A 125,819-nucleotide genomic window follows, 5' to 3' on the forward strand; every position below is an offset into this window, starting at 1 on the left:
ATATGATAATTATTTTACTTAAGAAACAGAAGGGTGTTAAAAGTGAGAAGTATGTAGGATTTAAGTTCATCATCCATGACAATTTTATAAATTATTTATTTTTAGCCTTATTGCTATTGTTTAAAAGGTCTATTTTTAAAATTAAAACTAAGACAAAATTGTATTATTTTATATTTTTTTTATTTATAAAATTTCTAAATATGAATATGAGCATTTGTGTCATGTGAGTATTAAAAATAAATTAAGTATTTATGTAATCATACAGACGAATATAAAACACATGAATACAAGTTATGCCTTTGAATGAAAGAAAATTTTAAATCAATTTTATTTACGAACAATGAATCTATAAGTAATGCAACTATAAATCTTATAAAGAATTCGATCCTAGTTTAAGATGAACACGGGCAACATGCTGAACACATGCAAGTCGGACATGAAGGGATATTTCTAGTGGTAGACGGGTGAGTAACGCATAAGAACCTGTCATTGGGAGGGGAACACAAATAGAAATGGCTGCTAATACCATATAGGTTGAGGAACACAATGACGAATTTGCCCGAGGAGGGGCTCGCATCTAATTAGCTAGTTGTGAGGTAATAGCTTACTAAGGTGATGAGAAGTAATTGGTCTGAGAGGATGATCAAACACACTAAAATTGATACACGACTCACATAATATAATGATTTAGTAGTTAAGATCATTATATTCTATTTGAAAATCACAAATTTAAATTTCACTGAGAATCTAAAGTCTATTATTTTATTAGTATATTATGAATTAATGGATAATGTTTGATTTAGTAGAACTATGTTGACTAAACACGTTGGATTTTGTCTCAATGAACTTATTATATTTTTAGGTAAATATAAATATAAATATATATTTTTAAGATAAATTAAATGAACTTAATTGTCAAAAAAATATTATATTTCTAGGTAAATATAATATCCTGTGACAATTAGGTTCATTTAATTCATCTTAAAAATATATATTTATATAATCATATAAATAATAGATATAGATCATGTTCTCTCTCTTTCTTATTTTCTGTCTATATAATTTTATTCTATCTGTTTTTATTTTAGAAAAATTTTCTCTCTTATTTATATCAATAAGTGAAGAAGATGATATAAGATGGATGGATAATAATTAATTTTTGATAAATTAAATATTATTTTATTAAAAATTATATTTACGAAACGCCACATGGTATCTACATATCTAAAAAATTTAATAATAATGTCACGTCATAATACAAGTTTGACTGAACTAATAACATTAATTTTAGTATTTAAATTATTTTTGAAAGTATAAAGATCAATTTGAATGAAAGAAAATTATGAAGTGTTTTTTGACCATTTTAAAATAGTGTATTCAATTCTATTTTAGTTTTTTTAAAGGTTAATTGTATATTCAATTCTATTATTATTTAATTGTTAAATTTTAGTTTTTTAAAAAAAAAATAAATTTCAAAATCATAATTATTTGATACAAAGTAGTCCATATATTACATTTTATATGTTTAATTATAATGAGATTAGCTTCAACCTTACCTTCAATTCTATAATTACATATTTGGTATTCTTAATTGTATCACAAGAAACACTTGTTGTATTAGATATGTAACCAAGGTAAAACTAAAATGTTACTTTTTTTTGAAGTTCTCATGTTGTAATTATCATTTTTATTCTATAAAGTTAGAATTTAATCCAAACTCAACAATTAACACAGAACAAAATAACTAAGACATAACAAAGACTTACCTCATTGTAATTAATCTAAAAATCAGAACTCCAGGAGATATTACCCTAAGCATAAACCAGATTATGAATCTAGGGTAAAAATAATAATAATTCCTACTGATGCAGCAAAACACTCTGCTCACTCCTCATTTCACCAAAAAACCAGTTCTTATTCAAAAGAACTTAATATTTTTTGAATCTAAAAAGACATCGATTGGCTGAAAAGTAAAGTTGTTCGAGCTGAGAGCATGAAAAAAAATTCTTAACTCTATTCAAACTTCAAATACTATTTCCTACTAAAGGAGTCCAAAACTTTGGCAATCCAAAATCAATTACTTCGTAAAAACTCATTTACCGGGCAAAGATATTTCCAGTAGAGCAGAGATTCAAAGATACAATTACTATTGTCTAACTTCACAAGCATCCAATACCACGCACAAGTACAACTTGAAGTCGAACTATAAACAACGGATTATCCACTAAAAGCATCAAACATAGATTCAGTGAATTGACTTTCAATACAAACAATGATGAAGATCAATAGTTTTTCATCACTTCATGTACTTTTGCAGGAATTTCCGGTGAAAATCATTCCTGATCGTGTCGTTGATGAAGCGCTTTGGAGTCTTGGTCTCACCACGGGCCTGATTTTTAAAGACCACATCATCGTCCCACCTGAATAAAGAATTCATAAACATCGATTGAAGTACCAATCCCGAGTTTGTGGAGTCCAACGCGGACTTGGACAAACAAAGTAACAATGCAATCATATTAGTTAATCCAGCAACTAACCTCCTTTTGACATTGAATGAGGTAGGATTATTAAGTAATGGATTTCCTCGTAGTAGCTCTGCTTCTTTGGCTTTAAGCTCTTCGTCCTTCTGTTGTTTTTCCTGCACAAAGCATAAAGATGTTTGTCGTTACTAGCAGAACCAGATCAACCATATTTTAAATTATTAAATGGGGCGCTCTGGGTTATTTGAGAGATAGGAAGGAAACAGGTTTCAGGGCATTAGCTCTTCTTTTGGTAGGAATAGAGCTCTATACAGGGTTCATTCCCTGGCTACCTTGTTGACTGGGAACCCAATCATTTATGTTGACTGGGGAAACTTGATTGACATTTTGATATCAGATCTTTAGTAAATGTAAGTGGGCAGGACCTTAGATGGTGTTTGGCTTCATTTATTTTTTGGTCAACAGACGTTGACAAGTGCTCCAACAGCACCCTAAATTATTCTATGCATTTGATCAAAAACGGTAATAGAAGACTGTTAGGAGATAGATTTTATTTTTGAAAGTTTATAACTTCTCTAATGCCGATCTAGTAGAAAAGGCCAATTTTTTTTTTGAAATAAATAGAAAAGACCAAAATAACATTAAGCAAGTTTAAAAGTCATATCCTCATTAAATCTATTTATTCCACTTTTAAAGGGTGCCCTTCTTTGTCATTTGGACATAATTCACAACTAATAAATTATATTTAAAAACATATAAATCAAGTAGTACGCTAATAAAAAGTTTAACAGTTCTATAACTTATAAGCTCCTATAAAATAAGGTGAACCTTAAGATACTTCCTCCCCCCCTCCCCTGCCTTAAAAGAAAAACTGGACTACTATTGGAAATGCTAGAACAGCATATAATTTTTTCACAGCCTGCCATCACTAAATCCATTAAGTTGAGGAACAGGCAAATATCAAGTTAATCCTTCATTTTTTTCCCAATTGGAAGCACAGAATTCCAGCCATCAATAACAATATAAAGGTGCTTTTTGAAATTCATTAATCCAAGTCTCTAGGCAAGCTTAGAGGATAGTGAAAAGCACCATAATGGTTTATATCAAAACCAACAAAATAAGACAAACATACCTTTCTCAGCTTCTCCTCTGCTCTTTCTTTCTTAATATTTTCAAGCTCAGCTAAAAGAGCTTCCGTGTCATCCTCCTCATCATCATCATCCTCATCACTAAAACAAGAAATGAGAAATTAAGATCATGGTGTGGTTCACATCTCTAAATAATGCCATGCCAGTGGATAAGAAACAAATACGAAAACAAACAAGATTTAACTGAAAGCAAAACTTTGAAAAAAAAATCCAGAAAGAAAATCTTTCTCTCTTTTTTGTAGGGGGCCTCGGGGGACTCAAAATTCCATCCTCTAAAGCCTTAACAATGTTACCGCTTTGCAAAGCAAGGTTGTTAAAGTGCAAAAGCACACACGCCAATCTAAATGGCGATGAAACTAATAACTCTAAATACTGTTATTACTTTCCCAAAGGTACCTGAGAAATTTCATAATCATATCAAACCAGAGGCTCATAAACTAATCCCTAACAATCAATGGTTACATATAGCACTATGTTCCATTCATATTTCAGCAATCAATTATATAACAAAAGGACCTAATGGTGGAAAAGGGTATTCAGGCAGCTATTGGCATGTGATAATTTCGCATTGTCATCTACAATGTCTGCAGCAATCTCCTTCCCAGTCAGATGTGTATACTAGAAAAAAGGAAATCCAACCATTCCTAGTAACATTGTGCAGCCAGACATCATAGGAAGATACAGAGAAGGGTAACAACCTGTCATCTTCACTTTTTACTTCCACATCAGAATCATCAGCATCTACGCTACGTGGAGCAATGCGATCTTCAGTGTCTCTTTTGGCCCCTATAATATTTTCTTACTGAGTAAAACACTTAAGAGGACTTTACTATGATAACATAATACACAAGGGGTAGTGAATGGACCTTCTAGTAGAAGATGACTTCCCTTTCTCCGATCTCTGTCATCTGAAAGTTTACATGGTTAAATTAAAAATAAATTCCTAGTACATACAAACAATACCCAACATAGAAGAGGCAGATGAGGATCAAAAGCTACATGACTTTTACCACTATAAGACTTATCCTTTGATGAGAAATGCCTTTGTTCACGCTCTTCCAGCTCGTCACGAAGGTTTCTCTTCTGCAACTCCTCCTGGGTATCCTGCCCTTCCTTTCTGCAATGTAAACATGTCAATCAGCAAAGGAAAAAAACAGTACTCTGCACCTTAAAATGATAATAAACAGACATGGCCGACATCAAGATAAAATGAAAATCAGACTTGTCCTTATGCACCACAGAATTGATGGCATGAATGCAACATAATTTCTTAAAGAACAAAAAATTTGGACATCTATTGTTAACTCCCATCCAAGCAAGACAAAGAGACAACCCAATTGCAATATGTTCCTAAAAAGCAAAGAAGGCTCAGTTCAGATACTAGAACACACTTCTAGAGAGATACTAAAGACTAAAGGCAGTCAACAACAACACCACACCCTGATGTCAATGAAAGCAAAAAACAACATATGCTATTAGATCCAAAATAAAATGAATTATCTATAAATGCAGGAAACCCACCTTGGTTTTAGAGATGTATGAGCTGCAAGATCCCTTGATGAGTATTTCTGAGAGGGTCCAAAGATTCGAGTACCACCCTGTTCATTACCACCCTTTGCAGGTGCCCAAGTAGGTCGAGCTGCAGTTGTCATGCTTAATCTCTATGCGTAGTTACCTGCTAAATCAGACTAAAAGGTTCAATTCCTTGCGTACACCATACCCACTTATCTCGGGGCAGATTCTTTTAATTAGAAGTAAATAACTACTAATAAATAACCATAAGAAAGTGTAACCTATGCATACATGACCCTTAGGCCTTATGTGTAAAAAGAACAATACAAAACTAAACCTAGAGCTGGAAGTACTATGCTCAACTTGGTTTTACTGAAATACAAAAAGAGAAATAAAGAACTGATCTTCATTAGTTCAATTTATCAACAAACTAAAAAATTTGAAAACATAACAAAGGGCAAAAAAAAAAAAGGAAAACAGGAAAAATTTGTTTTCCTAGATAGAAAAAAAAAAGTATTACTAAGAATGGAAGAAGCAGACTGTCGAAGAATAAGACATCCTCATGTAATCATCAAATAGAGGATTTGAAATAGAACATAAATAATAAAGATATCTGTCACACAAGGGAGAAAAGGCTAAGAGATTCCTCAAAAAATATATTTTAATTTTAAAAATTTTTATAGTTAATGCTGATCCTGTTGAAAGCCAGATCGGATGTTAGGAAATTTATTAGTATGCTTTTAGAAATTCTTGGTTCGGGGATGATACGAGGTAGGAAGGTATGAGGCACTTACCCTGCGATGTAAGCTAATTAAGGATGTTATGATGTAACCTGCAGGTAAAATTATTAAAGCGCTATTTAAGGTGAGTGTGTCTAAGTATTCATTCATAACTTAATTCACTGATCAAAATATTTACAAGTCAACAGAATGATATAGAAAAATAAAAGGGAACAGGCAGTAAAAACTTATAAAAATTAGGTAAATGTTCTCTTATTGGACTTCAAATACCTTTTTACTTTTTTCTTTGAATTAAACTTCACATAACTTTTTACAAGCCTAGGTTGCTCCCAATCAATGGAACGAATGCACTTGGTAAAGGGCCAATGTGCTCTTATCATTTCACAATCAATGAAATTGTTTCTTTTCTATTTTGATTTTGTTTGTTATTATTTTTATTATTTATTTTTCTATTTGCATCATCTTCTTGATATATATGTTTAAAGAAAATTTGCCATATTAAAATAAAATATGAAATGTAATGCATTAGTTATCAACTATAAATAAAGAAAAACAAATTTATCAGTTCAAATAGCAAAAGCATCTTTCTATACTGAAGAAAAATAACATATGGAAAAAATATCCTAGAACTACACATAGGCATTGGAACCAATGGCGCATGGCCATACCAGAAACTTATTACTTAAGGAGTTTACTTTTAAGGTTATTTTCCCCTTTATTATATTTGCTTTCCTAATCTTTAGTATTCCTATTCTGTTAGAAATAATGCTCCTAAATTAGTGTTGGTATTCCTACTCTAGTTTACGAAAAATCTAGTTAGCAACCCACTAATAAGATCATAACCTCTTAAGAGGAAGATACAAGTATTCAATAATATTTTTGAGAATTTCTCATATTTGATAGTGCGACTCAATCGACTCTTAGGTGTAATACCTAAGAACTCTAGGTGTGGTACCGAAGTTTTCCCCCAATTGCTTAGTAGCCAAATTAACCTAACTTGTCCAACATCACAAAATGTTCACCCTTACAAATTGACACTTCGCAAAGGAAAGCTCGACAGATTGAAGCTTCATGCGTGATTCTCAGTATATACATGAACAAACAAGGAAAAGTGCATCATAATATAAATTATTGCTAACTACCATACATAAGAAGGTAAAAGAAAAAAAAAAAGAGGTAATACGAGAAATTAATCATACCGAGTACGGGAATTGTAGAACTCGGACTATTTCTTCCCTCTTTCTTTATTCCGTTCCCGCACTGTTTCTTCCTCTCTGTTTTTCACTCAACAGAACCGAAAAAGCTCCCTTCCACCTCTCTTCTTCAGGGGGGAAAGAGAAGAAAATGAAAACCAGAATCCCTTCTCTTTCGTTTCTGCTGTCACGCTCGCTCCTCTTCTCTTATCTTTTCACCCAAAATAAAGCCCTAAATGCCGTGTTTTGGAACTAAAGAAATTTTAAAACGATGCCGTTTCTTCCGTGGGCTAGCTTGTTCGGCTAACTTAAGGGTATTTCTTGGATTACATAATTTTAATAACCATAATAATAATACTAGTAAATATAATAATAATAGTAATAATTTATTTTAATATTTATTCGAAAGTACAACAGATTTTGTTTACAAAAAATTAGAGAACTAGAATTAAACCCAGCCAAGCCAAGCTCACGCGTGGTCTAGCCCGCACGACAGTAGCACCCAGATGGAGCGCCATTTCGAACCCCGCAACTGAAAAACTAAAAGACAGAAACGATGTCGTTTAGTCCACTTAAAGAATTTGATTTACACAAAAAAACTCTATTCTTGATTGTTCGAAAAGAGTGTAAGCATGCTTGTGGCTAATAGAGAATAAGAAAAGGGAGAAACGTGTACAGCTTTGAGGGAAGGAGAATATAAGTGCAGATAAGGATAAATCTATTCCTATTATAGTCTGACAGGATTTTTAACCAGAAGCCTCATCTCTCTGTGCCTATAAAAGGCAGATTCCGAAACTTGATGTGGGACGAGGACCCGAAGAGAGAGAGAGAGAGAGAGAGAGAGAGAGAGAGACTTACTTGTGAAAGAGGCCGAAAGTGGAGGGTGCAGAGTGAGAAAAAAGAGAAAGAGTAAACGAAGGCACTATTTTTTAATTGGCGAAAGGAATAGTGTCTTCATGACTTGACATTTACCGGAGATAAACAAGGCCCGAAAGGTATAGAGTGATCAAGCTCCCCTAGGAGGGGGAGGGGGGGGGGGGGGGGGGGGGATGAGGGGTGGGATAAGGATACAGGATCACTAAATATGTTCTCATATCTTTTGTGGAGGTTTCTTATAGTTTCGTGCAGTTTTTTCTCCTTGTCTATGGACATTGTTGGCCTTGTAGATCCCCTAATAATACATATTCCATGGAGTAATTTAATTTATTAACTACAACCAATTCTTTGTATGAGTTTGGTTTGATATTTACTTTGTGGATAGTAGCGGTTGTCCCTCCTTAATCATAATTATCAACTTATAAAATTAATAAGACAATACTATGGTCTTTCATCTAATTAGCTCTCAGAATTACGTTGAAATGGCCAGATCAAAGGTAAAAGATGAATACAGAATGCTTACCTCTTGCATGGTCTATTTTACATTAGAAGGGTGCGGTAATGACCAAACATTATTTGCCCTCTACCAATAAAAACCTTTAAGGGGTTAATTTCAATCATCTGTGCCTCACGTTGACTGGTCACCTTGCTGTCTATGAAAGAATGTGAGTTCCCACTATCAATGAGAATTAGATTAGTTTGAAATGCAAGATCCCAAGCCTTCATCTTACACCCACTCTTTTGGCTTTCTATCCCCTACAAGAAGATCTCCCAATTATTTATTTCTCTACCACCTCTACCTCAACTTCTTTTTGTTCAGGGCTTCAATCATTGATAGTTATTTGGTTTTGTTGTGATGTCCAGTGTAATACCTTTTGCTTGCCACATCTATAGTAAGGGTTATACGTTTCTTTAATCTTTCAGCTACTATGATTGGTTTTTATTGGGGAATATAAGTGTTATGCCCGCGATATAATTATTTGTATAATATATTGAATACATTATTATTTGATAATTTATTTTAATATATGATAATAATATTTTATTATCATATTTATTATCTTATCATTTAATTTATGTGATAAAGTCATTAATTAAATTTATAAGTTTTACATCAAGATGGAGATCTTGATAATGAGAGTAAAAATATTTTTATGATTTAATTTAAAATGTTTTTAGTCATTGGATCATCAAAATGAGACATTACTAATCTAGTAAGACTAATATATATGTGAAAGTCTATATAAGATAAAAATTAGTTGATCTCATTAACTAATCATATATATAAATGATGCATATGGAGATATGATCATTGAACTGATTCAACTGAGAAATTCTAAAGGTTAATATTACTTTAGATTGTCAATAAAATATTTTTTTATTTTGATGAGATGTAAATTTTTTTTTTTAAACCTGATATCATCATAGTAATTAATAAGTCATTTATTATACTTTGATTCTGTACAACTACAGTCATAGAACTATAATTGAAATAATATTGAGTGTGATTAAATATTTGTAAAATTAATGATTGATCAATACAAAATCTGTCAACTTTGGTAATAAATTTAAACTCTATGTCATTATTTATTATAATGACTAAATTAAAATATTGGCTAAGACAATTGAATGAAGGAAGAAAATAGTTTCTTATGTTATTCATTAGTCAATTATGATTGACATAAAACATAATTGGTTACTTATTGAGATTTGACGGTTAAACCATATTCTAAAATTAACCCGAAGCAAAAATGACGGAATGAAGTATTACATATTTCTTTAGCAAATTCTTGAGAGTAATTGTACATTTTATACTATCTGATCGTTGATGAGTGTTGTTACATGTTAACCTTAATTAATAAATTAGTTTTACTAATTTGTTACCGGTTTAGTATTGAATTTATGGGGTCGCACGGTAACGAATATTCTAACTTTTGCTGAATATATTAATTATTTTATAATTAAATTAAAAAATTTAATTTAATTAAATAAATAAAATTTTTGGTCTAAATAAAATATTATTATATTATTTGTTAGCACCGAAAATATAATTAATATTTAAGATAAATTGAATTTTTTTATTTTTAAAATAAAAAATTAATATTTATATTTTAGTTATTATATTATTAATATAATAATATAATATGTGTGACTATTATAATAATTGAGATTATTGTAAAATGTAATTTGAAATTAAATTAATTTATAAAATTATTTTATTAAATAATGATAATTAAAAAGGATAAACATATATATGTAAATATTTAGGTGTTAAAAGAAAAGAAAAAGGTGGATGAATCAAAATAAATTAGGATGTCTAGGGGAGAGTCCAAATGGAACTCCTCCACCCATGTCACGTATATATATGTTTATGATATATATATATATATATATATATATGTGTGTGTGTGTAGAAGTTTTGAAAAAGTGTGGAGAAGAGAACTAGAAAAGGTAGTCTCACACCCAAAAATTTTGCGAGAAAATTTTAATACATCAATTTATCTAGATGTTCCGTTAATTAAAGAATTGAACAATAAAAATTGACTTCATTGTAAATATGTATAGAATATTTATATTTTCAAATAATTTTAATTTAAAAAGTTACTATTAATTATATTTTAAATTTAATATTTAACATACAATATAATTTTTAAGTATAAATAAATTAAATTAAATTATTATTATTTTTTTTATTTTTCCTTACTTGTTATGCCCATATTATAATCTAAAAATCTTATGAGGGATTATGACTTTAGTAAGAGATAGCTTGGTTACCATATTGTTATGAGGGGCTTGTTCAACGGTAAGCGGTTTGGTGTTGTGGATGGGGGGGTACTTTGAAGGTTCCTGCGCTGCTTGAACATGGCTTCTATTTTGTTGAGCCTGAGAGTTTTTCTTGTTCAGAGGTGAGGGTAAGAGTTTGAGGCTTAAATAGTTTGATGGCGGGTTGTCTTTTCTCATTTAATTCACCCACAAAAGAGGAAATAAAATAAGCTTAATCTGAAATAGGACTTACCTTAAGCATGGTAGCCTCAGCTCTTCAAACCTTTCCTGGTAATCTGCTAGCAATTCTTCCTGTATGAGTTTATTGCATGTCTCTACAATATCAACTACCATGGGATTCCCAAACCGTCAACATATCTTTGTCTTCTTTAACGTTGTCCGATCTGTATGATTCTTATTTTATGACTGCCACCCTTACAGCCACATTGAGTTTGTGCTTAAGACACAGGGAAGCACCCTCCACTTCGCTGTAACCTCTGAACCATGTGCTGGGCGTTGCTTCATTAAAAAAAAAAGGATGAAGCCTAACGGGCTAGCCCTAATCCAAGGAAAAAGAAAAAGTAAAAGAAGCCTATCCAAGCCCAGCGAGGGAAAGAAAAGAAGAGGGGAGAGGAAAAGAGGCCCACGCGTGGTCCAGCCCGCACGATAGCGGCGCAAAGGCATATCGCCGTTTCGAACGAAGCAACGACGTCGTTTAAATCCATTGAGGGACGTCGTTAGTTCACTTGGTTCCTGACTGTTCCAGAAGAAGAAGAAGAGAGGGAAGGAGAATATCAGCGCAGATGAGGATAAATCTGTTCTTGTGATATTCTGAGAGGATTTTCAACAAAAAGCCTCATCTCTCTTCGCCTAGAAAAGGCGAATTCCGAAGCTTGACGTGGGAGGGGGACCCGAAGAGACAGGGGGAGAGAGAAGTTGCTCGTAAAAGAGGCCGAAAGTGGAGGGCAGAGGGTGAGAAAAAAGAGGAGGAGTAAACGAAGGCATTGTTTTTTAATTGGCGAAGCGAGGAGCTCGAAGGAAGAGAACCTAAAGAGAGAAAGAGAGCTCGCGAAGAGGGAGAAGCCAGAGGAGGAAAAAGCAGAGCGGTTTTGGTGTTCACCAAGGTATATTCTTAATCCCCTGTCTTGTTTGGTTAAATGAGAAAGAAATTCCTGAATGTTTCTATCCAGCGTGAAACATATTTTGCTTATCTTTTTACATATTTTGAAATTCTGTTCTGTGGATGAATCGTTGAGTATTTTCAATTGAAGTGGCTATAACATGTTAGCCTAATTTTTGTAGGCTTGTCTCCTCTCGCATGATGCTTTGGTTTTCATTTAACATTTTAAGATGGTAAGAAGTTAGTTTAGGTTGGACAATGAAACTATTGAGAATGTGATAAGATGACGGAAAATATAATCGAGCTTTTAACATATAACAAAGCCATAAGCTACTGTTATTGAAGATTATATTAGGACCCAAGAATATGGTTCAGATTGAGAGGTAAGTGTTTTAGGTTTAAGAGAAAGAGAGAGAGAAAAATAGAGAGATCCTCCATCGAGAGGAAGAGGAAGAAACCGAGATAATAGAAACAGAGAGAGATGGAGGAGAAAGAGAGGCTGTTGTGAGAATAGAAGAAAACCGAGAGAGGGAAAGATGGAAAACTTGAGGGAGATTTTGAAATATACTCAAATAACTCATTCCATGGATTCATTACTACAATGAAAATAGGTGATTATATGAAGAAAGATGCATTGAACTAGTTTAGAGAAGCCGAAGAGTTGCAAATGAAAACCTTAGATTCATTGAATGAAGATGAAGAGGATGTGACTGGTTAACCTCATGCGACCAAGGCACGTGTCCAAGCTGATGAATAGATGGCCAGGATCTTTTCCGTCGATTTTTCTATTTTTTTAACCCTAAACCGAATTTTATTATAATGAGAAGAGAAGATGACCCTTAGTTCCTTACAGATTATTGGAATCTTCTCTTAGAAATATTCGTGGGATTCTTGTTGGAAGTTATTGGCGAATATAACAAGGTTAGAATTAAATTAAGTTGGCATTCTCAAAGTTTTCTTATAGGTTTAGATTTCAAAGCTTAAGAAAAAAAGGAGAGAGTTTTTTGTTTTTTTTTTCTTCTAATTTTGGGTGGGTTTATGATAATGTCTTAAGTTGGTTGAATTTACAATTCCCTTTACATTAGTATTTGCTTTGTCAATTTGTATCTTGTCTATTACGACTAATGGATATAAAATATATATAATTAGGCAGCTTCTGCTATCTTAAGTATGTGATATTAACATTTTTAAATATTTTGGAGTCATTATGACGTTCTTAAATTTGCTCAGAGGTACTTTTTCTTTTTAAAAGTTTTTGGTGTGCAGATGTGCGGGTATGGTTGCGCTGTTAGTTGTAAATTCTTTTTGCGAATGCCAGTGATTCATAACTATTCCAGTTTACTTGACTCTTGTAATTAGTCTATTCTGTAATATGATAAAAAAATAAAAAAAAATGAAAATGAGAAAAGGAAAACAAATTAAATAAAGAAAAGAGATGAGTTTCTCTTTTGAGTGTTAACAAGATAATTTTTGTGGTTGTATGGCGGACTTTTTCCATAAGGAGGACATGATGAAACTTCATACAGAAAATTTGGGATGTGAAGAACGATTAAAATTGTGTATCTTTAAGTTTATTTGTTTTTCACTGCTGATGGATTTTTTTAGTTTCTTCTTTTCCCATATAATTTCTAACAGATTATAGATAGTACACTCTTATGCATAAATGCTTGTTAGGGTCATACACCACACAATAGTTTAGGGGCACATACAAAGCACATTTAATCACTTTATCTACACCATGAGACGGGTACCTTACACCTCCTCATCTCATATCATTTCGGAAGTAGAATTTTTGATTTAGACAAGTGGTTTTTTTAGTATCTGATCCTACTTCCGATAAAGTTGGTGACAACTTTGCTTTTAAATAAATTCTTTCTATGGAGTTTTTGTTCAGCGTCAACAATATGACATGAGGAAAGGAAGGGAAACCTAAGTCCATTAGCATATTTGTGAAAAAGCTGGAGGAGCCCATAGTACCAGACTGGTTGTTGTAAAAACCGAATGATGACCCAGACATTCTCCCGAATGATGTTGTTTAAACCCAGACATTCTCAATGAATATATTACGTTGTTTGGGGCTGAGACTAAATTCGAAATTAGGGTTTGCAGTATTTGGGGGGGGGGGGGGGGGGGGCGGGGGGGGGGGGGGGGGAGTATGGGTTGAGTGTGGAAGGAAATCCTAGGACGGTAACATGACATAAATGAAAGTGAATAGAGGAGAGAGGGAATTGAATGATAGTTTCAGTATAAAGGGGAAGATTCTAGAAAAGAGGGGAAAACCAGAACAGTGAACACTAGAGGAAGAGAAGAGAGAGCTGGAGGAGTTGAGGGTCACGTAGGAAAGTTTGAAAGGAAAAGTAAGAAACAGAAGAAAAGGTTTGAGGTTTTTATTTAAAATGGAATTAGGGTTCTGTGAAATAGACAACTATGGAGGAGCAAAGGAGAGGGTTGGGCTCTTAGGTATCACTTCCTAATCTCATACTCTCTATTCACAATCAAATTATGAGCATATGAATTTGCCTATTGTTTGTTTATGCAGTAAAAAAATGTTCTATGATGACTGATTGTCTTAGTATAACTAATTTTCTATTTGGGCATGCTTCTCATTTCTTTAAATTCTGTTTACCTGTCTTGGTTTTGGTAGCTGAGTTATGCGTGAAAAACATATGTTATTCTTGCAATAAAATTAACACACATTTGACAAATTTGATGCCAGCCAAGACTTCTCATTTGAGCTGTGAGTTGCTCTAATGTGGACCATGAATGGTTTTCTAACATGTTTTGTTGCATCTGGTTGGAGTGCAAAAGGACAACTTGATTGTTCTTTATCAAAAAGAATTCAAATGATTAAAACACGGAAGAATATAGTCATACACAGGCCATTATTGGTAGTTAGAATGAGGTCATCACTTTAAACTCTAGGCTGATAAATTTTACATGACTATTGAGAGTAGTGTTACTCTGAGGAGATCCTCGGGCCTCAAACCTTGAGGGATGTGGAGAGTTTGAATTACGTATATGGTAATTGCACTGCACAATTTTGCATCTAATCCTGTAAAAACCCCAAACCCTAAGTTCATATAATTACAGTTAATTTATGCATAAATTGTATTGTGATAATTTCAATTATATTGAGATAAATCTTTGCATAATATTTTGAGGAATATTAGTGATAATTTTGGTGATAAAATTGATCTTAAAATTTTATAAATCAAGGAAAATGGGAAATTCTGAAATTTCAATAGAAAAGAGGAAAACTTTTCCCAAGAGAATGAGAGAAAAATTTTGTGGAAGAGAAAAACAATGAATTTAGGGTTCTCCCCCCTCCCCCCCCCTCAACTGGGAGGAAATTTTCCTACAAGAGGAGAAATTTTTTTCTCCATGCTAAATGAGGTATCCGCAATGCCAAATGGCCTTAACCAATCTTATTGGGACACTTGGACACTCATTGGACAAATTGGACGACAATTGAGCTACCTAGGAAAAAGTTAGGAACTTGGAAACCTAGTGTACGCCTTTGAGTGGATGTTTGGGTCACATCACCAATTAGGCCCAATTGGTGATGAATTGGAAAAAATAGTAGGACACCACAACATGTGAGGTGTCAAATAAGAGGAGGAAATGGCCAGCATTGCTGGCCACATGGAAAGGATGAGGTGGATTAACGAAGGGTCTAGATTACATGAATGGGAGGAGACCAAATGGAATCAAGGGTGGAGATTTACCCACTTAGGCACACAGGAGAGGAGATCCATCACTTCTGGTCGGCCACCAGAGGGAGAAAGGGACTGAGAAAAGGACCTTTGGTTGGCCACAAGCAGAAGAGGGATGTGGCCAGTTGGCCAACCAGGAAGAAGAGAAAAAAATGAAGGGTTGGGATCAATCGCATGTGATTCAAGGGTTGAGAGTGAAAGAGGAGTGTCCAAACCTGATTTGCTGCTTCTCCACTGTATAAAAAAGGCATCTGAACTGAAGAGGAAGAAGAAACTCGAGGAAAAGACAGAAGGAAGAGAGAAAACCAGAGGGCAACGCGAGAGAGAGTGAAAACTGGGAGCCAGCTGAGCAGCTGGAGAAGAAAGAGGGAAAACTCGAGTAAAAGAGAGAAAAACTTGAGAGAAAAAGAAGAGCAAACTGAGGGAGCTAGTGAGGAAAAAAGTGAAAGAAGGAAGGGAGAGAAAAGAAAGTTAAAAGGCACCCTAGGGGTTCCTGCTGTAGGAAGCTGGGGAGAGCAGTTTTTGTTCAGGTGATTTTCTTGAGATAAGTAGGTCGAATTCCTCTCTGGTTTTAAGAGGAAATTTTCCTAACATGATGAGCAAGGTTTTGTGTTGATTTTATGAGAAAAAAGCAAGCAAAAAGCTGCTCTAAGCTAGGAGAAAACTCAAGAAAACAGAAGGTGCTTAACCGGAAACCTGAAGGTAAGCAGGCCGACTGTTTGTGAGTTTTTAAGGTATATATACTTCAGTTTGTTTGGAATTTTTTTTGAGGAATTCCATGTGACATTAGGCAAGGGAATGTAGTAATTTTAGGAGGAAAGAACTAATAAAAAATAATTCAAAAATTAGGTAGAAAGTTGGCCAAATCAGAGAAGCTAGGCTGACAGTAATGGAAATATTTTTCTCCAGGTTAAGAACCAGGTGTTATGGAAATTTTGGGAAGGAAAATGGTGAGATTTTTTGCTACTGGTTTAGGGTGTTTAAGCTTGGATAAAGGTAAGTGGCTTGTGGTAATTTAATATGCAAATTCACACTGATTTTGCAACTGTTTGAGATACATGTTTTCTGCTTTTGAGGAACTGCTGTTTGGTGAAACTTAATTTAGTTTTTGGTGATGTATTTTAGAATAAATTTTGATGTTGTTGTCTCTATTTTTAGTATATGTTGGTCTTATAATCTTTGCAAATATTTGATTATGTTTGGTGTTGGAAAATATGTTTGTTTTGAATAAGGAATGGAACTTGTTTTGGGTGAGATCTAGTTAACTGTTTGACGGGAAATTGTTTATGTTTTATATACAAAAATTTCAGACCTGAAATTGGGGTCCTAAAAATCCAAGTAAAGATGGCTGGTTTTTAGGCCAAAAACGAAGGTATTTAAAAGGTTAGAAAGAGATGTTTTAGATTGCTTCCAACCCAAGAAAATGTTGTTATTTTGAAGGTGTGAAAAATTTCTAATTTTGGGAAATTTTCCAGCCAAGAAAATTGGCAATTTAGCTTCTGATTTTGTGGTTAATTCCTTTTTAAAAACTTAAAGGTTTTGATAGTTCTTATGCTAAAAGAAAAGTCATATTTGAATTGATTTCGGGAGAATTTGACTATGAAAAGGTGTTGAATGTTTTGGGAGGTATGGAAATTCTGTTTATGATAAAATTTTCAGCTAAAAAATGGATGAATTTAGTTCTGTTTTTGAAGTGTTCTCATTCAAAAATTGTAGTGAATTTAATTGTTCTTAAGGCCAAAAGAAAATTGCAGTGTTTTCATCATGATAATGTGTCATGTTTTTAACGAATGTTTCTGGCCCTAAATTGGTGATCTTCAATTCTAATTTTTATGATGTTTTCCGATGATTTTGTGATATTTTTTGATGTCTTGAAAATAATTTCAAAAAAACGATTTAGATGGGTAAGGATGCTTCTAGTAATAATGCCACTTAGTAAGTAAATGTTTTGAAGTGTTTGGATAAATTTCAGTTTTTACGGTGAAAGGTGTTTTTAAAAAAGGTTCGATAATTGTGATTTTGATTAAGCAAAACTATTTCAGAAAATTGCCATAAGACACTTAGAAGAGATGTGATCCGATTTTTCCATTTATCACGTAGGGGTTTGTTCAGTTTGTGGCTGAAATTTGGCAAGATTCTGGTGCCCCCGCATTATGAATAAAAGAATACGTCTACCTGTCCATTTAGTGGAGGGAAATGTGAAGTTTCCATCTTGGCGAAGTACTGGCATTGACAATGTGAAAATATGTGGGGCTATTCGTAATTGTATTTGGGTTACCTTTCTGCCTTCCCTGATATTGTTTTTGAAAACGGTGTCGTACGATGAATTGAAATGTGATATGATAGAAAATGTGATAAATTATGATAAGATTGGATAAATTGTGGCCAAGGTATTGGTACAATATTTGTGTTGTAAATTTTAAAAGATAGAGGCCAAGTGATGAAAAAATTTCTGTGTTTTATTTGTTTTGAAAACAATTGAAAAATTGCCGAGTGTTAGAGATTGATTTCCTATGTGTAATATATTTTGAATTGTTTGAAAAGGTTTACGTTTTAAAGTTTTTATTCATCATATATTTCCTATGTTTTTACTGTTGTTATATTACTGTTTGTTATTTACTGAATTAGTGAAACTCACCCGAATTTACATTCGTTTCAGATCAAGACTAGTGAGGGATAGTTTAGGAAGACCATATTTTTGACATTAGGCTTTGACGAATCCCTAAGGTCATTTTGAATATTTAGGGCTTCATGTATTTTGTAATTCTGAAAAAGGGATGATTAGAACATGCTTGGATGCAATATGTAAACCACTGTGCATATGTAACGTGAAGTGATGATAATTATCTATATTTATGTGCACTAAGCTACTGTGTTTTGATACACAGTGGCAGTGTTGTCCGAAAAGATAGTATCGGAGCACGGTTCTAGAACATTCCTTTTTGCATGAGGCTTATGTTTCCATAAAAATTTGGGATACATAGAATATTTTGAGATTTACCTGATCAATTTTTTTGGGTGTAGGAAAACAACAATGAGACCAAAGAGTCCTTCAGTGGGGAGACCCCCAACATCTCAAGGCCCTAGCCAAAGTGATTTTGGTTGGCTATTCCGAGCCATAGAGGATTTAACTTCAGTTTTGAGTCAGTATATAGCCAACAACCACAATAGCAACATCAACAACAACAATAATCAGAGTCAGACTGAAGTTTATGCTAATAATACTGAGAGGTTCATGATGCTCAATCCTCCAACCTTCACAGGTGGACCTCATCCAATGGTTGCTGAGAGATGGGTGAGAAAGATTGAAATTTTTTTGAAGTGATTGGTGTCACATCCGAGCAGAAAGTGCAACTTGCTGCCTTTATGCTTGAGGGAGAAGCTGAGAACTGGTGGAGCCTACAGGAGGAGTTCTTAGCCACCTGGGATGGGAAAGATTCCTTGAAGCTTTCAATGCTAAATACTTTCCAGAGTTTATCCGGGACCAGAAAAAATTGGAATTTCTGAAACTTAATCAGGAGAACATGACTGTGGCATAATAGACTAGGAAATTCATTGAATTGGGCTGCTTTGCACTAGATATAGTGGCTGACGATGGAAGGAAAAGCCCGAAAATTCCAGAGAGGGCTGAGGGAGGACATCCATGATGAGGTGGCAATGTTAGGACTGACCACATACCCAGAAATCCTGGGAAGGGCTCAAGTAATAGAAGGGATAATAGATGAGTGACACCGACAAGCTGGAAGTTCTAGGACATTTGTGTGCGACAAAAGAAATCAACCAAAGCTCAGGCAGCAAGACGAGAGGTAGAGAACAGTACCTAGAGCCCCTCTCAGAGTCCTGGCAGCAGGTATAGGGAACAGTATCTAGAGCACCTCTCAGAGTCCCGACAGCAGGTACAGAGAATAGTACCTAGTCCCCCTAGATTGTATTTTAGTAATGTTCACACTTGCAAATGATACTCTACTTTCTGATGTTTATAAGTCATTCAATGTGAAAATGTGTGCGCCTATTCATTGTTGTAGTCGGAGTTACCCTTCTACCTAGAGCCCCTTTCATTGGTTCTGAAAATGGTGTCATACGATGAATTGAAATGTGATAGGATGTAATGTGATGGAAAATGTGATAACTTGTGATAAGATTGGATAAATTGTGGCCAAGGTATGGGACAATATTTGTGAAAAGAATTTGAAAAGAAATAGTCAAATTCAGTCTTCCTGTATGAGTTTATTGAATTCCTATACGGTATCAGCCACCATGGGATTCCAAACCTTCAACATATCTCTTCTCCGAATGCTATCCAATCTGTATGGTTCTTATTTTGCAACTGCCACCCTTAGAACCATCTCGAGTTTGTCCTTAGCACACAGGGAAGCAGGCTCCACTTTCTGGTCGTTGAGCCATATAGCTGTAAATATTTATTGCAATGTCTCAACCATGTGCTGGGGTTGCTTCATCGGGAATGCCTACTCGAGGAGTGTTGTAGCCCAAGACTATGTTGGGGTGATTTAGAGTGTGGCTAGAGCTCCCAGTCCCATTGCACTTCAGGTTCAACAGATCCTTATGCTGCAAGGAACTCTTTTGGGCTTGCACTAGGGGTGAGGTTGGTGGTTCATGGTAAGTTTGAGTTGGAGGAGGTTGGTATGTGTTGATTGAGCGCAGAGTTTCAACCAGCAGATTCTGTAATTTAAGGTTATCTTTCAGCAAGTTTGGTATCATTTGTGCTGTAGATCTCGGTCATAAAGTCTTGCAGCTGTTGTTTCAATCTTTTCATGGATTCTTCACTTTGAGATCCCTTTTGGTTATCCTTTCCTTTGTCTCAATCATGGGGCCTTTCCTTTGTTTTTCGCTAATTTAGATACTTAAGATGCAACTCCACCAAGTTCGACCAGCTCCGGTACCAAGTTTTCAGAGTCCTGGTTCATGAGTCATTGGACCTGGCCCTTATAGAAGCTCGGGAAGAATGTGTATTAAGAATGGAGATTTTTGTATACTTCTCATTATCACAATTTAATTTTAATTTTATTATTTGAATTTAATAAACATTTATCATTATGTTCCACAATATGATATTATAATATCTTTGAACAGAAATTGTTATATATTGGAACACCAATATGTGCAAGTATATATATGTCTAAGTATTGGTGTTTTTGTTTTTTCCTTTTTGATGCAGGATAAGTACAGTTCTGTACAATTTCTCTCATCATCTTACTGTAAAATTCACATACATGCTCAAAATCCTCCTTTCTCCGTGAGGTGAGTTTTTGATTTAGTAACTCTTTTTCTGGATGTTTCCTGTCATTTTCCCGAGAAAATCTGATGGCAACAAGGCTTGCCTTAGTTCTCAGATCTCAATTGGTCAGAACCCTGCACCCCACCCCACCCCAACCCAACCATCCTCTCCAACATAAACTCTTCGCCATTGATCCTCTCCTGGATCTCGCACCTTCCTCCAGATCCCATACAGAGCTTCTCATTAACACTTCTTCGGTTCTTTTCTATTGCCCGACGCCACCCAACTATGCCAAAACTTGTAGACATTGGGGCTCAGGCCCGCCAGCTTCAGACTCACTATCTCTGGAGTACCCATTGACTTACAGTTGCATGGCTGGTTTTTGTGATGATCGTCCTCAAACCAATTTCAAGACCAACTAGTATTCTTATATGATCCCAACTGATGCCCATTCCTTAAGACAAGGGAATTATGGTTAAAAGACTTGAACCCAAGTATCAAATGATCACATCAGATTAATACTTCCCTAAAAATAGAAAAGGAAACAAAATTTTTCACCCATAAAAAATTTGATACTTTACAAAGAAAAGCTCAACTTATATTGAAGCTTCGTGCATGGTTCTCAGTGTATACATGAGCGAAGAGGGAAAAGTGCATCATAATATAATTAAATAACATCCTTCGCATAAATTATTCCCAAATTACCATACTCGAGCAACAAGTAGAATAAAAAAAAAAATAAAGAAATATGAGAAATTAAATATACCAAGTACTGGGATTGTCGAACTCGGACTACTTCTTCCCTCTTCCTTTCTTGATTTTCGTCACTGTTTATTCCTCTCTGTTTTTCACTCAACAGAACCGAAAAAGCTCACTTCCACCTCTCCTTTTCAGGGGAGAAAGAAAAGAAGATGAAAGCCAGAATCCCTTCTCTTTCGTTTCTGCTATCACGCTCGCTCCTCTCTGGTATTTTTCCCTCAAAATAAAGCCCTAAATGAAGTTTGGAAACGAAGAAAGTTAAAACGGCGCCGTTTCCTCCATGGGCTAGGTTTTTGAACGGGTTTGTTTCGGATTAATTAGACTAATTGGGCTTAATTTATAATAGGATTTGAATTTAAATGGGTTTTGTGTTTAATTCAAATCAAATAACCTTAGTTTTTAATTTAAAATAGATTGCTCTTAAAAGATTAAAAAATGAACCCGCACGATAGCAGCACCAAGGCCCAGCGCCGTTTCCAGCCGAGCAATTTAAAAAACAAAAAAAATGGAATGAAACGAGGCCGTTTCAATTACTGAAGGGGACGACGTCGTTTCGATTGAGAGAGAGGAACCCTGAGGTTCCTGGTTGTTCCAGAAGAAGAGGGGTAGCCTGCATGGCGGCTAACACAGAAGAGAGAGAGGGAGGGAGAAACGTGCACGGTTCTAAGGGAAGGAGAATATAAGCGCAGATGAGGATAGATATCTTCGTTTGATATTCCTAGAGGTTTTTCAGCGAGAAGCCTCATCTCCCTTCGCCTACAAAAGGCGGATCCCGAAGCTTGACGTGGGAGGGGGACCCGAAGGGACAGAGAGAGAGATTGCTCGTGAAGGAGGAAGAAAGTGGAGGGTGCAGAGTGAGAAAAAAAGAGAGAGTAAACGAAGACACTATTAATTGGCGAAGTGAGGAGCTGGAAGGAAGAGAACCTGAAGAGAGAAGGAGAGCTCGCGAAGAGGGAGAAGCCAGAGGAGGAAAAAGCCGAGCGTTTTGGTGGCCACCAAGGGTATATTCTTAATACCGTGTCTTGTTTGATTAAATGATAAAGAAATTCCTGAATGTTTCTATCTAGCGTGAATGGCCGAATGAGGCTTGAGTTTCTAAGTTGTTACATATTTTTTTTACTTACTTCGAAATTCTGTTCTGTGCATGTTTTGTTGAATGATTTTCAGTTCAAGTGGCTATAGCATTTTAGCCTAATTTTGAGTAGGCTTGTCTCCTCTCGCACGATGCTTTGGTTTTCATTTAACCTTTTAAGATATTAAGAAGTCAGTTTAGGTTGGATGATGAAACGTGTCTTGTTGAATGATTTCCAACCAAGAAATTCCTGAATGTTTCTATCTACTACGCTCCACTATCAATTTCACCATCATCTCTTATTAACATGATCTTTTTGTTAGGACACTGGGATCCTAAACGTCTGAAACATTTAACATTGCTATGCTTTTGAGTAGAGTTAGGTGTTTTGTCTATGATGGGCGTGGACTTGCTTTTCTTTCTTCACATCAGCCCCATTTTTCTCCTCTTTTCTTGGCCACCTAGAGCTATAATTAGGGTTGGAATTTGACAATCCCCATGCTGCCCCTATGTGCTTTAGCTGTCTCTCGATCTTCATGGCTATGTATACCATGTCCTCCAACTAAATAGTGCTGCAGCTCGAATGTTTGACAATTTCTCTATTTAGGCCACTCAAGAACCTGCCATTGTGGCTTCAGGATCTTCCTCCATGTTGCTCCTAACCATTGCCATATCCATCTCCATATAATAATCTTCCACATGCATGGATCCTTGGATTAGGTGCTGCAAATTTTAGTGCATTTCTCAGTAGTAATAGGAAGGCACAGGCATTTTTCTCATAATGACCTTCATCTCCTGCCATGCTGGGATAGGTCTTTCTCCGTTGCACTCCTACTAGTTAAGAGTTGATCCCACCAAACTAAAGCATTGTTAGTAAATTCAACTGCGACCAGCTTGACCTTCTCTTCAGTGTAATTATGACAGTAAAAAACAAGCTCTACCTTTTGTTTCTACTCTTTGGTAACTTTTAGCATCATTTCGTCTCTTGAAAGGTGGAATCTTCATCTTTAGAGTTTAAGTTGCTGTCTCTTCTATCTTCCCTCCGATTGATTCGTTCTACCTCTACATCATTATCATCAAATGACTCGACTTTCTCCCTTTAGATTCGGCTCCTGGCCCTTGATGGACTGGAGGTTATTTGCTTTACTTCCTCCGTCTCTGCTTGTATATCTCCTGTAACCTACTAATTTTTGTAAAGCCTTTATGCATGACCTCATTGTAGAGCTTTATATTGATTGAAGAATTATTTTCACCAGGTTGAGACATTGTGAGCAATCCTACAAGAAAAAATTAGAAAGAAAATAACACTCCCTCACGTATTTTTCCTCATGTTTCAGTCAAAATTTGGGCTTACTCTCTTTTGAGTTCACTCCCTCAAGCTTTTTACCTCAATCTCCTTCAAGTTGAATGCTGGAATTAGATCATCTTGAAGTAAGGTGATCAAGTTTTGCTTCATGAAGGAATTTCTCTAGAAAAAGAAAATTGTAACCCAATTCTAGAAGCAAAGAGTTTAAACACACGGATGAAGAGTGTGTGTGTTTATGTTTTATGCTAAGTAACTAGGAAACAATTAGTTACTTAGTGATGTAATAGGAACAAGCACACAATGAAAGAAAGAAACTTAGAGAACAAGAAAGACAATATGGATATGTTGTGATACATTCGACTTAATCCCTAAGGAGAAACTGAAGATACAACCTGGATACTAAACCCAATTAAAGCTACACTCTAATGTGATGATTTAGTTTTAATGCTAATGTGACGTGTATGAATGGATGCATGTTGACTTTAATGTGGAAAGAATGTAGACACTCACCTTGATGTGGTGGAAGTTTCAAAACTTGGAATAATAAGACAAAGTTAGCTTGATCAATCAAAAGAGATATGATGAAACAAGTAATTGAACAAGCGACAAGGATGAGCCGATTTGAATGATGGATGATCGGTTTTGTATCTTTAATTTTTTTTTTGAGTAAGAGATTAATTTGATCACTTAAAACAACAGATGATAGCTTGCTTGTCAACTTGTGAAGTTTTCTTCAATCTTCTTGTTGAGTAAAGAATTGATTCTGTTTATCAAAATTTTTGTAACGTTTTATCAATTCTTATTATTTTTCCCAATTAACTTAGTTTCAGTCAAGCTAATTGCTTTCAACTTATTAAGATATTCTTGTGGTATTTTAATCAATTCAACTATCTTTTATGCCAATTACCTTATTTCGATCATAAATTGATTGTGAGTTAAGTAAAGAAGACTTATTTAATAATTAAGTTTCTATGCTAATTGTATAGAAATTGAATTCCTGAATGATTTAAGATGCTTGTCTCTAATGCTTATCTAGGATTCTTAAAAACAATAAATAAAATATGCTAAATTACATAAGAATGGGCTCTTCTCTCTTCCCTTAGCTGGCCATATCCTTGATCTTTATTCTTGGAGTTGAGTGCTTGACAATGGTCTCTATTTTGAAATAGATAAACATTAGAGTTCATTTAGGAGTTCTAATTCTAGTTGAAGTCTCATGGCCTATATCTGTAAATAGGCTTCATGTATTCAGTTGTAATCATTCAAGTTTCAATCAATAAAATACAAAGTTTGCTAGTTTTATAACCAACAGTTAGCTTGTCAACTTGTGATGGTTCTTCAACCTTCTTGTTGAGTAGAGAATTAGTTTCTAATTATTAAGATAACTCTTGTTACATTTTAATCATTTCTTGTGTTTTTCCTAATTATTTTTAAGTAGAAATGATTTATTTAGAGATGAAGTTTCTATACTAATTGTATATGTTCGGATTGCATTATCGATCTTGGGTTTCACACAATTCAAGATTCACTTGAGTTTTATGGATGGAATCTCATTGTATCATGAGCCAATAGATTCAAGGAAGACTTTAAAATTTATGTTAAGGGATGGATTCGTGAAGAAGGAAGTCCTGGGCCAAATTTTGAAGGCCTTGAAAGGGAAAAGCGAGTCCATCAAGTCAAGGAGAGAGGCGGCCACTAAAGTGTTTTACAATTCAAGAAAACCGATAGCTTAAGAGTCCTATATCTTCTGAGTCCCTCCTGGACAGGGCGTCTGCTGCCTTGTTCTCCCGCCTTTTTTTTGTATTGAATGGTGTAGTGTAGTCCCAAAAGCTTGATGATTCCTTTCTTCTAAATCACCATGTATATCTCCTGATGTTTGATGCTTTGTTGGTCAGTTCTTATGATGAAGGGTGACATTTTCAGGTAATTTTTGGTGATTGCCATGAGGATTGCCAGTATTTCTTTCTCGTAGATGGAGAAAGATTGATGTTTAGGGCTCAAAATCTTGCTTAGGAAGGCTATGGATCTGTCGTTATGCATAAGCATCGTCCCAATTCCTTTATGCTGGCATCGGTCGCCAGGGTAAATGGCTGAGAAAAGTTTGGCAATGCAAGGACACGGGCTGTTGTCATGGTGACCTTGAGGTTCTGGAACACCTTCTCTGGTTTTTCATCTTAATGAAATTGTTTTTCTTCACTGGTGTTTAGGGTTTGCTAATGAACCATAACCCTTAATTTCCTGTAATAACCGGTCAGGCCTAGGAATCCTCTTAAGACCTTGGCGGTGAGGTTCTCCTTTTTTCTTTCTTCAATAGTCTTCTGGCCTCATTCGAGTTTAATGGTAGCCAGACTTCAAGTCAATCTTGGAAAAGATTGACCTTTCTTGCAGCTCATCCAAAATATCATCAACTACTGGAATATGAAACTGATCCTTAATGGTTATGACATTGAGCTGCCTGTAGTTTACACAAAACCCTCAACTTTCATTGTTCTTTTTTACTAGCAATACAGGGAAGGGAAAAGGGTTGTGACTGTGTGCAATAACCCAACATCATAGAGCTGAAAATACTTGTTGCAACGCCTCAGCCATGTGCTGGGGTTGCTTCATTTGAAGACTGCAATATCCGCTCTAGAAGTATTGGAGCCCAAGACCATGTTGAGGTGGTTTAGAGTGTGGAAAGAGCTCTCAGTCTCCTTGCTCTTTGGGACTAGCAGTCTCTTATGCTGCAAGTAACTCACTAGGGCTTGCACTAGGGGTGGGGGAGGTGGTGCTGTACCGGAGAGCCCCGCCACCGGTGAGTTTCGGTTTTTTGGGCCAACCGAGATCCCTTAACATGTTTTCTCGCAGGGATTGATGCGAAATCGGCCGAATCCAGCTGAAAACAACCGACCCGAGGCGGATTGCCGTTGCGGGTGGCGGTGCCGTCACCGGAGCACGGCGGAGCCGCCGTGCCGGAATTCCAAAAATGCGCAAAATAGGCCCTGAGACTGATTAGGGTTTGTTTGGGACATTTGTAGGTACTTATAGTACGTTTTGATTCTCAAAGAAAAATTCAGGGAACCCAAGGACTGCCAGTAGATGCAGCCAACAGTTTAGCCTTTCGAGTATCAAATTGAGTAAGAATCGCTCACCCTATTCACTGTTATAGAATTAAAATTTAATTAACTATAAATACGGTATTTTGTAAAATTTAGAAAATATTCATGATTAATTATAGATTGCTAATGGAGACAGAACCTGAAACTATTTTCTGTTGATTTTTGTTGATTGTTTTTACAGTGTAAATGCATTATAGTGCCTTATTGATTTATTTTATAGTTTTGAATGCATGTATTATTTTACGTGTTTACGGTTGAATTGAAAAAATGGAAGTTAAAGGTAAACGGAAAACTTGTGTGATTAAGTGACTAGATGAAACAGCAGTCTTATTGGATATCTTGGGAGATGGTGAACGGACTGGGTACACAGGGAATCTTACCGTAAACGTGTCTCATACCGAATGGGTTATGGAGACTTGATAACTTGGTGCTCATACCGGACGGGGTATTGAAGTTTGGTAATTTGACGCTCATACCGGACGGAGTATGGGGATAACCCGTAATTGGGAATGTTAAAGGAAAAGGTTCACGCGTAGCGAGAACACTCCTATGAACCCCCATGGATACCAGCAGGTTGGTGGAAAAATGGACAATGGTTGTTTGATGATTTGAATATGAAAGTATAATATGTGCTATGTTGCCAATTATATACGGAATCATGATACATATAATGTTATTGTTTTTTATAAGTTGTTTTATATAAATTTCACTACGGTAAGTGGACGGTAAATAGTTTTATTATTGATAAATGAATTTGCTTAATTTAGTGCTCAATTAGTTGTTTTCTGGTTTTTTTCTACCAAACTTTATTTCTGTGTCGGTGATATAGTGTGATATTCTTACTAAATTAGTGTAGTTCATTCCTTATTTAACCATTTTAGATAAAAAAGAACAGGATCCAGACCCTAATACGCAAGAGGGTTGTGAGTAGAATGCTAGTTTTCTTTATTTTTCGTTCATTTCTTTATTTTTTTGTATTTTTTTCAAAAGGGTGAATTCCGTAACACTAATTGGTATTTTAAGTTATTGTGTAAGGAATGTAAATCTTGAATATTTATTTCGCTTCCGCACTTTAATTGTCATTTATTTTTTTTGAATATTTTTGAGGTTGTTACAGTTGGTATCAGAGCCGCATTTCTTGAACCCATTCCTTATACAAAATCCTTACGAAACACTGAAAACAATGAATTGTTACTCAACATTTCCTTGTGAAATGCAGGTACAGATAGATGAAGAGAGGAAGACCCCCACTAAACCGAGTAGCCCGGGAGGGTTCACTTAGAGAGAATGTAGACCGGTTATTTGAGATTGTGGAAAGACTTATTGCTGCCCAGCAGACCCGGGAGGAAAGGAGGGAGTTACCTCACCCTACTTCGTTGCCACAGGTTGAGCCATCCCTGCAGCGAAAAGATCCCGATCCACCCCGAAATGACCTTGCTCCTCCACAGTACCACTCGGTACCACCACAGTATGATCCGGTGCCCCAGCCACCGCGTCATCCGGCACCATCACAGTACAATCCGGTGCCTCCACCGTATCATCAAGTACCACTGCAGGGTCCTCCAGTCCATCATCAGCCCTGCCCAATCCCTCATCCACAGGACCTAGCTCCTCTTACGATGGATCCAAGCTACATAGAAAGGTATAAAAGACTAAATTCTTCTACTTTTGCAGGGGGATCCTCATTTGAAGAGGCCGAGTTCTGGTTATTTGAGACAAAGAAGGCCTTCAAGATCCTCGGGGTGATCCCCGAATATAAGGTCATCCTTGCTACCTACATGCTAGTGGGAGAAGCAAATCACTGGTGGCAACTCAAGAAGGCCACTCTACCCTTTCCAGTCACTTGGGAACAGTTCCTGACGGCCTTTCATGCAGAGTACCTTCCAGAGCATCTCCGACATCTGAAAGAGATGGAGTTTGCACACTTGGTACAGGGGGACATGACTGTATCTGAATATGCTCGTAAGTTCCTGAAGTTGGGTCGATATTCTCCTGAGAGCATGATGGACGAAGGCAGGAAGGCTAGAAGGTTCGAGTGGGGTCTTCGTCCTGAGATCAGACAGCAGTTGTTTGTGTTCGAGCTCAACACTTATTCGGCTGTTCTGGCTAAGGCACAGTTAGCGGAGATGAGCCTTCGCATTTTCCCTCTAGCAACAGGGAACCTCAGGCCCTCAGCTCCACACCGTAGATCAGCACCTATTGCACCTGTTCAACAGAACAAGAAACCCAGGTCAATGATTCAGGCTCCCCCTCAGGTTCCAGCAGCAGGACGTGGCAAGATCTGTCAGTATTGTGGCAAGTATCATGGAGACCGACCCTGCTATCTCCTCAATAACACTTGTCGCATATGTGGTAGCGCCCAACATTATGCAAGGGAGTGCCCGAGGAACCAGAATCAGGCCAGACCTTCTATTCAGGACGGGGCTTACAATATCACTCAGTAGGATGCAGAAGCCAACCCGGACGTGGTACAAGGTATGTATACTATATGTAACTATCTTGCTCATATCTTGATTGATACTGGTGCATCGCATTCATTTGTTTCACATGTTATTGCATCAAAATTTGATATATCACATGAAAAATTTGATTATGTATTATTTGTATCTACTCCCAGGAGTAGAATACTACTGGGGGAGGTTGTATACAGAGCTTGTGTCATAGATATAGCAGATAAGAAATTGAGCGTAAACCTAATAGAAATTGACACAGGAGAATTTGATATAATTTTAGAAATGAATTGGCTAGCGGTGTATCACGCCACTGTAGATTGTTTTAGTAAGAAGGTTGTCTTCAACCCTTTTAATGAGGAGTCATTTACAAATTAATAAAATCATTTAACACTTGCTTCCCTCATAGCAAATTTTCTTATTATCAATACTGGTGTATCGCATTCATTTGTTTTACATGTTTTTGTATTAAAATTTGATATATCACCTGGAAAACTTGATTCTATGTTATTTGTGTCTATTCCTGGGAGTTGGACATTACTGGGGGAGGTTGTATACAGGGCTTGTGTCATAGATATAGCAGATAGGAAATTGAGCGTAGACATAATAGAAATTGACACAGGGGACTTTGATGTAATTTTAGGAATGAATTGGCTAGCGGCGTATCACGCCACTGTAGATTATTTTAGCAAGAAAGTTGTATTTAACCCTCATAATGAGGAGTCATTTACAAATTAATAAAATCGTTTAACATTTGTTTCCCTCATGGAAAATTTTCTTATTATCAAGTACTTTAACTTAGCTGTTTTGTCTAACTAGGCAAACCCAAGAAAAAAATTTGTATTTAAGAGATTCTGGTTGTCCGAGACTTTACATATGTGTTTCCAGATGAACTACCTGGACTGCTAGTGGATAGCAAAGTCGAATTGACCATAGACCTTCAGTCGGGTAACCAACCTATTTAGGTGGCTCCTTACCACATGAGCTGCGTTGAGATTGAGGAACTGAGAAAACAGATTACAGAATTGCAGGACAGTGGATTCATCCGACATAGCGTGTTCCCTTGGGGTACCGGAGTCACATTTGTAAGAAAGGGAGATGGGACGTTGAGGTTATGTATTGATTGCAGAGGTTCAAACAGGGTCACGATCAAGAACAAGTATCCATTCTCCAGGATTGATAACCTCTTTGATCAATTGTAGGGTGTCCAGATTTTCTTTAAGATAGACTTGCGTTTAGGTTACCATCAGGTAAAAATCAAGGCAGAAGACATTCTCAAGACAACCTTTCGAACCGGGTACGGACACTATGAGTTCCTGATCATGCCATTTGGACTAATCAACGCCCCAACCATCTTTATGGACTTGATGAATAGAGTTTTCAGGCAATTCCTGGATCAGTCTATCATTGTGTTCATCGATGATATCTTGATCTATTCAAAGAGTAAAGAGGAGCACGCTTACCATCTGATTCAAGTTTTTCAGGTTCTCAGGGAGAAGAAGCTGTATGCAAAGTTGAGTAAGTGTGGGTTCTAGCTTGAGCATACTACCTTCATAGAACACATCATATCAAAGGATGGAGTGTTAGTGAATTCTGAAAAAGTTGAAGCAGTGCTCGGATGAGAAAACTTGACACCGGTTAAGGAGATCCGTAGCTTTCTGGAGATGGCAGGGTATTACCGCAGGTTTGTGAAAGAGTTTTCTAGTTCAGCTGTTCATTTGATTTGGCTCACAAAGAAGAATGTCAAGTTTGAGTGGGACGAGAACTGTGAAAGAAGTTTTTCAAAACTAAAGAAGCAGCTGACTACTGCACCTGTGTTAGCCTTGCCGAGTGGATCGGATGGATATACAGTTTATAGTAATGCCTCCTACTTAGGTTTGAGTTGTGTTTTGATGCAGCATGAGAATGTCATAACCTATGGGTCCAGACAATTGAAGAGTCATGAGAAAAACTATCCCACCTATGACTTAGAGTTTGTCGCCATCATCTATGCCTTGAAGACTTGACGCCATTATTTATATGGGGAGACATTTCAGATCTATACCGATCACAAGAGTTTGAAACACTTATTCACTCAAAAGGATCTCAACATGCGTTAGAGAATGTAGATAGAACTTCTCAAGAACTATGATTGCGATATCTTGTATCACCCCGGTAAGAGCAACGTGGTAGCCGACGCACTCAGCAGGAAAAGTGCAGGTACATTAGCTCATTTGATGGTTTTAGAATGCAGGCAAATAGGGGCCGCACAACAGGTACGGTTTCAGGACCTGAAGAGAATCACATGTTTGAGTTACCTGACTGTTCAGCATGAGTTAATCCAAAGAATAAAGGAAGCTCAGCCCGCCGATCCCACCCTAACAGCCCTCAAGAAAGATGCAGAACAGGGAGTTAACTCAGAATTTCGAATATCTGCCGATGGGTTGCTCAGATTCTAGGACAGAGTGTGTGTTTCGGGTGACAGTGACTTAAAAAGGGACATCATGACAGAGACCCATAGTTCTAAGTTTGCCATGTATCCCGGAAGCACTAAGATGTACCAAAGTATGCGACCTCGATTTTGGTGGAACGGGATGAAAAAAGATATAGTTGACTTTGTTTCTAAGTGTTTGGTATGTCAGCAGGTCAAAGCAGATCACCAACGCTCAGGTGGGCTACTTCAGCCATTACCAATTCCGGAGTGGAAGTGAGAACATTTCACCATGGACTTCGTGACAGGATTACTTAAGGCACGCTCAGGACATGATACCATCTGGGTAATTGTTGACCGGCTTACTAAGTCCTCCAACTTCTTGGCCATCAGGATGACCGATCTCTTGGACAAGTTGACAAGAATATATATCTGGAAAATAGTCAGATTACATGAAGTATTAGTGACAATAGTGTCCGACAGGGACCCCGTGTTCATTTCTCGGTTTTGGTCTAGCCTTCAGTAAATCATGGGGACGAAACTATCCCTTAGTACGACATTCCACTCTTAGACCGATGGGCAGTCGGAAAGAATAATCCGCACACTTGAGGATATGCTCCGAGCTTGTGTTCTTGACTTCGAGGGCCATTGGGATGACCATCTACTCCTGATAGAATTCGCCTACAACAATAGCTACCAAACAAGTATTGGCATGGCTCCGTATGAGGCGTTGTATGACTGCCCATGCAGATCGTCGATATGTTGGGAAGAAGTAGGTGATAGAAAACTGGTCGGCCCAGATCTCGTAGAGGAGACTACAACCAAAATAGCTAAGATAAAGAAGAACATTCAGACAGCTCAGAGCAGACAGAAGAGTTATGCGGACACTCGCAGGAGGGACTTGGAATTTGAGAAAGGCAATCGGGTATTCCTTAAAGTCACTCATTTCAAGGGAATTGGTAGATTCGGCAAGAGGGAAAAACTAAATCCCCGATTTATTAGATCGTTTGAAATTTTAGACAGAATTGGTATCACCACCTACAGACTGGTACTGCATCCAAAACTTTACAGGGTCCATAATGTATTTCATGTGTCCATGCTACGCAAGTACAACTAGACTCCTCTCACGTCTTGGCCCACGAGTCTCTTTCACTGCAGGAGGATCTGTCCTACGAAGAAGTACCGGTCGGCATTGTGGACCGAAAGAGCAGATTATTCCGCAACCGAAAAATTCCATTTGTTAAGGTCATATGGCAGAATCAAACACCGAGAGAGGTCACATGGGAGGTAAAATTAGACTTCAGAGTCAAATATCCCAAGTTGTTTGATTGAGAGTGAGAGAGACAAATGACCAAATTTCTTTTAAGGGAGGGGAGTTGTAACACCCTAAATTAATTTTTTTGCAATTTAGGATTTAATTATAAATATAATTTCTTAATTTTAATTTAGAGTAAAAATGAAGTAAAATTGATGGAGAATTAAATTAAAAATAATTTTGGGAAAAAAGTGTGAAAATTTGGGTTTTAAGAGTATTTTTGAAAGAAAAATTGAAAATCGAGGGTCAAAATGTAATTTGGAGAAGTTTCATCACGTAGGATAGTCGGTCAGTAGCCCCGACAAATTAGGACGCTCCGTGTGGCGGAGAACGCTGACGTGGTGCAACGCGGGCGATCCGCGTGCCTGTCATCGAACGACTCAGATCCGTTCCCCCGCACACGAACGGTCCAAATGCGTTCCTTCCCGAAACGCGATCGGACAGTCAGATTTGAACGCTATCGGATGACTCAGATTGGATCGCGATGAACGGTCCAAATTCACTCCCTATTTAATCGCCATCGGACGGTGTAGATCAAACGCAATGGACGACCTAGATCAAAAGCGGATGGATATAAATAACCCCCATCCACACCGAATTCTAACCCTAGCCGCCAGACCCTCTTGCTGGAGAAGAAGACTCAGCTGCCGGGAAGGAGACCGCCGCCACGCGCCGAAATCCTTTCCGACCGCCAAAAGAGGTGAAAATTTTCCCATTGCTCAAAATTTAATTTTAAACACACCCATGCCCAAATCGGAGTAAAAGAACTTGTCAATTGGTCGAAAAACGTGGGCAAAGTTTTGCAGTGCCGTCGCGGGAAATTTCACAAAACGCCTCCGATGAGGCTTCTCCAATTTCTGTTCTGCATAATTTTTTCACCGTTGTGATCACTGTTTCCTTCTCTACAAGTTGACCGGAGCAAAACACCTAACTGCAACGTGAGCCGGAGGAGCCGCTGCACCGGAGAGTCCCGCCGCCGGTGAGTTTCGATTTTTTGGACCAACTAAAGCCCCTTAACAAGTTTTTTCGCAGGGATTGATACGAAAACGGCAGAAAACAGCCGATCCGTGGCAGACCGTCGCCGCTGGAGCACAGCGGAGTCGCCGTGCCAGAATTCCGAAATTGGCCAAAATGGGCCCTGAGACTGATTTAGGGTTTGTTTGGGACATTTGTAGGTACTTATAGTACGTTTTGATTTCTGAAAAAATATTTAGGGAACCCGGGGACTGCCAGTGGATGTAGCCAACAGTTTAGCATTTCAAGCATCAAATTGAGTAAGAGTCTGTTATTCTATTCACTGTTATAGAATTAAAGTTTAACTAACCATAAATACGGTATTTTGTAAAATTTAGAAAATATTCATGATTAATTATGGATTGCTAATGGAGCCAGAACCGGAAACTATTCTCTGTTGATTTCTGTTGATTGTTTTTACGGTGTAAATGCATGATAGTGCTTCATTGAGTTATTTTATATCTTTGAATGCATGTAATGTTATTTTACGTATTTACGGTTGAATTGAAAAAATGGAGGTTAAAGGTAAACGGAAAACTTGTGTGATTAAGTGACTGGATGAAACGGCAGCATTACTGGACATCCCGGGAGATTGTGGACGGACCGGGTACACAGGGAACCCTACCGTGAACGTGTCTCATACCAAATGGGGTATGGAGACTTGGTAACTTGGCGGTCATATTGGACGGAGTATGGGGACGGCTCGCTTCACCCTCATACTAAACGGGGTATTGAGGTTTGGTAATTTAGTACTCATATCGAACAGGGTATGAGGACGGCCCGTAATTAGGAATGTTAAAGGAAAACGTTCACGCGTAGCGATGTCACCCCTATGAACCCCCATGGATACCAGCAGACTGGTGGAAAAAGGGACAATTGTTGTTTGATGATTTGAATATGAAAGAGACAATTGTCACCCCTATGAACCTCCATTAGTTGTTTTCTGGTTTTTTTCTACCAACCTTCATTTCTGTGTCGATGATATACTGTGATATTCGTACTGAGTTAGTGTAGCTCATCCCTTATTTAACCATTTCAGATTAAAAAAATCAGGATTCAGACTCTGATCTTCAAGAGGGTTGCGAGTAGAATACTGGTTTTTTTTTTTATTTTCCTTTAATTTTCTTATTTTTTTGTATTTCTTTCAAAAGAGTAAATTCCGTAACACTAATTGATACTTTAAGTTATTATATAAGGAATGTAAACCTTGAACATTTATTTCGCTTCCCCACTTTAATTGTCATTTATTTTCTTTGAATATTTTTGGGTCGTTACAGTTTATTTTCAGCAAGTTTGGCTTTTCATGGAGTTCTTCAATTTGAGCCACCTTTTGGCTATCCATTATCGGGGCCTTTCCTTTGTTTTTGGCCAATTTGGACACTGAAGATGCAATTCCACAAAGTTCAACCTGCTCTGATACTAAGTTGTTAGGATTCTGGTTCATGGATCACGGGATCTGGCCCTTATAGAAGCTCGGGAACAATGGGGATTAAGAATGTAGATTGAGCAGGAGAAGGAAGAGAGGATAAGAGAGAGATAAGGAGAGAATAGAGGAGAGAAGAATTCAGAACGTGGAGTTTGGAAATGCTAGATATTTTCATTAGTAGTTCTGGTACAGGGTACAGAATTATATAGGACTAGCACCAGCTGGCTGTACAATTGCCAGACCATGTATAACAGCTCTGTCAGATTGTGCACAGTGCTGCTAATACAAAGAACTTCCGGAAAAAAGGATTCTCGCATAACTGCCAATAAACCATAATTAACTTTCCTTATTCAGCTCTAATCCAACTAACTGACATTTGTTTCTCCGCCATTCATGACTTCTGTTGTGTGGTAGTCTTCTGAATTAAAGTTGTCCAAGTCACATTAATTTTTTGACTACAGAACTTTGTTGCTTCTCAGTATTACAATTTTTTTTAATCTTATTTGTTTAAGTTTAATAAATATTTATCGTTATGTTTGCTTCAATATGATAAGTCATTACAGTATCTTTGAAAAGAAACTATTATAATAGTTTCCCAGTGCATATTGTGTAAGTAGTATTGGAACACCAAATATGTCTAAGTATATATATGTCTAAGTATATTATTTCAAAAAAAATATGTCTAAGTATTGGTTTGTTCTTTTTGATGCAGGATAACTATAGTTCTCATCATCTTCCTGTGAAATTCACAAACATGCTCAAAATCCTCCTGTTCCGGTGAGACAGTTTTTGATTCAATAACTCTTTTTCTCTAACATTTCCTGCCATTTTCCCAAGAAAATCCAATGGCAACAAGGCTTGCCCTATCTCTCAGATCTCAATTGGTCAGAACCCTGCACCCCAACCCAGGTATCCTCTCCAACATAAAATCTTCTCCATTGATCTTCTCACAAATTTCCCACCTTCCTCCAGATCCTATAAAAAACTCCGCATTAACACTACTTCGGTCCTTTTCTATTGCCCGGCGCCACCCAACTAGGCCAAAACGTATAGACATTGGGGCTCGGGCCCGCCAACTTCAGACCCGCCGTCTCTGGACGTACGCATTGACTTTCAGTTTTATTGCTGGTTTTGTGGTGATCGTGCTCAATCAATTTCAAGACCAACTGGTATTCTATGTGACCCCAACTGATGCCCTTGAGAAATACAAGGCAAACCCAACAAAGACCAAGTTCAGGCTTGGTGGATTGGTCCTTGAAGGCAGTGTAGCACAGCCTGCATCATCTCCGGAGATGGAGTTTGTGATCACTGACTTAGTCACTGATATCTTGGTAAGGTACCAGGGGTCCTTGCCCGATCTATTCAGGGAGGGCCATTCCGTGGTGGTTGAAGGGTTTGTAAAACCATTCACAAACGAAATAAAGAATGGAGCCTCGAGGAAGAGCGTTTCTGGCAAGGCAAGGAGTGGAGATTGCTATTTCTCTGCAACAGAGGTTCTTGCTAAGCATGATGAAAAATATATGCCTCAAGAGGTAGCAGCAGCAATTGAGAAGAACAAGAAGTTGATTCAGGGGAGCGAGGAAGGACAAGGAGCAAAGGAATCACCATAGACTGATGGGTATAGTTTATTTCTTCTGAGATTTCACCAACTTTCGGGTAAATGGGTAACTTGATTCTTGCTATTAGATATCTGACTAGAAGAGTAAATGGATTATAAGTCAGATTGGTCTGGGTGATATGTAGATAGAGAAGTTCTTATAGTAGCGGTTAATTGCTTGAGCCATTTGATTCATATCTATTCTTGTTGGAAAGCCACTTGAGTGGTTATATAATTGTGTACTTGCTACTTACTATACATTCTTTACTTGACAAATGTGTCATTATTTATTTAGCCACTGTCCTGCTCAGGACATGCTTGAGTTAAAAAATGACTATTGAATAGTTATTCAATAGTTCGGGATTGGTTTCATAGTTGTTGAGATGAAAGTATATGGTTCTGGACATTAATTTCCTCATATACCATACTTTCTCTCGTTGTTTCACCCGATAATAAGCCCTGTAATATATATAAAAAAAAAAAATATTTACCTTTTTGTTTATCTGTTTTTCAGAATTCTCTTCTGCGGATTCTCTGTGTGGTTTTCAGAATTCTTTCCTTGTCTTTATGTGATCCTTAACCAGTTTTCTGTATTCTGGGAGCTAGTTTATGGAATTTCTTAATAGCAAGATGGAAATCAGACGCCATTGTTTATATATCTTTGGATGAGTTTATTACTTAAATGCTTTTAGTTTGCGCTTGACTATTCAACACCCATCACCAGCATGCTAATTGGTATGCTAAAGATGCATCCTTCTTGATAATCTTGTTCTACGAAATTATTGTTCTTATTGACGCAAACTGTTTCCGATCACAAAGTCAGAAATTATGATTTCTACTTCGAACTGTTGAAATGGTTTTCCGATTGATTTATTTTTTCTCTTTTAACATTTTGATTACGAGAACCATGCTTGTGATTCATGTTTAACAAACTGGCAATAGTATAATTTTTTAACATTATGTTGAGTCAATCTGATTCTATCACTGGTTAAGAATCACATCAAAACTTGTTTGAAGTCATCCAAAACGTAAATTTTGAAAGGCCACGTGCCATTATGAGACAAGACAGACAAGTCAAATTTGTATTCTTATATATACGAGTTTGAGTCTCTTACTCAATTTGAGCTTAACAAATGATCAAATTTCTCCTTCTTAAATAAAAATTTATTGCAATTATTATAATTTTTAAGCACGTATAATCCTTTTTGAGTTTCTTGGTTGTACTTAAGAAAACAGTTCATTATTTAATTAAAAAAAAAATTGAATTAATGGGTAATTACAAATTTACAAGTTACTCTAATTTATAAATTTAGTATATGAATTTTACGCAAGAAATTAAATTATAACTAGTATTGTATTTGAACTGAAAAGATCTATATATGACATAGTTTTTTTGTTATGTAATTTACTTGATTTTATTGAACTTATATATCTTCTAATTTTTTTATTTTTTTTATTTTTAGTATAATGAAAATATTTTAAGCCCTTGTCAAATTTGAGTAAATTGGCAAACCGTATACGTACCCAGCAGTTACCCCGGATTGCTCTGCTCCAAAATTAGGCTGAATCAGAATTTAATTCTTTTGGGGTTAAATTGGGTCAATTATTGATACATAATTACTTGGACCCATATATGCAAATTGTATTTATATATATATATATATATATATATAGAGAGAGAGAGAGAGAGAGAGAGAAATAAACATGCCAAAAATATGGACTTTTTTTTTATTAAAAAATTGTATATTTCTGTTGGGTTAAATAAATTAAGAGGCAAAAATTGGATTTAAAGATGTCTTCCATAGCATTTATTTCTTTAGTTTAAAGAAATGAAGGTTCAAATTTGGTTTTACTTAAGACCTGTCATTAAAGCCTAATTAATTGTAGTTTAAGATAATCATGCAAAGAAAATCTGTAACCACCAGGAAAAGGAACAAAAAAAAAAAAAAAAAGAAGAAGAAGAATCTGCTCCCAACCATGATATAAGCTGCTTCTTGGATTAGGTGGCCAACCGTCAATTACATACCACTGTACCCGCCATAATTCAAAACCATATATATATCGTGTATATATATGTATATATATGAGCATCACATAGATATTTGTCAAATTACATCTTTGTCACTTTTTTTTCTTATAGTTTATCATCTTATCCAAATTTGAGTCTAAGTGAAATTAACTTGAAGTTTAATTTAATACTACTAAAATATATTTTGCTTTTCTCCTAATTCTGTGTTAGAAAGAAAAGAGATTTGCAGTTGAAGCAGCAGTTGCTATCTCAGCTTTGCTTATTTTTGAGACAAAATCCAGAGGGAAGTTAGGCCAACGGTTAGCTTCCTTGCATATTTTTCTGTATTCAATTCACTTGAGATCAAAGCAAACCCTCTCTGCAAGTTGATTCTTGGTCACCATCTCAGAACCAACTTCACCTTCCTCTCATACTCTTCATACCCTTTACTTATTTTTCGTCCGTCAAACCAGCTTTTTCATTTTCAGGTCTTTCTACAAATACCCTTCTGAGATTTCCAACTCTGGCATCATAAAAGAGAGGATTTTGATTGGGTTTCTCTGGTGGGATTTTGGAGATTTTGGCGAAGTTTGATTTTAGGCGATTCAGTTCATGGTTTAGGATGGAAATATGAGAGAAGAGTTGATTTTGTTCTTAGTTATGGTTGCGGAGATTCGGTTGCTAAACTCAATCTTGGCCTCCCTGTTTTCCTTGCCTGACAGGTATTTGAATTTTTACCTCTATGGACTCTAACAAGACATGAAGCAATTCTCATGTCTTTTGGTATATGTGACATGGAAAGGTTGTGACTTTTGATTTACTGAATGCAATACTTGTGATCAAATAGTTTCATATGCTTTGATTTCAAGAACTAGTAAAAAGACTACCTTAGGGAAAAATCTATATTTGGAAGTTTTTATGGTAGCCTAAAGGTTCAAGTTGGTATATACATATGCAGCTGGCAAAAGGTGTTTTAGTCTAGTACCACTAAAATTCAATTAGTTCAATTCGGATGAATTCCCAGTACAGCTTTCGACCAGAATCATCGATATTGGGTACTTCAGAAGCTTCAATGTTGTTTTCATCAAATTCTGTGATGAGAAATAGGTCTACTCAAACTCCTCCTCCTCCTCCTCCATCTTCGTTCTTGGTTCGAACAGCCATGAGGGTTTCCAGAACCAGGTGTTTCGCCTTCTTGAGGAGGGTTTTCCATTACCAGAATGGATCAAGATCTGATCTTGGGTCCAATCCTTTCAATTCCAGCGCTTGGATGTTGTTGGAATTTATTGCTTTGATTGTTCAAATCAGCATCACAAGTTTCACCATGGCCATGTCAAAGCGGGAGAAGCCTGTTTGGCCCATGAGAATATGGATTGTTGGTTATGACATTGGATGTTTCCTCAGTCTGCTGCTGCTTTATGGGCGCTACCGCCAAATTTATGTCATTGAAGCAGATGGGTTCAGCCTTCCTGACATGGAACAACAAAGAGGCACCGAAGAATCCAGGTACACACGTTATTCAATCATGTCTCAGTTTTCCAATTCAACTATTTTACTTAACATGATACTATAGTCTTAATATTCGGGTCTGGTTCACGCGTTCAGCGCAAGAGGGAACATATTATAAGCTTCTAGGAGGGAGGGTTTAACAATCAATAGTTGATATTGAAAAGTAAGCATATATATATTGATTGATTTTGAAGCATATACAGGATCTCACACTTGATGAACAAATGTCGGACTTCGCTGGAGCTATTCTTTGCAATTTGGTTCGTAATGGGTAATGTTTGGGTGTTTGATTCACGGTTTGGTTCTTTCCATAGAGCTCCAAAGCTTCATATCCTCTGCATCTCTCTGCTAGCTTGGAATGCTCTCTTCTACTCCTTTCCGTTTCTCCTGTTTCTGCTACTATGTTGTTGTGTACCACTAATCAGCACCCTCCTCGGTTACAACATGAACATGGGCTCCTACGATAGAGGCGCATCTGATGATCAAATTTCCAAATTACCCAGCTGGAGATACAAACAAGTTGATGACAATTCCTGTTCTGACCCTGCAAGTGAAGATCCAGTAAGTTCAATCATACCTTCCTACTTGCTTTATCAATTATAAACTTAACTAATTTGATCCAAGTGCGCTTCGTTCTGATTAATCTTTCCGGTAAATTACAGTTTCACCTATTATGTTTTGGTCATATTGCAATTCATATGCTGAAATTTTATCAAGAGTACCAATCAGTTCTGTATTATGTGGTGGTGGGTTTGACAGGAGTGTTGTATTTGCCTAAACAAATACCGAGACAAGGAAGAGGTGAGGCAGTTGCCATGTTCCCACATGTTTCACCTCAAGTGTGTGGATCAGTGGCTCAGAATTATCTCTTGCTGCCCTCTTTGTAAACAAGACCTGAACAAGTAGGGACTAAAAGCCAACCAAGTCTTCAATTGGGTTTTCTCTGCAACCGCGGCTTCTAGGTTTTCTAATCCATATCTCCCTGCCAAGAGTACGTAGATCAACTGGCACTATCTCCATTCTTGGAGTTTTCATATCAGAGATTCGATCTCGACATGTTAGAAGCTCCTCGAACCAACAAAATGAAAAGAATATTTACTTCTACACTGTATGGTTTGCTTGAATATACTTTACATGGCTACGCGAGTAAGATCATCATTTGTACATAAGAGTTTATCGGTAACCAAAAACATATATAAAAAAAATATATATAAATGTATAATTAGAAAATAATAAGTTTATATTTTATAAGATATACTGTATACGAATTTTATATGGTACTTTAAAAGTATCATATACTTATATTTTTTTAAAACGTTTAAAGATTACTACAGAAACACAATGCGTTCAAAATATTATAAATTTTGTTATTGGATATCTCGATACTTGCATTTAATTTTTTATAATGTTAGTATTAAGTGAGATATATGATATTATGTACATATTCGATTCGTTATTCGATAAATAATAAATAATACAGCTTGATCTTTGATCGAAATGTTAGATAAATGTAATTTTCTTTCTTGATAATTTGGTCTTCAAGTTTCTTACTTTTTGCTTGGAATTCCACCTATACATACAACCAACATAAGAAGACAAAAGCAGGTTTTGACATTAAACTTCAATCTTGACTATATGACTCAATGTGTCAACAATGGGAAATTCCAATCTTAGGGTTTCAATTACATGTCAATGTCTATTCTTCCAATTGAAGAAAAAAAAAAAGAATATATAAACAATGTTTAAAGTATAATGAACTATTTTCTGATTTGATTTTATTACAATTTGAAGTGATTATTTTATTTTTTTAAAACTATCTTGGTATAATTTTTTTTTAGAAGATACTTACATGTCTGTATTTTTTATATACAAATTTATATATGTTTAAGTCTAAAAAAAATAAAATTAAAAAAAGAAAACCTAAAAAATTATAGAATTATATCTATACATTTGTACATAAAATTTATAGCTTAATAATTTAAAAGATTGGTAATTTTATATATTATGACAAAAATTAAATCATGAGGTACTTAATTTACCAAAAAAAAAAAAAAAGAAAGATAGGATTTGAATGGCAATAATATAAAATTATATAAATTAAAATTGTAATTTTTTATTTTTTAAAAAATAAATTGAATAATCTTTATATAAAAAAATATAATTAATTATTTATATTATAATATTTTTAGAATGTCAAACATTAAATCATATGAAATAATAAGTTGATTAAATTAATCAATCATTTCATAATATGAAAATGAAAATAAAAATTTTGCTAGTTAAAAACATGTAGTGGTTGCTTAAGATTTTGAATTGGGATGAGATTATATAGATTCTACATGTCTAACATCAATCATATAATACATATATAAATATAGAGGTTAGATATATACATATATACATATACATATATATATATATTATATTCAGATTGATCACATCCATCTAATTACCAACCTAATTTCACCAAATAGTTTATTTTATTGTTTGAAACGTATTTGACAACTTTTTTTTTAAAGAGCCGGGTCCATAACATAAATTTTTTTTTTTGTTGTTGTTTTATATTTAACACTTAAAAATACAAATATTTAAAGAACTTAGATTAATGCAAATAACCCATGAAAGTTATATAGTAAATATTTGTTTCGTCTAAATTTTAAAAATAATAAAATAAATAAATAAAATTTTGTCTCATCAGATCTAAATAATCTTATTTTTTTGAATATAAAAAAATATTATAATTGTCAAAAATACTAGGTCCGCTAAATGCACAAAAATAAAAAGATATCTCATCTAGTTTATAGATATCTAGTCAACTGCTGTAATTCAATGTGAAGAACCAACTAACTCGGAATTTGAATATCATTTCTTCTCTAATCACAATTTATTCATTGATTCTTCAACTTCAATCGATTCATAAAAATATATACAATAATGAGAATTATGTGTGTTATTTTTTGTCAGAGTTATATAATATTATACTAAGTAAATATTTATATCTTCTAAATTTTGAAAATAATAAAATAAATAAATAAGATTTTGTCTCATCAGATCTAAACAATCTTATTTTTTTGAACATAAAAAAAGTATTATAATTATCGAAAATACTAGGTCCGCTGAATGCACAAGAATAGAAGATATCTCATCTAGTTTATAGATATCTGGTCAACTGCTGTAATTCAACAGGAAGAACCAATTAACTCGGAATTTGAATATCATTTCATTTCTAATCACAATTTATTCATTGATTCTTCAATTTCTATCGGTTCATAAAAAATATATATATATAATAATGAGAATCGAATTATAAGTACAAAGCATAAATTTTTTGTCTATCTAATGGAAAATTAGAATTATGAACCCAATAAGAAAAAAATTACATTTACTCGATCGCTTCAATAACAAAATTACGGGTAAAAAATATATTCGAAACAATAATTATACATTATGATTTAAATCAAAACGTTTCATCAATAAGCTCCCAATTAATTTCTACTTTGGATTAAAAAAAAAATAATAAAAAATTAAGGGTAAAAACATACTTAATGAGTTAGTTATCAACTGCCTAGACGTGTGTTCCTATTCAAAGTAGAACGAAATAAGTGGGAAATTAGAGCCACAAATAAGGTATACCAAAACCCTAATTTGTAGGATACTGTCCTTCCATATTTCACCACCCCTCTGTCTCATCCTCTCGGCAAGACAAATTACTCTTTACCTTCTTCTTTTTTTTTTTTCTGCAATTCATCTTTTCATCTTGCCGACCAAACTTATATCCCCCTTTACTTGACTTTTCTTCCCTCCGCAGGCCCATTGTTTTTACTTTCTGGGTCATTATCATCATCAGCTTATCACCGACAGTACTGCTCGCTTCTTCTCTGCTGTATCTCTCATCACTTGTATATTTACGTATACATACCAGGTATATGTATATCTGTTATCTGAATATTATGTATGTCTATCACTGTTGGTGTATATCACTCAACTTTCTTTTTCTTGTTAGCTTTTTCATTAATCTCCTTTATGAATATTTATTTCAGAGTTTTCATGAACAGTACGTAATTGACATGCAAGAGTATTTGAATATTTAAGGGTCACAAAACACACAGCTGCTTATATATGACAAGCCATAAAAATTTAGTATTATTCAAGAAAATGATTAGTATATATAAAAATTTATGTTTATATTTTTATTATAATTTATTTATTTAAATGCTGCTTAGTTAAATAAAAAATTCAGATATAATATTATAAGAATGTTTGGAAAACTCAACCATATATAAGCACATACATGTGTATATATCTGTTGTGAAACAGATGCATGCATATATATATATATATATATTATACGATATAGGGTGTCGTCACCTTTTTTTGCTTATGCGGACAGTACGTTATAAGACAGAGAGAAGGTAGAAGAGAAAAGAAGGAAAGCATGGAAGTAATGAATAGAGAGGAAGAAATCAAGCCAAGAAAGCTAAAGATGCCGAAGCAATCATCAGGAGGAGGGAGCGTTCTGGACATGAACACAGAGTTAGAAACGAAGAGGGTGGACCCAATTCTCCCCGTCACACCACGCTCCGGCGCCGTTCCCAAAGTCATGAAATCATCCTCGGCGAGATTCAACTGTCTCTGCTCGCCAACAACCCACGCCGGCTCTTTCAGGTGCCGGCACCACAGGCTCTCCGCCATGACACGCAGCGGCTCCATAGGCTCAAATCTGTCCTTGTTGTCCTCCAAATCTGGCCGGTACAGCGACTCTCTCCAGGCCCAGTAGCCATACCTATTTATATATATATATATATTCATTTATATCTGTGTTTAATTAATCCATGGGTTGGAGCTTGATGGTGAATTTCTGCAAATGTTTAAAATTATATCTATTTGTATTTGGAGTTTTTATGGGTAATATACGTTTCGTTTGGTTTATTTTACGTTGCTAATTAGATTCATACGAAGTTAAATGGGATCCCAGCATTATCTAATTGTACAATTAAAATAATATATCGCATATGACGTAATAAATGATGTACTTATAAATAGTGTTATATATGAAACTTGGAATATTAACCTTTTAAGTTTACTTTAAATTGTAATACTATATAATATAAAAAAATTTGAAAAACAAATAATAATAATCTGAATATTTGTATAATTTCTTCTTTTAACATGTAATAAAATATAAATTAATTTATTATATATATAAAAAAATAAAATTTATGAATCACGTTGAACGATCCAAATACAAAATAATAGCTGTTACTACGTTCTGAGAATCCATCTCCAAAATGCTCGGTCCATTTAAGTTTTCTGAAATAAAATAGAAGGCGCTCTTGCATTCCAATAGCTCGACAAGATATGGTGATCGACATGCCAGAATCTTTTTTTTTTTCACTTCAAGCTTTCAAAAATGGCCCCAAAATCCGCCTCTGAGTTATGCTCGTAGATGCACCCTGTCGATATTACATTTCCAAGTGCCAGCGGTAGAGGGTTGTCACCGAACAGACCCGCTTGACAACATTACCCCCCGCCCTGATCTCTCTTGCTAGCAGAGACAGTTCAATGAACACTTTAATATTTTAATCGAATCGCTTCTCCATGTCAAGTCAAATATTACTGATGGCGAAGCAATAAAATTCTAAAAACCAAATGGGAAAATTTAATTTATTACTACTACCTTCGAAAAAATTTACAACTGGTTCGTATTTTCTTCTTTCTTTTTTTTACTTTTTAGGGGTCAGCCAAGAGGGAGTTCACGAGTAAGACTACTCAGAACCTGAAAATTGAGCCCCAAAAAGAAAATCAGAAGCTTTGGATTACAACTCAAAGGGAAATTAGAAGGCCAAAAAACCAATGTCTGCCTCTTAAAATTGAACAATATGTTCATTTTGAGGGCCTGTTCCAGGTCGTCTCCGAGGTCATTGCATTTCCATAATAGACTTGTTTTGATGTTTCATCCCAGTAAGCCTGAATGAAAAGGCATTAAAAATTAAAGGGTAAATAAATAAAGTATCGTGACAATAATGTGCAAACTCAAGAAATCTGATTAAAATCTAAAGTAAATTGTTAAGAAACCATGTATATTTTTACCTGCCATCCTGACGGGAGACCTTTTGAGAATTCTGCTAAATCAGGCTGCTGGGTTTCATTACTACGCACTTCTGGTGCAATTTCTGCTGTTTCCTTGGCTGCTGCTTGAGCTCTCCTTCTCTTTACTCTCTCCCGCCTGTATCAGATAGAAAACAGCATAATTACAAAACAATATTTGGTTGTCATAAAAACAAGGACGATAATAATAGGATAAGCATAGGATCTCATACCAGTCACCACCTAGTGGTTGAAAATTAGCATTGCCTCTGGCCTCTCCACTGGCGATCTGCTTAGCATGCCATTCCTGCATCAAAGATCTATAAGACACCACAAACGACCAATTCAACTACAGTACTTTTAAGGAAAAGAAAATCTGTTCACATACCTCAATTTCCCTTTGTCGCTTTTTCTCTAGAATCTCATACAAGTTTTCAGGCTCATCATCTTCAATCTCATTAAGCTCCTCTTTAGCCGCTTTCCACTGATAAAAAAGAACTTTAATTTAAGCAAACTAGGAGGGGGAAAAAACATTCACTCCAAAAAGATGAATCCTCCAGAGAAATCCAAAAGAAGAGTGAAAAGCATACCTTGTCCACCAAACCAGAGACCCTCTTGTTAGACCTCAAGGATGGTGCCACGGGTACAGTCCTTTTTTTACCACGCAGAACTGGAGAAAACACAAGTCAAAGTAAACTAATTAACAAGAGAAATAATCGGATGGCTTAAGTCAACGATATGTCATGTGTTAGCTAAAACTAGCTAATGGATTTGCATTATATTCTCTGTTTTGGACATGCAAAAAACAAACCAATAATTAGGCGGCAAGCCCAGTAGTTTACCACCGGAGCTCAGATATTTTCTGATGATCTCAATTAACATATTCTAGTGCTTTGCAAACCTTCATGACTAATAAGCAATGGTAAAGGCAAACAGACGCAATAAGCAGAAGAAATTAAAGCCTGAAACTTGATATTGATGCAAGTGATTAAGGTATTCATGCAGCACCATATAGGTTCAGAAAGGGAATGTATTCATTCAGAACCATATTCATTCAGAATTCTGTACCTTTAGACTGGACCTTTGCAGATGATGATGTGCCAGCAGCAGAAGTGATAATGACATTGGTTGATTCAGAACTAACACTATCTTTAACTGAAACAGTTGCAGGAGCTTGAATAGTAGCTGAAGTACAAGGAATTGTTGCAGCTACTACATCCCCACCATCAGCAGTTGAAACATTAACCTTCATTGTTATGGCAGTGGAATCAGCAGATCCTAAGGTAACAACATTGTAACTGACAGGAGCAGAATCCTTCTGAAATTGTAAAGATTCTGCATTGCCATCAACAATTGCAGGCAGAACTCCTCCTGTTTTAAAATCATAATAGGCTACAGCCTGAACAGTATTAACCATGGCATTAGCAGTTTCACCATAAGTGTTGGGAACGATTCCATAATAAAGTGATGCATCAGGTACAGCAACTTGAGATCCATCAGCGTGTCCGTAAAAATTACTACTAGAAACATCGGCAACTGAATGTCCATAATATTGAATATTGGGGTCTGAATAAGCTAAACAGTATTGTTCAGCATAAGTGACAGGTTGCCCTGTCTCCATATAAGATGGTAACGGAGGATAAGAAGGTTCTTGAAGCTCATCAGACGGAGGTGGAGGAACTTGGTCATTATCAGGCGGTGGTGGAGGAATTTGCTCATTATCAGGCGGGGGTGGAGGAATTTGCTCATTATCTGGTGGGGGTGGAGGTATCCATTCCTCATCGAGAGGTGGTAGGACGGTCGAATCATCATTTAGAACCACAGGTGGGTTCCCTGCAGTTGGATATGAATGGTCTTGCTGGTTGACATCAATTCCATTAGCTTCATTACCGGCTGGAACTGCCTCTTCAACCTCCATGTCCACATCCATATCAACGTCTTCTCCGTTGAAACCAGACATGGGACTTCTTTCATCTGGAGAAGCAATCACATGACGTTCACCTGCAGTGTCATCAGTCCCCAAAGCTCCAATTGGTGATTCAACATTTCCACGGGAAGCTTCATTAGTGGAAACATTACGCATTTCAGGAGAAGAAAGAACACTGGTTTTATTTCCTTCAGCCTCAGATTCATTATTCATGCTTTCATGTGACTTGTGCTTTCCTATTGATGCAGACATATGAGTTTCCTCAACTTCATCCATAACAGCAGATTTTGCAAGTTGGTAAATTTCATCATTAATGGCCTCTTCCAAGCGTTTGAGCTGCTTTTCAGAATGAACCCAAAACGGAAGCAAGGATGACCCATGTGATAAGAGTGCCGTAAAATCAGAAAGTCTAATCTCAACTTCTAACATGTATTTTGACAGCCAGCCATGTGCTTGTGAATTGCCCTGAGACCTAAAACACACACATTCACAGATCAGGAAGAGAAATAGCATACATGTTTTCTTTTTTTTTTTTTTTTGAAAGAGAGAAGTAGCATACATGTAATAGGAACTTAACATAAAAAGAAAGTCTACAGTTTTTGTTGAAGAAGAATATTTGTAATAAATAAAAGAAAAGAAACTGAAATCTTTACCCTTTCAGTGACTTCAATCTCTCCAACAAGGACTCACTTCGTGTCACCAGATAAGTGGAAAGATCAATCCCTGTTTTATCTCTGTTACTAGCCAAATCGTCATTTACAGAGTTATTTGAAACAACATTAATTGTGTCCAAGCTACTCTGAATTTCAATTTTGCTGGCTTTAGGAACCAAATTTTTATCTTTCAGAGCTTCAGTCTTGTATTCCCCAGCCAAATCAGCTGTCTGGGGTCCGTTACCATCCACTTCGCTTTGAGTGATCAAATTGGTGCACACTAAGCTATTTCTTTGTGCAGCTGAAGAGTTGTCCAGCTCATCTCCTAAACCTGAACCAGTATTGTGTGTACCAACAGATGCAGATTCCACATTCCTGGTTAGAGGAGATTTGCAATCGAGAGTCGATTCAGTTGACTGGGCAAAAATAGCTGGTATTTCCCAAGATGTTTCCCCGGTTTCTGTATTCCAATAGTAGTATTGGTTGGTCTCCTCATGCATTACCATCTTCCAGCTTGAACTGACCTCTCCAGTAATCTGAACCTCTGAAATTCCAGGAGCAAAATTTTGTGGTGCAGGATGCATTTCTTTACATGAATCATCTAACCCAGCAGCATCAGTTTCTTTAGTATCATCATCTTCCTGTCTACTGTAGACATGCTGCAGAACAGAATCTCTCTCTATATGTTGCTGGCCAACTTTCTGTGCAGCAATGCTTTCATCTATATCAGCATCCATTTCTTTGCATCCTTCAGCAGGTAGCTCCTCAACCTAATCCAAATGCAATAGTCAGTTAAAGAACTACACACACTTCATGGCTATTCTTTCCATAGAAAGAACACTCTGTTTCATGGTTTCCAAAAAGTGAAGAAAAGTTAGTGAAAATTGAAGCTTGTAGATTGGACTCAGTCAACAGCATCCATGACAAAAACACTCAAGGTTTAGTCAAAGGTCGCCCTTAGCTGTTGTTGTCAACAAAACTGGTTTCAAACAGTGTGATTAGACCTTCTTTTCTCAAGAACTTTATAAGAACCATAAGTTACCTGAGCATCGTTAAGAACAGAGGGACTCTCTGTGATAATAGCATGATTAAGTCCCTTATCCAATTCCTCATCCACATCATCATCGCTATATTGCCCAAGTAAGAGTAAAGGATTCTCCGGCGGTTCTCCTGGTGGACAAAAAAAAACAATCTATCAGAGACTTTAAACCCCTTTGTTTGTTTGCTAAAAACAAATATATTTGAACCGAACCAAAACAGAAGCACTAAAGTATTGGTGTAAATAAGTTAAAAAAAAATACATATATATATGGCCAAAAGAAGGCCAAAATGTTTATTATATTGACATTATAAGATTGGTAGTAGCATTCTAGTAGCTACTAATCACCACCACCTGTTACACATTAAAAAGAGAACTGTTAGAGGAGACAAAGGAACAAATAAGCCAGAGATGTACGAACCAATGGAAAATTTTCCAGACGGAATCTCCAAAATGCTTTGATGCTGCCAAAAAGAGCATAACAGAGAGTGACTCAATCAAAATATCACTGTGGTAGGGCCTGATCTGATCTGATACGAAATGTTCCCAAGACCACAGCCACCCTACAATCTGAAAACAAGATAATATGCCTTGTACAAACAGTTCCATATTCCCACGATAAAAATGTTCGAGCACTCATGCCCTCTCTATATAGTCCTTTTGAAGAAAACTGACGGAACCCACCTGAAGAAGATGGTGAATTGGGTAACACAGCAGTGTCTTTTGGATCCCCTCCAACTTCTTCATGCACAATGGAGCCACCCAACTCTCCTAGAAGGTTTTACAAAGCACTCATAATTAAATCAAGATTGGCAAGGTTTTGGCATAAACCAACGATCAATTATTTACATAAATTAAAATATATAAAATACTGGTTAAAATTTTTTATTGACTCCTGATTAAAATTGGAACATGCACACTTACAGATAATAATGACTAATGGCAATGTCATTGTCCAACAAATTTCAAAACTGTGACACAAGAAACACTCATTCATCCATCAGACTGACGTTGGAGGATAAACTATAGCAACACGGTTACAACCAACTCGAAGTCATTTTATATGGTCTTTAGCATCAGTTAACTAAAAGCATATGCTCAAGATTTTATCTTACGCTACACTTCAAACAAATCAATTTTGGAATTCATTCCAAAACCAACACTTAAATTATTTATAGGAGGACGAAAAATTGCATACATAAACAACCAGACAAACAAAAGAAAACCTAATAAGTTGGACATAGAGAAACAAAGATAGAGTACCAGAGGGTTCCACAAAAAGATCGAGCTTGACACGGCGACCAGCGTTATTTAAAGCTGCCAGGCGGCGCTCTTTTCTCTTCCCCATCGATTCTTGCTTTCACTCTTCCCTTTCTTTAATCCTTTTGCCCTTCGATGAAATAGACTCCGGAATTATTATCAGTAATGTATATGGGCGTCCGTGTCTATATACGTATATGTGGTAATGGTGAAACGTCTGTGTCTTCGATTGAGAATAGTTTACTAGTTGAGATCGGAGTTCAGTTATCACCCAATATATAGAGGCGCAAAGAGAGGACGATGAGGAAACTGAGGCGCAAAGGTGATTCGTTTAGGGTGTCGGTTTGTAATCGGGTCGGCAAATCCGCACCGTTTTATGACTTCACCACTTAGGAAACGATGCCGTTTCATAATTTCAGCACAGTGGGTAAAATTGGCCCAACTAGCGCCACCAAGACCCGTTTGGGCCCAATTATCCAGGCCCAATAGCGTATTCGGTCAACATCTTCACGCTGCGTAAATTCAAATGTATGATATTTTATAATTACTTATTTTATTTATTTATTTACTTTTTACTGTCTGTATGTAAATTGATATATCTCTGTCTCTCGTCGCTTCCCTCAACTCTATCACGAATCGTCGTCACCTTCATCGAGATTCACTAAACCCACCGCGAGGGACACACAAACTTTGAACATTCGTCTGAATTCGTATTGCAGAGTGAAAAAGCATCCTCACTGTCTCACCGTAACGTGAGAACTATCTCCTCTTTGTAATTTTCATCCTCCTGTTTGTTTCTCGAGAAAGAAAGAAGGAATCGCGAGAAAAAAGAAAAACTCAGGATAATTCAGAGTTTTAACCATTATCAAATTCCTATTCTATTCCCTTTTGCCTTGGTTGCTATTTTTCTTTCCTCGGCGATAACATGGATCGTTGAGCTGCGCTATATTGTTAGCTGTTAAGTTGCTCATTTCTATCTGCTTGTTGCTCATGTCTTAGTTTGAAATTGTGAGGATTGAAATGCAAATTTTGTTAGATCTGTTCGAATATTGTGTGTTTTCTGTTGAATTGAATCCGTAGAGATTGTTTGAACCTGTAGAACTTGTTTGGTTTGATATTTGAGTTTGTGAAATTCGATGATTAGATCTCGGATCGGGATTGGTTACTGATTCTTGATCATCAACGATTAGTTGTTCTTGCTTTCAAGATTGGCTATGATTTGTAAGTTTGTAATTTGTTTTGTGCTTCATTTCAATTTCAGTTGATAAGTTTTAGAAGTCATACGATGGTCAACTTTATTTGGCAGATAATATCCGTGTTTGTAGAGACGAATGCAAGGACTAGCATCGTTGGAAGCTTAACAATATCTTTAACTTGACTAGTCTTAATTTAACGTCCATTTAAGTTCAATTACTGCAAAGGAAAAAGGTTAAACGTGGGCGAGAGAATTGGAATTCTATAAAAAACTAGAGACTTGATTAAGCATGTGATTTGTTTGAGGAGAACGAGAAGAGAGGTCATACACCTTTCTAGTTGCAGTTCATGCTGATTGCTTCCTGTTGGCTTCTGAAGACGTGTATATCTCTTGAACATTTGGTATTTAGGTCTACCCAAGGATACTTCATTGTCCAGGGGAATCATGTTAAAGTCTTAGTTGTTATTTCCTGCATTTTAATCATTGACAGGCTCTTCAGCTTCAACCTATCTCTTGAAACCACTTCTTTCTTTGTCCCTGGCAGAGAACCTTCAAATTTTTCTTCCTTTTCCCCAGGGAAGGGTTGCTTGCTACCGTCCTATAATGCCTTAGACCCACAGTTTTGTTCATTATACTGTTCATAATAAGCGGAACAAATGATGCTTAGTTAACGTATTCAATTAGGATGATATTCAGCTGAGGAGGTTATCCTTTTTTTAATGTGTGCGTATGACATGTTTGGTGATCAGTTTGCTTCAGACAATAACACTAGTTGTTCGATTCCTATCTTTTCTTTTTTGACATATGGGAGGGTAGACTGAGCTTTCCTACCATTCCATACAACAGACACTTTCAATCAAACAGGTTGAGAACAAATTTGATAGCTGAATTCTCAGCAATCTCTAAGTTCGTTTATTTATTTGTAGCCTTTAAAAATGCTTTTCACTGCATTGGTTCCCTTGTTCTTTTATTTGCATTTTGTTTCCAAATACGGAATGCATGCAGTAGCCAATTGAATCTAAGCAATTGATAGGCTACCTGCATAACATTATTGCTATTTTTGTTTTTATGTACACGTTTTTGCTTTTATTGATGATCAAGTTCTTATCTATTCTTCTATCAGGTTGTCACAGGTAGTCTTGGTTGTTTCTGTTCACACTGAACTTGGAATTTGGTGTTGGTTCAGCTGAAACAGGAAATGGTTAACAGGTCATACACTTTCTTTTTTCAACCTATGTTGCTTTTATTATGCGGAGTAACGAGACTAAAACTTCTTATCCATTCTTTTGTGTAGGTATGGAGTGTTTTGATGTCCTGGAAATATCATGTTGCAGTGCATAGAGGGATTAAAGCATTTATTTGCTTCCCTTCTGCGGTGTTGTGATATTGATTTGTACAAGCAATCAAGAGGCCTAGAAGATCCTGAAATACTTGCGCGAGAGACAGTTTGTATGTTATCAAGTTATAGATTCTATTGATATTTTCTTTGATAAGATATGATTTCTAAATAATATTGATCAGTAAAAACGGAGCTGTGTGGTGAGCACAGAGCGGACTATTCTTTCGCTTTTTACATAATATTGATCAGTTAAATCCTTGTCCTTCTGTGGTTCTGTTTTTTTCTCAACTTTTCCCGCAAGCTTTGAATAGGTTTAAATAAGCCTGGAAACCAAAATCATCTATTCCCTGTTTGGTATAAGTGTATTCTATTCTTGTTTTATTCCAGATCTTTATCATTTGATGCATAGAGTTTATTTACAATTTGCATATTTGATGGATGATTAATTAACTCCACTTATATCCTTAATTCTACTGGGTTACAAAAACATCTAACTTGAGTTAAGCTTGGAATTGAGTGGACTTGTTATAACTTGTATTGCATTCCAATTTATATTCAATAACATTAACATTCGAAGGAAACCCCACCTAACATATGAAAGAAATATAGCTTATATCTGTTGTTTGATTTGGTTTCATTTTGGTGATTTACCTTTTGTTTCTTGAAGAACAATTGAATAATAATACTGCTGAAAATTGTTCGTTTGCTCACTTGGATGCAGTCACTGTGAGTGAAATTGAGGCCCTTTATGAGCTCTTCAAGAAAATCAGTAGTGCAGTGATTGATGATGGGCTAATTAACAAGGTCTGTTTATGTTCTTGTGATCTGATGATTCTTCCTTTTGTCTGATAACAGATGCTTTTGCTCATTCCATTTTGGTTTCTTGATTTTCTTTTCTCTTTAAAATGTGATAGGAGGAGTTTCAATTGGCATTATTCAAGACAAATAAAAAAGAGAGCTTGTTTGCTGATCGGGTACTTTCATTTGGAAATGGTCTAATTGTAAAAGTCTCTTTTACTTGTTCCTTTTATCTATGATCTGAAGCTTCACCTGTCTGCTATTGCATTGCAGGTTTTTGATTTATTTGATACAAAGCACAATGGGATACTAGGATTCGAAGAGTTTGCTCGAGCACTCTCTGTTTTTCATCCCAACGCACCAATAGAGGATAAGATTGAATGTATGTTTGGAATTGGCAATTTCTTTCTCCTGTAAATTGTATTACCTCATTGAGCACATATTTTAGTCCCATGACGGAATGTTTCTGGTGTAATGGAGTTGTATATTATGTTTATGAATATGCTATAAGACAAACTAAACTCATGAACTTTGAACTTATTTTTAATATAATTTTTGGTGCTTATGTGTGTTAGCTCGTGTAATGTTTTGTTGCAGTTTCTTTTCAACTCTATGATCTCAAGCAGCAAGGTTTCATTGAGAGACAGGAGGTGATTTTCTTTTTTCTGAGTATACTATTTCTTATCCTGTGTTTTTATTATTCTGAACATTCTTACAGACTTAAATATTATTTGTATATGCAGGTAAAACAAATGGTCGTAGCTACACTTGCTGAATCTGGAATGAACCTTTCGGATGATGTGATAGAGAGTATAATTGACAAGGTGCCTTCCCTTCCTTCAATTTGATATCAATCCAAGTCTTTATAGAAATTGGTTAATTAAAGGTGTTAACAAGCCAGTTGCATAATGTCCCTAGCTACTCCTTTTTGGAGAAGTTTGAAATTCTAAAATACCTTGGAGCCCTGTTGCAGACCTTTGAGGAAGCCGACACGAAACATGACGGGAGGATTGACAAGGAAGAGTGGAGAAGCCTTGTTCTTCGACATCCATCCCTTCTGAAGAATATGACCCTTCAATACCTCAAGTGAGTCCCAAATGAATACTTTGCAGTTTCCCCTTTCCCTGACTTGTATTGATGCTATGATGTTGCAAAGGAAAGAATTTTGGTTCTACTGAATTAGTCATTGGAAAATCAATCTGATTTATGTTTGCATGATTATGCCAAGTTTTTCTAGGTTCGTCACAAACCTCTCGTTGACTTTCAGTGCTTTAAGAACAAAGGAAAAGATCAAATTTGTTATTAGATGATTACAAACATGCATGGCTTTTTAACTGTTTCTTTGCTTCATGACATTGGGCATTTTATTAACACTTTCAACACCACTTCATGCAGTAACATTGTAACATTTTATTAGCAATGTACAGGCATTGAAGTACATTGATTTTATATTGCATTGTCATTTTATATAATCTAAAATGATTTATACTGTAGGACCTCCTTGGCCATAGCAACATCTTTTTCTATTACCGCAGCGTGGTCTAATGTGTTAATATCGGTTTCCTGTTGTGCAGGGACATCACCACAGCATTCCCGAGCTTTGTCTTTCACTCACAAGTCGACGATACCTGAGAGAACGAGATTTGCATTGGAGCTGGGTCATAGTTGTTTAATTATGATGTGCTACTCTAGAGACAATTTGGTGTTTCTGTGTGTAAAGGGCTTGAGAAGTTCATACTTTGTGCTATCCATAATTTTTCTCCATGATTTTTTCGGTTGTCTGCCTACTTATTTATTTTCTGTGGCCAGGTTTGCTTCCAAGTATATTTCATTTTTGCTTGTTTTTCATTATCATGAGATGATAAAATGAGGATGAGATTTTTTTAATCTCTTATCTCTTTGCATTTTGCACTGATGTTTATTTGCAAGTGTTGGTGTTATTGAATCAGCAGGGAGAAATTATGTGACTGGTAGACTAATAATTTTCAATTGACCTGAAGGAGACACCCCCACTTTCTTAAAGATGGATTGATTGGAAGAGATAGCGAACATGGAATTTGGTACTCGGAAAAACTAAATAATTTTAGTCTCCGTTACTTTTTTCCCTTCCAAATTGACCCTAGTCTTAGCCCACACTGTTGGTGACCTTTTTTCTGGTAGTTTGATTATTGATCTGTTTATTTCACATTTCAAATCGTCACAGGTACGCCTACACTTAAGGCTCTGTTTGGATTATAAGGGAAGAGCAATAAATATGTAGAGAGAGAAAATAAAAGCATACTCGTAATGCTTTTTTATTTTTCTTTCCATAATGATCCACGGGTCCTCCATCAGTGTCACAGTATGCAATGCACTCTGTAGTACGTATAATTCCGAAGCTCACAAACAATTGCCCCCCCTCCGTGGCCTGAACCTCAGTTAAGCAGGCTTTATGAGTTATCTTTATATAGTTACAGAAAACCAAAATAAAAAATTATGCTGCAAAGAGGCGGCATACGAAGAACAGTTAAAAGGATTAACAGCATCAAAAGACTATATAATATTCCAAAACAAACAGCATTTTGAGCGTCAAATCCTCATAAAAACACTAAAAAAGAAAAAGGAAATGTAAATCACCATAAACTAAATAGTTCATAACATGAAACTAGATTAAAAAAAATGTTTAGTCAACTTCCTCCATCTTGCTGCCCTCCTGATCAATATCCTCGAGTGGGGGCATGTCAGCATCAGCATCAGCTTCTCCGGCATCCTCATCAATGCTCAACCCAAGTTTCAGCATCCTGTGAATCCTGTTGCCAAAGGTGTTGGGGTCGTCAAGGCTGAAACCAGAGGTGAGGAGTGCAGTCTCAAACAATAGGAGAACAAGGTCCTTGACAGACTTGTCGTTCTTGTCTGCATCGGCCCTCTTCCTAAGCTCCTCCATTATGGGATTCTCCGGATTGATTTCCATGGTTTTCTTGCTAGACATGTACCCAGCCATGCTGCTGTCCCTCAAAGCCTGAGCCTTCATAATCCTCTCCATGTTGGCTGTCCATCCATATTCGCCAGTCACCAAACAGCAGGGAGAGTCAACAACGCGGTCAGAGACTATAACTTTCTCTACCTTGTCACCCAATACATCCTTAATGACCTTGCAGAGACCCTCAAACTTCTCCTTCAAAGCTTCCTTCTTCTTCTTCTCATCTTCGCTCTCGTCAAGCTTCAAGCCTTCCTTGGTTGCTGATACTAGCTTCTTACCCTCAAATTCCTTCAATTGTCCAACTGCATACTCGTCAATGGCATCAACCATGAACAGAACTTCATAGCCCTTCTTCTTCAGCTTCTCCAGGAATGGAGAGTTCTCCACAGCCTTCTTGCTCTCACCAGTGATGTAATAGATATCGCTCTGTCCCTCCTTCATTCTGGTCACATAGTCCTTCAAGCTGGTCATCTCATCACCACTCTTGGTGGAGTGGTATCTGAGCAATTCTGCAAGCTTTGACTTATTCTGGGAGTCCTCATGGATACCAAGCTTGAGATTCTTGGAGAAGGACTCATAGAATTTGTTGTAATCCTCCTTGTTCTCAGCAATCTCAAAGAAAAGCTCAACGCACTTCTTCACCAAGTTTTTCCGGATTACTTTCAAAATCTTGTTCTGCTGAAGCATTTCTCTTGAGATGTTGAGAGGAAGGTCCTCGGAATCAACAATACCCTTCACAAACCCAAGGTATTCAGGGATAAGCTCTTCACAGTTGTCCATGATGAAGACTCGGCGGACATAGAGCTTAATGTTATTGGGTTTCTTCCTGGTGTCAAAAAGGTCAAAGGGTGCCCTCTTGGGGACAAAAAGAATAGCCTTGAACTCAAGTTGACCTTCAACTGAGAAGTGCTTAACAGCCAAGTGCTCCTCCCAGTCGTTGGTAAGGCTCTTATAGAAAGCAGCATACTCTTCCTTGGTGATTTCCTCAGGCTTCCGCATCCAGATGGGCTTCTGCTTGTTCACCAAAGACCACTCATGAGACACTTCCTTGATCTTCTTTTTCTTCTTTTCTTCTTTCTCCTTCTCCTCATCAACATCTTCAACTTTCCCCTCTTCATCCTTCTTCTCTTCCTCATCCTCATCATCAGAGATCTCCTTCTCGGTGGTTTTCTCAACCCACAGAGAGATTGGGTAGCTAATGAACTCAGAGTGCTTCTTGATCAAGTCTTTCAGACGGCGCTCCTCAAGATACTCAAGTTGATCCTCCTTCAGGAAGAGAGTAATCTTAGTACCCCTGCCAAGGCTTTCACCAGAGGTGTCCCTAGTCACAGTGAATGATCCACCAGCTTGGGACTCCCAGACATATTGCTCATCATCATTGTGCTTTGTGGTAACAATGACCTTCTCAGCAACCAAGTAAGCTGAGTAGAAACCAACACCAAACTGCCCAATCATGCTCACATCAGCCCCGGCAGCCAATGCCTCCATGAATTCCTTGGTACCAGACCTTGCAATAGTACCGAGATTGTTCACCAAATCTAAAAGGAAACATAATTTCAATTATTAATTTCAACAGTTTAGGAAAGAGACAAAATATGCCCAAAATATCCAGCACTTACCAGCCTTAGTCATGCCAATACCACTGTCGATAATGGACAATGTGTTGTTGGTCTTGTCAGGAACAATGTGGATGAAAAGCTCAGGCTGAGCATCAAGCTTGCTCTTGTCTGTCAAGCTCTCGAACCTGATCTTATCCAAGGCCTGTCAATAAGCAAACCAGGATTAATACGAACACATTAAAAGACAAACAAAACCATTAAGAGAATGAGCGTAATATGAATGTCAAGAAAAAAGAAACTATCAACAAGACATATGCAGATGTCTAGCTACCAACACTGATAATCAAGGAAATACCTTAAAATGGTTATTCTTATATCTCAAACTTTTAAGATCCTATTTCTGATTCATAAAAATAATCCCTAGCTTAATCAAGTACTTTCTGTCTACTAACCAAAAGCTAAATGTAAAAGTTTCATGCCTACTTATTTGGTTTACTGTATCATTAGAAACTGAATTCATATGTTATAAATCTTTAACACGTTATTAATCTTAAATTAGACTACGATTTTGTCATCTGCTTACCTCCTACTACGTTGTATAAGTGTAGGATAGAACTAAGAGAAGGCATCCCAAGCCAGTTGTCTACATACCACAGTCATTTATGAGCTTTTAACTCTCACCAAACAAATTTTGACAGAAATGCGTCTATTTTACATCTCTATTGTTAGGTTTTTAGCGTAAGGGAAATTGCAAACAGCATTTACATGTAATAAAAAAGATCGATAGCCGTTCAAACAAAAAAGGAACAAACATCAAAGCCAAACGAACATAACATGTTACTCTTCGTATGATCTTATTAATCTATGTCCTTATAAATCGTGTCCTCACACGTCTGTACGGATCATCGTCAACATCGACAAAGTAGAAAAGGCAAAAACAGTGAGTAGATCTCATGTATAAACTCATAACCAGACACATACAAAGGTTTCACATAAGGAAAGACACAGGAAATGGAAAGCCACTTACATCAGAAGAATTGCTGATAAGCTCACGAAGAAATATCTCCTTGTTGCTGTAGAAAGTGTTGATGATCAGACTCAGCAACTGGTTGATCTCTGCCTGGAAAGCAAACGTCTCTGTATCCGCCATTGATCCGCAACTTCAACAACCTAAAAAGAAGATCTCTAGGGACTTCGTTGAGAAGGGAGAAACGGAGGGGAAAGTTTAACAGAGAGCGAAAATGAGTGAGGCTGCGACCCTGAATGAAGCGAACTTTATATAGAGGAAAATGCTAGGGTTTCTAGATCCTTCTATTGATGAAGAGTTGCCTAGTCGTCGCTTAAAAATTTAAAATTTAAATTTAATAATATAATTTGAAAATTTAAGTGGGTTTTTTGGAAATTACATCCGGTTTATATGACTTCCAAATGGGGCCCAGTTTGCTGGCATCCCTATTCTCTCCTTTTGAGATTCAGCGTCGGGTCCAATCGGATATGTCCACGTGCCGCGTTTTGGACGGTCTTGATTGAGTTTCTTGTGGGCTCCACTGACTGATTATGAGAAGATCACTGTGGTATATTTGTAGAGAATTCCACCTGCTCTATTTATACGAAGATTACTGTTTAAAGAACCAGAGCTCGCCTTTTATTCGTCACCCTTTACAGAGCAAGCAGCAAGCAATCCGCTATCCAGAATCCTGATAATGGAATCTCTTCCCCTTCATGTCTTCTTCCAATTCCCTCGGGCTTTAAGAACTCCCTGGTAAACTTTATCTCTTCGTATGTTTTATTGGCAAGTAAGGCACAAAGATTGAAAAAAAGTTCTGGTAGATGCTTGTCGTTTCATTTTTATCAAGACATTGGTAGTGGGGTCTAGAAGAATCAGATGTAATACCTGGTTTTGGCTGCATAAATTGAAAAAGAATCTGGGTTTTCTATATCCATGTTGTCTGTTTTATCAGAAACCTTTCTTTACTGAGTTGCAATGGAATTTCAGAGAGGGCCAGAGTTTGAAAATTTTAGTAGATGAGACTTTTTCACAAATGAGTCTTTCTCTCAGTGGTTACTCCCAATTGAGAATGGGTGAGCATGAGTTTCTGGTTCATTCCCAGCATTTGACAAAGTGGCTAGCCTACTTGGTAAAAAGAAAGGGTAGAAGAGCCGTTGCAGTTTAATTAGGTTTTGTTTTAGGTTACGTTTCGTTCATCTGACATTCAATTAAAGTTTTTTTGTTAAATAACTTGTTGCATTTAAGTCAGAAATGTAAAATGATAAAATAAGGCAGTAATAACTGAAGCATAACAAATTATGGAGTAATTATATGAGTTGGCATCTTGGATTAGGTGGTTTTAAGGTTATATTAAAAAGTTAAGAAAATAAAATTTAAAGGACACCAGTACTTAGTAGAATGGTTAATATATCTATCTCTGGGTAAGAAGTTATTTATTCAAATCGGAATGTGCTCGGGTGTATCCTTATTTGGAGGTTGTCTTTGTTGCATTGTGATTGGTAACTATGTATCACCTAGTTAATAAATGTATAAATTTTTAATTAAAAAAAATTAAAGAGTACCAATTCTATTTATGAACTATGAAAACTCATCTATGTTTAGGAGCAGCTTTCAATTACTCCCAGTTATGTTCTAACAAGTCATGTTAAAAGTAACATAAGATTAAATTTACTAGTTAACTATAAATTGAATGGAAAATGAATCACACTAAAGATTTTTGACTGAGTTTACTAGCAAATCCATTGTGATCCTTGTGTTTTGAAATTGAGGGACAGACTCCAATTCCCTTGAGTCTGCGCATAATGGGTCATGAATCTGGTGTTGGATCCAAGAACCTACAAGCATGTTATTACTAATTGAGAAGAAAAAATGTGGGGAAAGAAGTATTCCTATTTCTGTAAGAAGTGTCTTCGTTTGATGAGATAAATCTACAAGGAAACTTCTTCTGAGTTTGTAGGTTCCTATTTATGATTTTTTAAAAACTAAATAATAAATTAAACTATTTATTGTCCGTTTAAAGCTTTTGGGTGAGTTGGTAACTCTACTTTATTATTCAATATAGTTAGTTATTTAGTTTTTCTGTTGAATTGATGTGATTCATTCATTCATATTACTACCACCTTCTTGTAAAAAGATTATGTTTCTTGAATGCTGAAGCCCTGAATTCTGTTACTAATTTTACTCAAATCTGTAGTAGGAACAGTCAGCAATCCAAGAATGCTGTGATGAACAATTTGCGCAATAGATTCCCGTCAATAACTGTCAAAAAATTTTCAAGAAGGGTTCTTTTGCAGTTTGTTGGGTTCAGCATGATCCCATTATCTGTCTATCCTGTTTTTGCTGCACCAGTTCTGGAGACAAAAGAACCTGAAGTGATTCGGTAAAATGTTGTATGTGTTAGTTTTCTATATCTTCTTTTTACTTTGCTTACTAAAGCTGTACCAAAATAAAAAATTTATCTCTTCCAAAAGATTTTTTTTAGCTCTCGTATGAAATTGGTATTTGCAAATTGAAGTTGTCCAGGATACTGAAGCTCGCTACTGGTGTGAGGATTCAAGGTATATCTCGAAAATATTCTACATAATTTTCATTGTGCTTGGTTCAACTCTACCCTATTCTCATTCGATCTTTAAGTGTGAATTATCTGGCACATAAAAATTAGTTATAATATGCATATTGATACATAAATGAATCAATTCTATTTGTCTTCTTAGTTCCAACCATGAATTTGTATCCCTGCTGTTAAGGAATGAATCATAAAAATATATACTTTGAATTGAATGTAGAATTGACTTGGAATTAGACTGCTATTTTCTTTCAAAAAATTTCTATCCCAATTTTATTTTATTTATGTTTGTTGATTTAAAAAAAAACCATTTATGTTTCTATTTCATGAAATTGAAATTTGAACAAAATTCAGCCTTTTTTTTGAGAGAGAGAGATAAGATGTTATTTCTAAGTAGATTAGGAATTGTATTTCTTACTGGTCTATAATTTATTGTAATAATATGGCTTAGATGAGAACTTTAAGATATCAAAGCTACAAAAATACTAACCGTACTGAGGATGGAAGCACACGGAAAGAATGTGAAGAGCCGAAGCAGAAGAACCATGCATGCGAGAGAATCACGAACCCTTGCAATTGCAGGGCTGTTTGAGAAGAGGATTCACTCATTTCTCAAGACAGGGATTGGGTAGTATTGACGAGGAGGACCCAATTTAAAGAGGAAAGACAGGCTGATGGTTAAACATTTTCTCACGGTGAGAAAGGAAAATGGATAGAGGGGCCCGAGCCTAGGAGATGGGTTAAAGGATGAGTCATGGGCTAAATGGATATGGAGACCTGTAACCCAGAGAAAGATGCAGAAACCCACGACTGGAAGCAGGAGTTTGGTCGTTCAACAGTGAAAGAAAACATGGTTTTGGATTTTGATGGCAGAGCGAATGACCAGGGAGTGGGGGAGACTAGTGGTGATTGGGAGAAGGAAGTTCTGAGCAGCAGTAAGGGGAGAGAAACTATCGTTTCTACGGAGGTCTGCGATGCAGTGGAGGTTGTAGGGGAGGATTCCACCAGATTTGTAACGGTGGTTCCAGTAGAGGAAGTGGTAGTAATAGTTACTCCTAGGAGGGAAGACATGGGGATGCTGCAGAGGAGGTTGCTGATGGTGGAGGAGAAGCAGGGGAGAGGATTGTGGACTTGATTGAAGAAGAAAATTCAAAACGGGTGCTCCAGAATATCAGAAATCAGTAGCATTTAGGGATCTCTTTTGACAGTTTAAATGAGCAGACTATGGATCTTTTAACGGATATAGAGAAAAGAAGGAATGAGAAGGTGAGAGGAGAGACTAAAAGCAAAAGCAAAAAATAAACATGGAGTAAAGGGCTCGAGAGAGCTGAGAAGGTTGCATAAAATACATCAGTTGGAGGAATACATGGAAGGGGGAGTGGAGAAATATGCATGGCTGGGAATAAATTTCAGGAACATCGGGTGGAGGGTAGAAAGTAGGGACTGTAAAGAAACACTCATATGATTTGTAAAAGTTGTTATATTAAAGGAAACTACAGGCCTTTATATAGCCTTGTTACACAGAAATGAACTTTTAAACGTTAACTTACTAACAACCCAATAAGATAGCTAATAGATTAGAACAAAATACGAAACTACTTCCTATAGAATAGGACTTATTAACAAACTTGACTAAATCAAATAACAAACTCAACATTCCCTCCCTTAAACTGTATGTACATTCAGTTTAAAGTAGGAACTTCACAGATGCCCAGCAACTTACGAAGCTTTAAAAATACTTCCAATTTGAGTGGTTTTGTTAGAATATCAGCAGCTTGGTCTTGGGTATTACAATGCCTTAGATCCACCACCCCATCTCGAACTAATTCACGAAGAAAATGGAACCTGATGTCAATATGTTTGCTTCTTCCATGAAGAACAGGATTCTTTGACAGTTTTATAGTTGAACTGTTATCACATAAAATTATAGTAGATTGTTCCTGTATGAACCCAAGTTTTGCCAAAATTCTTCTTAACCAAATACATTGACAGGCACATGAAGCAGCTGCAATATATTCAGCTTCGGTGGAAGATAAACTAACCACAGGTTGTTTCTTTGATGACCATGACACAGCTCCAGAACTAAGCATGAATACATATCCTGTCGTACTTTTTCGATCATTCAAATCTCCAGCAAAATCACTGTCCGAGTAACCTGTGAGCTGCTTGTTTCTTCCTTTCTTATAAAGAATTCCAAGATCAGTTGTGCCTTTTAAATACCTCAGCATTCGCTTTGCAGCCAACCAATGTTGCTCGGTAGGACATGACATGAATCTACTGATAAGACTTACTCCGTACATTAAATCTGGTCTGGTGGCTGTTAAATACATGAGACTGCCAACCACTTGTTTGAACAAACTTGAATCAACTTCAGTTCCCTTCTCATCTTTTGACAACTTGCAGCCAGGAACTATTGGGTTCTTCACAAAGTTGCTTCTGTCCATGCCAAATCTTTCTAGCACTTCATGAGCATATTTTCTTTGACAAATATAAATCCCATCAGAATGTTGCAGCACTTCAATCCCCAAAAAGTATCTCATTTTACCCAAATCAGTCATATCAAATTCTATCATCATTGACTTCTTAAATTCTTCGCACAAGTTGCTGTCATTACCAGTAAATATTAAATCATCAACATAAAGACTGACGATTAAGAGTTTACCTCCTCCCGTTGTCTTTGTGAATAAGGTGTGCTCGTGATGACACTTATCAAAACCCTCCTTGACAAAATGAGCTTCAATTTTGTTGTACCAAGCTCGCGGAGCTTGCTTAAGACCGTACAAGGCTTTATTCAGCTTATAAACCTTGTCTTCCTCGCCTTTCTTCTCATATCCTTGAGGCTGCAGGACATACACTTCCTCATTAAGCTCCCCATGTAGGAATGCACTTTTCACATCAAGCTGAAATATGTTCCAACCTTCTCGAGCTGCTATGGCGATTATCAACCTTATGGTATCTAATCTTGCCACTGGAGCATAAACTTCTGTATAATCAAAACCATATTGCTGTGCATATCCTTTTGCTACAAGTCTAGCTTTGTACTTGTTGATAGCACCATTTTCATTGAGTTTTGTTTTAAAAACCCATTTAACTCCAATCGGTTTCACTCCTTCAGGCAAGTCAGTCAAGTTCCACGTTTTGTTCCGTTCAATAGCTGCAATTTTTGAATTCATGGCATCTCTCCATTTCTTACTTTTTACTGCTTCCTCAAAGGTAATAGGATCACCTTCTATCAATACTGTCATGGCGCTCAAATCTTCTTCTTCTTCCGATAAACCTTCTCCACTTTCGTAATTTTGCATCCAGTGTGGAGCTCGTCTTTCCCTCCCTTGAACTTGACTCTGAGAGTTCCCATCATCTGTGTCGTTAGATGACGGTGTACTGCTACATGAACCAGTTGCTTGATTAAGAGATGATAAGCTTGTGCCACTTGAATCAGCTTGTGTTATTCTGTTCTCCTCTACCCCAGGTGTTCCATTTTCTACTGCATCTCCTTCCTCAATATCTCCCCAATCCAGCAAATCCAAGGCCTTTTCCTCTTTGCTCATATTCCAATTCCATTTTTCATTCTCCTCAAAAATGACATCCTTGCTAACAACTATCTTTTTAGAAATGGGATCATACAACCGATAAGCCTTCGACTCATCACTTACTCCCAACAAAACACATTTGAAGCTTTTATCATCTAACTTGATTCTCTTCTGGTCAGGTACATGCACATGGGCCAAGCAACCAAAAACTCTGAAATGTTGTACAGTAGGCTTCACACCACTCCATGCTTCCTCCGGAGTTCGATCTTTCACGGCTAAGGTAGGACACCTGTTGAGGACGTGCACACACCACTTAGCTGCTTCTGGCCAAAAGATCTTTGGAACTTGCTTCTCTGTTAGTATACATCGCACCATGTTCATCACAGTCCTATTCTTCCTTTCTGCAACTCCGTTTTGCTGAGGAGTATAAGCTGCTGTCAATTGCCTGGATATGCCATTTTCCTTGCAAAATGCCTCAAAATCAATCGAGGTGAACTCACCACCTCTATCAGTCCTTAAACATATGATTTGTAAAAAGTTGTTTTATTAAAGGAAACTACAGGCCTTTATATAGCCTTGTTACACAGAAATGAACTTTTAAACGTTAACTTACTAACAACCCAATAAGATAGCTAATAGATTAGAACAAAATACGAAACTACTTCCTATAGAATAGGACTTATTAACAAACTTGACTAAATCAAATAACAAACTCAACATTCCCTCCCTTAAACTGTATGTACATTCAGTTTAAAGTAGGAACTTCACAGATGCCCAGCAACTTACGAAGCTTTAAAAATACTTCCAATTTGAGTGGTTTTGTTAGAATATCAGCAGCTTGGTCTTGGGTATTACAATGCCTTAGATCCACCACCCCATCTCGAACTAATTCACGAAGAAAATGGAACCTGATGTCAATATGTTTGCTTCTTCCATGAAGAACAGGATTCTTTGACAGTTTTATAGTTGAACTGTTATCACATAAAATTATAGTAGATTGTTCCTGTATGAACCCAAGTTTTGCCAAAATTCTTCTTAACCAAATACATTGACAGGCACATGAAGCAGCTGCAATATATTCAGCTTCGGTGGAAGATAAACTAACCACAGGTTGTTTCTTTGATGACCATGACACAGCTCCAGAACTAAGCATGAATACATATCCTGTCGTACTTTTTCGATCATTCAAATCTCCAGCAAAATCACTGTCCGAATAACCTGTGAGCTGCTTGTTTCTTCCTTTCTTATAAAGAATTCCAAGATCAGTTGTGCCTTTTAAATACCTCAGCATTCGCTTTGCAGCCAACCAATGTTGCTCGGTAGGACATGACATGAATCTACTGATAAGACTTACTCCGTACATTAAATCTGGTCTGGTGGCTGTTAAATACATGAGACTGCCAACCACTTGTTTGAACAAACTTGAATCAACTTCAGTTCCCTTCTCATCTTTTGACAACTTGCAGCCAGGAACTATTGGGTTCTTCACAAAGTTGCTTCTGTCCATGCCAAATCTTTCTAGCACTTCATGAGCATATTTTCTTTGACAAATATAAATCCCATCAGAATGTTGCAGCACTTCAATCCCCAAAAAGTATCTCATTTTACCCAAATCAGTCATATCAAATTCTATCATCATTGACTTCTTAAATTCTTCGCACAAGTTGCTGTCATTACCAGTAAATATTAAATCATCAACATAAAGACTGACGATTAAGAGTTTACCTCCTCCCGTTGTCTTTGTGAATAAGGTGTGCTCGTGATGACACTTATCAAAACCTTCCTTGACAAAATGAGCTTCAATTTTGTTGTACCAAGCTCGCGGAGCTTGCTTAAGACCGTACAAGGCTTTATTCAGCTTATAAACCTTGTCTTCCTCGCCTTTCTTCTCATATCCTTGAGGCTGCAGGACATACACTTCCTCATTAAGCTCCCCATGTAGGAATGCACTTTTCACATCAAGCTGAAATATGTTCCAACCTTCTCGAGCTGCTATGGCGATTATCAACCTTATGGTATCTAATCTTGCCACTGGAGCATAAACTTCTGTATAATCAAAACCATATTGCTGTGCATATCCTTTTGCTACAAGTCTAGCTTTGTACTTGTTGATAGCACCATTTTCATTGAGTTTTGTTTTAAAAACCCATTTAACTCCAATCGGTTTCACTCCTTCAGGCAAGTCAGTCAAGTTCCACGTTTTGTTCCGTTCAATAGCTGCAATTTTTGAATTCATGGCATCTCTCCATTTCTTACTTTTTACTGCTTCCTCAAAGGTAATAGGATCACCTTCTATCAATACTGTCATGGCGCTCAAATCTTCTTCTTCTTCCGATAAACCTTCTCCACTTTCGTAATTTTGCATCCAGTGTGGAGCTCGTCTTTCCCTCCCTTGAACTTGACTCTGAGAGTTCCCATCATCTGTGTCGTTAGATGACGGTGTACTGCTACATGAACCAGTTGCTTGATTAAGAGATGATAAGCTTGTGCTACTTGAATCAGCTTGTGTTATTCTGTTCTCCTCTACCCCAGGTGTTCCATTTTCTACTGCATCTCCTTCCTCAATATCTCCCCAATCCAGCAAATCCAAGGCCTTTTCCTCTTTGCTCATATTCCAATTCCATTTTTCATTCTCCTCAAAAATGACATCCTTGCTAACAACTATCTTTTTAGAAATGGGATCATACAACCGATAAGCCTTCGACTCATCACTTACTCCCAACAAAACACATTTGAAGCTTTTATCATCTAACTTGATTCTCTTCTGGTCAGGTACATGCACATGGGCCAAGCAACCAAAAACTCTGAAATGTTGTACAGTAGGCTTCACACCACTCCATGCTTCCTCCGGAGTTCGATCTTTCACGGCTAAGGTAGGACACCTGTTGAGGACGTGCACACACCACTTAGCTGCTTCTGGCCAAAAGATCTTTGGAACTTGCTTCTCTGTTAGTATACATCGCACCATGTTCATCACAGTCCTATTCTTCCTTTCTGCAACTCCGTTTTGCTGAGGAGTATAAGCTGCTGTCAATTGCCTGGATATGCCATTTTCCTTGCAAAATGCCTCAAAATCAATCGAGGTGAACTCACCACCTCTATCAGTCCTTAAACATTTAAGGAAAACATCTGCTTCCTTTTCAACATGAGCCTTGAATCTTTTAAAAACAGTAAGAGCCTCCGATTTTTCATCTAAGAAATAAATCCAAGTTTTACGGCTGAAATCATCAATAAAACTTAGGAAATACCTCTTATTACTATTTGATGTAGGTTTGATAGGACCACATATATCAGCGTGCACCAACTGAAGTTTTTGTGTTGCCCTCCACAGACTTCTTTTTGGAATAGCTTCCTTGTGTTGTTTTCCGGCTAAACAGGTAATGCACAGCTTTTGAGGTTCTGTGAGTGAAGGCAAACCATTCACCATCCTTTTGTTTTGAAGAGTTTTCAAGCCTTTGAAGCTTAAATGCCCAAACCTGCGGTGCCACAAATAATTCTCATTTCTGTTACTGCTTGAAAACAAGTAGTAACTTCAGGTTTCATGTTTGCAAGCAAAACAAACATTCTGTTTGCACTCATTTCAGACTCAATAATCAGGCCCTTACTAGGATGAAAGACTTTGCATTTTCCATGCTGAATTAAAATTGACACACCTTTTTCTTGCAGCTGCCCCATACTCAACAAGTTATTTTTCAGCTCAGGTATGTAATAAACTTCAGATATTACCTGAGTGATTCCTTTGACTTGCATCCGAATATTTCCCTTCCCCATAACTGACATCCTTGAATTATCCCCTAGCTTCACGGTTTGCCTGAAGTGGACATCCAAATCGGAGAACCATTCTTTATTCCCACTCATGTGATTGCTACAACCGGAGTCAAGGAACCAAATCTCTTCTCTTTGTGCTTGGTTAAGCTCAACATACGACATCAATAACAGCTCTTCTTCTTCATTTAGTTCGGCATAGTTGGCTCCAATATCCCTTTGAGGACATTCAGAGGAAGATGTCGAGGAAGAGGTCGTGGTGCCCAACAATTCAACAAAGCTACTGTTGAGTGTTTTAATTGTCACAATTTAGGACACAAAATGCCTCAAAATCAATCGAGGTGAACTCACCACCTCTATCAGTCCTTAAACATTTAAGGAAAACATCTGCTTCCTTTTCAACATGAGCCTTGAATCTTTTAAAAACAGTAAGAGCCTCCGATTTTTCATCTAAGAAATAAATCCAAGTTTTACGGCTGAAATCATCAATAAAACTTAGGAAATACCTCTTATTACTATTTGATGTAGGTTTGATAGGACCACATATATCAGCGTGCACCAACTGAAGTTTTTGTGTTGCCCTCCACAGACTTCTTTTTGGAATAGCTTCCTTGTGTTGTTTTCCGGCTAAACAGGTAATGCACAGCTTTTGAGGTTCTGTGAGTGAAGGCAAACCATTCACCATCCTTTTGTTTTGAAGAGTTTTCAAGCCTTTGAAGCTTAAATGCCCAAACCTGCGGTGCCACAAATAATTCTCATCTTCTGTTACTGCTTGAAAACAAGTAGTAACTTCAGGTTTCATGTTTGCAAGCAAAACAAACATTCTGTTTGCACTCATTTCAGACTCAATAATCAGGCCCTTACTAGGATGAAAGACTTTGCATTTTCCATGCTGAATTAAAATTGACACACCTTTTTCTTGCAGCTGCCCCATACTCAACAAGTTATTTTTCAGCTCAGGTATGTAATAAACTTCAGATATTACCTGAGTGATTCCTTTGACTTGCATCCGAATATTTCCCTTCCCCATAACTGACATCCTTGAATTATCCCCTAGCTTCACGGTTTGCCTGAAGTGGACATCCAAATCGGAGAACCATTCTTTATTCCCACTCATGTGATTGCTACAACCGGAGTCAAGGAACCAAATCTCTTCTCTTTGTGCTTGGTTAAGCTCAACATACGACATCAATAACAGCTCTTCTTCTTCATTTAGTTCGGCATAGTTGGCTCCAATATCCCTTTGAGGACATTCATATTGGAAATGTCCTAAATTGTGACAATTAAAACACTCAACAGTAGCTTTGTTGAATTGTTGGGCACCACGACCTCTTCCTCGACATCTTCCTCTGAATGAGCCACGATCTCGACCTCTACCTCTGTAACTGTACTCATGACTGACCTTAAGAGCCTGCTCCTCTTCACGATGGCCATTCATTCTTTGTTCATGAACTAACAAGCTGCTTTGCAATTCATCAATCGTCATTGTATCCAAATCATTGGATTCTTCGATAGAGCATACCACATAATCAAATTTTGAGGTCATGGACCTCAAGATTTTCTCAATGATAATTGTTTGACTCATTGTCTCACCATGAGCTTTCATTTTATTAGCTATAGTGAGAGTACGAGCAAACAAGTTGTCAACAGTTTCGCCTTCCTTCATGCGGAGTGTTTCAAAGTCTTTCCGAAGTTCTTGCAATTGTGCCCTCTTCACCTTGTTGGAGCCTTTGTATTTTTGTTTCATTGAGTCCCAGATGCTCTTTGAGGTGTCCTTGTTGAGAATAGTTTCCAGAATAGTTCGATCAATGGCTTGAAAAAGGTAATTCTTTGCCTTTAAATCTTTCAACTTTTCAGTCTGCTGATTTGATTCCCCTGATATCCCATTCTCAATGAGATCCCAATATTCTTTTGAACGAAGAAAATTCTCCATCATCATCGCCCAATGATCATAATGGCCATCAAATTTGGGAATGGCCGGTTGTACAAATCCACTGCTACTGCCTTCTGCCATATTATTTGACTCTATTTACTCAATAGAAAAATCTGCAGTTTTTCTATTCACACAAACACTCACAATCAGGCCCTGTTATATGGCTCTGATACCAAATGTAAAGAAACACTCATATGATTTGTAAAAGTTGTTATATTAAAGGAAACTACAGGCCTTTATATAGCCTTGTTACACAGAAATGAACTTTTAAACGTTAACTTACTAACAACCCAATAAGATAGCTAATAGATTAGAACAAAATACGAAACTACTTCCTATAGAATAGGACTTATTAACAAACTTGACTAAATCAAATAACAAACTCAACATGGACAAAATTAGTTTTTGAAAGGACCCTTGGCTTAGAGGGGGAGCTCTTAGAGATTAGTTTTTCTGTATTTTCGTTGTTGCGCAGCACAAGGATATTCATGGTCCATGAGTTACTTAGAGATATTGAGGAGCAAAGGGAGTGATATGTGGATGTGATGAGAAACCTCAATGATTAGAAAATTAATGAGTATGAGTCTCTCCTAAGTACATTCTCAGTTGCTTCAACAAATGGGAGTAATGACCTACCAGTCTAGAGCCTGAATATCATGGGGACCTTTTCGGTTAGGTCTTTCTTTAATTGTTTGGTTAAGAATGATACCATAGAGACCAATTTTGCTTTCTAACAAATTTAGAAGGTGAATGCTTCACTGGGAGTTGCTTTCTTCGCATGGGAGCAGGGCATAAGTATATTCTTATTATTGACAAGTTAATGAGAAGGGAAAAAATTATGGTGAATAATTGTTTTCTATGCAAGGGGGAGAGGGAGTCTTGTAATCACTTCTTGCTTTGGTGCCTGTTTGCGTATAAGTTATGGACCATGGCATAAGGGTTACTGGGGATTAGTTGGGTGGTGGCTGGTGCGTAAATGATGAGATTTGGGTTTAGAAGGGTATTAGTAATGGAAAGAAACATATGGTTTTATTTTCCTTGCTATATTTTGAGTGGTGCGGAAAGAAAAGAATAAGAGAACTTTTGAAAGAGTGGAAAATGATTTTAATAGGGTTACAAATAGATGGTTACAGATCTTTGGTTTTTTGTTTATGGATCATCCTCTTTATTTTATGGAGGATTTTAGGGACCGTATTGATATCCTAATTAACATGTAAATATTTTTGCATAGGGTTGACACCTCATTGGTGCTTATGTATTAACAATACATACCATACTTTTTATTTAAAAAGAAAAATAAAAAGGATGAGAACTTTTGCCTGTCTATGGTTTTATTTATATTTTAAATTCTTTTAAGTTTATGATCCACTAGTCATATTTAGATTAGGATTAAACTAAACTCCTGTAAATACTTCTCTAGTCCTAATTATGGATAAACCATTATTTGATATAAATATAGAGAATTTCTAAATAGAATTTGGTCTAATTTTCAGAACAAAATTGTTCTATATGATTGTGTGATGCTAATTGTATGACAGAATTTGGTCTAATTTTCGGAACACCCACCTTAAATGTGTGATGCTTAAGGGACCTTAAACGTGACTTTTAATTAATTCTTTAATTATTTTTTTAGTCATCAAAGCTTAAATTCCAATTTTTATGTGGTATCTAAGAATTCCTAGTTTTAACTGAAACCCCCAATTATGTTAAATCTAAAATGTCCGACATCATATCATAACAATGCAGTTATTTCATGAGTGAAAATCTGTATTCCTTTCTGATGCAGCCAAGTGATGAACCACTTTTAATTTTATTATTCTCTTCTATAAAGCTTTTTCTATAGACCTCCATTATTTAAACCCCTGTTACATCCTTTTCGGTATGTCAGCAATCATGTCTTAAAAAGCATTTGCCTTCTTCTGGTCTAATGGACCTTAACATTAAATCCATATGTTCTTGTATGCCATGCATGTTTCCAGAGATAGTTAGCCATCTTGGAGGTCTGTCGGAGTTATAAATGGTAATCTTTCAATAATGTATTCTGAATGGACTCATATTGGTTTACAAGAACATTACAAGATGATCTTTTAGTGCTTACCTAAAAGGAGTATGAACTGTCAATGTAATCACAAGTGGTTACTACAGTGCTAAAATTTGAATGCTTTTTTTTTTCCAGGAGAAAATTTGCTTATGAATATCTTCATGGGCTCTTAATTTTAAACTAAACATTTGAGTTTTATCTCTAGAGGTTATCGAAGGGGAAGGACGTGAAGCTCGTGAAGGAGACTTGGTTGAAGTGAATTATGTATGCAGACGCGCAAATGGATATTTTGTTCACAGGTAACTCTGTACATTATCATGTAGTTTAAAAGGTGCTAATTTATTGGATGTATTTCTTGTTTCCACAAACAATTAGTGCTGCCTATGCTTAAATGACATTCTTCTTCTCTGCTTTCTGGACCATCTTTGAAACCTCGTTTTGTTTTGAGTGACAGCACTGTGGATCAGTTTAGTGGAGAAAGCTCACCTGTCATACTCCCTTTGGATGAGAACCAAGTACGTTCATGTTTCCTTTTTAGATTAACATACTGAAATCTGAAAGCTCCGTTTGTAGCTTCTGGCAGTTTGAGGAAATTGTGACTTGTCATAAATTATATCAAAGGGTTGCTCATCTTATTTTTCATGTGTATTCTTCTTTTAAATGTTTACAGTAGTTGCTTATATTAACAATCATGTTTGCTGCATAAGGATGAATTGAAGATTTTGTCAATATAAAAAATGCTTCCGCTTTTGGAAAATGATTTCCATTCTGCTGAAAAAGTTTCGAATTAGCTCAGATATACCTTCAACCAAGTAGTTGTTTTCATTTCACAGATTATAAAAGGCCTGAAGGAGGTGTTGGTTGGCATGAGGATTGGAGGTAAGGCTATGCATATCATGGTTGTGGTTGACCCATTTATTTTCTCCTTTATTAAACACTGCATAATTTTCCGTGAATTTCTACTATGTTTCTACCTGCTACTGTTGTCATTCTTGTAAATGGGGATTTAAAGAGCGTTAATTATTATTCTGTGATCTTCATCATTTCATATCAAATAGCCATGATAGTATATAAGGAGTCACTTGGAAGCTAGATACATCGTTGAGAAAGGAAAATGGTTTCTAGGATTTTATATCTGCATGCATTAAATCTCTTCATCCTTCCGGCTGCTCCCTTCTTCTTCTATTCACATGAGATGTGCTTCAATTTTATTGCATTATAGTTTTATTCAGTCGCACAATAGCATATAATGAGTTAATCAAGGGGCTTCTTAGCCTCTATCCTCTTTGGATAGGGATAGAAAAACTGTATCCCTTAACATACAAGAATTGAGCTCATTTTTGTAATTGTCTTGTGAATATGATCTGCCTCTGTTGGTGATCGGACAAGTCACGTGAGATTATTGCTATTCTGGGAGTGGTACGTTTCAATTAATTTTTTTTTAATTGGAACTCTGGTATATATGTATTCTACTCTCAAGATTATTGTTGTTTAGAAATTGGAGTGTATTGGTGCTATAATTTTAGAGAGAAATATACATTGTAATATTTAGAACTTGTTCTTGTAATCAAATCTATTTCCCTAGAATAGGTAATCTGACTGAACCCAGTAATTTTTTTTCTTTTTGTCCTTATTTTTCTGTTTTGATCTGATTGTTTATTATTATTATTTTTAATCACGAAATAGAGTTTACGGATTGCATGACTTATTTCCAGGAAAACGTAGAGCTCTGATACCTCCGTCTGTGGGATATGTAAACGAGAACTTGAAGCCAGTCCCTGAAGAGGTTTCGCGCTTAACCCCCTAGCACCTGAACTTTCCTCATCTTACGCACTTTATTCCTTGTTACCTTTCCTTTATTTGTTAATGATACGTATAAGATCATAATACTTGGTAGTTGTTTGGTTGCAGTTTGGCCCTCGTCGTAGCCTCTTCTCTCATGCCAACGAACCTTTGGTATTTGAGGTACAGCTCTTGCGGATACTTTGAGCTTAAACGAGGTTTTTAAATTGATTCCGAAACGTTTCTGCTATAACTGTAATTCAGAATTTTTTCCAATTTAGTTGAAGATTATATTTATGTCCAGATTCATTTTCAGCGGAATAAAAATGTATATTTTCTTTTTCATTTGAACCTAACAGTATGATTTGATTTTACTACAAATTCAAATCTGCTATATAGAGGTAATCCAGATTTGAACCATGTCTTAGACAATTTACAACAAAATTAGAAGAAGAAAAAGCCTCTTGGTTTCAAATGAATAGGCTTTTGTTTAGAGGTGATGATGGTGAAGCCAATTTTTTCTACACAGATCAAGCATTCAATTGCCCCAAATCACATCTCTTACAATATGTGGAATGTTTATGAATGGTAGAATTGGTTGGTGAGTAAGTAATTTGCTGAAGGATGACAACATGCCGAGTTCGCGGTAAGTTTAGTAAAATTTACCGAATCTACTATGTTCTTGATCCAAACTGAGTTTTCTAGTAGATCCTATTAAATACATCTTGGTCTATATTATATATCTAATTAAATCTAAAAAAATGTATTATGTATATAATCATATTGAGTTTACATGAAGTTTTTATTTCTAAATTCGAACCGATTAGAGTTTAGTTTAAAATTAATTAAAATCTTATCCTGACTTATTTTTTGTTTGTTATTCCTGCTTTAATTTTTTAAATTTATTTAGATTATAATATATATATATATATATTATATAATTTGATAAATTTTTATTTGAATTGCAATTCATTTTATATTAAAATTGAATTTGTTTCCTATGAGATAGATTTGATTATAATTTATCCAAATTAATATAATGATTAGGCAAGGTTAAGTAATTTTAGTTATTATATATTTTAAAAGGATATACCATTTATTCACATTAAAAACTAAATTATCTATCTAATCTAAAATTTTATTAAACTAAATACTTAACAGGATTAAATATGAGTAAAAGTTATACAAATTTTAAAATAATAAAAAATTATATTAACTGTATAATTAATTAAAAATTTTAAAATTATAATCCGTAGGGAATAAAAATCTAATTTCTGTAACTTGATCTGCCTACAGTACTTGCATCCAATCATCACATCGTTCTCCAAATTTCCCCTCAAGAAGAAGCGAAACGGCACCGTTTTTTTGGGTACACCGACCAATACCAGTACCACTACCACTCCCACTTCGGCCCTGCCAGCAAACTAGTTTCCCTTCGTTCCCAAGCGAAACGACAGGATCTCCGACAGAGAGAAACCAGGCTAACGTTGCCTGCCGCTGATATATATTTTCAATCAAACAAGAGGCATAAAGAAAAAGAGAAAATTACCCGCAAGATCAGGATAAGCGGGGAATTGTTTATTTTCGGAGAAAACAGTGCAGAAAATGGCGCAAGGATGGTTTTCTATGGGCAGCAGTGGTAGTGAAGATCAGCAGCAGCCACAAACTGGGTCATCCCTTTTGGCAGATTGGAATTCATATGCAGCTTCTAGAGATGCAGATGAGAGTGGGAGTGGCTTTGGGTTCGATCTGGAAGCTGCGGTTAGGTCCGCCAATGATACCGTCTCTGGAACCTTCAACGTGTAAGCAGCTTTTTTATTTTTTAATTCTATTGGTATCTGCAGGTAAATCAGATAATGGATCTGGGTTTACAGATCTTTAGAAACGCTGTATATATATGAATCTGATTGCAATTATGCTCTTTCTAAGCGTATATGTTAATGTATTTGATAATGGGTACGTGGATTCTGAATTTTTGGATGCATTTGATTGATGGTGTTCTTTGGGTTAACATAACTGCAAATAAATTTGACTGGAGTATCACACTGTTTGCACATTTAGGTGAATTTAGTTATAGGTATTTGGTTTTTCAAATTAATGAGAAAAAGGACTTGGGGATTTTTAGTTTATGCGGGAAGGAGAAAAATTTATCAGCAAAGATGCGTATATAGTTGGTTTCAAATGTTATTTAGCACAGAGGTCTAGTGTACACTGGCTTTTGATGAGAAGGATAAAGTTGAGTGCATGAGTACATTATTGTAGTCAATAGTTATAAGGAAATTTTGTTTGCTGGTTTTAACTTTTGTTAACTATATTGATGAATTTGATAATAGGTGTTGGATCATATTATAATGGGAACTAAAGTCTTGTTAATTTCACTAAACCGTTGAGTTTGATTTTGTAGGTTTTGATTGACTGTTGAGCTTGATTTTACGCATTCTGAGCTTCATGGGATTTGAGTTGTTAGGATATTTAATTTATATGTGCTGTAATGCAAGTTAATCCTCCATCCTACAGTTTCTTAGCTGTGCAAAATTATGTATGTTTATTTATTTTTGAATTGCTGATTTTGATTGTTGGCATGTTTTTGTTTGTGCTTATCCATGGGAATAGTTAGCAGTATATCTTAATTTGTGAAACTTGCTATGGTGGCCTTCATTTTCGTATATGTTTTCTATATATATGGGACACTCTTTGGCTCTATGCTGGAAATATTGGCAATGTAAACTCACATGAGTCATTATTAAGGCAAACTCATATCTTCATTCTTCTCTGTTTGAATGATTTCTATCCCAATTGCTGACAATTATGCTTATGATATTGTGTGAGTCCTTCCTCCTTTGTGGAAAATCATGTTCGTCTTGTATACTTGTGTTCTAGGTCAGTGAGACTTCTAAAATAATCTGTTGATAAGCATGTCAGTGAGACTTCTAAAATAATCTGTTGATAAGCATGATAGATTTCGAGTAAAGATTATGTTCTTTTTTCTCTCTGCAGATTCTAAATTGGATGATTTCCCCCTAATAGCTAAAATTGCAGGCACATTTTACTCGTCTGAAAGTTTGAAGTTGTTTTCTCATGTTAATCATTGGTTCCTTACCATTTCAGGGTTTCCAAAGGAGTGAGGGATTTACCAGGGAACTTGCAGTCTGCCACTAGCAGTGTTCCTTCAGGAAAAGCGCTAATGTATTTTGGTTTACTACTGGCAACTGGTGTGTTCTTCATCTTCATCGCATTTACCATGTTCCTTCCAATCATGGTGCTTATGCCCCAGAAATTTGCTATCTGCTTTACCCTTGGATGTGGTTTTATCATTGGATCATTCTTTGCTCTCAGGGGTCCTCAGACTCAACTAGCTCACATGACGTCAAAAGAGGTACCACTACCATACCCATCTAGTAGGATATTTTAGGTTTAAAAAAATGTATTCTCAGTTACTTAAAAGTAGCTAATTTGAGAATAAAAAATTACATATAGAAAGGTAAAAAATAAATCAATGGAGACAAAAAATTAGCAGCTATTAAAAGTTAGGAATATTTTGTAAAGTTTAGGAATATGTTGCGTTTAGTTATCAGCATCTAATAAGGACCCGACTTGTTTCTTACAAAACATGTAGATTTTTTAACAGAGTTCTCTAGAGTTATTTATAAGCAATCTGAAGAATCCACTAGCTCTAATTGTATTGTTTGAAAAAAATTGTACCTAAGATCTTTTAATGGTGTGACCAATGACGTTAACCAATTTGATATTACTGTCAAATCTTTTCTTCATTTTTGTATTTCTCATTGGGCCTTTCATGCAGAGGCTTCCACTTACTTTGGGATTCATAGGCTGTATGGGGGGTACAATATACGTTTCGATGGTGCTTCACAGCTACGTACTCTCTGTACTCTTCTCCGTGTTACAGGTACAAAATGTGAAACTTGCTTTGCTTTTGTTCCACATAGGTTTTCTTTTATGTTGTAAAACTGTGAATCCCTTGAAGTAGATGAGCTATTTTTCTTGACACAAAAACCAAGATATGTATGCCTTGTAATGGTGGTGACCATATGATGCAGAACACATACTAACTTGTTCCGTGGATGGTTTAGTAAAAAAAGATTAGGTGGAAAAATAAGAATTGAGATATGCGGAAGGAAAGAAATAATGGAAAAAACAGATTGAATGGAATTGGTTAGACAGAATGACAACCAAACGAATGAACAGAAGGAGAGAGAACAAAGAAATCCTAACAAAGAAATTCTTAACTCATCATCATCTGGGTATTGTCAATAGCTACTGGGCGTTATGATGCAGAATGAGTTAACACATTCCTAAATAAAGTAGCAATTATGATTATATAAAATATAAAATAATTATCCATGTAGGAGTCTATTATTATATTATTTAGAAGTATTATTATAATTTTAATAATTTAGGATTTCTTATCTTATTAATATTCATAATATTATTAGAATTAGTTTTTTATTCTTATTAGAATTGGTACTCGTGATTTTACCAGTTTACTATTTCTTATTTTAATTCACTTTAGTAAAGATTGCTCAGAGATTATTATAAATACCTTGTAATTTAACTTCTTAGGACATTCAAGTTTTCAATAATATATTTTGAAAGTTCTTCATTTTTCTGGTTTTGTGATGCAATTAGATTCTTAATTATAATGCTTAGGACTTGTTAGATATGATGCTCAAGGAACCTAGGTCCGATGTCTAGGTTCTTTATTTTTTTAACTCTGAAGTCCTAGTTGGATAGATCAATCCTATTTATCCTACATCACTTGATATAGGCATTGATCATACTCAGAAAAGAAAATTATAAAAGAGAAAATCTAACAGATTTCTAATTCTTTAACACTTTAAATATAAGTAGGAAACTAAAATATTATAACATTTAAATACATCTAAATAACTTAAATAAACTAAAAACACAAAATCATGATAACTATTCCAAAAGAAAATCTTCTTTTATTCAAAAAATTTCAAAAATAACATCTTTTCCATCACTATATGATGACTTGGTTTCCTCAAGGCAAATAATTAATACTACAAATCTGTACTGACATTGCTTTGTCCTGAAACCACTATGGCAGGTTGTTGCGCTTGCATACTATGCCATATCCTACTTTCCTGGTGGATCTGCGGGGATGAGATTCTTAACATCTGCTCTAACCTCCTCAGTAATGAGATGTTTTGGAAGGTAGGCTTTTGCCTAGTTTGGGATTCTTATTGCCCTATTTCCCTTGTATAATTCTTAAGGTTCTACTCTTGACTTAATACTTGCCAAAACTGACTTAGAACGCCGAGTAATATTTGCTTTACTTTGCGATAACCCAACTCTGAGATTTAAGTGACTCTCTATCTCACATGATTTTCCAGAAACGGATTGACAAGTTTGGATTAATTGATAGCAAGGGTTCCGATATTAATTCCTTCCGTAGCATATATGACCAAGAGTAGGTTATCGACGTTAAGACTAGAAGATTTCCGAAAAAAGTTTTAAGAAAAATAAAACTCTAGAATGGACTATAAATTGATAACCCTTTTACTGATGGATTATCTCATTTTTACCCGAAGAGTCATTCTTTTTTCGAGTATATTCTAGTGCTATCATGTTTCTAAGCTAGTCGAATTTGCTTAACCCTTGAAGTTTATTTTCAATAAATAATTGGGTTCTTATAAATTTTATTTTGGAGATTTGAGTAGAAATTTGACTAAGAGTTAGTAGTGGTAAAGATGTAACAAATGTTTGATGGAAAATCAACTTGCAGTAGCTGGTAATGGGCCTATTGCAGGCCCAATTTAGGTCATTTCCCAATTTTTGACTTTACCCATTAGCTTTCTTGGTAAATAAAGTGAGATGTATTTATTAGTCCTTTTTAGGACGTAGCAATTAAGTTAATTTTAATGTTGGAAATTTATTATAATTTAATTTTTAATATTTTTTAATATTTTTTTTTAATAAAAAATTAAATTTATTAGGTTATATTTAGATATTTTTTTTAAAAAATGTCTTTACTTAAATGAATTAAACCAATAAATTAATAATAACAAAAAGGGTATAATTTTATTATTAACCAAGTATTAGTCAATTATCATTTCACTTGGTAATTAATTTCATTATATATATTTATGGTAAATTAATAATTCACTTTATTTTTAAATAATTGTAACGACTCTGAAAATATTTAAAAAAAAATGAATGATAATTAAAGTGCGGAAGCGAAATAAATATTTAAGTTTTATATTCCTTACACAATATAAAACTTAGAGGCCGGAAACTTTGACTGAAACTAGCCGTTGACTAACACAAGTTTTATTCAAAGATAAAAGTATTTTAAAAATATAGGCTCAAGAGCTTTATATGGGTACTTGAATTGTATGATTTACTAATCTATAGTTCATGATAAAATTATGAATTTAAATAATTTAAATAATATTATAAATTATAAATTATTGTATATATGGGTTCATCCCACTTTACACCAATTTGCCATTAATTAGTCTTCTTCCTTTTATATATATATATATATATATATAAGATTTTTTTTTTTTTTTAAAAGAATGATTTTGGGAAGGCAAATCCTGAAATTAAGGAAGATTAGGACAGGCAGCTTGTAAATTGGGGGACAATGATTTTGACCTATTTTATATACATGACAAAAGCTCTTTTGTTAAGCTCTAATTGTTTTAATAGTAGTTTAGTGCCAAAATGCCATCTACCACCTTATATAACAAAACCCAGACCATATAAAAATTCACCACCAAAATAAATAAATAAATAAAAGCTAAAAGCTAAAAGCCAAAAGAGTGTTCAAAGATTATTCTGTATTTAATTTATTACATACATGTACAAATTACTTCAAAGTTATTTTAGTTTACTAAAAGAAAAAATAAACAATGAAAAAAAAAAATTAAAAGAAATAAAGTAGTTTGTGCATTATTAATCTCTGAGTAAAGGAAAAACAGAAATAAAAATATTAAATCTAAATAAAACAAACATACTCGTATCAAATCAAAGAGGTCTAAAACTATATCGAAATCGTATTTATAATTATAACAGAGTCTTTCAAATTAACATAAAATCTTTTAAAATTCTCTCGCTATCTTAATTTTTGATGATGATGAGATATCGTAATAGAAAAATCTTACGTGTAATTTAAAGACCATAACCGTATATTTATAAATAAATTTGTCTGTCGACTTTTTTGATTTTTAATTTGACCAATCACAAAATTAAAAATTACATAATTTATAGATAAATTTTATCACAAAATTAATACCTAGATTGGTAGAACCTTGCAAATGATGTACTTCTTGATTGGATTGGGAAATCTTCTGGATAGTTGTCATATGGACCCAAAAGATTTCAATTATTTTTGGATATATATATGTACCTTCATGATTGCCAATTATAAAAAGAATATAATATTCAATGAGTGCATGCATATGTATCTATACATATATATATATACACACACACACACACATTTGTTTCCCTATATATATATATACACACGCATTTGTTTCCATATCCCCCCACTACTTGCTCACACGTTTACCTAAATTTTTTGAAATTTATGAGCATAAAACCAAAAAGATGACCGATTCCCACTACCCTTCTTTCACTTCACTTCACTTCACTTCTATACATACACACACACACACATAGATATGATAGATTTGTATATTCCATTATATAAACTTGATATGAATTAAAATATTATTATTAATTCAAAATTTAATTTTACATAATAAAAATAAATATAAATCATATAGAAATTTGCATGAAAATTATTAAACCCATTTAATATTCAATTTAAGTTTAAAAAAAAAATTGCATGAGGGATAGATTGGAACTTTCTTCCAATTGTATGTGTATATATATATATATATAAGTCTTATATTTTATAATTAAACTATATAAATCCTAAAAGTGCACGATCCATCGTATGTATATTCTATATAAATATAACAGTACTACTGCATGTACAAATACAATAACATATACATACATACATACATACATAAATTTATATATATTTATAGAATTAGAGCGGTCATGTTCGGTCGTGTCATGTGACCGGATCTATATCTTTCGCTACCGTTTAATCCATTCGTAGTGATCAGATTCCTATGACCTCCTCCAAAAATATAAAAGATCCACAAACGTGTATGTATATATATATATATATATATATATATAGATATAGATATAGTATACGTACATGTTATGTGATCTATAATATCCTGTGTCGGCGATGCGATCTAGATCCATTAACAATCTCTACATCTTAATCCTAATTAGTAACTTAATTATTTAAATTAAGTGTGATGGTTAATTTGATTAATAAATTAATTTGAAATTAGAGTTCTGATAATTATAATCATTAATATAAAGTGAAATGTACAGGACAACTTAAAAAGGTTTGCAGCAGCAGCAGTAGGGATTAAATCATAAAGTTACAATGTCTACATTAACTGGCCTTATAATTAATATACATATATATATATATATATATATATATATATATACATATATAAATATTTTGTTCTTCCCTGTCCCCAAGTGTTTGCTCTAGAAAAAGTGAAAGAGTAATCCTTGTCTATTCTTTTGATGTTATACATTATTTGTCCCAAACTTTATTATTGTTATTTTTATTTTTCTCAATTTGGAATTATTCTACAATATCTTGAAGATATTGTGTCTTTTATATTAAAAACAAATATAAAAAAAAAAGTTTTTATTTAATAAAAAAAAGAACGTAGAAACGTAACAATTTATAACTTATATATAAGTAATGACAGACATGTCTATTAATTGGTATTTAACTATTTATTTATTACATCTGTTATTTTATTTTAATTTTTTATAACTGTTAATTTATAATCGTAATCGATAATTTGTAATATACTATAAATTAAAAAATAATATACAAATAAAAATATAATATATACGAGAATACAATATTACTGAAAATATATTAACCGTTGGATATATTTATTTACACGTATATTTGTTCTCTAATTGTAACAGTCTCGAAAATTTAAAAAAAATGTATATATTTATTCTAAGTATAGAAACGAAATAAAATAGATTATTATTAACATCTCTTACACAATAATCAAAACATATTAAAGATATGAAAGAATAAACTAACAAAAGAAAATATTATGAATGAATACTATAAGGAAAACTAATAAATTCTTTGGTTTCTACTCGCCGTCTTCCTGCGGAACGGGCTCGGAAACCAAGTTCTCCTTATCTGAAATGGTTAAGTAAGGAATGAGATACACTAGCCCAGTAAAGATGTCACACTATCTCACTGTCACAGTAGTAAAGGTTGGTAGAAAATAAAAACGACCAATGGAGCATAATTTATAACAAATTCATTTATCAATAATAAAACTCTTTACTGTCCACTTACCTTGGTAAGATCCATGAAAATAACTTATAAAAACAATAACATTATAAACATCATAAGATCGTGCACATTATGTAGCATAACACATATCATACTTTTTTATTTCAATCATCAGACAACAAATTTTCTCTTTTATTAGCCTACTAGTATCCATGGGGATCCATAGGGGTCCCCACTACACGTGAACCATTCACCTAAATTCCAAGGCTGTTTCCATACCCCGTCCGGTATGAGAGCCAGAACCATAAACCTCAATACCTCATTCGGTATGAGAGTGAAGTAGGTCGTCCCCATACCCTGTCCAGTATGAGCGCCAAAATATTTAAAGTCTTCATACCCCATTCGATATGAGAGACCATGTTCCGGTAGGGTTCCCTATGAACCTGATCCGTCCACCATCTCCCAGGATATCTAGTGAGACTGTCGACTTATCTATTTATAAATTTATATACCCTTTTTATTTTTCTTAGTCTCAGTTACCCAATCAACAAGAATACGTAAACCAGTAACGCACACCAAATAAGGCAACACAACATCGGGTTCACAATAATTTAAACCATAATAGATTAAACAGTGATTCATGCATATGAAATCACAAAATAAACAATCAAACATCATACTGCATTTAGACTGTGAAATACGTCAAACAGGAACAGACCGACAAATACATCAAGTTCAGGCCCCATTAGCAATCTCAATTAATTATACATATTTATTAATTCATAAAATACCGTTTTATCATTTATTAAGCTTTAATGTCATGATAGGAAATAGGGTGAGGGATCCGTACTTGTTTCGGAGTCTGAAATCGGGTTCTCACTGCGGTTACGGGCAGTCCCTAGATTTCCTGAATTTTTTTTCGAAAACTGAAACACACTTCTGATACCTGCACATGTCCTCATAAATCCCAAATCAGACTCAGGGCCTATTCGGCCAATTTTAAAATTTCGGCACGGCCTCGGGTTGGCCGTTTCCGGCCGAATTCGACAAAACTTGCATTGATTCCTGTGATAAAATACCCCTAGGACCCTCAGTGGGCCAAAAAAATTCAGAAAACTGAGACTTACCGGCGGCGGAGCTCTCGGGTGCAGCGGCTCTTCCGGCGCGAGTTGCGGTTTGGTGTTTTACTCCAGTCAACTTGTAGAGAAAAAGACGGTGGTCATAGTGGTGTAAAAATTATATCGAACGGGAATCGAGAAGGGCCTCATCGGAGGCAAAAATCGAGTAAACCCGCGGCGGCACCGCTAGGCTTCGGTGGTGTTTTCTGGCCAATTGGCCGGTGGTTTAGCTCCGATTTGGCCACATGTGGGTTCAGCATCGAAAACTGAGCCAATGGGAGAAATTTTATCTCGTTTGGCGGCCGGAAAGTGCCCCGGTGCGGCGGCGGGTGGCGGCGGTCGGTTCCTCTAGTGGCTGGGTTATCTTCTCCGGCGAGGGCTCTGGCAGCTAGGGTTTTGGGGTGGGTGTGGATGAGATTATTTATAACCCTCCCCTTTTAATTCCGCGTGGCCTTACCGCGTCAGCGTCTCTGCCACGCAGCGTGTCCTGGTTGGCCGGAGTTGCTGATCTGGTTGCTGACGTTGTGCAATTTTTTTAAATTGCGTTTTGACCCCCGATTTTCGATTTTCTTTTTAAAAATACTCACAGAATTCGAATTTTCACCCATTTTTCTCAAAATTATTTTCAATTAAACCCCAAAAATAATTTTACCCATTTTTATTATTATTTTTATTTTTATTCTCATTAAATTAAATTAAAACATTTATATTATTACTTAAATAAATAAATAAAAGAAAAAATAAAAATAAAAATAAATTATAATAATTCCAATAATAATAACAAAAAAAAAAAAATTAGGTGTTACACTAATGCTCAAAATCAATAATTGTTTTTGAGATACCAGTGAATGACAGGTATACATACCACTTTATTTTTTATAAAATTAAGTATACAAATTAAAAACTCAAAGCCATTGGCCGTCCAAAATTATTTCGATTATAAAGATGTGTATATATATGTATATGTATATGTATATATATGTTTGACTCTGCAATTCTCAGAATTAACAATAATTTTTTAATTATGGTTATTATAAAGTGGGGAACTATGTATGCTCTCTTTAAAAAAATAAAAGAAATATTTATTCTATAAAGATAAGTCATGTATTAATTAAAAGATTAATTACTTTCTGCTGCATGCAGGAAAAATTGTACTTGGTGATATATATGTGTGTGTGTGTGTGTGTGTATATATATATAGAGAGAGAGAGAGATAGAGAGAGAGGAATGAACGGTGGGTGAAGAGAAAAAGGTTTGTGATCAGTGTCTGCAAAATGGAGAGGAAAAGCATGCATGGGGTCCAGTATTGGTATGGTGATGAATGATACAGTATACATACACACACACATACATAAATACATATATATATATATATATACAGTACCGCATTTAAATATCTGCAGCAAAAATGCTCAGAAATTCATGGTCCAATTGCGGGAAAGACCAGCACTCACAATGAATGCATCTCGTCATCATCATCAAGATTTTTCATCTCGAACGCAATGAATTTACAGTTCTTATAAGTTTTCCTCCTTATGTTTTGTTTATCTCCTTCAATATATATATATATATACATATATATGTGTTTGTGTATTATACGAAGTGTTGAGTTTGGTTTGATGTTGTCTCTTCCACTCATATTATAAATTAATAGTTTGTTTTAAATAATCGTTTACAGCAAAGAGCAGCCGACAAGCTGACCAGATTAGCAGTTTTTATTAATCCGTAAATTATTGTATGTTCATCACGATCATGTGCTCTTCACTATATTTAGATTCCACTCTTACTCTTTTAACCTATACACACACACACACACATATACATATATATATATATATATCAATATACTTCCATGGAATGAGTACTCCGAGTCCCAAAAATTCATCACTCACTCTAACCAGATGTGTTATTTAATCCACATTTGAAAACAAGTTCAAAAAACCAATGCACACACAAAAACATGCACTTAAATTTCTTAATTAAATTTAATTATAACACAAATTTCTAATCAATACATACAAAAACAATCAATCCAAATAAAACCCATTAAGGAAAAAAGGGAGAAAAATATACATACACATATACAAATATATATATATATATATATATATATAATTAATGGTACTAAAAGCCATCCAGAAAGGTAGTGAAATGCAACTGATAACAAACACATGGAATATTGATGAATTAAGGCCACATAAATTGATGGACCACTTTCTCAGTACATTTGGCTTCTTAAATACACACAATTAATCTAATTTGATCTTATTAAAAAAATAATTAATTAATTAATTAATTAATGACATTTGGGTCTGTTTGGTTTTGAAGATTAAGCTATCACCATCTGGGAGATAATCTATCACCAATCAACCTTTTTAATTAAACCATATTATATTATTATATAGAAACAAAATTAAAATTTTATCTCCTTAAATTTTAAATTATAAAAATAAAATTTAATTTTTTATTTACTATAAATTCACGTTTTTATAATTTTTAAATATAAATATAATTTTAATTTTTTTAATAAAATATAATGTATAATTAATTGTTAAAATTATAATCCGTCTGCAATACAAAATAAAGCTTTATAAATATTTTTTAAATTTATTTTTTAAAATACATCATTATCTTATCGATTTTTTTAAATATTTTTTACAAAAATATAAAAAGAAAATTAGAATCCAAAATTTTTTTACAAAAGAAAAAAAAAAAAAAAAAGGAAAAACCCACTTTCATCATCTTCTCTGAGTAAACATGTAAACCAGTTTACAATGGCAATAGAAAAAAAAAAATTAAAAAAAAAAAAAAAAAAAAAAAAAGAGAACAAGAGAGTGTTGGATCGAGATCTTCTTAATTTTCTTCTATAAACAAAACATGGGTTTTCTCCCTCTGCAATCCCAAAACAGATCACCTCCTCCTCTCTCTTCTCTAAACAATGCCTGCAAATCAACTCAATCTCTTTCTTTCATCCCCCAACATCTTCTTCTCCTTCACCTTCTTCCTCTCCTTCAACTCTCTTCTCTTCCACTCTTGCTTCTCAATTGATGACCAGGGCCAAGCTCTTCTGGCTTGGAAGAACCGTTTGAACAGTTCCAGTGATGTTTTGGTTTCATGGACTCCTGCAGACAACTCTCCCTGCAACTGGTATGGGATACATTGCAATGAAAATGGCAAAGTGGTGGGGATAAGCTTGAAAGGAGTTGGTTTACAGGGTTCGTTGCCTTCAAATTTTCAGCCTCTTAGGTTCTTGAACACTCTTGTTCTCTCATCAGCCAATCTCTCTGGCGTAATCCCGAAAGAATTCGGGGAGTATCATGAACTGAATTTCCTTGATCTTAGTGATAATTCTATCTCAGGTGTAATCCCAGCTGAAATCTGCAGGCTAAGGAAGCTGCAGAGTTTGTCTCTCAACACAAATTTTCTTGAGGGTGAGATTCCGGGAGAGATAGGAAATCTGTCCAGTCTTGTTTCTGTGACTCTTTTCGACAATCAGCTGAGTGGAGAAATCCCAAAGAGCATTGGAGAATTGAGGAAGCTTGAAGTTTTCCGAGCTGGCGGGAACAAGAATCTTAAAGGTGAACTGCCATGGGAGATTGGGAATTGCACCAGCCTTGTTGTTTTAGGCCTGGCTGAAACAAGCATTACGGGCAGGCTTCCCTCGTCGATTGGAATGCTGAAAAAGATTCACACAATAGCTATTTATACTTCACTTCTATCAGGTTCTATCCCAGAAGAGATTGGAAACTGCAAAGAGTTGCAGAACCTATACTTGTATCAGAATTCAATTTCGGGTCCAATCCCGCGAACAGTTGGGGAGCTCAGCAAGCTTCAGAGTCTTCTATTATGGCAGAATAGCTTAGTTGGTACAATCCCAGATGAGCTTGGAAGGTGCAGAGAGCTCACAGTTATTGATTTATCAGATAATCTTCTTACAGGCAGCATACCAAGAAGTTTCGGAAACCTGTTGAATCTTCAGGAGCTTCAACTGAGTCTTAATCAGTTGTCAGGCACTATACCTTATGAAATCTCGAATTGCACGTCGTTGACCCATCTGGAGTTCGACAACAATGACATCTCCGGTGAGATTCCTTCACTTATTGGCAATCTAGAGAGCCTGACTCTATTCTTTGCCTGGCAGAATAGGCTAACAGGCAGTATTCCAAGCAGTCTTGCTCAGTGCCAGGAACTTCAGGCACTTGATTTATCATACAATAACCTGTCTGGTTCAATACCGAAAGAGATTTTCGGGTTGAGAAATCTCTCAAAGTTGCTGTTAATTTCCAATGATTTGTCTGGCTTTATACCTCCTGACATAGGAAATAGTATAAATTTATACAGGTTAAGGCTGAATGGGAATAGGCTATCAGGAACTATTCCATCAGAGATTGGAAACTTGAAAATCTTGAATTTTCTAGACTTGAACAGCAATCACCTTGTTGGAAGCATTCCTAAATCGTTATCTGGATGTGTGAGCCTCGAGTTTCTCGACCTTCACTCTAATGGACTTTCTAATCCTTTCCCAGATTCTCTTCCCAGAAGCCTACAATTCATTGATGTTTCTGATAATAGAATCACCGGTCCCCTGACTTCAAGTATTGGATCATTAACAGAATTAACGAAGCTCAATTTGGCAAAGAATCATATTTCCGGAGAAATTCCAGCAAAGATTTTGTCCTGTAGTAAACTACAGCTGCTAAATCTCGGAGATAATGTTTTCTCAGGTAAAATCCCGGACGAAATAGGCCAACTTCCAGCATTAGCAATCTCTCTTAATCTCAGCTGTAACAAATTTTCCGGAGAGATTCCATCCCAGTTCTCTAGCCTTACGAAATTAGGAGAACTTGATCTGTCTCACAACAACCTTACTGGTAACTTAAATGTTCTTGCAAACCTGCAAAACCTTGTCTCCCTTAATGTCTCCTTCAATGATTTCTCCGGTGAATTGCCTAACACTCCATTCTTCCAACAACTCCCTCTTAGTGACCTTGCATCAAATCAGGGTCTATACATCTCCAACGGACTCGTAGCTCGAGCTGTAGGACCTGCAGGCCATCGTAGATCAGCAATGAAGCTGGCCATGTCGATTCTTGTCAGCATCAGCACTGTCCTTGTACTACTTGCAATCTACATGTTAGTTCAAGCAAGAATGGCAAACAACAGACTAATGGAAGAAGATACATGGGAAGTGACTTTGTATCAGAAGCTCGATTTCTCCATCGAAGACATTGTTCGAAATCTAACATCAGCGAATGTGATTGGCACCGGAAGCTCTGGTGTTGTGTATCGGGTGACAGTTCAAAATGGCCAAACATTGGCAGTGAAAAAAATGTGGTCAGCAGAGGAATCAGGGGCTTTTAGCTCTGAAATTCAGACACTAGGTTCAATCAGGCATAGGAATATTGTGCGGCTTCTGGGTTGGGGATCAAACCGGAACCTGAAGCTGCTGTTCTACGATTACCTCCCAAACGGGAGCTTGAGTTCACTTCTCCATGGAGCAGCAAAAGGAGGAACAGATTGGGAAGCTAGATATGATATTATTCTGGGTGTTGCACATGCACTAGCCTATTTGCACCATGACTGTGTTCCTGCAATTTTACATGGTGATGTTAAAGCCATGAATGTTTTGCTAGGTCCTGGTTATGAGCCTTATCTAGCTGATTTTGGATTAGCCAGAGTTGTCAATAGCAATGGAGATGATGATTGTTCCAAACCATGTCAAAGGCCTCATTTAGCTGGGTCTTATGGCTACATGGCTCCAGGTATGTTCTTTATCCAATACCCATTATTATTAGCTTATGTTTTAAACTTAAATTTTTCAGTTTCACCCGTTAATTACATTTTAATTTTCTGGGTCTAATGCAGAACATGCATCAATGCAACATATCACAGAGAAAAGTGATGTATACAGTTTTGGTGTGGTGCTTCTAGAGGTTTTAACAGGGAGGCATCCACTAGACCCAACTTTGCCTGGTGGTGCACACTTGGTGCAGTGGGTGCGGGACCATTTAGCCAGCAAGAAGGACCCAGTTGACATTCTTGATCATAAGATACGAGGGAGAGCTGAGCCTGCAATGCATGAAATATTGCAGACATTGGCTGTGTCTTTTCTCTGTGTCAGCACCAGACCCGATGATCGGCCAATGATGAAGGATGTTGTCGCCATGCTCAAGGAAATTAGACCTGTTGAGATGGTGAGGCAGGAAGGTGAAATCTCAAAGGGAGATTGGTCAGCTCAGGGATCGTTGCAGCCATCACCTCCGTCTCCGCAGAGTAGGATTGTTGTTTCACAAGGATCATCTAACTGCTCATTTGTATTCTCTGATGATTCAATGTAGTCATGGCTCACGAAATCGAGTATGTCACCGTCTCTGTTTTTGTGAATATTAACATAGAAGATTCCAATTCAACAAGGCTGGGGAAATGGGTTTAATTAGTTTGTTTTCTCTGGATTAATTTGTAATGTGAATTTAAATAATTAATTTGTTAAAATAATTAACAAATATATAAAAAGAGAAACTAAAGAGAATTCTGCACTTAATATTTCGTTTTTCATCTTAGAGAATTATCATATCTTATATGTTTTATATGACAAATGCCTTCTAGAGTTTAAAAGTTTTATATAAATTAATAAAAAATAGACTAGATAATACTAAATCATCACAAAAAAAGCAGAACTTAAAACTACAATTAAGTTAAACATTAGGTTAATTAGAACTGTTAATTATCCTATTATATAAGCTATCTTGGTACAAGGGAAGACAAGCATTTGTTCTTGGAAACTGGAAGAATGACTGCCGGGTATGGAGGAACTGGAAAAATGATTGGCATAGCCTTGGGTTTATTCAACCAAGCTTAATGCATTGGCAAGAGATTCTTTCTCTGTCTCATTAAATATTTAAGCCTTTTTGGCAGCAGAAACTCACATGGCCACAAGCTCCTTCCATCACATGCTCATGTGCTGTCAGAAAATGACTTCCCAAAGTAAATACAATATTTAGTAGTCCTTGTAAAGCTATACTAACCTTGATTTACAAGAGAAGAATTGTGAATGTCCTAATCAGCAGCACATGCATGGGAGCAGGACCATCATACCCCCATATACATATAGTTTTCCAAGGCTAAACACAAAACACGGCACAACTGTTCCATAAACGACAAGCACACATGCTAGCACTTAAAAAACTCCAATGGGCTTGAGTGTATTGCAGATCTAATGGAATGGGCGAACATGATGTGCAAATGTATCCATCTGTGCTTTATCCAACTTCCAAGCTTAATCGCAGATGCTGCGAGTTCAAGTTTTCGGGTTATATGCATCTTCAAGTATGAACAGATAAATGATGCATATAATGACATAAAGCATCACACAAAAAAAAAAGGGTCTTTTGTTTTTATTCAAATAATTAAATCTCTGTACAGGAAAGAATTCTACCTCCAGAATTAATTTAAAGAACCCTGTTGGTTGAAGAAACATTAACGAAGCAGTTCAACTTTTCATTTGTCTTCGAGATCGGTAGTGGCTCATTATGGCTTTGCTTCTGTCCACCTGGACTATACAGCTATAGGTAGGTTGTTATAGTTGAGGCTAAATGATCATCCTCTTGCACATGGCTATATAGACCAATAGCATTAAACCCTTATCTAGAATCTGTACAGCATGACTCACATTTCAAGGGGTAACTGGTAGGTGTGAAATATCAACTAAAGTGGGATCAGAAATGAGCCTTTTGTTTCTACCTTGGAATATGAAATCCTTAGCATCCTTTAGGGAGGACACTCAGATTCTAACTTCTTCAGTATAAAGGAGATAACACCCCAGTTGAAACCACGATACTGTAGCCACCGGATAATCCTTGATTTACGTGTCTCTTTAGGCACATCCTGACCTCGGAACCACTGTTTTGATGCCTGTATATATAAATGGTCCATTGAAAGCTTTGATAATCCAAAAGTTGATTCTTGATCTTCACTAGATTCACTGTCCTCAAAAACCAGTTTTACTGCCTTCTCTGCATCAGCTTGACTTATCCCCTTTTTCAACAATGCCTGATCCAATAATGATGCTCAAATCAATCAACCTTTTCCCTTGAAAACAAATGATTTAAAAAAAAAAGAGATTCTCCTAATGATTTTTTTTTACTAAAAAAATTACTATAAGGTTTCCCTTTCCTTACGATCTTTATCCCTTATAAATGAACAAATTCTTTGGTGAGATGCTATATGAGGAAGTAATACCTATCATATAAAAATTTTGCAACTTCAATTCTATCAAAAAATGAATTCAGTCTGTCCCTTGAAAAGTCCCAGTGAGTGTACATGTTATATATGACAAAGATTTAATTGCTGAAACACTAGTAGTCAGTTTTCTTTAACTGGAACTTTATTTATGTATTTATTTTTATAAATAAGAGAGAAGTTTAATCAGTGTATTAATTTCATGTATGATTGAAAAGATCGGTTTTGTAAAAATCTGGATCTTAGAAACAAAAGTTTGTTACACTACTATTGGAGTTTATATAGTGGTTTATCATGATAAAATCGCAAAAGACTGCTATGTTTTTTCATCTGTAAAGACGGATTTTAACATTATACTCCAGATACATGGCAAGAATGAGATGCATCAGGCCGCTAAATAAATCAGAATTCCTGAATCCAATCATTATATAATCTAAGTTCCTAACCACCTAATACTCTTTTCTCCCCAAATACAATGGCCAAGTCTCCAAACAGAAGCAACAGATTAAGCCACAATGAAACAGGACTTGAAGGCCTAAATTGATGTAGAAAACTGCAGACTTATTCCTCAAAGAAAAATATAGAGACCGAAACTCCAAAATTATGCAATAACATACTTGACAGAAAAAAATAATACTAAAAGAGGAGGCTTACTTGCTTGATCCGCATTGGACCCCAGCTTGCAGAAGACCATCTAGATTGAGAAAAAGATTCTGCATACAAGCTATCGTTGATAAGCCCTCTGGAAAAAAGATTGAAAAATAATCAAATACTAGGCGTAATGAGAGATACACTTAAATCTTTGATGCAATATGCGCCTAAGAAATTGATATTCATGGGATAGCCAACAAATAAGCCTCAGGTCTAGCAGTGATTCATGAATCAGTTGTCAAAACATCACGTGTTTGGGGATAAAGGAAATCTCAAACATCACAACTGTTTCTGATCCAAAATATGAGTGTTGATGCCTAAAGATTTTTCAGAGGACAAGTAGTCCACAACCTCAAGAACCTGCTTCATTGGAAGATGTATCAGTCTTTAACCTACCATATCTATCTCTTCTTTGCATAGATGCTAACCGACTTTTTCAATATGGGCCCAGAATGGACACATTCCTCATGGTAAACCAGGAGGGGATGCCTTTGCACATGAGGTCCTCTCCATTGCAAATAGCCAAGTTGTCTGGGTGATGGTTCATCCAACCTTTGCCTTAACCATTAAGGAAGTCCCATGGGGCAAATAAACACAACCCATTGCATCTATCTTTCTACTGCTATATTGGCATAATTAAAAGATACTTCCTTCATGATAGAGCTATTTTTAAGTGAGTTTATATTAAGATTTCCAACTGTTACTAGATAATTCAATACTGATAAAGAGAATTATTTCAAACTATCGGAGATTATGCTCACAAAAAATATAGAACCCATGTTTCATAAATTTAAAACATACAAGAAATATTCCCTATTCAAGGCAGGATGAAACATCAAAAAATAAATGAAAATAATATAAACAGGGATTTAAATATTGAGAAAACACTAAAAGCTCTATTAATGAATTTTTCATCCAAAGTTCCCATGGTAAGATGGCAAATACAGACGGATAAATAACAAACATCATTAATACTGACTTGGTTGCATATAACATTTAAAAATATTGATAGGAATGCTAAGACAGCTGAATATCAGCCAAGTTAACTTCTCAAATACAGTTTTTTATTAGAAATAATCCAAGCTAATATTTTTCTAAATAGTCTTCCACACACCTGCTCTTGAAACTGTCTATCACTCGCTCAATGACATCAGAAGGAAATCTCTTCCCATGCAGCTTCTTCCTCAGCTCCACTGAAGTAAATGCTCTGCTTAAAAGGAGAAGGAACTTTTCAATCAAGTAAAAAGAAAAGAAACCAAAAATCATAGACTCCTTGTCACAAGCATCTACATGCATATCGAAAATTTCTGTAGCCTATGTATTTTAGATCTAGTTAACTATTATTAACGAGAGATAATCATAGACAATGTACCTAAGGATTAAATAAACAAAATTCCTTCTTGCTTCTTTGCTCAATAATTAATAAGAATCCTATAATGTTCCTACGACCACCTATGAATTTTTTAATATTATCTAAATTCTTTAATTCCTTATAAGCTGCAGAAGTAAACAAAGTCACTTTTACTTCACAGTCTTACCCAATAAGAACAGCTTAAGTATATCAAGAATATGCATTACAGCTAAAGTAAACTAGAGCTTAGTCGAAAAAATAAGAATGAAGGTGAAGAAATTTTTACAAATAATATAGTCCTCTTATACCTTGGCGTTGGTTCGCTCCTGAAGATTCTACGATCCATTTAATGAGTGGGAGTACTCAAACTATAAATTGAGTCATACATTCAACAGACTGAAATTCTATCACAAAATAAATTTTAAAGTCTATCACTGTTGATTACCGATTTGTCAATGAGCATCTGTTGCCAGGTACATATTGAACCATCTATGTTTAATGTAAAATAACTGATAGACCAAAGTTATGAAGCAACAGCAAGCTGGGAGGTAACCTTGTTGCAAGTAATTTAATAGCTGAGTTCTCCACAATTTTCATGGTTCCACCAGCTTGCAGGTCCTGCTTATGAAAATTCTCAACTTCAGATGTTATCATCTCCTCAACAACATCCTCCGGATCTTCAGTGAATTCATCATCTCCAAACTCTAAAGCAAAAGCATGATCAATATCTTCTTTTAACTCTGTCAAAACAAAAATATTTAGCTTTTGCCTAAAATATTGACCGTTCATTTGTAGGAAGTGAAAGTAAATGCTTGCTGCCCATTCTTAGCATACTCCTAGAAGCATCAAAATTTCCAAATCATCACTCAAAATTCAAGTTCCAACACCACTAATGGCGAGCGCAAAGCATTAGGAATGCTCTCCGTCCAGTAAAAAGAAAAGTAGAAATTTGTTTCAATATGTTAAAGGAACGCAAAACACAAAACCTTGTTTAGAATGATCATGCAACGTATCAAGCTTGCACGTTCCATTTCGGTTTTGGTTCTTGACATCCAAGAATAAATGCCTTCCTGTATGCCTTCCATTCTTTGCAATCTCAACCTCCAATTCACCTGAAGTACTATGATATTTATCTCTCTCAGAACCTCCGAGAGGCAGAAAATTTTCTGATTCATGACCCTTCCTAGATTTTTTGGGACTGTATCTAACTGGAGCTGATGAAGTGAAGTTCCTTCCCTTCAAACACAATATTTCAGTGTTCTTGTTCACCCTAAAAATTGATTTGAAAAGAAAAATATAGATATTAGCATTTAATTGCTGTGACAAACTCCGTATGGTATGTTCCCTCTAAATATCAAAACTCCACTACTAAAATCTCCATGAAACTTCAACTACATCCGCTCATTATGAAGCAGGAATTAATGGCTTTCATGTTACCTGAATAATCAAAGCTTTACTACTAAAATCACCATGATACTCATGTTGCATTCAATCATTATATAAGCAAACAATCACTCCATTTGTTGTTAACGGGATTAAAGATAGGATAAAACTCTGTGTCATTTAATTGCGATATTATGTTATTAGTTCCCCCTAAATATCAAAATTTTTACTACCAAAACTCCCATGAAACTAAACCGCCCGAACATTTCAAGCATCAGTCAAGAATTTCCACCATACCTATAGTTTTCACGCAACTAGAAAGGAAAATATGTTGACCAGTTATACTGTAAGTAAAGCAGAAACAGAACTCAGGATAAAAAGAACGGAGAAATTGAGAACAGGCCTCTACCAGGGAATAGAGATAACCCGATGTTGAGGGGCGAACGGGATTTTGAACCCTAACCTAAGAATCGTCATCTCTTCCAATTACGAATCCGAATTTCAGACACCGAATTTGGGATTTTGAAAGGCGCGTGTCTGTCAAAGTCCTTAAAGGCGTTTGGCAATCGGTTCCACCGGGGGAACCAGGAAACATTTTTATTTATATTTAAAAAATATTATTTATGTTTATAAAAATGTTATTGTTTAAATTTATAAAATAATTTAATAATATGATATATACAAATAATTTCAAGAAAGTAAAAATTAATGACTACAGAATTATTGAAATTAATTATTAGTTAATAAATATGAATTGGCAGGTTACATAGAATTAATTAGTTTATTTTAAATTTTTGTTAAAAAATATATAAATAAAATAATTAAGTTTGTAAAATATGTTAGTTCATATGTGTTTTTAGTATATTTGTAATTAATCACAAAAAATATATTTTTTTTGTTTCAATAAATGAATTATATTTTTATATACAAATTTTTTTATAAAGTGTATTTGGGGGGTTTTTAAATTATAATTTTATTTTTTGATATTTTTATAGTTTTTTTTAATTTTAATATTAATATATAAAGTATTTCTTTTTTTTTTTATTAGATAATATTTACTTAAAAGATAAAATTTAGACAAACCCAATTGATAATATTATAATTATCTCACAACGTGCAAAAACATGTATAAATATATATGTATATATATATATATATATGCACAAACACAAATAAAAAATTCCAAATATTTGTTTTAAAATGTTGAAGATCTTGAAAATACATATAATTACCAACAAATTTCCTTTACATCTATCAATCCCAAATTCCAAAATTGTCTTTGCCCAATGATGATCTCAGAAATTATCATCTGGTAGTACTTCAATTTCTTATCTCCACACAAAGTTCATTCAATTTTCCATGCATACAAAATATGATAACATTCAAGAGCAGACTGACTCAGATCTTTACTTTTCTTTTCATTAATGGTATTGTTGTTGCTGTAATTCTTGTGTTTGTTAGGTTCGGAATCTAGAGGACCCGGCTGAAAAACGAACAGGCCATGAGACGATCCAGAGCTATTGAACAACCAATCGTGGACATCCCATAAAATTTGTACAGGAACATCATTAACAGTAATAGTCTCATTTCCTCTGAATCGCCAATTCAAATTCATGATTCGGATCTCCATCGTCCCATCCACTGTAATCCACATTTCGGGATCATCTGGCCCTGAAAGAGAGCTTTCAATCACAACATCATGTTCTTTTTGTGATTCGTCGAGCACAGCTCTTGTGTAGAATAATTTTTTCCCATAAACATGTTCTTTCTTGTAGAGCAAGGTAGCTTCAGCTGGTGAGAGTTTTTTTCTAGTTCTCTTAAGAGCATCGTTCTTTAAATCACCTAAAAGTAGAACTACCTCTTCTTCACACACTAGAGCCACGTAATAATCCGAACAAGGGTCTGGGCTGCTCGAGAATTTGGCTTGTCGAAAATCCCAAAACACGTCTACCCTTCTGCCATCTACTTCTAGGTTTTTTAAACCTTTCTTACCCCAAAATTGCCAAGCTTTTAAATCAATCTTACACGTGTAATGATTCTGATCGTCTTTCATATTCTCTACGGTGATGCTAAACGAATGATTAATAAGATTCTTGCTCCATGTTGCTGTTACATTGCGCAACAATTCTGCTATTTTAGCTTGGTAGATGAAGGCAACAGAACTCTGTGCACCTTTATTATCGATGTGTTTCTCAACAGATGATAACTTCGAAACGAAGGGAACTCCTCCTCCCGATGGATGATTCATCGTGTTAAGAACTTGTTCAAATGATCTTGAATAGGTCATTTGTGGAAATGCTTGATTTTTCCAGCTTGTCATGGAATTTCGACCCCATAAATGGGCTCTTGAAGTCAATTATTTACCAAATCCTTAGAAAGAAGAAATTATACAACAGAAAAAATTATATGAATTCCAAGATCTAATTTCTTGGGTGATCAACATCAATAGTACTTTAGATTCTCATTGGCAAGAAGAAGCTGATTGACCCAAAGAATTGAGATGAACAAAAACTTAAATGTTATTGCAGATTGAAATGTGCCTTCAAGAAAAGATATGATGTGGATTTGAAGCTGATGAAAATTATTGCTTCCATTGAAGGCTAAAATATAAATGGATAATAAAGACGGCAACCAGAAAACCCAGTTGGAAAGTTTGAAAATTTTGCAAGAATGTATTCGAGAAAACAGACGAACCCGTGAGACGTTATGGAAGAACCGAAAAAACAATGATGCTTTTTGTCGAATTTTGCTAAATATAAGATTAATTTTATTGATTATAATTTAAAAACCATGTAAGTTTGTAGCTAAATTTAGATATTCTAGCATCAGTTTCTACATGTTCTACAACTATTTTTAGTGAATACAACAAGTCTAGTTTGTAAAGATTATATTACAAAAGTATTCTAATCAATGTTAGGATGGTTTGACAGTTCATCTGCAAAATTTTCTTCATTAGTTTCATTCTTTTGTTGGGCATTAGGATTGAAAAATTCAAGAGAACAACAATACAGTAAAAGAAAAAAAAAATTTAGTGTTGTGATGTAAATAAATTTTAATTATAACAATGAAATTAATGACAGTAAAAAGTTTTCTAGTGACAATTTAATTGACAAAATTTAGGTTTCTTCTATATTGATTTTATCTATGTACTAGTTATAGTTTTGTATATGCGTTGTAAATACAAATTTTTAAAAATATTACACTCACGATATTGTTAAAATGTACTTATTATATATAAAAAATATTTTAGAAAATAACGATAACCGGTAGAAATATATCATAAATTTATAAATAACTTTGATAAAAATTATATTAGTAAAAAAAAAAGTATAATTAAATAACTAAAAGATAAGTAAATTACTTATTATAATTTCCAAAATATAGTAATGAGGCATAACCTTTTGTTTTTCTTTTGAAGTAATTAACAGCCGGTGATCCATTACAATAGAATTCAGCAAAATCATCTCTAATTAACACATTCTCAGAAATCATTATGAAGTATGCAACCCAGAACTCGAACTTAAATTGTCACTATACAAAATTTAAAGTATTCGAGGCAACAATTTTCAGTATTGTATTGTGTAAAATTCTCAGGGCAAAATAAAAAACTTCCCGCGAGGCGTTGATCGGCTTCTCCTAAATTCAGGCATTGATGTGTTACCACCTTCCTTTTGCGGGTGGATTATACCATTTGATACCTTGTTTTCAAGCTTCCCTGTGAAAAAATTCACTGATGTATCACCACCTTCCTTTTGTATTATACCATTTGTAAGCTTGTTTTCGAGTTTTCTTGTGAAGAAAGTTTCTCCCATCTGCATTGGTCCCCTGCAAGTTGAAAAAAAATGAATAAGCAAAATGTTTATGAATTATAAACATTACAAAAGACTCGTTAGATCATAATATAAAATTACGTAGTGATCAGTACAATTGTTCAATAGATATATCAACTAGTATAGTTTCTCATACGAAACCATACCTTGGCTCAAGATTCTGAGAATTTCTAGAAGAGTTCTTTTGGAACTTCTTCACTTTCAATCCTGATCCAAGAAGAAAATTCTCGTTTTCCGCTTCAGAGGATTCGCTCTTTCTTGGCTCGTCTATTTTTTCACTAACATCAATTTCAGAAAGCAAAGAATTTCCCATCTCAGACCTCTGGAACCTGCCTGTTATTTGATGCTTAGCTTTAGCCTTGGTCTCTACAGGCTTGCTCTTTCTAATGCCACCTTCTCTTATATTAAGAACTTGCCTAAACTGCTCCTCTTGGTGTTCTGAGTAAAGTTTTGTCTTTTGAAGGTTGTAGAAAGTGTCTGAGAACTTATCTTGCTTCGAAGGCTCTTGCGAAGCCAAATACTGCCTAGAGTTAGTATCTGCTGATGGCACTGCAGGGATCGATCTGTTGTCTGGTACTCTGGCCGGAAATGGAATTTTAGAGATTGGTTGGTTTTCAACTGTTTCGGGTTTGATCCTGCCTCGGGCGAAGGCTCCTCTATCGGTAGATATTGATCTCCTAACTGGAGGTGAGGGTGTCCTTGGCTTTCCAGAGCTCCCTAATCTATCCTCTGCTGTAATTGACAACTTCAACATTGTGTCCTTGTCCGTGAGTGCAGAAGGAAATCTTGACCTTCTTTGCTTCCCTGATGAGCAGCTCATAGCCTCGAAAATTTTTAACTGCAAGTTAGAGATATGGACCAAACCATGTTCCATTTTTCTCTATCACTAATTTCTTCACTAATTAAGTCATGTTCTCCGCCACTAATTTTTTCACTAAGCAAACTATGTTTCCTTACTCTCTACCACTAACTTTTCCATTAACGAGTCTTTAACAAATCTCTAAATAATAAAAACCAAAACGCACTAACTTCTCTACTAATAATAGAAATAATTCTAACATCTATTTTAAAAAATTAAACTAAAATAGATAATAAATTCAGTTAAATAAAGATCATGTGCTGACTGGTGTTACAATTTTAATATGGTATCCTGAAAACTTCTGTTATTAATCAATTGGATCGAACCAGAAAAGTAAAAGATACAAACGATCTGCGTTATGAGTCAATCAACATGACATAATTCACGTGAGGGATGAATCCAGATTTCTTACAAAAGAATTTACCTCGGAGACTTTATTGTCATAATTAGACTGCTGATTTGCTTCCGGCTTAAAATTGACACCGGTACCATATCTTGGCATGTGAAAAGGTGAAACTGCTCTTGATTTTTGGGATTCTGTCATGTTGCTTCGAGCATTTCCAGCTTTCCATTGTTCCACTTCGGCTTCCTTCTTCTCCAAAGCCAATTTGAGATTCGAGATCTGAAATTGATTAAGGAACATTTCTCGATAAGATTTTTGTTAGAATTGAAACTAATCGAGAGAAAACTTTATATTTTTAGGACAAAAAAGGTATACCTCTTCTTTAAGTTCACGTATTTCGCCAGTTTCTTTATTAGATTTTGCAGCTCCAAGTTCAATGGAAGCTACTCTCTCAGCAAACTTGAGTGTGCTAATGGTTTCTCCAATGGCATTGAGCTCGGGATTTATATGTACGAACATTAATGTTTTAGCTTGCCCTCCTATATATAAGATGAAAATTATATGAAAATAAAGAAAAAACAAGAAATTTAAAGGGGAAAGATGAATAAAACGATTAAATCATGAATAATTCATTACAATGACGAACTATCCTAAACTGATATAACGACCAAGCATATAAAAAGTACCTAAAGAATCTTGTAATACTTGAGTAAGCTTGCTGTTTCTATAAGGAACATGTGGACTCTTCTGGGCTAGAGCAGATATGACATCTCCAAGAGCAGATAGTGACCTATTGATATGTTGAGCTTCCTTTAATCTCTCACCAACTGCCTCCGATTTATCCACTCTCTCGCTACCCGCAAGGTCTACTAAATGCAGGCAGCCCCGGAGAATTGATCCAGAGACTAAATCTTTTCCTTGGACATGAACTGTCAAAACACTGCAATTTGTTGAATGTGACAAAACAATCGTTAGCAAGAACTACGTTTACACGATGGATGATAAATTTCAGTGAAAAAGAGAGAGATTTACCTATGAGAACGACTACTACGCTCGTTGAGAGCTGTAGCGCCCACAGCACGATTCTTTTGGCCAATTCTCATCAAATCAAGAACATCATTGATATTGGAAACTGGAAATAGACATGCATCAGGGACATTGAGGCCATTAAGTTGGGAATTGTTACGAATATCTAACGTGAAAAATTAGTCAAGGAGAATCGCAAGTTAAAGGTTGGTCATTTTGTGAAGGTAGAACAGGAAGCATGTAAAAAAAGGATATCTTCTAGATGATCCATCACTGACTAATAGATCTCTAACTTGTTCATTGTATATTTCGATCATTTGAACCCCGATTTCATACTTTATGATATCTTTTCTTGCCTTCGATAGCTGGAATAGGTCTCGCAGAGCTCTGTAGTTTACACCCCATGTCTTCTCGGTCATCAAATCAGGGCCACTCTGCAAAAAGAAAGAAAATTAACATGGTATTATGCTGAATTTAGACTTAATAAATAAGGTATATGGATGATAGAGAATCTATTTTTCCTTTTACAAGTTGAAATTACCATTGTGTATGTCTTTCCTGAGCCAGTTTGCCCATATGCAAAGATACAGACATTGAATCCATCAAGAACAGACCGGATCAAAGGTTGAGTATCGATGTATATTTGTTCTGCACGAAAAGAACGAATGCCCGTCCTTAGAACAATGCTTTTCGTGGAAATTCTAATTAATTCTATTGAAAAAGACTTGTTATAAGATGTAAAAAATACCTTGTGAGCTGTTTTGTCCAAAAACTTTGTTGAAAGTAAAAATTTTTCTTGCATCTTTGCCCCGCTTAAAAGGATTAACAATCATAATATTTCCATTTTCTCCGATGTAATCAACAGTCGATTGTGATTGTCCATTCGATTGTCCTTGTAAGAAGGGTCTAACTCTGCAATATACTCTAATTGTTCCTACACAGAAGCCAGTGATACAATCCAATTTATGTCAAGTAAAATGAATCAATTCAAGAATTGAAATGAAACCATGAGAATATCATCAAAACCTTTAAGGTCTTGGACTTGATTGTAAAGCAAGCGATTCTCTTCCAAAATTTTCTGGTAAGAAGAAGATGCAACTTCAAGGCCCTTGATATGATGCTCTGAGAAAACCCGAAAAAAGAAAAACATTTTCGTCGAATAAGATTTTATGCTTATTACAACATAAATGATTTCTTGTGGAAGAAGTTTCTATTGTCTTATCACCTAGCCTTTTAAGTTCTTCCTCCCATTCTGATTGAATCTGTTCAACTTCTTGTCTTGTCTCTTGGAAATATAACTTTACTTCCTGAAATTATTGAAAAGAAGAAGCGTGTTATTGTCAAGTATGATCAAGATAAAGAAAAAAAATATGTATTAACCAAAAAAAAAAAATCTTACTTCCTGTCTTTGCTGAATATCAGTAAGAAGAGCATGATTTGGAGAGTCCTTGACTCCATGCCAAGTTCGTCCGGATTTCCCCTCACAAACACAGAATTTGGAGAAGTCACTTGATACCACCCTAGTTCTATGCACTAGATATCGAGAGATAGCTTCTACAAATTCTGTTTTCGATAGAGATCCGAACTCACTTGCCAATATTTTCTTCAAGAACAAACCTAACTGCAGTCGATGATTGAAAAGATTACTTCAAATTATTATTAGACCATAAATAATCAATCAGAAATATGTCTTCATCCCAAAGACAAAAATCTAAAAATAACTTGGTGCAAAAATGGTCGGTAATTCTCGTAGTAGGATTCCGAAGATGTTAATTACCTGGGTGCCTTGAGAAGCAAGTAATGCAGAGAAGTCCTTAACTACCTTGCTCAGCAATGTATCTATCATCTGTAAAAAAAATTTACTATAATTACTAGTCACAACAGTAATATACATCAAATAATTAAAATATATGAATGAAAAAAACATGTCACGAGCAGAATCTGATCATATGATCTAAAATTTACATTTGTTATCCGAGCTGAAAAGTTCTGTAATTAACCAACTAATGGGAGAGCAAATGGTCTAATTATTTCGACCTCACATGGTATAAGTAGCATTGAGACAGGGCTTACCTACCATTGCATTTAAAGGAAACTCTTCAATCCCATTACTTTCTTTAAGGAAAGCCTGTATTAGGCGAAGGCTGAAATGATCAAAAAGGAAAGCCAGAGTATTAGCAGTCTTCGATTCTTCGATTGAGATCTCCTCGGAAAGATGAAGAAACTCTAGAAATTGTTCGTATTGTGATGATTCTGATTCATCAACAGAAATGGACTCGTATGTAGTTTCACTTCCAACCATGGATGGTGGCGATTCCTTTGGGAAGGATGTGATCTTTACAATTCCCCCGTATCTCCAAACTCCGATTCCACCCGCCTGCTTCCACTCGAAGTATCCTTTTAAACATAGAATACAATCGACAACTTTACTCGATGATCCTCCCTGTAGAATAATGTACCAAAATGAGAAAACTTCATAGCATCAAAAGGTCGTATTCTGAAATAATGGATCGAAAACTATTGAATTTATATATTAACACGTCCCTCACATATAAACCAGGTTATCTAAATATGTGAATTAGCAAATTTCCCAACCTTTTCCAAATCAGATGCTTCAAAGGTCAAGAGCTGCATAGCTTTAACAGCCACAAGGAAGTTCCTCATGTTCTCAAAATACTGAATTGCAGACTGTGCTGCACCCTCGGCTGATTGAACTGCCATGATTGGATTTTCGACAACCTGAATTGATCATATCGGAACAACAATGATCAAATCTGTCACTTTGCATATATTAATTTTTTTTGTAAAATATATTAAAAGTCTTAGCAAGAACCTTAAGAACAGCGCCAGGATTGACTTTGTTGAGGACATTGCAGAGAATGAGGCCATTGCGAAGGGCGAGGCAGAACTCTTCTTCTGAAGGTTCTGTCGATAAGGTTGCCGATGCACCTTGGTCCATCTGCCTCAGCCATTCTGCTGCCTGGTATCTTCTTAAAGCTGATCAATTATATATATCATTAGGGCCTAATGTGTCAGATTCATAATATGAAGCTTATCAAAATGTATATAAGAAACAAGATATATCATTAGGGCCTAATGGGTCTAATTCCTCCTCAATTACTCATGGCAATCAGTGTCTTTTCACTAATTCATGCTTAAATTTTGTTAACATTTCTAAAGAGAACAAACTAATTTAAACCTCTTTCTAAGCCATGACCAACATCTTCACTAATAATGAAGGTATCAAATTTATCAAACATGTTTCGAGATTCAGTTAATAGGATGATCACCCAGATTTGGAACATCATCATGATTTTCAAAAATGTTAATCACAGAAAGAAATTTAATAAATTAAAGTCCATAAAAAAATTTTATGGATGAACTGGGACATACCCACCTTCTGCTCTTCTTTGTGGCTTAAGGAAAGTAATATTAGTGAAAAACATAAATACATATATATATATATATATATGTATTACCTGCTTCTCCAGCTTTTCTTTGAGCCAATTCATAGTCATTAATATCTTCACTGTATGAAAGATCATTGTTGTTTGAAGCCAAAGACTTCAGTCCTCTCAAATTCTTGCAAGGTGATATGAAAACTGGGTTAGTGCTGGTTTCTTGGGGCATGTTTGGATATACCTCTCAGTCTCTGATGACAAAGTAAATAAGTAAGGTATTTTTATGGAATGCACCAAAAAACAATGTTAGTCATATAAACACACTAAACTACTTTTACTAAATTAAGCTGGTAAGAAAGTTGAACAGAAAAGAGAAAGTTGGTGAGAAGGACAAGTGCAGAATTGGAAAATTTGTAGGTAGCTAGCCTATGATTCAGAATACCCATATAAGAAATATACATCCAGACAAACAATACCATGAATATGCAAGAAATATATACATATATACATAGTAGTACTCATCAGAAAGTTCATCTGCTGCATACAAGAAGCTGATCTGTCAAGAAAACAGAAGAAATATGGTGAAAGTCTGTACCTTTAGAGGGTCTTCGAGGTCCGAAAACTGAAAACCCAGAAATTATAATGCTGCAAGATACGGGAGGAAAATGAAGAGTTTCAGTAGTAAATCCGATTTGAATTAGGAAGCGGGAAGCCGGTGGTATCCGAACAAGACTCTCGTGTGTTCATTAATGAGAATCCTAAGGCCTCTGCGACAAAGACCGTACAAGGGAGTGAACACAGAGGGACTCTGCAAATGGGCAAAAGCACTTGTTGAAATTGAAAAAAAAATGAAACGTTGGAAATCTCTTTTTAACTTCTCTACAATTAAAGCCACATCCAAACAGTGCATAACGGCAACATACATAATTAAAGTTTTCATCTTTATAACTACACTTCTTTTACATGGTTAAGACCAGTGGATTCCGTTGACTTTTTGTTGCTTTGACCTGGATTGTGGGTCCAAGTGGCATGCTGAGAAGGCAAGATGGGTTATGATCACTTGATGGGTTCTACCGATTGTGAGAATGGACGGCAGGATTGGGGCCAAAATCATGGCAAAAGGGACTCAGAATTTTCTTTATAAAGTTGTGGGGAGAGACTGTAAATCGATGATGGTGTGTCTGGCTTTACATTATCATTACTATGCATTAATGTGTATGTATATGTATGTATGTGTATGACATCAGGGTGTTGTTCTTGTGGTGGTGGATATGGACCGTCCGATGTGGTTTTTGATTGAGGATGATTCAGAATGATTAATTTAGGTGGTGCTTTATCAAAGTTAAGTATGGACCACTTTTTAATGATCAACAGCCCTGATTTCATGGCTTCGATCAAGGTCATTCCCAAAACCAAAAGTTCAGGAAGGTTAACATATTTGTTTTAAATATAAGTTTATAATATTCTTGTGCTTGTTTCATATGCTTGCCCCAAAGACATGTATATACACACACACACACACACACACACAATACATATACATATACATGGCTAATCTCAGTATAAGTTAAAAGACAGGGTAATGTGGTATTTATCTCCTAGTGTTTGGTGAAGAAGAAAGGACATGGTAGGTGAAATTTGCCAGAAGATTCTTCAGAGAAAATTAAATAGAATTATTTTCCCTCTCTTTTGTTCATTTTTTTTTCTTTTAAATTTTTCTTAAAGAATACAACAACAAACTCGGCCCCATCATCTTATTTTATTACGGTGCATATCGTTCTTGAAATCGTTTAAAATTTAGCTATACATTTCTTTATATATGTGTGTGTATATATATATATTTATGGAATATAATATAGACCCACATCGAAAGAAAAGGAAAATAGAAGAAAAAAGTAGATGTTGAGAAGATCTTTTTGAAATGAAGAGGAAACCATAGTGAAAAAGTCCACAATAATCCATTAATGGAACGTTGGATCCTCCATTTCAAATGATTGCAGAGGTAAAGCATTTTTTTTTTCTTTACCATTTCTTCATTTTCACTTTTCTTTTTTGCTTTGGATTAGTTAAAGAAAGAAGTGATTGAGGGAAAACTTCATTTATAAGCATACAGAAGGGTCAATTAATCAATTTGTTATGCTAATTGAAACCAAAGTTTATGCATATACACGGGTGTATATATATATATATGTGTGTGTGTGTGTGTATGTATACACATGATAGTCAAAGACTAACTCAATGGCTTTCTTAAATTTTTCTTGAATGATGTGAGGTTTTCAATGCAAGACTCATTGACATGGAGACAATATATATATATATATTATATATATATATATATATACATACACATTACATATTATTATCCTATTTCTTTCAAATTTATTATGTAAAATCTTATAAAAATAAAAAATCTACTCCAATACATATATCACGAATAAAATAAATGTATTGACTATTTGGTGAATGTTGATTTTTTTATATATTTAAATGTCAATACTTCTTACAAATAATTATGAGTGTCTTTTAATCCCGAATGTACATAATACATAAAAAAAACTCACTCGTAAATTTTTTATCTCTATTTGTAATCAAATATATATATATATATACATATATATATATATTAACTAATTGTTTTGGTCCATCCCTCCCCTCCATCATTCACGCATGCCCATCTCTACCAAGTTTTCTTTTTTTTTTTTTTTTGTGAGTGGCGCAGAACTAATCAACTACATGTCCATATATACATACATATACATATATAGATATATATGTAATATATGCGGACTATACTTACATCGAGCTTCTTTAGAGATCAAATTAACAAAAAGAAAAAAAGAAAACATTTCTTGTTGATTTAACTTTTGCTATGCGATTTGATCATCATGATAAATCCTTCCACTCATTTTTAACTTATTTCTTTCTTATTTCTCAAGACAACTAGAGATGATGCATTTGCTCCTTTCCACATAAAAGAATTCACATATGATTTGCGAATTAACGGCATGTATGTATCTTCATCATTTTCGATTAAGTATTGAAAGATAGGAACTGAAAATCGAGTATTAAATATTTAAATAAATTCAAAAATAAAAAATTCGACTCAAAAAAAATACTTAAACAAAAAATTGAATAGATAAATTTAGAACCGAATAAATTAAAAAATATACAAAATTAGATCCCGACAAGGTCGATATTAATATAAAATTGTTATAAGTTTTTCAAACATTCGATTTTTCAACATTTTTATTTAATTTACTAATTAGATATTTAACGAATAAGTACATTCACAAACTTTTGGATGCTTAAATTCGATTTTTCTAGTTGAATTTTTTTTTTTTTAAATATGAAAACTTATTATCAACTAGCTAAAGTTAAATTAAAATTAAAACGTGAATTGAGTTTTTTTCGAGTTAAATTTAAAAAGCTCTTAGTGGTATTGAACTTACTACTTTACGAATATATGAAAATATATTTTTTACATTTTTTGTATATAAGATTATTGTAAGGTCAAACTTACAATTAATACAGAAATTATATTTATAACTTAAATTTAACATTTTAATAATTATATATATATGATACTTTTATATATCAATAACAATATAACACAATTTAAACATATTATTATGTGAAGTAATTAAAATATATAGTGTCAAGTTAAGAATGATTTATTTTTGTTTTTGTATATTTTAAGATAAAGTTACGTTTTCTTATAATATAAAAGTAAATATGTTTCAGCCCTTTGTTCATTAATGCTTACAAACATTATAATATAAAAGTAAATATTAAGGTTTCTCTAGCATTCTCTATTCCATATATATATATATATATGTATGTATGTATGTATGCATATGTAGATAAGATGTAAATTATCTGAGGAACCGGTTAAAAATCATATATCAATATTGGTAAATGGTAACAAAAGCAGTCAATTGGTAGAATATGTACGGATGGCCAAATCAAGCATATTGCATGCGTGACGTAGAATTGGAAATACAAATTTTGATCCCATGGAGAAGATGGACGTATTCAAGTCTCCCATAATTCAGTACTTGTACCCCTTCACGTACAAACTCTCTGAAGCCAACCCGCCGGCAGCTTCTCCGGCGTACTTTCCGAGAGTGGCCTCGGAGTTTGCTGTGCACCGCTCCAGGAATGCCTTCTGCGCTTTCTCCACGTTCTCCTTCTTCCCGCCCCAAATCTTGAGTGTGCTCTGCTGCAGAGCTCGTCCAAATGAGAACGAAAGTGTCCATGGCTTCAACACCTCTAGCTTGTTCATGGCGTTCAAGTTCAACGTTGCTTCTTCCTCGCTTTGCCCGCCGGATAAGAACACGATTCCCGGCACTGCTGGTGGGACGGTCCGGCGGAGTGCAGTAACTGTGTACTCTGCAATCACTTCGGCTGCTACCTGCCCAATAATCAAAATGGATCATCGTCTTGGATCCTTCCTTATGTTCTGGTGGTCATGAATATGTACAAGCAAATCTTTGAGATATATATATATATATACATATGTATATATAAGTGCTTTTATTCGTACTATTAAATAATTTAAAAAAAGAATTTAGTCAATTATTTTATATTCTGACAAGGTACCTTGGGACTGTCTGAACCAGGAGTGACCATGTTGGGTTTGAGGAGAGTGCCTTCAAGGAGAACATGGTGGTCGTTGAGAGCCTTGTAAACGGCAGCAAGAACGGTCTCAGTGACGGCGGCGCATTTTTTAATATCGTGAGATCCGTCGGTGAGAACCTCTGGTTCGACAATGGGAACCAGCCCGTTCTCCTGGCAAATGATGGCGTAACGAGCCAAGCCCTGCGCATTCTGCTGGATGGACAACTCGGACGGCTCGGTGGTGCCGATCTTGAGGACAGCACGCCACTTGGCGAAACGAGCGCCGGCTTTGTAGTACTGCTGGCAGCGGGTGCCGAGAGAGTCGAAGCCTTGAGTGGTGGTTTCGCCATTGGTGCCGGCTAATTCGACGGTGCCCTTGTCGACTTTGATGCCGGGGAGGACGTTGTTTTCCTGGAGGACCTCGACGAAGGGTTTGCCGTCGGAGGTTTTCTGGTAAAGAGTTTCCTCGAAGAGGATGACACCTGAGAGGTAGGAGAGGGCGTTGGGAGATGTGAAGAGGAGCTCGCGGAGAGCTTGACGATTGGACTCGATGTTCTCGACGTTAATGCTAGCCAGACGCTTGCCTATGGTGCCGGTGCTCTCGTCGGCGGCCAAGATACCTTTGCCTGGGGTGGCAATGTACTTGGCGTTCTTGATCAGCTCATCTGTGCGTAGAAGATTTTAGGAAAAAAAAAAAAAAGGTGGTACTCATTAAATAAGCTGTCTTTATATTTATAAATTAATAATATTGAAGGGAAATATATGTGAAGATTTGGTGATTACTGCTTTAAATTATTAAATTATTATTAAATGGTAATTAATTTGAGCAATGGTGCATGAATTGAGAAGTGAAAAATAAGAAAAACTTTAATTAATTTTTAGGAGTATTTGTATTGTAATGCAACATGATCTTCTTTTTCTTTTTTTTGAAGAGGAAACATTTGAAGTATTAAAGAAAACCAAATCCTCTGGTTTGGATTTGAATTGAGAGAGAAACGAATTAGATGAGTAATTAATATTTGAAGGTTAATTTACGTAGTAATTAGTATATTACAGAAATTGCTTGAGTTGCAAGTAAATTATACATGCAAACACCCCGCGCCGACTGTGCATGCCATGTGAATAATCAAATCAGATTTAACATCATGAATTGTTAAAACCCCATAACAGATTGCTTTATGAGCAGGCATAGTATACAAAAGAATTGCCTATACATACATACATACATGAACTGCTACTAAAGCATGTATGCACGCTGGGGGTAAAAATTGAAGATTACTTTGACAATAAAGCTTTGAACGACTGGAAGTCAGAAACCCAATAAGATTTGATTGTGACGACACTGCACTGACCAAGTTTGTTGCCTTTTTATTTCTTTATACACACATATAATATTTATATCCTGAAACACAGAGAGAGAGAGAGAGAGAGAGAGAGTACCTGCGTACTTGCCAACAAAGGCAGACATGGCTTAAGATTTTAAAAAGAGAAGATAAACAGGACGAAAATGCAAAGACAAACTCACCCAAGCATTTCTCTATATAGCTGACCTTTTCCCCAAAATACCCACCAGAATCCAAAACTCCCAACCCTCATGTCCCCGCCACGTGTCCACACATTAACCAAAGGAAGGTTATCATCCTCGGATAAACCAATGAGTGATCCCTCTCTTTCCTATGTGTCACCCCCCACCCACGTTACTCATTTTTGTGTGGAGAAACAAGCTCTGCTCATCCCTTCTTTTCAAAAAACCCACAACCCACCCTCCTCTTTGTCTCAAACTCTCTACGCTTCCAACCACAACTTCCGTGCAACCAAATTTATCTTCAACATATGCATACATGTACATACGGCACGAAAAGAACTCAAATGTTGACATACGAGCAGATTAAGAGGATTTCTATGTTGAGAGAATTTGAAAAACAAAAACTGGAGGTAGGAATTTTATGACATATAATAAAGTGAAAGTATCCGAGATCGCAAATACAAATATAATGGGATGGGTGGGTTGTTAGCTGGTACCGAGCTTTTCAAGGGGTGCCTATCTTAATAATCTCCCTCCCCCCGTAAATTATGAATTGAGAGAAAAATATTGTCTTGTGAGTATTGACTACCAAAATACTTTCTTGTTACTCTTCAGACTATCTAAACACCAAACTGTTTAACCCATCTTATATAAATTTATAATAACTAAACAAACATCTCCCCCTCCAAGTCCCAACCACTCTCAGCGCTACCCTGAGCTTCAAATCAAGGCAGGGCAAAAGGAAAACCTGATGAATTATTATAAAGTCAAAATTGAACCAAAACTGGAGGGCGAAAAAGGAAAAGACAAACAAGCTTCGATCAATTATCACATTGTTGGTGCAATGATAGTTTGGAAAATGATTTGTCGGTTCAACGATGACAGCTGCAAATGAATTGCTTCTAGGAGCCAATTACCACTTGCCTTTCATCATCATCTGTTCCGAAATATCGGTCACCAAACTCACCCATACCGGGTACTACACGAAAATCTTCATTTAACCCGATTTCAATCTCGGAGGTCACAATCTTTAATCTCGGGAATCGTTTGCAGACAACATGCACACCCTGGGGTGCCTGAAAAAAATCAAAAAGACATGATATGAAGCATTATAATAAAAATATATGTCCATAAAGCAGAAAAGAAACCATTGGTGACATCAAAACACCAAAGGCCATTTGAAGAAAACTCTTAGGCAGCAAAGGAAGAAAAGGAGTGTTAACTTACAGATATGAGATTCAGAAATATGATATTGGACTCTGGTACACCCTTTCTTATAAGTAGGTTAATAGCTTGAACTGCTGAATTGCCTGAAGAAAAGCTCAGAGATATTAAAAATTTTAACTAGAGTGTCACAGTTACCAGGTTAGAATATAACGTATCAACTTGCCCTAAGAGAAATTTCAGCAATATTAAAATTTTTTAGAATTTTACAGTTACCAGGTCACAGTGTAAACTCTCCTGTATTTAAAAGCTAGTGTCATACTTTACAACATCATACACATTCAGCATTTTCTTTTATTTTTTCCTTTGCTTTTTTTGGCTGAGGGTGGGGGGAGAATGTAGGAAAGTAATGAAGACAGGCGTATTGCAGAGAGATGAGGAACTGACCTGTCCCTAAAATAGGATCCAATAATAAAACATGCCTCTCTGAAATGTCTGTTGGCAATTTTTCATAGATAAGCTAGCACCAACAAAGCAACCAGAAGTCAGGAATGTCAAAATTTGCTAAAATGAAGCACAATGTAGAGATAGCAGGGACTTTGAATACCTGCTGGCCATTGTCACCTTCTCGATGAATGAGGATTTTCCCAATCTTGATACCTTTGCAGCATGCTCGCAGAGCATTCTCCATGCTCTCACCACTTGGAATAATTTAATGAATATCAATCAATTGTATTTTTATTGCCATTGCATTAAGTTGTTTATAAAGTAACAAATAACTAAGAACAGTGATATCAGCAAAATTTGGATATTTTTAAGATAAAATTTTCATCGTGTTGAGATTTTGGATTATGTCACTACCTTCTGATTACAGAGACACCACACAACCTCTTACAGAAATCTACACCAGAATATACAGATCCTGTATTTGAAGCAAAAAAGAACATTAAGAAGCAGGCAGATAAAGAATTTCATCCACAACAACGTGGGTAAGGAGCAATCAAAAACTACTAAATAAGATAATGTGTATATGAGCTTACCAGTTGGGGTGATCACCTGCTTTTCTGTAAATGGTAAATGCCCAAGACCATGTTCCACAACCTGGAAAAAATGCAATAACGTTGATAAGGTAAACAAACCAAATATAGAAGCTGTTGTATCATATATGAAACACGTGGAACTTATACCTACCAAACGAATCAACCGATCAGAATAGAAAACAAAATCATGTTTTGTCGTCAGAGAATCGCGTATGAGAGTGTGCATACCACGTATCTGCATTAGACGATCAGTAAATGTATTAATCACCTAGAACATGGACCTCCAGAATGCATGTGTCTAATGGTTAACTAGACTAGCAAAAAAGGACTAGTGACAAGACAAGGATATTATAAGGTCATTGAAAGCACACACTGATCATGATACCTGAAAAGTTGATTGAATAACATATAGATTGGGATATATTTTACACAGATCATGCTGACCAAGCTTCGTCCGGATATGTTGCACAATCAAGTCAATTGCCACGTGATTATCTCCCCCGCGTGGAATTATGATATCAGCATATTTCTTAGTTGGAAGTATAAAGTCATCAAAAGCAGGCTTCACAAACTTTGAGTACTGCGTCGACGATAATAGAATATTAACAACAAATTATCAAAAAAGACAATAAAGAAAAAGTAAGAAGCAAGCAAAATGAATTTGACAAAAATAAAATAAATGAAATGAAAATTTTGGGAGGATCAGTAAAGAACAGGAGGGGGACCGGAGGATGGGAGAGAAAAACCTAATCTTAGAAGTTGAAACGTAAAAGAAATGATGTAGTGGAGCATATCAATTAGTTGGAATATAAAAGAAATTATCCTTTAACATATTTTTCTTCTTACAAAATATAAGCATTACATTCAAGATCTGATGTATGGATTAAGATCATAAATGTTCAACACACATTGAGATAAAAAAAATCTTAAAACCAGTAAAACATCAAAAAGTAGCAAACCTGATCAAGTACAGCACCAATATCTCTACCCTTCTCAACAGTATCACGCCTTATCCTCCTTGCCAATCGTACATCAGCATCTGCACTGAAAATTTTTACAATGTGAAGTAACAGCCCTGCTTAGTGACACAACCAAATGATGCAAAAACACTTTCCACAACATGTACAAGACATTTTCCCATTTGATAGATATCCAGCAACTGCAGACTCCAGCAGAACGACAGGATAAAACATCTAAAGGAACCAAAGTGAAAGCCAATGTAATAACTGGGAATTTCATTTCAGATAACAAATTACAAAACAACTCCAAGAGACCAACTGAATGCAAATATATATAAATGATTTGGTAAATTGAATACCTATATCAGTTGAACGAAAAAATGAGAAAACTGTTTGTGAGACACAGACCTAGAGAACAATGCAGATTGCCTCCACAGTCAAAAAATTCAACAGGATAATGTTTCATTCAAGTTATTCTAGTTATAGAGTTAACCCCTCAACTACGATCCCAGGTCCATGTACAGTTGAAGGAAAGGTGCATTACCAACACTACTATTTTCATTTGCATGTATTTTACTTTTCAATCATCAGCAACATACTCCATTCACATAAAAGACAAAGCCTATATTCAAAAACTTGGTTAGAGCCTAGAAATATTGTAACTTATAATGTATTAGTCAAGAAAGTGTTTGAAATTGCTAAAACAAATGTGATTAAAACCAATAGAGTCCTCCAAATTACTCAAAGAGGGTAAATTCTTCTTTGAAAAATAAGCAATTACGTTTTTGGATGAAGTACTAATTGCAAAAACTAAACAATTATGTACTGTAAAAAATTAATAAGAATTGTACATATTCATTATAAATGTTTTATGACATTTTACGTATATTGTTAATTTTAAAAAAATATCAATAGAGTACTTGAGTAAACTAGTGACCAAACAATAAGAACCTAAAAAAAATTAGGAATTCAGTGTTTATTTCTTACTGTTAAGAACTTAAGAAACACCTTGTATTTTATGTTACCAAATGCAGAGTTTAGGGCAATGTGCTTAAAACAGTTTATGAACAAAAGAATAAATAATCTCAAACAACCTCTAACTATTGATTTCAAGGTTCAAAAAGAAAGGGAACTCTTTACCCTATTACTTGTAAGAAGAAATACCTTAATATACAGGAAAACATTTACAAGAAAATATTTGATAAAAGATTGACATCAATGTTAGGCTATTTTCTGTTGTGGAATAAGATCCCTATAAAATACAACAGAAAAACAAATGTAAGGCTCGCTTAAGCATAAGACTATGACTGCGACCCCAAAATTTGGAATTTACTTAGAATAATACTGAGATCACAAATAATAGACAATCAATGAAAAAGAAATAAGAAAAGGAGACCTGTATCAACAAATATCTTCATGTTCATCAACTCACGGACACGAGGATCGTGAAAAATCAGAATCCCTTCTAAAATTATAACATCTGAAGGATTGACCTGCAAAGTATTTAAAGCAATGGCAGCCTTTTTTAGTGCATTAAATCTAGATTACATAGCCAAATCAGCTCCATATCTATGGATGACACAACTGGAGAGAAGATATGATAGGACCTCAAATCAAGGCCACTGAAAAACAGGCTTAGCACACCAATTAATGAAAAAGAAAAGAACACATTGCAAGTCAGATAAATGTGAGTACAGTAATCATCTACTAATGGATAAAACAAACGGAGATACAGCATTCCCATTTTAAATTATTTTACTTATCTTGTAAATTTCTTCTTGTGGAATACCATCTTTTTTATTGAGAAAATCACTGAATATGACAAGGTTGAGGGAGAAATATTAACAATGATGAACTCAATTCCAACCTTGGTTTTATCGTTTTTTTTTTTTTTTTTTTGTGAGAGAAAGATGCCTCTAAAGTAGATTTCTTGTGAGCAATGCCAAGAGACGCTAAGATCCTAAATATGCAATCCCAAACAGTCATTTGTATTCTCCAGAGTGAAGAAACAGGTAAAAGACTAACACGCATCTGATTCCAAGATGTCCATGGAAGCATTTTGTGAACAAAGTCTCAAATCCATATCAAATTACAAGATGTGGCAATAAAAGAAGAACAATACCCTTCTTGCTGGAAAAACATTGTTCTTGTAACTCTTGAAGTCATAGTTTGGAATATCTACTGCTACACCACGTCTCAGGTTCTCCATAGACCATAATAATTTTCCAGTGTCAAATGCATCTATAATAAGAGCAAAATAGACTTGATGAAGTAATCTAAAAAAAACTAATGACGAAGGAAAAAATAATTCTTTATCGGACAATATATAAGTATCCAGTAGAATATGAATTTGTTGGACAAATCTCCTTACCAGGATGGTCAAAGTTGTACTCATGAACTCGTACAAGTTCCTCTTCAGTCAGATTATGGTAGAATGAATCCTGTCATATAATTTATGTGGTGTATTTAGTTTTAAAGGAAATTTGTTTGAATCTGTTTACATCATGAAACCAAGATTTCTTTCTGAACTTCAGCATCAGTTATAGAACTAAGAAGTTGGATGCAATGAAAATTCATAGGAAAAATCTGTCACTTCTTTTTTTCCTTGAGACAGGGAAAATATAGTACTTTTTTAGGGGAAAGAGATAGAATAAAGATCCCAGTAAATAAATACAAGCAGAAAAACATCACATAACTATGGAATGAAGCATAACTTTTTCTTGAGAAAGAAACTAAAGCATACCTACCAACATGATGACAATTAGTAATCAACAACTATAAAATGATACATATATCAACTCCATTTCAAATAAGGTTCAAATGAAAACCAATAGCCAAAAATGTACATAGAGAACTGGAATGTGATCCCTACAATTAGAAGCGCTTAAATACTTAAATTCAAAATGAAAGACATCATGATGCTAAAAAATACTACTTGAAATCTGGAAAAAAAATTACCTGGTTAACAAGTACAACACGCTGATCATGAAGTTGCTGAATAATCATATCACAGACAGTAGTCTTTCCAGATGCAGCACCACCAGCAACACCTAACCATAATTAAATCAATTACAGAACAACTAGAAGACACCCCAGACAGAAGAAAGCTAGAACCACTCAGGAAGCATAGACCAACACTATTGTAACTTCAACTAAGAGAATAATTAATTATTTGCATGGCACTTTAACAGGCCTTGGCCCTAGGCATGTTATATCTAATAAGTTCTGTCAGCGAAAGATAAGATATAACCCCAAACTGGTGAGTATATCCAAACAATTTCTGATATTGCATGTGATATGAGGCACTTGAAATAAACCTAGTAAACACATTGAAGCTCATTGTGCCTGACCAATGACCTTTAGAAGGATTCGAGATATCGTGTCCATGGTTTAAATGGGATGTCTCAAAGTGCTACATCTAAAGAATAATTATCATATCACAGTTCAAAACCATCATTTAGCTATGTATGAAAAAATAAAAAAGATTTCATGGCCCAGGCAGAGTTATCCAAGAGGCCGATAGAAGAAACAGGGAGTTTACTTGTTTATGATGGATACCATCAAGTGCAGCAAAATCATGACATAAGCATACTACAGCCATAGCAACCAAGGGATTAAAAGCAAGACCTGGAAACAACTAAACACCAAGACAGATATCACAAAGTGTAAAGACAATGGATGAAGCTCTTCCTCGGGAGCTATATTTCAACCAACCCATATTTAGCATTTATTATATATGGTCTAACAAAATATAAATAAAGCACAGAACACAATCTTTTGCTCCATCTCAATGATCTCAATAATTACATAACATTTTCGTTGAATACACTGATCATTAGAGGTACCCATATGATCCAATCCAAAATTTATGCCAATGTTTCTTGCTTTATCTATGATAAGCAACATGAGAGATTAACGTTTAACCAACAATTCCTGAGCAAATACTCACCAATTACAAAAGGCTGTTTCTGCATTTCTTCGGTTGCAGAGGTGGTTGCTTGTCCTATTTCTGTATTTCTTGAGTCTAAACCATCCATATGGAATCCAGAAAAATGGACTCCTGAGGAGGCCTCTATCATATCAACAACTGATTGGGAATCCATCCCCTGGGATGCGAGAAATTTAAATGCCATGTAAGGACATAGAACAATAATGCAGCCAAATCAAGTAGGCATATCTTGATTGAATTGACTTGAATTTAGTGGCTTTTTTAAAGCAAAATTTTTAGGAAAAGAAAACAGAAAAGACAACAGATTCCATAGGCAAATCGGAAGTTTTCTTCCGATAGTAGCTGCTCCTTTTGCATTCTCAATTACAGCCAAAAGGAAAAAAGCAAAAACAAAAACCGAAAGAGAAGTTATCTACGGTTCATTGTTTCAGTAAACAAGCCCAATCAATCAACAATATGAGAAGTGCCGTGATGCTTATTTCTTCCAGCTCCACATACCAACTGAAATTTCATTTTCCAACAACTTTGAAGAACGCACACAAAAAGCAGAATCAACTCCACACCATTCTAGGCCGCAGAAAGCAACAACCTGACACCTATCCTGGCACTTGTTTTATCATTATATATAGACCAAACCCAAAGTACCAATATTCATGGCTTACTATTACTGTTATTATAATATGTATCTGCACACAGGTAAGTGAATGCTGTCTACATCCACAGACGGATTTTAAGCATAAAATTCACGCAAAAACTCGATAATGTGAATTCAAAGCTTAGAAATCGCCTCAGGAAGCATCATCTTCTTGCTATGATTACTCAATTAACAATAATAACCACAGATCAGTAACTGATGACAATCAAATCGTTATTAAAAAACGAGGTGAACTCGGTACTCAAAAACAAAGAAATGAATACATACGTTCTCTCTCATTCAATGAATTAACCTCCAGAAATTGAAAACAGATCATTTTAACGGAAAACAAAGAGAGAATGCATCACGCCATAAATGCAAACAAGAAAAAAAAAAAAAAAAGGAAAAAGAGCTGAATAGAAATACAGATTTGCATTGAAATACCTGGATTTAACACGAATTAAAACGGAGGATTGGCGAACAGGCAATGATATGTTTATAGGGGAGAGAAACTGGTATTTATAAATTTAAGAGAGAGAAAAGAGTGAGGGGTTATATAATTAAGCTGAGATCACGGACGCCAGTTGATTTTGAGGTATTTATAGGGGAGCATGGAGGTGGTGAGGAGAGGGAGACCCTTTTCAGCAAAAACATGTATTAGCAAAAAAGGGCTCGTTATTCAATGTATTTACAATTGGACACCCGGTGAGAAAGAGAGTGAAAAGAAAAGCCAGCTGTTTTGGATTCTGTGCGCTGCGGTTTTTAGAAATGAAAATCAAGGCATTAAAACGCACCGGATTAGATTTTAGATCGAGGATCCGCGTAAGCTCCGAATCAGATGTCGGGGCCCACTTGCTTTTTCAACAGTGCTCTCATTGACTTGGGATTTATTTACTTTCTTACCATCTAAGATTTTATAAATTCACAAAAATTTTATTTTTCCAAATTTAATTTAAATTTGAATGCAAGAAAAATCAAATATGTTTTTTTATTCGGGGATACGATATAATGATTATGTATAATCTAAATAGATTTTATGCAAATTAAACTTTTTTAGCCGATAATGCAAATGATTATACGCTTTTATTATGAGATTTTGTATTAAATATTATTATAAGGTGACTTAGTCCAAAATTGAACTCTTTTTGTTCTACTTTAAATAACTTTTATAAAATAACATTATACTATTGCAAATAGATGTTGCTCAAATGTCGTATCAATTCTATAATGGTATTTATAGTTTTAGTTGCTCCTCGTCATCATATCAAAGAAGCACTAAATCATTGCATTTAGTATATTATTTTTATATTATAATTCAATTCTCAAACTTTTGATATATATATTTAGTCCTACTTACATATTTGAAATATTATTGAATAAATTTTTCGCATATCTATAATTATACAAATATAAAATTGTATTGCTATATACGAATAGAGATGTTATGAAAACATGATTTATACCGGATGTGATATTGATTTTGATTTAAAATGTTACTTTTCATTCAAATTTTTAGCTCATTTGTATTTTATTTTCTAATCATATTTCATTAAATTAAATTTTAAAGCAAAATCAACTTAAACTAAATCATTAAATGCGTTAAGCTGATAAGAAGTATGTCATTAATGAGATAATTATATTAAATTTGGTACTTTAGTATTATCCTCAATTAGAAAAACATACTAAATAAGTTGGATGTATCAAGGATTATCGGACAGTAAAGTTACGTGTAGCATCATAATCATATTACTCTTTTCTTAATTCACTATAATAATCAATCATAATAATGATAGTAGTGCCAATAGTAATAGCATAGATGATAACTATGACAATAATATCATTAGTAATAATAGTGATGGTGAAAGTGCAAGTAGCATCGTCAATAGTGGTGGCAATGGTAACATTGATGGTGATTGTGGAAGTGAGATAATAGTGGTGGGTGAGGATAATAGAGGTAACAAAATAGTGGTTATAATAGTTGATTTCGTAATTATTATGGTAAAGGTGATGAAATACAAATAAAAGCAGTAGAAGAGACAATAGTGATGAAAGTAATAGTTATTGTTGGCAATAGCGGCATATGAGGTGGTTGTAATAGTTGTCATAATACTCAGTGACAATGACAATAGTCGTGGTAATAGCAGTGATGGTAGTGTTTGTAATGATAAAATTATAGTGGTGGCGAAATTGTTAATAATGCAATGTCAATAAGGGTTATGATCTTAGGGCGACAGATGGTGGTGATGTAAATAATGATAATGAATGTGAACATTATCACAATAATGATGAATGGTTTTTGTGTAACACGTCGAGCCTGGGATTTAGGCTCGGGATGACTAAATTTATATTAATAATAATTTTAAAAATTTTTAATTTTAATTTTTTAAAGAATATTTTAAGAAATATACATTTTGAATATATTCGAAAATAATTTTTAAAAGTCATGGTCAAACTGAAAATAAGGAAGTATCTGTTTGAAATGAAAATTTAAAAATTGTGGCAAAAGTGAAAAAATGAAAAAAGTGGTCATATAGGACGGCCACGTCAGCAACATGGCCTGCCAGAACGCGCCGCGTGGCGAACACGCTGACACCGGCTCTACGCAGGCGATCTGTGTACTTGGGCGATCCGACGGCGCAGATTGCATACCGCGCACATGAATGACCCAGATTCATTTCAACTTCAGATCAAACGATCAGAGTCAATCTGATCATGCGGTCCAGATTTATTTCATGAATAAGAGAGATCCAACGAACGGGAGAATGCTACGTGTCCCTGCACGACAACGCAAATCGACTCAGGGATGGTATTTAAACTTTACGTTTCAAGAAACTCTAACCCTAATCATACCAGTCCTTGCCGGAGAAGAAGAATAAGGGTGGTCGGAAAGAAACCAATCACCGTCGTCGCCACACTAGAGCCATTGCTGACGCCGAAAAGGTTAGCCGAAGAATAACCTTGGCTGCGAAGGAGGAACGACGAAGCCACCGCACCCAGAGATCCTTCCGTCGGTAGGTTTTTGGTTTTCGCCTTTTCCAGCCAACAAATGCCCCCTAACTTCATTCTTCGCAGGTTTTCATGCAAAATCGGTCAAAACCGACCGAAAATGACCATATCGAGAGGAGACGCCGTCTGGAACCCTAAATTGGCCGAAAAACTTTAAAAACACCTATTTTGACATTTTGGGGTATTTTTGGATACGTGACCGATATTTTTAATTTCTGCAGGAAAAATTCAGAAAATTCGGTGACCGTCAGAAGTTACAATGAAAAATACGGTATTTCAAACACCAATTCGGAGTAAAAATCTCTCACCATTTTTTCTATTATGGTAAATTGAAGCTTAATAATTGATAACATTATATTTTGTAAAAATTAGAAAAAAAACTATAAAATTAATTACAGGTCACCAGTGAAACTGGAACCGGTTAGTGTATAATTGTCTTATCATATTTGTGTTGCCTATTTACTCTCTTATACTGACTAAATTGCTTATTGTTATACCGTGTGCTTTAAATTATAAATTTTAATTACTTTCTTGTTTATTGATTATCTAACCGTTATTTTTATCTGTTGACTGATTTGAAATAAATATTCTAATTATATTTTTTGATGGTTAAAGTATAAATTAATATTGTCTGCTTAAATATCGTTATACTAATATGTGAATATAAAATGAGATGTTTGCAATTAGTGATTGGTTGATTATGTGAATTTATGTATGAACAGCTTACTAGGTACCCTAAAAAAGAGTACACGGACCCGATACATAGGAAAATCCTATCGTAAACATTGTCTCAATCGAACGGGGTTGAGAAGTCCCATACCGAAAGGGTTTGAGAGGTATAATTCACCCTCATACCGAACGGAATATTGAGGCGATGACATGTTTGACGCTCATTACTGGACGGAGTATAGAGACGACCGATTAATTAATAAATTAGATATTAGGTTCACATATAGAGAGATATCCCTATGGTCCCCCAAGGGCACTAGTAAACAGGTAAGAAAGTAAATTTATTGTTATTATTTATTTAAATGTAAAATCAAAATACGATTTGGGTTATTGCTTTCGTAGGTCGATTTTGAAAACATATGAAGGTACGTATGAAACTTACGTTTTTATATATAAAACAAATTTATTTAAGAAAGACAAATGACTTCATTGGTTGTTTTATGATTTT

The 125,819-nt window shown here is 35.3% G+C and overlaps 14 protein-coding genes and 1 long non-coding RNA gene across 40 annotated transcripts; 6 read left to right on the forward strand and 9 right to left on the reverse strand.

The window, feature by feature from the left end:
• Window positions 1-2,058: 2,058 nt before the first annotated feature.
• Window positions 2,059-7,296, reverse strand: EMB2769 (Cwf15 / Cwc15 cell cycle control family protein). Of its 2 annotated transcripts, XM_088218786.1 has the most exons (9): window positions 7,080-7,296; window positions 5,935-5,972; window positions 5,150-5,303; window positions 4,639-4,745; window positions 4,495-4,536; window positions 4,327-4,414; window positions 3,613-3,709; window positions 2,538-2,638; window positions 2,059-2,420 (listed from the first exon to the last, which is right to left on the reverse strand). In XM_088218786.1, exons 3-9 carry the CDS (start codon window positions 5,278-5,280, stop codon window positions 2,297-2,299), a joined length of 690 nt encoding a protein of 229 aa, XP_088074912.1. In that variant the 5' UTR covers window positions 5,281-5,303; window positions 5,935-5,972; window positions 7,080-7,296; the 3' UTR covers window positions 2,059-2,296. The 2 variants fall into 2 exon arrangements, with proteins under 2 accessions (XP_088074912.1, XP_088074913.1); XM_088218787.1 differs by lacking the exon at window positions 5,935-5,972 and having other exon boundaries at window positions 7,080-7,295.
• A 4,150-nt stretch (window positions 7,297-11,446) lies between these two features.
• LOC110820828 (cytochrome c-type biogenesis protein CcmE homolog, mitochondrial-like) lies at window positions 11,447-37,730 on the forward strand. 8 transcript variants are annotated; one of them, XM_088218781.1, is made up of 7 exons: window positions 15,064-16,247; window positions 16,455-16,541; window positions 18,570-19,441; window positions 20,722-20,804; window positions 28,236-29,491; window positions 36,344-36,540; window positions 36,671-36,809. In XM_088218781.1, exon 5 carries the CDS (start codon window positions 28,246-28,248, stop codon window positions 29,458-29,460), a length of 1,215 nt encoding a protein of 404 aa, XP_088074907.1. In that variant the 5' UTR covers window positions 15,064-16,247; window positions 16,455-16,541; window positions 18,570-19,441; window positions 20,722-20,804; window positions 28,236-28,245; the 3' UTR covers window positions 29,461-29,491; window positions 36,344-36,540; window positions 36,671-36,809. The 8 variants fall into 8 exon arrangements, with proteins under 8 accessions (XP_088074906.1, XP_088074910.1, XP_088074907.1 ...); XM_088218780.1 differs by lacking the exons at window positions 15,064-16,247; window positions 16,455-16,541 and adding an exon at window positions 11,447-11,836; XM_088218783.1 differs by lacking the exon at window positions 16,455-16,541 and having other exon boundaries at window positions 15,064-16,279.
• Window positions 20,598-21,818, reverse strand: LOC110820830 (uncharacterized). The gene is made up of 2 exons (XR_002540961.2): window positions 21,548-21,818; window positions 20,598-21,235 (listed from the first exon to the last, which is right to left on the reverse strand). It is a non-coding gene; the product is annotated as an uncharacterized LOC110820830 (long non-coding RNA).
• A 1,311-nt stretch (window positions 37,731-39,041) lies between the features above and the next one.
• LOC110820873 (E3 ubiquitin-protein ligase At4g11680-like) lies at window positions 39,042-42,122 on the forward strand. Of its 5 annotated transcripts, XM_088218789.1 has the most exons (4): window positions 39,042-39,958; window positions 40,195-40,742; window positions 40,940-41,306; window positions 41,408-42,122. In XM_088218789.1, the coding sequence occupies exons 2-4, from the start codon at window positions 40,249-40,251 to the stop codon at window positions 41,630-41,632; spliced, it is 1,086 nt and encodes a 361-aa protein (XP_088074915.1). In that variant the 5' UTR covers window positions 39,042-39,958; window positions 40,195-40,248; the 3' UTR covers window positions 41,633-42,122. The 5 variants fall into 5 exon arrangements, with proteins under 5 accessions (XP_088074915.1, XP_088074914.1, XP_088074916.1 ...); XM_088218788.1 differs by having other exon boundaries at window positions 39,043-40,742; XM_088218790.1 differs by having other exon boundaries at window positions 39,058-40,742; window positions 40,949-41,306.
• A 4,273-nt stretch (window positions 42,123-46,395) lies between these two features.
• Window positions 46,396-52,051, reverse strand: LOC110820713 (WW domain-containing protein). Of its 3 annotated transcripts, XM_088218794.1 has the most exons (11): window positions 51,715-52,051; window positions 51,136-51,222; window positions 50,873-50,915; window positions 50,455-50,582; window positions 49,413-50,182; window positions 47,901-49,231; window positions 47,423-47,502; window positions 47,221-47,316; window positions 47,066-47,139; window positions 46,836-46,971; window positions 46,396-46,712 (listed from the first exon to the last, which is right to left on the reverse strand). In XM_088218794.1, exons 2-11 carry the CDS (start codon window positions 51,196-51,198, stop codon window positions 46,629-46,631), a joined length of 2,805 nt encoding a protein of 934 aa, XP_088074920.1. In that variant the 5' UTR covers window positions 51,199-51,222; window positions 51,715-52,051; the 3' UTR covers window positions 46,396-46,628. The 3 variants fall into 3 exon arrangements, with proteins under 3 accessions (XP_088074920.1, XP_088074919.1, XP_088074922.1); XM_088218793.1 differs by lacking the exon at window positions 50,873-50,915; XM_088218796.1 differs by lacking the exon at window positions 51,715-52,051 and having other exon boundaries at window positions 50,873-51,021.
• A 239-nt stretch (window positions 52,052-52,290) lies between these two features.
• Window positions 52,291-56,930, forward strand: LOC110820799 (calcineurin B-like protein 3). Of its 8 annotated transcripts, none has more exons than XM_088218804.1 (10): window positions 52,291-52,463; window positions 54,040-54,115; window positions 54,201-54,355; window positions 54,967-55,049; window positions 55,160-55,219; window positions 55,317-55,425; window positions 55,641-55,693; window positions 55,787-55,867; window positions 56,017-56,129; window positions 56,618-56,930. In XM_088218804.1, the coding sequence occupies exons 3-10, from the start codon at window positions 54,232-54,234 to the stop codon at window positions 56,673-56,675; spliced, it is 681 nt and encodes a 226-aa protein (XP_088074930.1). In that variant the 5' UTR covers window positions 52,291-52,463; window positions 54,040-54,115; window positions 54,201-54,231; the 3' UTR covers window positions 56,676-56,930. The 8 variants fall into 8 exon arrangements, with proteins under 8 accessions (XP_088074930.1, XP_088074925.1, XP_088074923.1 ...); XM_088218802.1 differs by having other exon boundaries at window positions 52,300-52,463; window positions 54,030-54,115; XM_088218803.1 differs by having other exon boundaries at window positions 52,462-52,668; window positions 54,030-54,115.
• A 607-nt stretch (window positions 56,931-57,537) lies between these two features.
• LOC110820797 (heat shock cognate protein 80) lies at window positions 57,538-60,829 on the reverse strand. The gene is made up of 3 exons (XM_022050386.2): window positions 60,589-60,829; window positions 59,622-59,763; window positions 57,538-59,540 (listed from the first exon to the last, which is right to left on the reverse strand). Exons 1-3 carry the CDS (start codon window positions 60,709-60,711, stop codon window positions 57,706-57,708), a joined length of 2,100 nt encoding a protein of 699 aa, XP_021906078.1. The 5' UTR covers window positions 60,712-60,829; the 3' UTR covers window positions 57,538-57,705.
• A 337-nt stretch (window positions 60,830-61,166) lies between these two features.
• LOC110820798 (FKBP-like peptidyl-prolyl cis-trans isomerase family protein) lies at window positions 61,167-77,623 on the forward strand. Of its 3 annotated transcripts, XM_088218806.1 has the most exons (10): window positions 61,167-61,323; window positions 62,765-62,950; window positions 63,094-63,128; window positions 74,611-74,704; window positions 74,860-74,920; window positions 75,239-75,284; window positions 76,121-76,191; window positions 76,317-76,370; window positions 76,717-76,833; window positions 77,484-77,623. In XM_088218806.1, exons 1-9 carry the CDS (start codon window positions 61,265-61,267, stop codon window positions 76,777-76,779), a joined length of 669 nt encoding a protein of 222 aa, XP_088074932.1. In that variant the 5' UTR covers window positions 61,167-61,264; the 3' UTR covers window positions 76,780-76,833; window positions 77,484-77,623. The 3 variants fall into 3 exon arrangements, with proteins under 3 accessions (XP_088074932.1, XP_021906080.1, XP_088074933.1); XM_088218807.1 differs by lacking the exon at window positions 61,167-61,323 and having other exon boundaries at window positions 62,809-62,960; XM_022050388.2 differs by lacking the exons at window positions 76,717-76,833; window positions 77,484-77,623 and having other exon boundaries at window positions 76,317-76,532.
• Window positions 77,624-77,792: 169 nt separating this feature from the next.
• Window positions 77,793-81,612, forward strand: LOC110820712 (Got1/Sft2-like vescicle transport protein family). The gene is made up of 4 exons (XM_088218805.1): window positions 77,793-77,989; window positions 79,296-79,563; window positions 79,990-80,094; window positions 81,277-81,612. The coding sequence occupies exons 1-4, from the start codon at window positions 77,793-77,795 to the stop codon at window positions 81,385-81,387; spliced, it is 681 nt and encodes a 226-aa protein (XP_088074931.1). The 3' UTR covers window positions 81,388-81,612.
• A 7,815-nt stretch (window positions 81,613-89,427) lies between these two features.
• LOC110820808 (leucine-rich repeat receptor-like serine/threonine-protein kinase RGI4) lies at window positions 89,428-93,207 on the forward strand. Its single transcript, XM_022050401.2, has 2 exons — window positions 89,428-92,428; window positions 92,532-93,207. Exons 1-2 carry the CDS (start codon window positions 89,605-89,607, stop codon window positions 93,002-93,004), a joined length of 3,297 nt encoding a protein of 1,098 aa, XP_021906093.2. The 5' UTR covers window positions 89,428-89,604; the 3' UTR covers window positions 93,005-93,207.
• Window positions 93,208-93,506: 299 nt separating this feature from the next.
• Window positions 93,507-98,864, reverse strand: LOC110820800 (regulatory protein RecX family protein). 3 transcript variants are annotated; one of them, XR_015818695.1, is made up of 7 exons: window positions 98,699-98,863; window positions 97,893-98,176; window positions 97,460-97,646; window positions 96,670-96,762; window positions 95,559-95,646; window positions 94,102-94,715; window positions 93,507-93,955 (listed from the first exon to the last, which is right to left on the reverse strand). XR_015818695.1 is itself a non-coding variant. In XM_088218809.1 (6 exons), the coding sequence occupies exons 1-6, from the start codon at window positions 98,764-98,766 to the stop codon at window positions 94,434-94,436; spliced, it is 966 nt and encodes a 321-aa protein (XP_088074935.1). In that variant the 5' UTR covers window positions 98,767-98,864; the 3' UTR covers window positions 94,038-94,433. The 3 variants fall into 3 exon arrangements, 2 of the variants coding, with proteins under 2 accessions (XP_088074935.1, XP_088074934.1); XM_088218809.1 differs by lacking the exon at window positions 93,507-93,955 and having other exon boundaries at window positions 94,038-94,715; window positions 97,460-97,610; window positions 98,699-98,864; XM_088218808.1 differs by lacking the exon at window positions 93,507-93,955 and having other exon boundaries at window positions 94,038-94,715.
• A 640-nt stretch (window positions 98,865-99,504) lies between these two features.
• On the reverse strand, window positions 99,505-101,010 carry LOC110820709 (kinesin-like protein (DUF868)). The gene has a single exon (XM_022050288.2). The coding sequence runs from the start codon at window positions 100,607-100,609 to the stop codon at window positions 99,635-99,637; it is 975 nt and encodes a 324-aa protein (XP_021905980.2). The 5' UTR covers window positions 100,610-101,010; the 3' UTR covers window positions 99,505-99,634.
• Window positions 101,011-101,668: 658 nt separating this feature from the next.
• Window positions 101,669-108,656, reverse strand: KP1 (kinesin-like protein 1). The gene is made up of 18 exons (XM_022050456.2): window positions 108,344-108,656; window positions 107,827-107,999; window positions 107,181-107,344; window positions 106,943-107,086; window positions 106,425-106,790; window positions 106,125-106,193; window positions 105,747-105,968; window positions 105,573-105,654; window positions 105,374-105,469; window positions 105,096-105,281; window positions 104,889-104,995; window positions 104,603-104,781; window positions 104,354-104,518; window positions 104,008-104,261; window positions 103,697-103,860; window positions 103,403-103,600; window positions 102,266-102,942; window positions 101,669-102,114 (listed from the first exon to the last, which is right to left on the reverse strand). The coding sequence occupies exons 2-18, from the start codon at window positions 107,975-107,977 to the stop codon at window positions 101,880-101,882; spliced, it is 3,459 nt and encodes a 1,152-aa protein (XP_021906148.2). The 5' UTR covers window positions 107,978-107,999; window positions 108,344-108,656; the 3' UTR covers window positions 101,669-101,879.
• Window positions 108,657-111,620: 2,964 nt separating this feature from the next.
• LOC110820665 (fructose-bisphosphate aldolase, cytoplasmic isozyme 1) lies at window positions 111,621-113,965 on the reverse strand. The gene is made up of 3 exons (XM_022050221.2): window positions 113,806-113,965; window positions 112,348-113,030; window positions 111,621-112,159 (listed from the first exon to the last, which is right to left on the reverse strand). The coding sequence occupies exons 1-3, from the start codon at window positions 113,831-113,833 to the stop codon at window positions 111,797-111,799; spliced, it is 1,074 nt and encodes a 357-aa protein (XP_021905913.2). The 5' UTR covers window positions 113,834-113,965; the 3' UTR covers window positions 111,621-111,796.
• Window positions 113,966-114,295: 330 nt separating this feature from the next.
• On the reverse strand, window positions 114,296-122,230 carry LOC110820664 (uridine kinase-like protein 3). Its single transcript, XM_022050220.2, has 15 exons — window positions 122,081-122,230; window positions 121,003-121,159; window positions 120,012-120,103; window positions 119,425-119,494; window positions 119,176-119,294; window positions 118,450-118,546; window positions 117,054-117,133; window positions 116,480-116,674; window positions 116,246-116,329; window positions 116,095-116,155; window positions 115,916-115,976; window positions 115,662-115,755; window positions 115,502-115,574; window positions 115,118-115,200; window positions 114,296-114,966 (listed from the first exon to the last, which is right to left on the reverse strand). Exons 2-15 carry the CDS (start codon window positions 121,154-121,156, stop codon window positions 114,793-114,795), a joined length of 1,437 nt encoding a protein of 478 aa, XP_021905912.2. The 5' UTR covers window positions 121,157-121,159; window positions 122,081-122,230; the 3' UTR covers window positions 114,296-114,792.
• Window positions 122,231-125,819: the final 3,589 nt, after the last annotated feature.

This window comes from Carica papaya, chromosome 4 (genome assembly GCF_054855325.1).
Source record: "Carica papaya isolate Zhongbai chromosome 4, ASM5485532v1, whole genome shotgun sequence".
NCBI classification, from domain to species: domain Eukaryota; kingdom Viridiplantae; phylum Streptophyta; class Magnoliopsida; order Brassicales; family Caricaceae; genus Carica; species Carica papaya.

Coding starts and splice junctions, on each gene's coding strand:
- LOC110820665 (XM_022050221.2), bottom strand. CDS start 113,833: ATGTCTGCCTTTGTTGGCAAGTACGCAG. Junction 113,031..113,805: donor CTTTGTTGGCAAGTACGCAG/GTACTCTCTCTC, acceptor TTCTACGCACAG/ATGAGCTGATCAAGAACGCC. Junction 112,160..112,347: donor CTGGTTCAGACAGTCCCAAG/GTACCTTGTCAG, acceptor ATTATTGGGCAG/GTAGCAGCCGAAGTGATTGC.
- LOC110820808 (XM_022050401.2), top strand. CDS start 89,605: ATGCCTGCAAATCAACTCAATCTCTTTCTTTCATCCCCCAACATCTTC. Junction 92,429..92,531: donor TTATGGCTACATGGCTCCAG/GTATGTTCTTTA, acceptor GGTCTAATGCAG/AACATGCATCAATGCAACAT.
- LOC110820798 (XM_088218806.1), top strand. CDS start 61,265: ATGGAATCTCTTCCCCTTCATGTCTTCTTCCAATTCCCTCGGGCTTTA. Junction 74,705..74,859: donor AATGGATATTTTGTTCACAG/GTAACTCTGTAC, acceptor TTTGAGTGACAG/CACTGTGGATCAGTTTAGTG. Junction 76,192..76,316: donor TGAAGCCAGTCCCTGAAGAG/GTTTCGCGCTTA, acceptor GTTTGGTTGCAG/TTTGGCCCTCGTCGTAGCCT.
- LOC110820709 (XM_022050288.2), bottom strand. CDS start 100,609: ATGACAAGCTGGAAAAATCAAGCATTTCCACAAATGACCTATTCAAGA.
- EMB2769 (XM_088218786.1), bottom strand. CDS start 5,280: ATGACAACTGCAGCTCGACCTACTTGGGCACCTGCAAAGGGTGGTAAT. Junction 4,415..4,494: donor AAGTCATCTTCTACTAGAAG/GTCCATTCACTA, acceptor AAAATATTATAG/GGGCCAAAAGAGACACTGAA. Junction 2,421..2,537: donor TCATTCAATGTCAAAAGGAG/GTTAGTTGCTGG, acceptor TTCTTTATTCAG/GTGGGACGATGATGTGGTCT.
- LOC110820664 (XM_022050220.2), bottom strand. CDS start 121,156: ATGGATTCCCAATCAGTTGTTGATATGATAGAGGCCTCCTCAGGAGTC. Junction 116,330..116,479: donor TTATTCAATCAACTTTTCAG/GTATCATGATCA, acceptor CGTCTAATGCAG/ATACGTGGTATGCACACTCT. Junction 115,756..115,915: donor GGTGTCTCTGTAATCAGAAG/GTAGTGACATAA, acceptor AATTATTCCAAG/TGGTGAGAGCATGGAGAATG.
- LOC110820713 (XM_088218793.1), bottom strand. CDS start 51,799: ATGGGGAAGAGAAAAGAGCGCCGCCTGGCAGCTTTAAATAACGCTGGT. Junction 46,972..47,065: donor CAACCACTAGGTGGTGACTG/GTATGAGATCCT, acceptor TATCTGATACAG/GCGGGAGAGAGTAAAGAGAA. Junction 46,713..46,835: donor GTCTCCCGTCAGGATGGCAG/GTAAAAATATAC, acceptor CTTTTCATTCAG/GCTTACTGGGATGAAACATC.
- LOC110820799 (XM_088218799.1), top strand. CDS start 54,232: ATGTTGCAGTGCATAGAGGGATTAAAGCATTTATTTGCTTCCCTTCTG. Junction 54,356..54,966: donor ACTTGCGCGAGAGACAGTTT/GTATGTTATCAA, acceptor ACTTGGATGCAG/TCACTGTGAGTGAAATTGAG. Junction 55,050..55,159: donor ATGATGGGCTAATTAACAAG/GTCTGTTTATGT, acceptor AAAATGTGATAG/GAGGAGTTTCAATTGGCATT.
- LOC110820873 (XM_088218789.1), top strand. CDS start 40,249: ATGAATTCCCAGTACAGCTTTCGACCAGAATCATCGATATTGGGTACT. Junction 40,743..40,939: donor AGAGGCACCGAAGAATCCAG/GTACACACGTTA, acceptor TTGATTTTGAAG/CATATACAGGATCTCACACT. Junction 41,307..41,407: donor ACCCTGCAAGTGAAGATCCA/GTAAGTTCAATC, acceptor GGTAAATTACAG/TTTCACCTATTATGTTTTGG.
- LOC110820797 (XM_022050386.2), bottom strand. CDS start 60,711: ATGGCGGATACAGAGACGTTTGCTTTCCAGGCAGAGATCAACCAGTTG. Junction 59,764..60,588: donor TTATCAGCAATTCTTCTGAT/GTAAGTGGCTTT, acceptor GCTTATTGACAG/GCCTTGGATAAGATCAGGTT. Junction 59,541..59,621: donor TATTGGCATGACTAAGGCTG/GTAAGTGCTGGA, acceptor GTTTCCTTTTAG/ATTTGGTGAACAATCTCGGT.
- LOC110820712 (XM_088218805.1), top strand. CDS start 77,793: ATGGCGCAAGGATGGTTTTCTATGGGCAGCAGTGGTAGTGAAGATCAG. Junction 77,990..79,295: donor GTCTCTGGAACCTTCAACGT/GTAAGCAGCTTT, acceptor TTACCATTTCAG/GGTTTCCAAAGGAGTGAGGG. Junction 79,564..79,989: donor CTCACATGACGTCAAAAGAG/GTACCACTACCA, acceptor CCTTTCATGCAG/AGGCTTCCACTTACTTTGGG.
- LOC110820800 (XM_088218808.1), bottom strand. CDS start 98,766: ATGACGATTCTTAGGTTAGGGTTCAAAATCCCGTTCGCCCCTCAACAT. Junction 98,177..98,698: donor CGGGTTATCTCTATTCCCTG/GTAGAGGCCTGT, acceptor ATCAATTTTTAG/GGTGAACAAGAACACTGAAA. Junction 94,716..95,558: donor GTCCAATGCGGATCAAGCAA/GTAAGCCTCCTC, acceptor TTATTGGATCAG/GCATTGTTGAAAAAGGGGAT.
- LOC110820828 (XM_088218780.1), top strand. CDS start 28,246: ATGAAGAGAGGAAGACCCCCACTAAACCGAGTAGCCCGGGAGGGTTCA.
- KP1 (XM_022050456.2), bottom strand. CDS start 107,977: ATGCCCCAAGAAACCAGCACTAACCCAGTTTTCATATCACCTTGCAAG. Junction 106,791..106,942: donor AAGCATCTGATTTGGAAAAG/GTTGGGAAATTT, acceptor ATTATTCTACAG/GGAGGATCATCGAGTAAAGT. Junction 105,969..106,124: donor TTGCTTCTCAAGGCACCCAG/GTAATTAACATC, acceptor CATCGACTGCAG/TTAGGTTTGTTCTTGAAGAA.